The sequence below is a fragment of the Diuraphis noxia genome, unplaced genomic scaffold, assembly GCF_037042655.1.
Source record: "Diuraphis noxia isolate RWA-SAM2 unplaced genomic scaffold, SU_Dnox_SAM2 contig0003, whole genome shotgun sequence".
Classification (NCBI taxonomy): Eukaryota; Metazoa; Arthropoda; class Insecta; order Hemiptera; family Aphididae; genus Diuraphis; species Diuraphis noxia.
This window is the reverse complement of record NW_028301713.1, coordinates 7,480,757-7,624,935: the sequence shown is the minus strand read 5'-3', so window position 1 is coordinate 7,624,935 and position 144,179 is coordinate 7,480,757. Positions and strand designations below refer to the sequence as shown.

Genomic DNA, 144,179 nt, shown 5'->3' with positions numbered 1-144,179 from the left:
AAAGTTATTTCATTTGTCAGAATGTAGATCTCCGTGGAATACGCTGTATAATATGTGTACATGCATTTCATTGGTTTGACACCATTTATGTTTATCATAATAACGCGTATATTATATGGTACTGTTGCAGTGCTCCTCGTCTTCGCCGTCGCGCGCCTGAAATAGCGATGAAGGATTTTCCTCAGACATCTTAAACGCGATTGACACAAAATACTGTAATATTATTGCTGCTGCTCCGGGAAAAATGCAGCAGCAGGTCTGCAAATTATATCTTTGCGAGGTGATACGCCATTACATTATATATACTAGCATTAGGCATTCACTCGGAGCGCCGTATAATTGGACGGTTAAGTGTCTCACATCGGAGTGGTAGACAAGGTATTTCGCCATTTCAATCATTTCATTACCGCGGAAAAGGGCAAATATCAAAAGAAACGAAGGTAAACAGGATAATATATACGGTCACAAATCCTGCAGCGCATGCGTTATTAGAATATTATGTGTGTGTGTCGTTGAGTGGACAAAGGATAACATTTATAGCTGTATACAATATGTCGTATAAGTCGGAATTGGATGCGTTGAAGAGTATGCAAACGACCACGGAAGTGCAAGCTACACTGTACGACTGCGAACAGCGTCGTCGACGACGCGCGACGCTATGAACCGAACGTAATATTTCCCGGCAAGATTATAATGCGAAGGTCAATCGTTCAACATTTTAATGACGCGCTGCAGACCGCCGTGCGATTTGCTTTGTTGTCATGAATACAAGAATATATTATATCATAATCATTCATATTTTTTACGGGTACGTATTGTTTACGATTTTCAAAACTAAGTGTCGAGAGTTGGAAAATATCAATAATTGGGGCGTCCAACTTTACTGTCTATGTCGCATCAAACGATTAATGGGCAAAATTAGACATGTTTTTCATTATCCTGGAAGATAAAACACATCAATACAACAATATAATACGTACCAAATTATTATTATTATTATTACCTATACGGCTATGTATAATATATATATATAATACTATCTAGTGTAAAATTAAAAATATATAGATGGGTCGGGGGTGTATTCAAAAATATTTTTTAAATTATCTCATAAGTACACGTTTGTTTATTTATGTATCACTATATTACATTTGATGCATATTGCAGTGCAAAAGTAGAATGTCACATCTGATATATAGATATTCATAGTTGTATACATGGTGTTTTTGGAAAACGGGAAAATATGATAAAATACTCTCAGAGAAGCAAATAATAATGTATTATTTACAAACATTTTTTAATTGAAGTAGAAACTACATACTATTAAGAATCCAAAAGTTACAATTCTCTGAAATTAATTTCGCTTTAAGAGGACGCCACACCTGCATGTGTTGTCTCCGTCTAACAAAAAGCTCATCAGTTCACGTTTTACTCCGTTAGCTTAAAAATTAGAGTGAATATAGACCTATTATGAAACTTAATTGTAAGAACATTATCTGTGGAAGTATTTTTACGATAATCCACGTTTTAAGTGAGTTCCGAGCATTTTTATTTTACAATTTATTCCACGCGCATAACTCGCTTTAAAATGGAATTATCGTAAAAATACTTCCAACAAAACACAGATAATGTTCCTACCATCAAGTTTCATAATAGGTGCATTCGCTCTAATTCTTAAGCTAACTGAGGTAAAACGTGGACTGCTGAGCGTAAGTTTTCTATGTTACGCGTTTGTAAGACGGAGACAACACAAGCGGGTAGTGTAGCGTCCTCTTAAAATGATGTCCAATTATACGTATCGTGTTATTTGGTGGTTAGGTGACATGCATTGTTTTAACCTGAAAGATCGCCTAGGTAACTTGAAAACTGTGCAATCATCGTTATTTTGGTACCATCTCAAAAACCAAGTGTCAACTACCTGTTCAACAGCGATTGACGAGTTGAAAATTCATGTCCGATGAGAAGTTATTGTTGCGATTTCTAAAAGGACGATGCGCGGAAAGAACAGTGCACAACGTCAGCACCATTCGATTTCAGGAACGCATACGTGCGGATTGTCACAAGGGAACCCGACCAGCTGCATCTTATGGGCATTAATTTTATTTGGTTCGACTTAATCGCATATTATAATGTATACCTTATGATTTCAACACCAAAAATTTTAAAGATACTTTTTTTTACTCCTTCTTCTTTCATAAATACTCGTTTTGTTGGAATACTAGAACGCCCTGTAGTATGTCTTAAACTATAATAACATATAAGTATTTATAACATATGATTATATTATATTATATTATATATCATTAGTTATATATATATATATATATATGCCGTAAGAGGAATCTTGCTCCACGGGCTGCAGGAGATGAAAAAATAAGAGTACAAATAATTCGTAGAACGCATTAATATAAATGAAAGCAAAAATCGTAGAACAATAACGGAGTGGGTATAAAAAAAAATGCGAAAAAAATGCGTAAAATATCATATCATATTCATGAACGTGCGCCCGCCATTCCTACAGCTGTGGACCGTATATTATATATACATATACTTATATATATAATGAAGGGTCGTTGAGACAATATGCATTTATAAAACCTGAGACCGTATTATAAAATAAACATTATATATTTATATATTTCGTTTATAGTTAAAATATATGAACTAAGATAATTAAGTTCATATATACATATTATATTATCTTATTGTTCGAATCCACTTATTTTGAATTTTCCATCGTTTTTTATGAACTTTTTTTTAGAAATTTAGAACTTAATTTTACTTCAAATTTCATTTATATAATAGGATTAGAGATATAAAACATTTGATTTCATCGTTTAAGATCATCATAAAAACAAATGTTGGTTTCTTTAAGAAAAAATGAAGACCATTTATAGGTATTTTATATTTGTGTTGTGTAATTTGTGTTATTGCACGAGGATATTTTAAAATAATTAGTAAGTGTTAATTCATAAAGTTCGAACGATATATTATTGCAGTGCGTATACTATTCTTGTGTCCAGAATTATAATCAACAGGTAAAATTTACGTCCAAATAAAAGAAGTATGGAAAAGTTCACAGATAATTTGCAAACGAGATTGTCTTTTTTAAAACCTAAATAGTATCTCAAAATATCGATATAATTATCAATAACTTTGAATATAATAATTAAAAAACAGAAACATTTTAGCCAAAAATTGTATTCCTAATTAACTATCATAAAAATATATTTAGAAAAATGCATATGTAAATATTCTTAGTACACGCACGACTTGCATACGACCATACTATTATTTATACTAATTTTTTAAATATTTTTTCACAAACTAAAACTATCAACAACATATAATAATTATTTCATAAACAAATTTGAATTTATTATAACATACGCGTAGTATTCACTAATGTTCTATTTAAGTATTATAACCCATAGAATTGTAAAAAAAAAAACATATTATTTTACACATAATTTAAAATCATGGGTTGCAGTGAGAGTAAAGAGTATTGACAAGAAATAAAAAGTTGATGAAACGAAAGTTTTAAAATTAATTACACGAATACAAATTTCAACGACATAGGTCTTAATATTTTCTTGTAAAATTGTATGAGTATCATTTTTATTAAAACTGCCTAACAGCATAACTATCTATGGGCATGCTAAATAACTTACAATACTTATTACAATATATTATATTACGAGTATATAGGTATTCGATGAATATAATCATTGAGTTGAGAGAAAACTATGGTTTATTTTATTTTTAAATATAAAAAAATTTAACTCTCGACTCTGAACGAAACAAGTTCGTTTGGAGAAAACAAACGAGTTCGTTAGTTCAGTTAAATCATATAATATGTATTTTGTGTATTATGTTGTTTAAACTAACTATATACGCTACACATATTTTAAACGAACTCTCCGAGGTCTGATTTATAATCATTATAAATTATATTGCGGGTACGCAGACGCCGCTATAGCAGGAGACGCGACGACCGGAACCTTTGTGTAAGAGTATCTCGCGAATTCGTGAAATATGCATGTTCGGTGTGGGTGTGGGTGAGTATCTATGTGCTGACGGAATTAAACGAATGTTGAACTCGCGCGCGACAACGCAGCGACTTGGGAACTCGCGAGTCTAATAATAATAATAAGGCGTGTGTGTTGCGCACACCAGCCAACAGGTACGCTACCGCTGAGGCCGTTTAGTATGCAATAAAACATTTTGAAATTCGCTTAAATTTCGTAAACGTTAAGTTAAAATATGCATATAGAACCTAAACCCGCGCATCTATATATATGGCGGCTGCAGATCTCTAGACTTTGATTTTAATCGCGAACATTCTTACATCAACACTGCAGAAGCACATTGGTCTCAAAAATAATTATTCAGAGTTACATTACAATATTAACAATGACGACTACTTTGGTGCAGCAATGACATTCTTTCGATGGGCCACTGTCGCGTGCTTAAAGTGCGCTGTTATAGTGATTGTTATCATAGGTACTACGCCAAATCGATTCATATATATTAATATGATACGAGCAAAAGTAATAGAAATAAATTTGAAGAAAAAAAAAATAGTTATGTCGATTTCTTTTATTTTATATTATTATGGTTTTAAATTATCAGATACATTCGCGATGGATGTATAACATATTTTTCTGATAGGTATTGTTATCCGAGCAGCTGTTTCACTCGTTTGAAATAAGGAGGCGACGTGCTGCGGTTTTGGCGGCAAGCTCGATCGTGTTCTTTGTTCTTTTTCAAAAATTCGTTTAGTGTATTGACAAGACTAAAAATGTGCCTATATCAATGTGAATACAAATCCGCGATGTTAAATTCCCTAAGGCGGTCGCTTAAACTCGGGACGGCCACAACTTTTGTTCAAAGTACATCAGACTGCAGAAACGTTATAGTTTTCATTACATCACCTTAATTGATTTAATATATGGCCTTTGAAACACGTAACGTAATTCGCAAGAAACTTTATAGAGTTGCAGTGTCTTCTATATATTTATCCTCGACGCTTCTATACAATTATTTCGCCTAATAGATGGTAGGTTCGATAAAACCATGTCTAGGCACTAGAGAAATGTTTCGAAACACACGTTATGTTTCAAGAAAGACTGTTTACAGCCAGTTTGCGATGGGTGCACTTCAAAGTAAACGTTTAAAAAGCAAATACAATATTTTTAATTAAACGGCAGTCTCGAGCATGGTAATAATTGTGCGCGATGCCAAGAAAAGATTTTATATATTTCAATAACACTGTGTTGTAAATTCGTAATATTTCTAATTGGCGAGGTTATAATAGAGGTTATAATATAATATAGACTATAATTATAGTTATCTCGCAAGAAAATTCAGACAGATTAACTACCTACTATTAATTGCTGCAGTTAAACAGTGGCAAAATGAGTGTATGCATTTTGATTAAAAAACGTTTGATGGGAAAACATTCCATCATTTTTCAGTATTTTTTACTACTAGGTATATACAGAGTGTCCCGCGTGGATTTACCCATTGCGATATCTCACGAGTTAATGGAGATATCAAAATTCTGTGGGTTTTTTAATGAAACTCATTTTGTTTTCATCAATTTCCTGATTTTTAATATTTTTTCTAGTTTTGAAGAAATAAAATATGATTATAAATTTATAACTATTAGGAACACGAAAAGTATTCGGTCGGCCGTATGGGAATGCGCGCGGCGCGGCGGGTCACATGTTTGATAACATTACGGTGTTAAATAATTCGCAATTTTTTTCAAAACTAAAAAAAAATATAAAAAATCGGGAAATTAATGAAAACAAAATGTTGAAACGTCGATATTTTCAGAAAAATAAACCCTAAAAAATGGCTATCTTTAGTGTTTTTGGAAATAATTAAATAAAAAAATAAATTTTATTATCTTTTTTACCAAAACATTAAAATATAAAATAATTGTAGTTTTTATCCCTGTGAGTCTTATAAAAAGACCAGAATTTCAATATCACCATTATTTCTGGAGATATCGCAATGGGTAAACCCTCACGGGACACCCTGTATATTATATAAGAGTATAATGTTACGCGTTGAGTAGAATACATTATAGTATTTTACTTTTATTGGTTTTTGTTGTTTCCACAAGTTTTTGTTTTTAGTATATCCCGTGACGGTAAGCACTTTTCTAGTTATAGGATCACTGCAAAAGCTCCAAAAACAAAAAAAAAAACACTACTATAAAAATAACACGAATAACACCATCATATTTAAGAGGAACCGCTTAAATAACTTTGTTTAAAGATGTGGGCTAAAGAATTTCTCAGTAGCAGACTTTTTCTTTCGGAAAAAAATTGCAAAAAAACGCATCATTTACGGCACGGCATTTTTACAAACTACGCGTTTTTATTTTATTATTTCTTTGCGCACTATTCGGAAAATCAAATAATTCTGTTGTCCATTAATATTTTTTTTAATTTCCAAGACACATTCGTATATTTAAATAGTGTTATTTTGGCTTTATTTATAAATATTTAGCAACAAAGGTTATTTAACATTTTCTTTTTTTGTAAAAAAATATTTGAACTATCAAGTCTACCAATCAAAATTCGAGTTTTGTAAATCCATAATTATTGAAATCATTGCATTAAAATTTTATAAAAATAAAACAAACGATATGTAAATATTATATTTTATTCTATATGAGATATGGCCTAAGTAAAATATTATCAAAATATATTTTTTTTGGCTATCATCGTAATATTTTAGAAAAATTTAAAAGAGCTAATTATATTTTAGAGCCGGTTAAAGTTTTTTTTTTTTAAACTAACACGTTTTACGCCTCCGCCGTCCGCACCTATAACAAACTACAATAATTCATGGAACAGATTAAGTAAACCTATGCCGCGCACATTCCAGTGATGTGATGAACTCGAGCAAAACAAAGCAAAAAGCGTCGTAAAAAAAATGACTTTTTTAAATACTGCACATCAGTTACCGGTGAAAATTCAAAACACCCAAGTCACACTAAACTACCCTGCATTGTTCTGTTTAGATTGTACTGTATTATAAAGGTAGGTAATAATATTATAATAATATATAATATATATATAGTGTACTCTTGCAGAAATGATAAACGTCCGTACTTATACATATATAGTAGTCCGTTTAACCGCCATATATACAGGGTGTAACAGAAAAGACCCGGCAAAAAAAAAAATTATGCTAATCAAACGTATGACAAAAATTGTTGACATTATATATTATGATAAGTAAAATATAATTTAAGAAATATACTCATGTCAGTAAATTCTCAAAATCATATTTTTTTTTAAGTTATCATGATGTGTTCCAAATAAATTTGATCAACATTTAAAAAAATTCTAAAAAATAAACTACTTGACATTGATAAATCTTTTAACCATCAAAATCGTTCTTATAATCGGATTCACGCATATGCCATTTTGAAGTTGTTGAGAACCACTGAATACTGTTTTAAAATTGTTTTGTAAATGTTGTAGTATCAATGTGTCTAGCTGTAAAATAATTAAACATATTTTTAAAATCTGATACGTGTCACGTGTGTAATAACAGACGAGTAGGACTACCCTCCATACGACCGAATAAACCTTTTTCGAACGGACGACGTCTTTGAGCGACGCATAACCATTACAGGCCATTTCAGAGCATTTCTTTTATCAAAACATCATTTACGATTAAATTAAATATAATTTTGAGTCAAAGTAATTTCGTCTCGTTATTTTTATTGGTTGCGGAATCACTAAGTGCGTGTACGCATTTAACAATTTGTCCAGAACATTTTTTATTAAATTATAATTGTTTTATTTTCAGTACTAAAAAACAAACATATACAAATAATTTGCCACACATGTAGCGCGATGGGCACTTAATGAATAAAAAAAAAAATCAATAAACAAATAATTAAAAGATATTAATTCGAACAAAAGTTATTCCAAAAAGTCAGTTCTATCTGTTACACCTTGTATAATATTATATTATATGCGTCTCACCGCGCGTAGTTGTCGGTTTTCAAATAGAGGTCAATCTTTTATCGATTTAACTGCACGTAAGGCGAATGAAAAAAATGGCCGTAATAGACTTCAGCAGATATATATCATATATTGTCTGGCGCATAGGTATACGTTTCGTTATAAACATTTGTCTATGTAACGACGGCGACCACTGTACACAGTAAATTCTGCAGCCTAGTAAATAGTGATATACGCGTCGTACGATATAAATTATATAAATTTTGGTCAAAAGTGTATTTTGATCATATGGGTCCTCTAAATTTTAACTATACTCTTTTCCGATAAATGTGAAAAAAGATTTATTTTTTAATGATAACAAAGTACCTATCAATGATATTCAACCAGGCTGGTTTCATAATTTAAATTTAAAACGATAATGTTTTTCTAATTTAGTAGATATTTTACGTGTTTATTGTAATTGTCGAAAGTAATGGTTCTCACCTAGTTTCTTAAATAAAATAAAAAAAGTATCAATGATGTTCTACTTAGTGAACTAAGACGGTGTTTGTTTCAAGTAAAATATAGCCTTTTTTAAAATTTTTGTTTTTTTACTCTCTTTTTATTTTACAACGTTTTTGTCTATATTGTAATATGTTGTTATATTTATATGCAATCGAAAAATTAACTGTATGAACTGTTACTCTCTACACCACTACAAGCTAAGTTTAAAGGTGTAGGTAATTTTTATTATTTTATTCAATACTTTGTTATTATTTCTGTGTTAATCAAACAATTAATATTTCAATTCAATTCAAATTTAATAATTATAAGTGATGAGAATAATCGAATGATTCGATTATTTTAAAATCATTCGAATCAATGTGATTAATAAATACTGTGTATCAAAATTTAAAAGGACGTTTAACGTTACAATCAATACATAATTATTATTATATACAAATTAAATGAAAGTTCGGTAAACAATATTACTTTTTGTACTAGGTATAATTTTATAAATATTTATGTGTTTTTCCACAATTATCTGTAATATATGGATTCGTAATTCCGATTATCTGATCAAAATCGTATTCTAATTCGATAATGATATATTTTATTTCATCGAAAACTAATCGAGTTTGTCTGATACACACGCGTCCCGAGGTCATCATTCGAATACCTAATTCGATTATTTTTTTTCCGATTGTTAAAATCATTCGATTATTTCCATCACTAATATTAAATGGCGGTATTATAGTATCAGCATTAGACATCAATACAATATTTTCATTTTCGTCGCAGGGTATAATAATATAGACCTACCCACATAGAATGTTGTTCAAGGCATAATATGCGATTGGGTGATTGGTGGTGGTTGTGGTGGTGGGGGGTGGGGTGGAGTGGTTGAGTATTTCGAAGATAGTAGAGGTACTTGCAACAGATTTCGCTGGGGTTTTGAAACGCAAACATTATTCGAGGAACGCGCGCAACGATGATAATATTATAATAGTTTATTGTTACTCACCCACCACCCACGTCGAAATGCATTCACTTTTCGCGCGGTGCACGATAGTCACGTATTAAAATTTAAGCCCACTGCACCGGCAGACTTCCACTCAATACATTTCAAAGTCTATAAACGTAGTGCCACTTTAAATGGAACATTAATCGAGGCTTTTGTATATATAATACTACCTATCTATCTATATATATCGTGCAACAGACGGTCCTTCCGTCTTTTGTTTCATCATTGTTTCCACGTGTGCACTATTATACGCGTTTAAATATAATAAATATACGGCGAAACGTTCCTCAACGGACACCTCTAAATAGCGGACACGTTTATGGCGATTTCGTTTTGTTTTTGACAATATTTTTATCGTAAATTCGTAAATATAGAATAATCGTGGAACGCCTTGACGTCTAACTATAATATTGTTCTATATTGTAGTTTTCAGTTTATCTAAGATTTCATAATAAACTTCAACAACACGCAAATCCACTAATCTCTAAATTATCTACGAATACACTCCATCATGGTTACTCGCACCGACCACTTAAGAGGCAATGGTGTAGAGATCTTATTCTTCAGTATAAGCGAGCCGAATAAGTGCTGGGTGTCGCTACCAGGTAACACCTTCCAACATTTATAATTTTTCGTTGGGGTCCGGAATTGTACGCGTTCGCAAATTTTTATTTATTAAATTAAAAAATATCTAGGTAAGATACACAGTTGAATCTTATAACCTAATGTGTTGGTATGCAAAATTAAATGTTGCATATTTTTGCATCTTATTTAGAACATTTTTAATTTTTATGCATATTTTAGCATTTTTCTAAAATAAAATGCATATTTATAAAAATATAGTACCTATTATGTTATTAATACTAATACTTAATGCTATAATGTCATTTGTAAAACTCGTGGATGTGGAAAGAAAAAATTTGACTGAAAATCGAAGTGCATTGTTATTTGAAAATGTACCCAGGTCTTTAGTAGTTAACACTTAACTCCCTGTGTAATTTTGAAATATTATAAAAAAATATAGGTAGTAAATTTGTTTTATTTGATTTTTGTTCATGAATTTTTATTTAGATGAGTGAATGCTTAAAATGCAACATATTATTGAATAAATTATACAAAATACAATTAAATTATATGAAATTGGAATTTAATACATTTTTTTGTTATTAATTATTTAATGAATTATATATATTTTCAAACTAAATAAATTTAATTAAAATGCATTTTCGTTCACATATTTTTGCATATTTCAAGTGGATATTTGAATGAAAATCAGTGCATAATATAGGTATGCATGCATATTTCATAAATTTTTAGTGCATATAATTTCGGGCCCTGTAATATTATCATTGTTACTTACTGTCAGTAGGTATATATAGGGTTTTACTACTGGATATCCTCCCTAATCTTTCGATTCATGTTATTTAACTTATTTTTTTTCCGTCTCTTATCAAACCTACTCATTGTACAAAGAATGTGTATAGATTGTAGATTACGTCAATAAAAAAAAATGAAAACATTTTTCTAGTTTATGTTCTGTAATTCATTAATATTATGAAAAGAAATATCTTTTTTTAATAATTATGATTATACCTGCAAATACCTATTTAAAATTTCTCGTTAAATGTTTTTAAAAAAGTTTATACTTTTTGAATAAAAATTTTTTTCACATTTAATACGGACTTTACTTTTCAAAAATAATGAAATTAAAAAAAAAAATGTAAAACATAAACTATACAATATGACTTACATAAATGTAATCGAAATTTTTCTAAACACCGTATATATATAAATTGGCAATTAGGTAATTTTGAAATTTAAAAGAAAATGTTAAGACGAATTTAAATATTTTTTTATTCGCAATATTAAAAATAAAAATAAAATTATACTACTTCATTCATAGCGCAAACGTCTGTAAACGGTACATGGTTTAAATAATTACTAAAAAACATTGATTAGAACAAAACGGTGGTATATATATTTCATTTGTCAGGTTTTCCTGTTACTGCAGCAACACTCTGCAGCATTACACAATATACATAATATATTTATATACCTACCCACATAATATTGTATCCGTATACGTCACATTGTTTATTATTATATCGCGGCGAGATCGATTCCGTTGTCTGACAGTTCTGCAGATTATATACGAAAGTATCGGCACGGGACGGATACCATACCATCATCATTACCATCTCGCGGTATGGTGGCTGCGGTTTTTTAAAATCTCATAAATTTGATGGAAACGATATTAATGATAATGGAATTCGAAGTGGGTGTGTGTGTGTTTTTTTTTTACTTACAGTACTGCAGTTGTCTCGCAGTATTATTATATATATAATAAATATAATATATGGTACGCACACGATGATGGAGTGCATTGTCACGTGCACTAATTTTTTGTTTTTTTTTCGCTATTATTATTTTGCTCGTCGCGCGTCTTCACTATTCCGGAGTAGTTTCGCACGCATCAGACGTGGCTGGATATCGGAAAAAAAACAGAACGGACGTGCGGCGACAAAAGGTTACGCGCCGGGGAACTATTACAAAGACGAACGACATTTTATTGACCCGCTGCACTGCGTAGAACTATGCTGTGCGGAAAAGCTTTGGCGATTATGATGATATTAAAAGCTCTCCGTCGGAAATCGAATAATATTATCATAACAACATTGCCTCGCATAACAGCAGCTGCAGCATATACAGCGTGCTACAAAACGACGTAGGTACACTGCACGGCACGTCGACGCGAAAATCGTATCGAAACGAGGGGAAAACAAATAGTTTAAAAATAAATAAAATGCGAATCCAATCGTCGTGTGGACCTCATCGATTATATACCACGGTAACTATATACATTTAATATTTATACATATATAGATTAATGGGCGAGAACGAGTGGCTTGCAGACAACGCTATAAATCGCAGTGTATTTGCAGTGCACCCCGAGTGGGTTCGCATTATACCTAACCTACAACTAACTACCTACCCACCTACCGTGGTAGTGATTTGTTTACGGTTTAATCGTCGCCGAACTGGTGCAACGGGTGACGCTAAATGCTATCGTATTATACGCGCGTAAATATATATATAACACGCCGATATAGGTTGTATAATAGCAGTATACTCGCTAGTGTACCGTTTCTGTGGTACGTGCGTACCACTGGTGGTACGCTGAACGATCTCGGGTGGTATCCCGAGAAAAAATAAATTCAACGCGACATAATCAATAGTTTTTGACATCATAAAATATTTTATATATCATTTGGTTCATTTGCGATGGTGTTTATAATAATAGTATACCTATAATTTTAATTGTCTACATCTTTTTTGTTATGCATTAAATACACAAAAATTCAAATCAATATTATAATTATTTTGTGGTGCCTGATAAATTACAATTCTGCACGTCATGTAAAATAATGTATACTTTTTTTTTTGTATAAGCAAAAACGTTATTTGCAGGTCACGAATATTTTCAAATTTTGTAGGCCTGGAATGTGAATAAGGTTGATAACGACTGCATTAACGGATACGTATACAATAGTTTTAAAATATAATATAGCTGTTGTAATCGGGCGCGTATTTTTACGGGTGTCGGGTGTCTTATCATACATATTATAAAAATAAATATTTCTTATCATGCAATATTATATCATCCACCACACGCAATGATAGCGTAATATAGTGTCTTTCATAATTTTTATACGTAAAGATCGATTTTAAACATAATATTTATGACAGTGGCGTGAACAGGGATACGGGGTGGATGTGGATGATTTTTCATCACTCACCAAAGGCCCAAAATCTTATTTTTCTGCGTATTTTTATAAACTTATTTTTATTTTTATGAAATTACTTGCGAAATAGTATATCAGAAGTATGAACTCTGGTTTTGATTTTTAACTCATTTTTAATTGTTTACCAGTTAACAAGAAAGTAACGACATTTTTCTCCAGACAAGACTAAATAGATTAGCTGATATATGCCCATATAGATATAGGCGCATTGACTTACGGGTACTGTTGAAATAATTGGTGAGCTATAGCAAAAAAAAAAAAAAAAGGCGGGTAAATCATGGATGTCGCTCTGCTGTACAGTAGGTTACAAGTGGGTTACTGTAATGGATGGAATTAAATTTGAATCCAATGATATTATATCATTGTAAACGAAAAATGATTCTGAGCGAAGACGATTTATCTGTCTAGGATATATTATGGATTATTAAAAATTTTCAAATCTTAGATTTAAAAAGAAAATTTTTTATGAATTTCTAGCTAAAAATAATTTGTGAATTTTCGTGATTTTTACGTATTTTGTCAAAATTCAAACTTTGAATGCTTATAAAAAAAAATTGTGACTATAAATTTCTTTTTTTTTTAACTGTTATTGTAACAATATGTTAAGAGCCTTGTATTAAATTTTCAAGCTTTTCTGCCTAACAAATAAATTTTTATCGATATTAATTTAAAAAAAACTAATAATGATCGAACATTTGAAATGCCTATGAATAGTTCAACTTAAGTCAAAATTTTTTGAAAATTGCATGGTGGATAGAATATACTTATATAAACATTAGGTGAAAATTTCATGTATCTATGGTATTTGTTTTAAAGTTACATCAAAAACCAAAATCGATTTTGTCAAAAAATGAGTGTGCGTAAAATTTGCCGTTTTTTCCCTTAATTTTTAGTTTGTTTTTCTCAATTATTTAGAAAAGTATTAGGAATTTTTCACTTTTTACCCCCCAAAGTACCAACTAGATTCACTTTCTGATCGAACGAGGTACTGAAGTCAAAAATCGAAGCACTTTTACTGTCCCAAAACGTGATGACAGACACAAAAAAAAAAGCGGGTAAGTCGTGGATGTCGCTCTGCTGTATAGTAGCTATAGGTTACAAGTGGGTTACTGTAATGGATGGAATTAAATTTGAATCCAATGATATTATTATATCATTGTATACGAAAAACGATTCTGAACGAAGACAGTTTATCTGTCTAGGATATATTATAGATTATTAAAAATTTTCAAATCTTAGATTTAAAAAGAAAAATTTTTATGAATTTCTAGTTTAAAATAATTTGTGAATTTTCGTGATTTTTACTTATGTTGTCAAAATTCAAACTTTGAACGCTTGTAAAAAAAAATTGTGCCAATATATTTCTTTTATTTTTCACCTGCTATTGTAAAAATATGTTAGGAGCCTTATATTAAATTTTCAAATCTTAGATATAAAAGGAAATTTTTTTATGAATTTCTAGCATAAAATAATTTACGAATTTTCATGATTTTTACGTATGTTGTCAAAATTCAAAATTTGAAAGCTCGTAAATAAAAATTGTGACTATATTTTTATTTTATTTTTCACCTGCTATTGTAAAAATGTGTCAGAAGCCTTAAAATGAGTTTTATATAAAAAAATTTTTTTGTAAATACATATTATTATTTTGATACGTACTATGTATAATTTAGATTTGACTGATTTGGAACTATGTGTGTAGTACGAAAATTTGAATACTTTAGGGACTGGTGGCATATACGCATATATAGTCATATAAGTTAATACTTATTTTTATTTATTACTGCTATAACCAAAAGAACCGGTTAGAAATCATGTAAAGAAAATGCCAATCTTAATAACTGGTAAAATTTTCAAGTATCTAGGACTCATACTTTTTGAATAATAACAAATATTTAAAATCGTTTCAGGATAAATCGTTATCGTTACGCTATTTCGTAAAAATTTAAAATTCAAACGCAATTAAAATTTTTCCTATAATGACGCTTCGAGTTTTCTCTATAGCTACTTTAAGTAAAACTTATGGAAAACTTAGTAATGTATTCTTAATCTTTAGTTATAAACACAAAAAATTTTATGATTTTTCAGCTTCAAAATTACTTGCAAATTTTCACATTTTCGACAGATTTCGTAAAAATTTGAAATATAAACGCTTATAAAAAAAAATTGTGCCTATGTATTCTTATAATTTTTTAATCACTTTAAGAATAACTTATGAGGAACTTTGTATTAAATTTTCAAGTATTTTGATAGGGCCAAAAAAATTTTATCGACACTTCAAAAAAAAATTTTCAGACAAATTGAAAATTTCAGTCGTCTATTAATATCTCAAAAAAAGTCAAAATATTTTGAAAATTTAATCATGTAAAGAAAATACCAATCCTAATAACTGGTAAAATTTTCAAGTATCTAGGACTTATACTTTTTGAATAATAACAAATATTTAAAATCGTTTCAGGATAAATCGTTATCGTTACGCTATTTCGTAAAAATTTAAAATTCAAACGCACTTAAAATTTTTTCTGTAATGATACTTCGAGTTTTCTCTATAGCTACTTGAAGGAAAACTTATGGAGAACTTAGTGTTGTATTTTTAATCCTTAGTTATAAACGCAAAAATTTTTATGATTTTTCAACTTCAAAATTACTTGCAAATTTTCGCGTTTTCGACAGATTTCGTAAAATTTTGAACTATAAAAGCTTATTAAAAAAAATTGTGACTTACGATTTTTAATTTTTTTTAGCTACAATAAGAAAAACTCATAAGGAACCTTGTATTAAATTTTCAAGTTTTTTTGGTCGTCCAACATTTTTTTACCGACACTTCAAAAAAAAATTCTCAAAAAAAGTGTAAATTTCAGTGGTCTATAAATAACTCAAAAAAAGTATTTAAAGTGATTATTTTTTGAATTACAACCATATAAAAAAATCGATTTGGTCGAAAACTGATTTTGCGTAAAAATTCCCGTTTTTCTGTCATTTTTTTTTTGTTTTTCTCGATTTTTTTGAAAACTGTTGGAAAATGTTTACTTTTGACCTCTATAATGCACCAAGGATCTTCAATTTTACATCGGAAACCACCCCCAAAGTTTGAAATCGAAGCATTATTTCGACTAGTTATGCTGTACACACACAAAAAAAAAAAAAAAAAAAAAAAAACACACATCATGTAAAATCAATACATTCATCGCTCCGCTCAGAATCTAAAACAACCCAGAAAACTAGATATTTTATTATCATCATTCAATTCGTTTTTTAAGTGACGCTAATAAAACTTGTTATCAATGATAAACACTTATATCACCCCCTTATATAAGGTCCTATAGTTACGCCACCGAATCATAATATGAGTAGTAACGATTGTTTTTTACAGATGAGCATATATACTATAATATGTGCATGTTTAAGCGTTTTTCGCAGCACACTATATAATGTGATCACATGCGCTTATGTGTATATTCTTATGAGAATTTCAGTGCATTTATAGCAGAAAGTCATGCCGATAAATTGACATTATATTTTGTTTATTATTATATAATAACGATAAAAAAAAATATCACTTTTTTTTACTCCGGAACCCTCCCCCGGAATTTTTTTCCGTACACGTGCCCTATAGCTAGATTGCGCGGGTAGGTATAAACTCTGCTCAGCAGGAACTGATGATGATGATGATGAGTGACGTCCGTCGGACGTGGAAAACCTTATTACGAACGAAACACTATACGGCCACGTATGCTATACATAGGTACCCATAACATAGAGTGTGCTTGCAATGGGTAGGTATATATTATATCGTTATTATTATGATAGTGTATATGATATTATGTTATATAGGCCGGTCAGATATCACGACGAACGGTATTAATTAGTCTCGGCGCGTATAATATTATATCGACGCAAAAGTATAACCAAACCGGGCTTCCTTATGTAACCCAATTACGGCGACGACCATCACGGGTTACTGAATACGACGACTGTTCGCTAAATCGTGCAGATAAGTACAAAATACTATAATAGTGCGTCGCAGATTGTTGAATATTGTGTACTACGCGGCATGGGTAATTATACAAGTGTAAATGGTGGGTGGAGGGGGGGGGGGGCTTAGAGGTATTTGACCCCCCCCCCCCCCAAATAGTGTTCGTGTTTATATGTATCAAAAAATTCTCTTCTTACAACAAAAAAAAGTGAGAAAATGAGTAGGTAAAGTACACTTAGCTTTTTTTCTTTATTGAAATTGCACCGGCACCGGTCCAATGTGTGACCTACATACATTTTCGGTCCAGTGTGCGACCTACATATAGCCCTATTGACCTATACTGCATTTTTAATAGTTATTATATGATAAGTCATTTCAATTTTTAATTTATCATTCTTGTCTGATGAGAATTCCTCATAATAATTTATGTCACAAAAACATCTTTCGTGATTGATCAAAATTCGTCAAAGATAATTTGCTTGTTTGGATGAAGGGATCTCCACCACTCATCTTTAAGTTGTCTAGGTATAATAATGGAGATGTGCCGTTTACCCTTATTTCATACCACTTTTTCAGTATCTTCCACAAACATTCTATGGTTTGGGTATTGGGTATTTGTATCAAGACCATGCAACCTGCCGTTGGTCACACATTGGCCAATCAATGATGAGGATATGTCAATTATTATATCTAGGTCACACATTGGACCGGTGCCATTGCACCTGAGGGTAATACTTATAATAGGGTAATCATTATAGAACATATGCAGGTACACGAGAATCGAGAAAGATATAAACGTCACAAAAATAAACGTTAGGACTCGCGCTGATCGCAAATAAATTGAGATTATTTATTTAGTCGGACCCCCCCCCCCCCATCCATGCAAATGAAAAATTTCTGTTTGCTCCACTGACTTGTAAAATATATTGAAGTTTATGTGAATTTCATTTGTTTTCATAATATTCCATCATAAGTATAGGTTGTCATTCGTAGGTTAGGGTTAGAATCATTCAAATTGATGTAGCTATATTATATAGGCGTAATGTGTATAATTATAACGATAAAAACGACTTGGCACACTACCAAAATATTTTCAAAAACGTAGATAATTTTCTAACCTCCGGAGTGACGGTGCGCGGCGACGAGTCGTGGAAAAAATTTTAAATATAATAAGCGATAAATATGGCACGAGTGAAAATATGAACTTAAACATCAACTCCCCCTCCCCCTACACACACCACCGAAATCGACCAGTGAGACAAATAATTTTTTTTTTTTGTCCTCCGCGTTCTGCAAATACAGAGACCACGACACGGGTTGTTCGATTCCTCTATGACGAGTCAATCATTATAACCGCGCGCGAGTAGTTTAATAATAATAATAATAATAATAATATATTTTTTGATTGGGGCCAAAAGTTCCGTGTAGAGGTCACGCGAGTTCTCACACTCGTTAACGATCACTAACATGACATAATATAGTATGAAATAATAATAATATATAATATTGTGTACCGCTGCAGTGGCACAGCGCCGGCCGATGACGTGAAACGCTACAGGAGGTCGGTCGGACGGGAAAAAAAAATCGCGTAATATTCTACCCGGACAGAACGAAAAAAAAAAAAGAAAAAAGAATAACGGAGAAAATCAAAAAGGGTGCTGTGCGACCACGTGTATTTACTAGTCGCCGCCGACTACCGACTGTGCGGCGTATTACATATAATTATATTATATGTTATATACACATATCGGACACACAGCAGCAGAAGAATATTCGCCGAGCGGCGTCAGTGGGGTGCAGGGTTGGTGGGTGGGTGTGGTTGTGGTGGCGGTGGAGGGAAGGAGACGGCACGCGCTCCACGTATATATATATATTATGCTTATATATATATGTCGTATATATTATGCTTATATATATATGTCGTATATACATCACGGTTCCCACAATAATTATTATGATACGTAATTAGGCGCGTGACGGCGACGGCGGCGGCGGGGGTGGGGTAGGGTGGCGAGTTACATTTTGGTTTTGGGGCTCACTCGGTCGTTCGCGTGTGAGTGAGTGTAAAACGCGTCGTATATATTATGATATATATTATAATAATTTATAGTTGTTAGTAGTCGTTCGTCGTTCGTCGTCGTCGTCGCCATATCGTCATCGCGGTCGATGTCGACGACTAGGCCGCACGCGTCCGATTTGACTTGCTAACGAGCCACCAGGGACAGATTATGTTTGGCAGCGAGGATGATGATGCGACTGACAGAGGGTGGAGGGGGGAGTTGAAAAGCGGAAAGGGAGAATCGTGCACAGATGATTAGCTGTACGACGACGACGACGACGACGACGACGGACCAGCCGCCCGCCCGCACCCCACAAAAATGTTCATATATATATATATATATGGGTGGGTAGTTATAGTAGGTACCTATATCGCGGTATACCAATACTGTAATCAGATAATTCGCAAAAACTGCACCACACCTACAGCAGCTTATAACCTCGATTAACCGCATGCATTCTCGCGCGCGGGGGATTAGAGCCTTGACGGATAAATCGAAAATACGGTGGTTTAGCGACGGTAAATTGAACATTACGTGAAGGGTATTACGGCGAAAAAACCTGAAAAGTCAGTTTTTTTTCATTTCGAGGAAAACATGGTTTTATTTTCAAATTTTTTTTTCTTCGACATAACAAGTTCGGGTCAAATGAAATCATGAACATCGAAATGTAGTAAACAGCATCGATATAACGTTCGGAATACTTAAATAATAAATAATCGAATTAAATTCGATCATCCTTAAAAAATCTTCCTTATATTCGGATATCGTTCGGAAAAGAACCAAGTCATGTGAAATAGGGAAAAAACAAGACACGTCGGAGTTTCCAAATTATATTGATTTCCCGAAATCATGTCGTATATAACTTACTGTACAGTGTGTTATTGGTATCACAACTTTTTATAAAATTCCGCAGCTTCAGGACGACGAAATTTTATTAGGTTCATGATTTCCTTGTATGGTTGGCGTGCGGGATACGATGAAGAGCATCTGTTATTAAGTCAAAAATACGAAAATATGTATTAATGCACATATAGGTACTACAATCAGTGGCGTATTTAGGGTGGTGGTGGTGGTGGTGGGGGTGTTTTGGGGGTTAAAGCTCTAACCCAATTTTTTCTAGTTCTATTCGTTACTGAAGTATCGCAAAATATCGTTGACGAATGAGGGAATATTTTAAAATTGTTTTGAATAATGGAATTTATTCATATTATTTTTATACCAGATAATAGGAATTGTTAGCGTTGATTTTATAAATTAGCAAAATGTTGTTTTTAAACTTCCAGTACCTAAACGGTGAACACTACTATAGAGTATAGGAACGTAATTCTTAGAATGTTGTGTTTTTGTTTTGTGGTGTCGGGCCAGCTGTATTATGTTGGCCATCGCTTTATTATTTTTATTCGAATACGAAATTATTGGTGTACATCTGATTGTTAAATTTATTGTTTTTAATACAATATTCAGTTAAATCGTTTATACTTTATTTTTGTCATTATTTTACTATGATCAAATATTTAGGCAGCGGCGCTAAGATTTTTTTAGAAAATAAATTACCACTTATAAGGTATTATTAAGGTATACTGCGAGTGGATTCGAATTTATAATGAACTCATATTTGTGGAGAAAAATTATTACCAGGAGTGAGGACTCCCCCCCCCCCCCAAAAAAAAAAAAACAGCCCAAAATACGCCACTGAGTCTACTAATACTGTACGATCAAATTGAATATTATTTGCATTGAAAAATACCCGAGGGACATCGAGTAGGAAGCTCAAATTCTCCTTCGATGTTGACGCTTTTGTCAGGCCATTGACAGGAATTTTTATTACGTCTGAGAACATTATATACATGTATGTGTCCCGCCATTACAGTGGCGATGATGATGATTTCAGTTGATGATGAGGGCCCACGTGAAAATTTCCAGACTGGGGCCCTTACCTGCAGCTGTTAAAATGAAAATCTGTCAATATATTAAGCTTTATAAAAATATGGTTTTCTCAATATGGTTTTAATAAAATCAAACTCTTTACGGCAGCAAATGAGTACCTAAATCATTTCCATTGTGTCCAATTATTAATTGTTACTGAATACCTATCACATATTATAAGAAATCTTGGGAGTCGGAGCCCTCCCTCGACCCCCCCCCGGGAGGGGGGTGCTTTCGAATTGCACACCGGACACCCGGCCAACACTTCCGATAGTTGCACTATACTGCAGCGGCTCTTGTGCAGCCTATTTAATGGCATTGCCCGGATTTTCGTGCAGTATAATTCATATTATCGCTACCGTACAGCGTCGTTTTGGACTTAAAAAGTTCTGCTGCAGTTGTTATAGTAATAAAATGTATCGTTTGCATTACAACAAGTGAAGGAAATAATACCGCCACGCCGGTTGTGCACCACCAGCTGCAGTAATTTAAATCATAATATTTCGAGAGTTTACCGATTGCGCTTCAAGTAACCTCTTCACGAATTTCGATCAAAACGTTTTGGGGTTGATAGACCAGTGTTGCGGACCGACGTTTTCTGAATTCCTAGCACAATAAATTTCAGCGCTAAATAGCAGCCGTCGACCGTCGTCGTCGGTGTGATTTAAATTTAAATAATATCGTGTAAAATTAATATCTATTGTCGTGCCATATAATATTCGGTACGACCGTTTTTAGTACTATGATATTATGACAATAATATAATATTATACAATACATTGTATACTCAACACTACAACTCTGTAGCAAACTTAAATTTAATACATGTACGTATTTGCAGAAGATGCAAAGATCAGAAAAAATTTTGCACCAAAAAAGATCACGTGTATATAAACATTGTGTATTTTCATACCCACCTTTAAATACATACATATGATAATTAATGATAACAATCACAATCAAAAACAACATCTTCGAAAAATGCAAAATACACGAAAAACCAAGAAAAGAACTAAACTGTATAGGCCATGACATCGGAACAAGTCTTGGTCCAAATCCAGACAACGAAGTAATAAGCACCATACATTTTTTCAAAGCCACACGAATTCTCCAATTATTTATGAGACTTAAAAACTAACGACCGTAATTATTCATTTTTATGTACTTTTTTTGTTTCATGTATATTACATAATAACTAATTATTTTTTTTTAGTATGATATTAAAATATGTAATGCTAATGGCCTCATATGTCAAAGCGGAAATAGTTAATAATTTCAAGATCATTAAGAAAAAAAAAACGAAAAAAAAATGACAAATTAATAAGTACCGAATTCAATATATATATATATATATATATATATATAATGTAGATAGATAACCAATTTTTTATACCGTCTCCCTATTGTAGTGGACATTTTAGATTCTGAGCGGAGCGATGAATGTATTGATTTTACCATGATGTGTTTTTTTTTTTTTTTTGTCTGTCATCACGTTTTGGGGCAGTAAAAATGCTTCGATTTTTGACTTCAGTACCTCGTTCGATCAGAAAGTGAATCTAGTTGGTACTTTGGGGGATAAAAAGTGAAAAATTCCTAATACTTTTCTAAATAATTGAGAAAAACAAACTAAAAATTAAGGGAAAAAACGGGAAATTTTACGCACACTCATTTTTTGACAAAATCGATTTTGGTTTTTGATGTAACTTTAAAACAAATACCATAGATACATGAAATTTTCACCTAATGTTTATATAAGTATATTCTATCCACCATGCAATTTTCAAAAAATTTCGACTTAAGTTGAACTATTCATAGGCATTTCAAATTTTCGATCATTATTAGTTTTTTTTTCTATAAATATCGATAAAAATGTATTTGTTCGGTAGAAAAGCTTGAAAATTTAATACAAGGCTTCTAACACATTGTAACAATAGAAGTTAAAAAATATTAAAAATTCGTAGGCACGATTTTTTTTTATAAGCATTTAAAGTTCAAATTTTGACTAAATACGTAAAAATTACGGCAATGTTCAAATTATCTTAGATAGAAATTCATAAAAGTTTTTCTTTTTAATTCTAAGATTTGAAAATTTAATACAAGGCTCCTAACATATTTTTACAATAGAAGTTGAAAAATAAAAGAAATACATACTCACAATTTTTTTTTATAAGCATTCAAAGTTTGAATTTTTACAACATATTATGTAAAAATCACGAAAATTCGTAAATTATTTTATGCTAGAAATTGATAAAAAATTCTCCTTTTATATCTAAGATTTGAAAATTTAATACAAGGCTCATTATATATTTTTACAATAGCAATTGAAAAATAAAAGAAATATATAGTCACAATTTTTTTTTATAAGCATTTAAAGTTCAAATTTTGACTAAATACGTAAAAATTACGGCAATGTTCAAATTATCTTAGATAGAAATTCATAAAAGTTTTCCTTTTTAATTCTAAGATTTGAAAATTTAATACAAGGCTCCTAACATATTTTTACAATAGCAGTTGCAAAATAAAAGGAATACATAGTCACAATTTTTTTTTTAAGCATTCAAAGTTTAAGTTTTGACAACATATTATGTATAAATCACGAAAATTCGCAAATTATTTTATGCTAGAAATTCATGAAAAATTTTCTTTTTTAAACTAAGATTTGAAAATTTTTAATAATCTATAATATATCCTAGACAGATAAACCGTCTTCGCTCAGAATCGTTTTTTGCATACAATGATATAATATCATTGGATTCAAATTTAATTCCATCCATTACAGTAACCCACTTGTAACCTACTGTACAGCAGAGCGACTTACACGACTTACCCGCTTTTTTTTAATTGTCCGTGGCTTTCCAATATACAAGGTTTAACAGATAGCACTGACTTTTTGAATAACTTTTATTCAAATTAATATTTTTATTTATTTTTTAGTACTAAAAATAAAAAAATTTTAATTTAATAAAAAAAATGTTGGATAGATTCAAAATAGCTTATTTGTGAATCTGATTATAAGAACAATTTTGATGGAAAAATATTTTTTAGATTTTTTAAATGCAATATTTTTTTGGTTTGATTGATTCGGAACGTGATGGTAGCTTTTAAAAAATATATAATTTTGAGAACATTCCAACATGAGTATATTTCTTAAATTATTTACCCATCATCATATTATAATATTAACAATTTTAGTCATCCGTTGTATTAGCATAATTTTTTTTTCTTTTGGTCAGGTCTATCTGTTACACGACCCTGTATAGTGTTTTCTAGACTACGCTACTATATGCCACATATTATTTTTCGACGTCGAAACATAAATATAACATTTACTTCTCGAGAAATGAGCGAACGGGGTGAAATATCAAGTAAACTCCATAAGCTTGTGGGGATTTCGAATCCGCAACAGCTGATGTGCACTGCAGCGCCGCCGCCACCGTTATGGTAGCGCGAAATCCGGATGTTGGCACTATAAAAATATAGACATTGCCTAAATTTAGTTTTGCGCATTTTATTAAAATTGTCGTGCAGTTAATATTATTATAAATAGGTACGACCACTGTAATATCCGGCTGTAGAGGAGTAACCATCACTCCATCAGCGACGCCGACGACAACGACGACGGTCCGACGGTGGCAAAAAAAAAAAAATTCAACAGAAAATGACGATAAAACATAATAGAAAGAGCTGGAAACTTAATTATATATATGGTAGTTCGGACATATATTACAGATTATCAGAAGTAGAATATTGCGGTGGCTGGTCGTGCTTGGAGGAGCCAAAATCCACTATAACGCATGCAGTGATTGAACAAATAGGTCAAAGGCCTCTGATAAGACATTATTGTATAAAAAAACGTGTCGAACGGATGGGAGGCGATTCCAATCGGAGAAATTTAGCACTGAATAGCGGATGGACAGAAAGATGAAAACTTGCAATGGTTGTGAGACGGGATGGTCTTAGAGGCCCAATAAACTGTAAAAAAAATTACTAATAATAATAATGATATATGAAACACGTGCCCGCATAGCGCAAACCCGACACCGGATAATCCGATGTAGGTCCGACGACGTGTACGAGAAAAATATAAACGCGAACCGGACGTGAACGCGATTTCCCGTGTGGACTTACCCCTTTTGGCGGATCGTATTGTTTATACGCTCGTGGAGGGAGCGGTGCGGTGGGTAGCACTGCTGTAGGTGGGCAGGGGTGGGCAACACTCGTAGCAGCGATTCGGATATATGTATACATATTATAAAGACAAAGAGGTCGGACGTGCCGATCGACGGGTTAGGCTCCGTCACAGGACGACTACGACGGTGCGAGTACATATATTATATAGTGCCTGCCGAGTCTCCGGTCCCCTACCCTATCCCGCACCCCCACCCCCCCCCACACACACACACTGATGGTAGGTGCACTCCGGTCGTCACGTTTTATGACACGCACGGCTTCCTTCCGCTGTCTAATTAGCGACCGACCACCCCAACCCCCTCCTACAATGGCCGTGGAAAATCCCATCGTGATCTACCCTCGACCCCTCGCCACGCCGGATTCCAAGAACGGGGGTGGGTAGCTATGTACGAGTGGGTTGCGTATGATTTTCGAAAAGCCAAGTGCACGTCGCACACTGCATTATTATTATTATTATTAAGTGTAGACGCGAAGCAGCGGTGACTGCAGCGTCGGCATAAGCATCAGCAACGAAGACGACGGTTTTAATTTTAATTTTTTTCGCTCGACGCGTTTTCGTGATAATTATAATAATAATGATTATTATTATTATTATATAAATTAATTGGACGATTTTTATTTTTTTTTTGGCGATAGAAGTCATATTTGCATATACGCGATTTTCGGGGAGACGAACAATATTGTACTCGAAACAAACGCACGCATCTTGCTGACAATTATTTTTATTTGAACTCATATAATAACGTGCACTTTTTCACACATATCGGATTACTGCTGCAATTATATTAATACAAATTTTAGTTGACAGGTGATTATAGCTATTATGACCAATATATTGAGAAAACTATTTTTTTGAATATATTCTCTTCGACTATAATAGTATCTGCGGCTATTACGTCACACATAAATTTTAATCTTACCTTATCATGAAAAAGGACATTATAAAAATTGTATCTGGTGTTTTCCCCGTTACTCTAAACTTATGATATGTTTTCGACGGTCGCTGTTCTAATTGTACAAATATAATAAAATAATAATAATTATTATTATTATACTAATTCTAATTTGTCAAACTAATTTGTTTTTATAACTTTCAACTATATATTTTGTCAATACAATTGTAGTTTTTGTATGGTTTCCATGCAATTGCGTGGTGTGAAAAATTATGTATATCCAGCCCAAAAATATATGTTGAAAATTCTTTCCACGAGATAAGATTATATTTTATTTTATCGATTAAAATCGTTGAAAAATAAAAATAAAAAAAGTTAACTACATATGGTATTATAATTACAGTAAAAACATAATATATTCATCATAAAACTTACAAAATATATAACTTAATACTTAAGTATTACAAAAATAAAGGCTTAAAGTGCTTATTGAGGAGATCCTTCATTTAGGAAATGAAATAAACGAATGGATATTGGTCAAACCGTCTTATATTATTAATCAACAGTCGTTTTAAGGCCTATATCGATACTAACTATATAGGGTGATTCTTTTAAGTGGGTACACTAATTATCTCGAATAGTATTTACTTTTTTCAAAATATTTTTTTACATGGTTTCAAGTTGTTAAAAAACCAACGTTTTTATTAAAAAATTATATTTTTTATCCTTATAATTTTTTAAGTTTTTACTTTTTTGAATAACAACATAGAGTTTTAATTTCATATTCCAAAGCAGAATATTTTTCTAAGTATTTTGATGCATAAAAATTGAATTTAGGACGAGTAGTTTATGAGTTATATGTATTTAAAGTTTAGACAAGCGGAGTAGTGCACAAACATTTTGCGGGGTAACCCCGTACCACTCCACTCTGCCAATCTAAACTTTAAATACTTATAACTCAAAAACTACTAGCCCTAAATTCGATTTTTATGAATCAAAATACTTAGAAAAATATTCTGCTTTGGAATATGAAATTAAAACTCTATGTTGTCATTCAAAAAAGTAAAAAACTTAAAAAATGATAAGGATAAAAAAAATTTAAAAATATAATTTTTTAATAAAAACGTTGGTTTTTTAACAAATTGAAACCATGTGAAAAAATATTTTGAAAAAAAGTAAATACTATTCGAGATAATTAGTGTACCCACTTAAACGAATCACCCTGTATATAGAAGAAAGAACTCTGACCTATCTGAACAGACATCTAGTGACCTTAATCTCTATAGCTTATTTCTTTAACTATTATAGTAATGCGTCGCTCTTACCATTTCTGTTTTTGCAAATCGGTTGAATCGAACAATGTTGATTGTGTTCAATAACAGTGACACAAAACGACTGATGATATTCCAAACAATCGCAAATCCGTTTTGTCATTGTATTATTACTTGTGTCCAAACGCACGTGTCGACAGCGTAACGACACAAAAATAATAGATGGCCAGCTGTGATTTCGCGACGTGGCTCGAAAAATCCTACGAAATCGATTTTCGTACACAAAATATCAAAAAAAAAAATGACTTTCACCCTGTTAGTTTTCTCACCTGCAAAACCGTCTGCACTATTATTATTATTATTATTATTATTATCATTATCATTGCAGGTACGCCGTCGTATATAACAATAAACGACCTCTGCTGCTGCTGTTGCAGATGTAATACAACACGTCAATATATAATACTGTAGCGGTGGTAGGTACTTAAAACGCTCTGCTGATGGTTTCCGCGAGAAATAATAATATTATTACCCTTTCCAATTACTGTTTGTGTTCTGACCAGGGCGAACAGGGTTGATTTGTACGCAGACCGCCAGACGCCAATTCGACGCACATCTATCTATTATCATCACATTATCGGACACGAACGAGTCTATATCCATGACAAAATATAGAGGTATGTCAGCAACAATACGTGTTTGAATCTTGCGTGCGCATTCCCACTTTTTCCTATGTGTTAGGTTCTCCGATCTTAATGCTTTCGTATATGCGACCAATGAGAGGCGGAGAACGTAACACACAGTACAAAGTGAGAAATATGCGCATGAGAATGTTGCTGACATACCTATTTACTTTGTCATGTCTATATCCATGTCTCACACACACACACACACACACACACACACTATCTTTAAAACAGGGATTCTCAAACTTTTACGAACACTTCAGTTCCCCTGTTTACCAATAACTTTTTTTGGGTACCTTTTCTTGGTCTTCTTAGTTGCCAAACTAAATCACAAATATGCAACACATTTTGCTGGCCAGATTTGTACCACTAACGTTCCTCAATTTGATAATCATTACTTTAAAGCACGTGAGAGAGCCAGCGCTGCAGTCTTTGTTGCCTTATAATTGAGAAATATTAGTAAACATTATAATATGTAGGTACGTAATAAGTAGGGCCCGGAACTTGATGATCTAAAAATGTATAAAAATGCATAAAATGACGAAAAAATTATATTAAAAATGTATATTTTTTCGTAAAAGTTTATAAATATTGTTTTGATACAAAAATTATTAAAATTATTATATTATATTGTTAAAATTATTTTTATTTAACTAAATAAAACTATATGTATATTAAAAACTACTACTTTTAGTAAAATCTATTTTTTTGTCAATCAAAGGCGGTCTTCGTTTTTGCAAGTATACCTTTACACGTGAAAAAATATTCATATTAATATTCGTACTGATTTTCGTAGACTGTATGGTAAAATTACCTTATACGTATGTGTGTGTGTTAAAAGGTAACACAATTTGTGATTGTATTAAACATTTTTGATTTTAGTCGTCAAAGTTTTATTTTTAGACTTTTGAGAGCCAAACGATTGACAAAATTTAAACAACAGATTTTCGTATACGTCTGATATTATTATATGAATACATATATCGTTTGTGTAATTACTAATTTTTGTATAGATGAAATAATTTTAATGATAATATAAATAACTTTTACGTCTGTAAATAATATAAAAAATACATTTACAGTTTAAGTATAAATTTTAAACGTGATAAATAATAACAGCGATGAAAAAAAAATATTTTAACATTTTTTTTTTTAGCTTGTGGTGTTCGATGTTAATTGAAAAACAATTGAAAAAAAAAACTCCTTCATTCTACGAAATTACCCATTTTTTGTACCATGGTATAATATTCCAATATTTCAAAGCAAATATAACCAAGGAAGGGATGCGTTTTGAGAGAGTAGTTTTTCTCGATGCACTTTCGGGTTCAAGTGCTTCTTCCAGGGCACTTAACAAGCGCTCGCCCCCCTTTTTTTTGCTGCTTTCTGTCGCTTTTGCACGTTTCAGGTGGCAAACGCTTAGATTTTGCTGACATTCAGAATAATCGTCTAGAGGGACGAGGAAAAAATGAGTGAAGTTACGGTTTTTGGAAATAAATTCCAATTCTTTTTTTCCTTTTACTCTTCTTCTTTTAGTTAGATTATGGCATAAAAATGGTTTTTTAATTATCATTAACGTTTTATATAAAATATAATATCGAAAAAGCTTATGAAAAAAATTGCAATGCAAAAAATTAATATTAACAAATTGTTTCAATGATTTGATATTTTCGAATATTATATGTACCAAAAGATATACCTACTGTACTTTTTGTTTTATTAAAAAATAAAAGAAACCCAGACTTATAAATAAGATAAATTACTCTGCTCAAAATCTAAAATTATTATATAAAACGAATAATAATGCCGCAGAGTGTACGCCAATCGAAAGTTTCACATAATTTATATATTTCGAGTGGCGGTTTCTATACATCAACTTGTATAATATAATATAGTGTTCTTGAATAATTCACAGAATTAAGAAATAATTATTTCTCCAAGATTATTTATAACTATATCAGTTGAACTTTGGAAAGATGGTTTTTATTTTCTTACATCATCATCGTAATACATTATTAAATAATATTGATTTTGACTAAAAACTGCAATATTAAAACGTTTAATATAATATTATTATTATTGCACACGACGTAGATAGATTTGGTCTAACTAAATATTATTAAGGATAGGAGCAATATATTCCATCTATATTATCCATCTTATCATTATTATCTATCTATTTTAAAAATTTTATAATTGAGAGTTATACGCTTAGGCAATAACAACCGGTGATAATATTGAGGTTTTGATAACATCAGTATAGGACTTGATGCATATCGCATATGCATCTTTTTTTTTAAATGCTCACAATCAATGTCGTCTATACAGAAATTTCATTCGTGTAGTATGAAATTTAATGGTACAATTTTTACTTTGCATTTTTTGGGAATTTTATGCTTTACGGTCAATTTTTAGTATTTTTGCACTTTTTTACTTATATTTGAATTTTTCTTGTTGAAAGTTGCTCATATTTTGCTATTTTCCGTAATAACAGTTTCCCATTATTTGTATATATAATTTCTATACTCTTTATTCATGATTATCAATGCTCATCTGTAACTGAACTAAAATAGTATAATTTTATTATTTTCGTGTGCGCAAAATATTTTTCTTCGTTTTCTAAATGAAAGTTATTCAACTATGCAAATCATAACTAACAACTTTTGAGATATTATTTCAATTATAATTTTGTCCGAGTTCACGAAAGTGGTGGCATAACGAAATCATATTTATTAGATAGTAGCTTTACTTTTATAAATAAAGCGCTTTTTGTATTATGTCGTACAATAATAACTTAAATTAAATTAAATTATTTGACGTATTCAAATTATATATACGTACGTTAACTATGTACGTACATAATGTTATATTTTTTAACGACGAACGATTACTATAATATATATATTAATGTTTGCTCGCAAGCGCTATTCAAAAACGTATGAATGCATATTACACGTCATATTATTACGATGATACATCAATGCAAACACTTATTATAATTATTACAAACCACTCTTGGTCGAAGAAAAAACGAAAAAACGATAATAACCAACGAGGCAAACTGCCGCAGAACATAGGTAACAGGTGGAAATATTTTTTACATACATATACCAAGACCAAGGTAGGTACTTGTGTATAACTCCTACCGCTGCAGCGGACCGCGTGTTTGGAACTTTGCCGGATTTGGTCGATGGACGCGTTTCTCGTCCGATTTATCGGAAAGTTGCTGCCAAAAAAAAAAAAATCAATATCAGAATTTATTCGTACAATATGACGTGTCACTGTGTGAGTTGGACTTTATCTCCCACCCACCCATCGATGATGAATGAAAATTTCAATAAATTATCGTTATGATTTCAATTGTCAGTGATTAGATTGTTATCATCTCGTTTTTTCGACATTTTAAAATGGTTAAATTGTCCATTTGTTTTAAAAACTTGGAATGTTTTCGAGCGGGTAGGCACCTACGCGGCTACGCAATATATAATATACTCGGGTAATGATTGGGCCTGCAGTCGTTTACGGTACAGGTAGGCACATAAAACAAATAAAAACCCCTTCGCTTTTATTACCCATATAATAACATCGACCATTAACAAAATAACATAATATAGTTATCATTAAATAGCGAAACGTCCAACACCGTATAATAATAATAATACGACAACTACTACTATACAGTGTAGAAAACAGTAATTAGTATTTGCACAGTAAAAGTTATTTTCAATTCAGCGCAATCATCGTAAAATGTAATTATGTCGGCCAAGGAATACATATATGCGCTCACACATGCATACACACACGCACACTATATATATATATAATTATACGTGGTAGCGCATTATAGTATGATAGGTAGTATATACAATTATGCTTTGTCTCTCTAATCAACAAAACACACGCGTGTTTCGACTTGCAGGACAACTATACCGCACATGCTGATGATGATGGGCACTGCAGCATCAGAAGCTTTGTTAATAAAACGTATTTTCGCGTAAATAGTGTGTGTGTGTGTGTGTGTGTCGCGGATTTGTTTTCGTCTTATCTGATATTAAATTTCGCCGGCGACGACGTGAGAACAAATTTACATAATACGACCACCTAACCTAACCTACACACACGCACACATACATGACCCGTTATTTTCTAAACGTCGTCGTCGTCGGTTCTTATTTAATATAAGTCTCGTTCCGTCATTGAGTCGTATGTGTGTGTGTGTTTGTGTGTGTGTGTGTGTGTGTGTGTGTGCGCGCGTGTGCGTATACCTATATAGGTGGGATTGTCACTGTAATAGCAGTACCTATATAGTTTTCTTTGTGTTATTTATTTTTTTTTTCGTCATATTATTCGTCTATATATTATATTTACGTGAGAACTTTATGTAGTAGGAAAAAAAAATTATGTAACGCAAAACATTCCACAAAAGGACGAGACTACGTTGTGCAAACACTTAAACACGTCCGTATGTTTTTGTGTACACAAACAGCCCTACATAGCTATATAAATGTGTGTGTGCGTGCATGTGCCTATATAATATATAATATTATGTTTATGAACAAAAGATGCGCCGCGTGATTAGTTGTCACACGGTAAAACAATATGAGCGGCGGCACTTACATTATGCACTGCACCGCGTGACACATGGCTAATAAGCTCAACTCTTCAACGTGCGTGCAAATATCCTGAAAATACGGTGATGATGGGTATGGGTGGGTACCCACACGCGTATATGGAGACGGCTCGTCGAAGAGTCCTCCGAGGTGTAGCGTAGCTATACATATACGCCACAATTTATTTTCGGGCTTACGTCGTTATACTCGAAATTTCAATTTGTGTTTTTAACTGCAATAATGATAATAATATGCCATCTATATCAGTGGTTCTCAAACTGTGGTATGCGGAAGGCATGAGTCGAAAAACGTATATTATAATAAATAAATGACAATTTCATCGTAGTATTTTACTGACTTTTTCATTTAAAATAAACGTATTTGAGAACCGCGCTGACGTACATGATTATTTGTTGCAGAACTATACCGCGCGTGCATAATAGGAACTTACGCCATTTATAATAATATACCTACTCCGCAAATACCTGCCCAAATGTAATAAATTATTTAATATGAATAAATTAACAATAATTATTGTGTGTAAGTCTATTGTAAGCGCTGTAGTCCCTTCATTATTGTTGATCATTTTTTTCCCCCAATTCTACAGCGCGCGGTTTTTTGATCGAATAGCTATTCAGTTATAATTTTTAATGGATTCGTGTTTTCAACCGATTTATAACAAAAAAAAAAAAAAAATGTTATAAGCAGTCTTTGTTAATAGCGAAATTATTCACACATTCGAGCTAGATATATTTTTTCAAGTACTCCGAAACAATATTGTGCATTAAAATATTTACTTGACAATGGCGTTTCCTATATATGATGAGTTTGCTCTTTTAATTTATTATAGTTTTTTGATAGAATTACAACAAGAGAAGTGCATTTTAATAAACAATCATCACTACAAATATATAACTACATATTATGGCGTGTTTTCTATACGTAGGTAGGTAATGATTATTTTGAATCATAACATAAACTTGTAAAAATTATATTTTCTCATTAACCTAACATTATACTGCACACTGCATGTAAACTATTATATTAAACACAATAACATGTATAATACCTACGTATTAATGATTTCTACATTTATTTGGCTAACTGGTACATAGTAAACGATAGGTATCATTAATTATAAATCTAAACTTAATATGATGAATTAAATTTACCTACTAATCGAAAATTAACTACATAATAACATTATCAGGTCAAATCTAATATTATTTTTCAAACATATTAATATTATGACCCTGCTATTCATCATGTTTAGTGTGTTATAGGTACCTACACTATATTTTAAATTGTTATATCTAGGGCCGGGATTTCAATGTAAAGTGCGTATTTTTTTGATCAGACAATGCTTTCCAAGTACCTACGCAATTCGTTTCACGTAACGAGTGTTTAAAAACAAACATTTTAAGCATTTCTATCATTATTGAGTTTTAATGCATATTTGGTCAATAGACTATACAAATTTAGCCTATTTTGATTTTACATAAATTTAAATGCATATTTTAGTATGTTTAGTATGAATAATATTTCCACAAAACATATGCGATTCGACATCATAGCAGGTTATCAATTATATTTTTCCAATTTTCAGTTTTTTTTTTTTTTTTTTAATAAAATAATAAATAATAATTATATATTATTTATAAATTCCAATTTAAAATACCAAATCGTTAAAAAAAGTATATATATGTATAGAATTTGTTAGGTCATTTTTAGCTATTATTTAGAGCATATATGATATATTTGTTTGGTTTTAAATGCATTTAAATCTGAGCTTTAATAATATAACTACAATAATCGATCAAAATAAGATTTCAAGTTTAAAAAACTTCATACATAATACTATACACAGTTATTACAGTTGAATATATTATTTTACCTCTACTATGCGACTTTTCTAATTTTCTCTCCTCCCCCCCCCCCCACCAATCGTCTTGAAAATAATGACAAATATAAAGGTCAACCGTCGTTACGTACAAACATTTCGTTTATAGTTTATATGTATATATAGTTTTATCGTATCAAACTTCGCTCGCTTATATTATAAGTGTCGTAAAAATAATTTAGCACTGCACAGTTTTTTGTGTATACGATGCGTTTAAAGTAATATGCAGTGTTTAAATCTTAAGCGCCAGGAAACGAGAAAAATGATTTAGTAATATTATCGTTATTATTATTATTTCGGTTTAATAAAAATAACATAACGACGGCGGTGGCGGTTTTATGGAAGATTCGCACGACGAGTATATACCTACACGACTGAGCGGTATTATTATCATATTGTTAAATGCTACCTACAAACTATAACATTTTATTTTATATCATGTGCGCAGAGCTCGTACACTCTCGACGTTTTGGCGTATAGCTTATAATGTGTACGACGTAGATTATAATTTCTTTTCTTTTTTTTTTAGCGTTTGTAATTAACAACATTTTGTATACGACGGATGGCGGGGTATATTCTAATTTGTGATATGGTTATTTCGTCCGAAAACTCCGGATTCGCTTAAGTTGGTTTCGACACGCACCTTCGCTGGTGATGATAATTTGTGGGGTGCAAAATAACGGCGTGGTATCTAACACGCGAATCGCACGTCTAGCTGTTTAGGTGTATAATATGTATATATTTGGATTTAGATTCCTGTTGAAAGTGGATTTTAAGTGTTCTACAAATTAAAACCGATACTCTAATTCGCATTACATAATATTACATATTATAATATTATACGATAAAGGTGCCTATATAGTGTACCTACTAAACTTACTACCCGTCATCGTGTGCGGTGTACATTATTGTAATAATACATTGGGTATGACTTGTATATAGGTACAAATTTTTACATTATATATTATCGAATGCGATTACTGTGAAACCTCTATCAATGGACACTTGTCAATAGTAGACACTTTTATAAATTCCCCGCCGGCAAAATGTGTGCCGAAGCATATTAGGAGTTATAACCTCTTAATAGTGGACTCTCCTAAAAGTGGAGAGGTGGACACCAAAAACTGATACCAAAATTAAGAAATAGGTACCTCTCATAAATGGACATCACAATACACAGTATGTACGTATATAACTGCAGCAAAGAACAGTAAACTGCGTTTACACAAAAAAAGATTACCAACAGTTATATTTTTTAATATTGTACACAAACATATTATACATTTTTATACCCACTTTTAAATACATAGGTACATGTCGTGTATATAATAAATAATAAATAAATATGTACCAAATTCAATGTTTGTATAATATGTATAACCAATTCTTTATAGCGTATCCCTATATTTAGTTATTTCTCACTAATGTCCATTATTATGTAGAAGTTTTGTCAATAGTGGGAAACTCCCTACAGCGGACATTTTTTAATTCCCCATGGCTGTCCACTACTTAGAGGTTTCACTGTATTCAAAATTATTTGAAATCCGTTGGATTTAGGTATATGTAGCCCGTGTAAAGGCTAAATGACATTCAAAAATGTTTGAAAAACGACAATTTCGTCATCATTAAATAATATGATATAATAATAAACGAGTGTGTAACTTAAAAATAAACGAACCTTATAAAAAAAAAAAAAGGTACACACTGTCATTATAATATTAACCATCGATAAATGAATTAAAAAGAAAAAAGAAAAATAATGATTCTTTGAAAATCAAGCTCGTTTTGCATAAAACGACATCAAACGAATATTATACGAAATTTAATAAGTACTTTATTTTTTTTTTCAACTGAATCGTACTGGGGTCTGTAATCAACGAAACCATCATATTATTATTGTTATTTTCGATTTTCGATTTTCGTTTAACATAAACGATGACTTGCGTGTACGTATTACATTATATATATATTTATCTGGTACATATTAGAGAAGTTCGAGGAATAAAAACGGTTTCGAGCAACAAAAAAACCGACCAACTGTGGAGTAATATATATATATATATATATAGAAATACGTCGTTACTCGTTACGCGGAGCAGAGCCATCGTGTACCTAACCATCGACCACCACATCAACTGAGTAAAATAATAATAAAAAAAAAAAAAATAGTACACATTCGAAAACGTATATAATATAATATAGGTATGGCGCGCTATTATTATTATTATTGTTATTATATATGTGTGCGTACATACCGCGTTTCCCATACACAGCGCAGTACCATATTGTTATGGGTTCTCGACATCATCCACCGACTGCACTATATATATATACGTCCCATACCGAATTATTGTTTTACTGCTTTATTCGCAACAACAACGGACTAGCGAGACTCGCCTAACTCCTTAAGAGTTTTATTGGTCCGCAGTCGAAATAGAAGTTTTTTGAGTAATCTTCTGAATATGTTATCTGCGGGTAATAAAAACACGCCATTAAAGTTTCATTGTTCTAGTTTATGTTTTATATTTGCGAGTATATATTTTATATATATATATATAATACTGTGGACAGAAAATCCCCATTTAGTGCCGACGGGGGACCGAGAGCAACACACAACAAATTTCGTATTCCATAACGTTATCTGCTGGATTGAACTAAATTAAAGATTATAATATACTGTAATATTATAATATATTAATATATGTGTAATATATATATATATATATGTAATATATTATAATATATTATTTTCAACATCGAAACGTAGCATAATAATAATAATAATAATAATAATGTATTATAGTGTTTTTTATTTTATTCTGTACTATATTATTGTAATCAACTGCAGCTGCAGTGTAAGCGATCAAATTATTTTTAAATTAAATATTCACTCTGAAAATATAATATTTCCACGTTTACCTACTATTGAGTATTGACGAATGTGCAATATATGTCGACCTCGTTTAAGAATATGTCTGCGCACGATATTTGTTTTCTCTCTATGGCCCAAGTGCAACATATAGACAAAACGCAGAATCATTTTTTTTTTTATTTGATTTTAAGTTATCTTAGAGTAAAATAATGTGTCTTTATCTGTTATCTGCGTTTTTTTTCTTGTATAATTGTATAAAAGCCGTTTGGCGTTGATTATGATAAATAAATAAATAAATATATCCATTTCAAAAAATATTTTATATGAACATTTATAGGTTCATGTTAAAATCTAATTAATTTTTTATTGTATCTACTATTTTGTTATAATAATATTATTTGGTCAATAAACTCATTTTTTGAAATCAAAATGTTTTTAACATAAACTAAATCGTAATTTATTTAACGAAAATATTGATATTTGAAAAATTGTAAAAATTCAGCCATTTGACTTAAATAAGTATCTCAACCTCCCGCACAACATGAAAGAAATCCTCAACGAAGAACAAATACCTCAAAAGTCATCAAATTCATCACCAAATGCAATTTCATCACAAAATTCTAACTTATCTAATCTGATTTGTAAATAAATTGTACTATTAAAATTGTAAATATTAAAAAAAAATAATAAAAAATGTCGGTTAATAACCTTAGCAGTTGAAGCCTGTAAATCGCTTTAAATAAAAAACAACTTACTAAAGAAAATATTAATATCATATTTATGTGTCCATTTTCGACGCAACAATTATGATTGACCGATATTATTGAAACATTATCGTTATAATATTATTAGAATAAATTTCATTGAGAAAATTATTACCAAATAACATCGAATTATAGGCATATGGAAAACACATAGAGCTTATGATGTTAGAGCTCAAAAATTAAAATTTTGTTTTTACAAAATTTAAAAAAAAACGATCATCGAAAAATCAAAATTGTATTGGAATATAGCTAGATAGGTACTAATGAAACATCGTGCGAACCATTACTAATCAGTAATCTTGTTTTCTGATATTGTGAGATCTTAAAGTATCATTATAAAAACCCATAAAAAAATCTTTATCCATAATTGCACAATTCCCTATCCAAATTCTACTTAATAGTATGAATAGAAATATAATATTTCACGTGTCAATATATTTCAAGAACGAAATGTATACCGTAAATTTTACGGCGTAAAATATTAATGTCCAACTCGATAAAAAAAAACATCGAAATATTTAAAAGCATCGAATTTAACAGTTAATATCATAACACTATTAAAATTTTTTTCTTCTTATAACTATTTAACGTAGGTACATAATTGTGAATTTAAAAAATAGTGAAGTCACCCAAACAAGTATGGGTACAAATCGCCAAACCGACCGATCAACCATTTGCGGTTATTAATATTATATCATAATAATAGGTAGTAATAATAATAATATCAAAAAAATAGTATTGCCCGCGTGTGTAGAGAGGGGTGCCTTCAGTTCTCTCCGTACACAGTGCACGATCACACGCATGATGATAATAACAAAAATATAATACATCTATTACCTGGTTACTGGTGTTTGAAGTCTGGGCGGCTAATTACTGATCGGATATACTGACATAATAATATTATAACAAATAGGTACCTCGCTATATAGGTATGGGAAAATTGTCACTGTGTGTGTGTGTGTGTGTGTGTGTGTGAGCCGGTACGGTACAAGTTTCTAACACGCTCTCCGATCATAAAAAATTCAACCGAACAAAATATATTATATGTACAAAATACAAACTTTTGTTTACACCTGTTATGCGATATGGGAGCCCCCCTGTCGGTTGATTACGTGTCGATTCCCATGGTCCCGTCCGCTCGCGCGCACTGCATGGTTTGTGTGTGTGTGGTGCATTTGTCAGGACAGCCATCCGCACTGCGTAGGAAATATATTATATAGTTTACCGTTGATTGATTGCCGCAGCCACCCACTCTTGGGCACTCCACCCCGCGGCACCCACATCACAAGCGCCGAGTACACACACGCACAAAACTACCCCATCGCACGATATAATATCCGTGTAGAATAATATACGCACGTATTACGATATAATTTCAATGTAATTTTCCCACGGGCTCGCCGAAAACCGTGTCCGTGTGTAATAATAATTATCGTCGACGTCGTCGTCGTCGAGCTGCACAGTGCAATGACGACAATGATAATAATAATAACACCGCACACAGGTTGTCACACAGCAGTGAAAACAATATATGTTATTATTATTATTAATATCACACGCGGAATGGTATTACCCCGCGCGCGTGATGATATTGGTAAACCGGAACACGTCCAATGTGTGTGTGTGTGTGTGTGGATATTATATGTAGTCCGATGTACACCCAGATAACCCTTTTTTTTCCCCGTCGCTTCCTGCGAGGAGGCAGATGACGCCGATTATATTTCCGGCGCGCACCGAGTATCCGATGTCCAAACCCACGCCGCCGCAAGAAAGGGCGCGAGGAAACAATACCGGACGTTTGGTCGGAATCCGCGACCGTCGTCGCCGACCCCCCGCCGCCTTCACCACCACCATCACAACAACCGATTCCACCACCACGGTGTATAATACGTGTATTATGTACTGTGCTGCTGCATTATAGTGTATACACGTATATAGTACCTATACGCCGCCGCGTTTGATACTATATATTGGAAACCGTCTATGTACGTATATAAAAAAAAGTCGGCCCGCGTAAAAAGTAAAGGTCGGAACATAAAACGCGCGTTGATGGTTGAAATGAAAAGGGAAACGCGATGCAATAAAAATAAATTGTATCGAACTATTGTGCGGCAATTTCCGATAAAAAAAATTATCGTATATGAGTTTTTTTTTTTTTTTTGGAAATTAGTTCGCAGTAAACATTTAAACAGAATTATATTGCCCGACTAAATTGCTTATTATATTATATACAACGGTAATAAAAGATCAGCATTTTATTTCGCGGGTTTCCTTTGCATAAAAAACAATAATAATGTACATGACGCAAAACCATCATAATATAATATGATGATAATCGAAGGTTTTTTTTTTTAAAACCGAAGAGAATAACTCCAAGATGTTACAATTTTTGAAATCAATAACGGGTCTATACAATCTAATCTAATAATAATATGTAAATAAATAGGATATACAATGTAACCGCACATATCTCTAAATTTTTTATATTACCAAAAAAAAAACTCTTCTAAAAACTGTAAATACCTTTATTCCAAATTAAATTGTAACTAATGGCCACAGCTGCCGGGTTTATATAATGATCAATAAAAAAAATCGACGTTTTTCGCTTAAACTATAATATTCTTGAATTATATGTTTTGATCGATAACGATATTGAATATTGATATTATACATACCTATCACGATGTTTCAATACAGATAACTGTTCACAAATTATCACAAAATAATATATACCTAAAGCCAAAGTCGAAACCTACCTCGTCGCTATACACCTAGTCGAAAGTTGTTTGAAACATGGCCTATGCTGCAGTCATACGTATAATTTATCAATGTCAATCGTAATTTATGATCAGTTCTTACTGCGATGAGACATTTTTCATGTATGATGCGACCTCTTACACATTTTTTTTTTTTGTTTTGTTCAAATGATATACATTTTCATTATAATACATAAACTTACGTCGCATGGTGTATATAAGAATTTATAGAATTAATTTAATTACAAACTAATTTTAAAGGAAATAATCATCATCATGACAAGATTTAAGGACTTGATACGTCATTGAGTTGTAATTTATAAGGGCTTTATCGAAATGGTAACTAAGGATTTTTATTTTTTTATTTTATTTCAGTGAACCAATTTATTTTATTTTCGGTGGGATTTCATGGAGATAAGAAACTGTAATGATATGCAGAAAAGTTGACTTTGAGAGGGTGGTCGGAAATAATATGGAAATCGCTCTGTGAAGTGTACTTAAATGTCGACGTCTGACAAGGGAAAGGTACCTATATAAGTAAATAGTATATAGCCAGTATATATCGCCTTAACGTGTTTTAAAAGCTAACAAAATCTAAGGAACATTTTTAACTCAGTTCATTATACACTATCTTGGTAAATATATATTGTACTCTATTTTATCCATTATATAGTATATTAGAACCCACACGAAATTATTTCCAAAGTACTACTTTCCCGCATTTATAATATAGTAAGAAAATCATAGCTACTCGTGCAAAATATATATTATTGTCAATGTAGTCTGCCTGCACATAATCACGTAATGCCGCCAATTTACGGATGATAACTAAGAAATTCATACGTACCCATCGGCCATCACGACGTTGGATGCAGCTCTCGGACCAGACGCTACCATCATCACCACCACGGATACTCAAATTCCTAAAAAAAACCAATCTGTATAGAAAAATTCGAAAAAAAAAATTGTGTATAGGTACTTATTGTGACTAGTAGCCTTTGCTGCTGATGTCAGTTATGTTCAATAAAAAAAATAAAATAAAAATATTGTTAACGGATATCTTAGTTGTGATTAGTGAATATATAATTATAGGTTAGTAGTTTTTACGGAATTATATGTTTACATATTTTATAAGTTAGTCGTATAGTTTAATCTTAATATTAAATTGTAATATAATATTCCATAAAATAAATGTTACAGACAGATTACTACAGGTGACAAATTACTAGTGCACGGTCGCTATAAAAAAAACGTAAATAAAATTTACGTACATTTTTTTGTTGGTAATTTATCAATTAATTTTTGTTTAACCATTGAATACAATTAGGAACTCCTCACTTTCTCTTTCTCATTACTGTAACGCTTATTTTTTATTATTTAATATTTATTTATTTATTGCCAACAATACGGGCTGAGCCCAATTATATATAATATGATAATTCTAATTAAATTATAAGAATGTTTATGGTATTATATTTTATCATGTACCTAATATTAGGATGTTATTGCATTATATATATATATATATATATATGTATTTAAAATTATTTTGTACAAATATGAATATTAAAAATGTACCCATAAAATAAATTTTAAATTAATCAATCCGATTAATTATAGGTACATCCATAATATTTATTTACAACAGTGCTATTAATAGCGATAATAATAATTGATGGTATGATATCGTGTTATATGTTATAAACTAGGTAGGTATCTGTAGTTATGTTACGGTCACGTCGAACGTTTGACGTTTTAAGTTTAATCATAATATAATATCAACTATTCTATTACATTGATATGTTACGAATATTCACCTCATCATCGTCGAGACGCGTTTAATTTGAAGTGTCACATTTTTGTTCCGTTCAACGGACGTATAAGTACTAACTATCACTATAAAATATTATTACATCATAACGTTACAGACGAGTTATGTGACACGCCGCAGTGCGTGTGTGGTTTGAATTCGACGTGTTATTTTCATCACACATTTTCACTGCATCATAAACAAAGCCGAACGACGAACTTGCGTATTGTGTATATGTCATATTTTCATTTGCAAGTTGTTGCCATCATCCTCGTAATTCCGTTGCAGAGCAATTCGTGACAGGTTCGTTTAACAGGTGCACAGGATATGTATTTTACACCCTCATCGGCGGCGTGCACGACGACCAGAATCCCACGAGCCGATGTTTCTAACCCCCAAATTACGACCACTACCTAGGTGTATATGTATGTATAGAGTAGTAGTAGTTGTTATCGATGATGATTGATTCGCTTTTAAAGTTCACATAGGATAATATAACGACCCTAAAAGGCTATATGGGATATGATGTGGTGCATAAAAAGTATAATATATTATACATGTTGCGGGTAATATTCTAAATTTATGACGAACTCTTAATGATGAAAAGGACTGTCAAAATATCGCATGACGAATTAATGACAAAGAAAAAGCCTAACCAAAGGTTGTTTATTTGGAACCTATATACATAATATTAAGTATGAATATATATTATATGTACAATCATACTGCAAACGAACAGCGTATTTTGAATGAATGTATTATTTCTCAGAAGATCGATTTATGTCGAAAATAAAAAACGATCCTTCTGATGTATATAACAAAACAGTAATAATACCTACCTATACATTCGAATCTCGATGATGATAGTTTCATAAAATAAAAATAGAGGTTAAATATTAACTAACTATATACATCTAAATTGAACTGAATATACTTGAAATACAGAGAATATTTATAATGTTTGCATGTCTAAAGTCAGGGATTTTATTTATTTTTCTAGACAGTTATACAGATTAAGTTTTGTTTTCACAATGAAGCACAATTATTATTATTTGCTGTAGTAAGTATATATTTAAAAACTGATTATTAATCCAGTGAATTTTCAGTTATTTTTATTTTTTATCCCCTATTCAATATTTTTGTGTTTTTTTTTTAAATTTCGTCATATTAAATAGTTTTTTAAAACGAATATCATTTCCAGTATTTGATGTATACTTTTTCTTAAATTAAAAATGAAATCTGAATTATGCCCTCTTCGAAAATTCTTGAGCACAAAATGATGGCAAAATGTTAATATAATAAGATAAAATGTATATAATACTTTGAATAAAACAAAATGTTTCTTATGAGAAGTTAATTAGGTTTGTTTTTATTAAAAACAAAAAATAATGATGAGTTCTCAAAACGATATTTTTTGTAATCAAACCAACGAAAATAAAATATAATATAGGTACAACAGATCTGTCAGTTGTCATTATTACTACGTTAATTTTAACGCATCATAAAAACTATATACAGCGTGTAAATCAATATATATGTGTGTGTGTGTGTGTGTGTGTGTGTGTGTGTGTGTGTGTGTGTGTGTGTGTGTGTGTGTGTGTGTGTGTGTGTGTGTGTGTGTGTGTGTGTGTGTGTGTGTGTGTGTGTGTGTGTGTGTGTGTGTGTGTGTGTGTGTGTGTGTGTGTGTGTGTGTGTGTGTGTGTGTGTGTGTGTGTGTGTGTGTGTGTGTGTGTGTGTGTGTGTGTGTGTGTGTGTGTGTGTGTGTGTGTGTGTGTGTGTGTGTGTGTGTGTGTGTGTGTGTGTGTGTGTGTGTGTGTGTGTGTGTGTGTGTGTGTGTGTGTGTGTGTGTGTGTGTGTGTGTGTGTGTGTGTGTGTGTGTGTGTGTGTGTGTGTGTGTGTGTGTGTGTGTGTGTGTGTGTGTGTGTGTGTGTGTGTGTGTGTGTGTGACTGTGTGACTGATGATTAATAAATTAAATGCATATGACCAACCAAATTTCACAAAAAGTATAAGCATATTCGGAAAGTTTTGTAGGTACACAACAATTTATTTCGTAAGTATTCACTTCAAAATGAAAAAAATATTTTGTGTGCATGTTTTAATACATTTTAAATATACCTTTAGCCTTATAGGTCAGTGCTTCTCAACCTGGGGGACGCGGCCCCCTAGGGGGCCGTGGGTATATGATTGGGGGGCCTTGAAATATTTTTTTTATTTAAAATATTTTTGGTTATTCAGTTATTATAATGGTTACATTATAACCGACCATATGATTAATCATTGTCGATAAAGTCTACGAGTAATGTTAGATTACTGTTATTAAATAATAATAAAATTGTTATTACATTTATTTGTGTGAAATTGTGAAATTAGTGCATGTAAGTATAGTATATTAGTATTACATCATTGAAAAAAATAATACTGATGACCTTTTTTTATTTATTTTTTGCTTTTACATCTATGGAAGGGAGCCTTGACAGTTTTACATTAAATTTAGGGGGCCCTATAACAAAAAAGGTTGAGAAGCACTGTTATAGGTAATAATAATTTTTATAATTCATCTTATAATTTGAACAATTTTATTGTCAGCAATAATATCAGAGTCTATTATGTTGTGATATTTAAATATTTTATTAACACACAAATCACCTAAACAAAAAACAAATAATTTAGTACAGCGTTTATAATTAAAAAGAAAACTATATTAAATATGTGATGATTGGAGAGAGTGGGTGCCTTTAACTCGTGTTATATATTAATTATTTTCAATAAAAAAATACTAAAGTTAAAGCATGAATGCATGTTTATTATATAATTACCTATATTATATATTATTGTCAATCGTCTTGTTATGAGGTACATGTATTTTAAGTAACCCATTCCTCTGTAAATAATAACAATACAATTTAAAGATTCTCATTACTTATAACGTTTTCATTTCAGAAAAAAAATTAATTAATGAAAACGAGAATAATTAATTTTAATGATGTATCAAAAAGAAATCGATAATTACCAAAAAACTCGGCAACAATAAAATATATATCTTAAAAAATAATATTGTAATATCATTAAAAACTCGGCTGCTCATAATTAACTCACTGTACATAAATGCATCGTAACATATTATAATTTATACTTTATAATAAACCTCGGAAAAATTAACCAAAAAAAAAAAATTGTATTCACATTGTACCGTATTTGTACAAGTATTCATTGACCACGGTGTTTAACCATTAAGTATATTCAACACAAAACATAAAAAATGTTATTTATTTGTAAAGTAAATCTACTTAACACGGTTAATAAAATAAATATTTTCAAACTATTTACATTGCAACGTTGTAATAAATATTTTACGAATCCCAACGAATTTAATGCAATATTTATCATAGAAATATGTATATAGTTTGAACGTTAGGAGAACGTCTGCAGGTAGGATATATATATATATATATAATATATGGCATGTATAGTATATATGATAAAAACGTAAAAACGATAAAAGAACGCGTCAGGTATAACGCACGCCGTAAGAACGACATAGAAAAGATGAGCGTCTTATGTTTATGTTAACTGCAAACACGGAAATGTGTACCAACTACCAAGTCGGACGGCAATAGTATAATATAATATAAATATTGATTTTTTTTTTCATTTATTTGATCATATTCCAGGTGTATACTGCGTGCAGTGCAATGTCTGCAGAAATTTTATAGAAATCGTGATGTTCATACGCCAGCAACATAACATATATATATATATATATATATTATAGAAATATTCTTACACTTTAGCACTTTCGACTACCGGCCTAGTAAGACGCGTAGCATTATTGTACTCGATGTTATATACTTATGTATATATTAAAAATGAAAATGTATATCCACTATAACTACTTGTCGAGTGAAATGTAGGCAATATGAGGAGGGCACTATATACTATAGTGATGGGAAATAAATCAAAAACTTATATAGAAAAATATCTAGAAAACCGCCGTCGACGTTCGAAAAGTTTTTCGTATAGTCATTTAAGTATATACTGCAAGACCGCTGTGTTGTTCCTTGTCGGCGTATAGATACTGCTTGAAAGAAATCTTGTTCACTCTTTTGCTTGTTACATATTGCACATTATAACAGTGCAGCAGGGTGATGCGTTTGGAAACATTGAAAAACATGCGCGCGTGGAAAGCCGTACGAAACGTTGTCAAAGTTACGATTATGAGACACTGCACAAAATGTGCATTACGCGCCGCATTATACGTTCTGTACAACAAATTATATAGACGGGTCGTCGATGTGGCGAGAAAACGTACTGGCGGAGAGGAAAAAAAACATGGAAATCGGACGAAAAACAAACCGTCGAAATCACTGATGATCATCGTCACCGCAGACGTGTTATCTAGAAGTTGGCAAACCTCGTGCATTATAGGTAAATATTATATATATGTTAGCGGCAATGTGTATAATATATTTAATATATAAAATGCCTAGGAATTCTATATAATACCTGGTGGTTTTTAAAAAAGTGTATAATAATTTTTTTTTTTATACACATTTCCTAAATATTCTGTATAATAACTAGGCATTTCATAAAATGACAAACACAAATTGGTAATCTGTAGAATAGTGAAATAATCCAAAAAAATAAATTTCCTTCTATAATAATTAAGACAATTATTAATTTTATTAGCTCACAAAAAAATATTTATTACAAAGTAGGTATGAATTTAATATTACAGAATATAATGCATAAAAATGAAAAAAAATAATAATTTGTAAATTGTATGGGTAGTGTACTAACATGCAGTTATTAATTATTATTACTATCATATTATTCTATAAAATACAAAAATCTATGTAGAACGTAATTAAGAATAAATAGAATATACTTTTTTAAATTTATTTTAAACTTTGTTAAGACAGAAAACAAAAGATTCTATTATTACAAAAAAAAATAAAATATATATTAATAATTTCATATGTTTAAGTTAATAAAAATTGGTTAAATTTATTTATTGCAACACTGTAAATTAGGATGACATTTTGAATTACAATGAATTTTATTTTTTAAACGCTTATACATCTGTTATTTTGACATCTTGTTGAACATGAACATTTAATAAAGCCTTGTCCAGGAATTCTACTTCATTAAATTTATTGATATTACAGATTACTAATGGATTTATTTTAGGTGAAGTTGCATTGTCAAATATCAATAGGTACTGATAATATGGATTTAATATATTACCTATACATAGTTTGGCATTTCATATAATGCTTAGGTAATTTAAAAATTTAATATATAATATTATAAATATATAATTCCTAGACATTTTATAAAATACCAATATTATACACATTGCCGCTAACATATATACATATACTCGAAGCAGTCATTATATTACGACTTTATACCGTGATGAGTGTATACCCCGTTATACATGGGTGCTATGTGCAGAAAATCAAGTCCTTTTTCACAGTGCCCTAGTACTACCTGCATGACCCACTCGCATTGCGGATCGGAACCTCTGAAAGCAAAGTGCACACAATATTTATACGCTGCTGCAGTTGTTGGGTAGGGGTCGGACTGCGACAGTGCTGCAGCAGGGGTTTACGTATACGTATTATGATATTATACGACCGGAGGAGAAGTGGTGCGACGCATTGTCAGCGGCTTGGACGAGTGGTGATGGCGTATGGGGGGAAAGTGTGTAATTTCGTCAAAACGACAGAACCCGCGGCGGCGGCAGTGGCGTGTTGCATGTTGTGTTATGGAAATAAATAGCTTTCAATCGACGAGCAGAGCACAGTCCGTGTCTACTGGTGGTAGTTGCTCGTATTATATTATTATTATTATTATTATATATACACGACGACGACGGCGACGTGTATATACGACAGGGTGGCGGCGTGTGTGCGAATAGGGGTTGTTGGCGACCGATGCGGCGGCGGCCCACCCCTCACCGTCGCAAAACTATACGACTACCCCACCACATATATTTGATGTGTATAGTATTGTGTGTAGGGGTTGCGCGCGCGCGTATTTACGTGTATACTAGCGTGCGTGCGTGCGTGCGTGGCGCGGGCTTCCGCGCTCGTGTGCGAGGGGCGCGCACGACCGTACGCCCGCCCGTCGACGCGGCCACTACCCGTCGCCGCCGCCGCCTCCTTCATCACCGCCACCGCGCAACAGCGGGGCCGCAACAGGCGCCGCCGGTGGTGGCGCGCGGTGCGCGCGCACCCAATAATAATCACCCCCTTCGATAGGGCGACACCCCCGTGGCGCGAACGGGGTGGTGGGGCGTGGAGGCGACCGCAGCGTCTGCAACGGCGGCGGTATAAGTGCCGGCCACCAAACATTTCCAAACGCACTCGCGTACCAAACACTTCGTCTAGTCGCTTCGGTGCTCCTCTTCGCGCTATCTCTTTTCTTTTTTTTTCTCTCTATTTCTATCTGTCTCTCTATCTGTATCTGTCTATACTACAATATCATATCTGTCCGTCTGTCTTCCTGTCCGCGTTTACAAGTTCTAAATCTATTTTATTCCTTAATTCTAAAATTATTTTATCATTTTTTTTTTTTTTTTTTAAATTTATCCTTCTCCTTTGATCCCGCCGGACCACCGCGATACGTCCGTATATTTACACATCGAGACACTGAAGTGCGATCAGACATTTTAATACTATATTTACCGCGATTAACGACGTATATAAAAATACATCGTAAGATTTAAAAAAGTTAAAAATCGTACGAGTTTGCAAATAAAATATTATCGTTATCGGCTGTAACTATATTAACGTATACCTACTGTAATATATCCGTTTCCGCGACCGAAAATACCGCCGGCCCGAAGGAACTCGGATGACGGTTGGCCATGCCCCGGTGCCTGATGCCCAAGAAGTGGAAGACCGCCGTGGCCAACGAGTGTTCGTGGGATTACGACAGCAGGCGGCCGTCGTCACCGCCGCAGCCGCAGCAGCAGACGAAGTCCAGTGGTCCACAATGGGAACCACCGGTGACCGTGCTCTTGCACCACCATCAGCACCACCACCATCAACAGCATCACGCGTGGGGTCCGTCTAGCCCGCCGGCCGGAGCCACTGCGCCGAGTCCGCCACCGTGTTGCACCGGCACAGCTTTTCACTATCTCACAGGTATTTTCAACTTTCATATTACTTATAATTATATATGATTAGGTAAACTAAATCCCGTTATTGTTAAGTTATATCAATAGTGTCGCGGAGTGGTCACTATATTGTGACGAAACAATATAAATAAATTCGATAAATTTGTTTTATCCTCCATTTTTTTACTTTTCGTATAGAATATTGAAAAAAAAATTGGATAAACAAAATACGCCAAATACGAGACCGCAAATAATACGCTAACGACGACATTCTAACAGTATACCTATAAATATTCGTGCGCACAGACTCAAGAGTCGAGTCACACATTCATCATATAGAGTCAAGAGAAAAATACGATTTTTAAAAAAAATTTTCGATAATAATTCATTGTGTACCTATATTACATCATTATTTCCATCGACATAGAAGAAAGAAATAAATTATGCGTATATTATGGTAAAGGAATTCAAAAAATATCGTCTTTCATCCCTTTAATAAAAAAAAAAGTTTACTTGCTTTTTTCTATTCAAACCCCTTATTATTAAATTGCTATTTTTGTAATGAATATTTCCATAATAAAGTAGGTGTATCAAGTTTTGTAAACGCATATAAATAATATACCCTGCAATAAATCAAAATAAATAATAAAAAATGAATAGTTTAAATAAAAAATATAAATGATTGGTATTTTCAATCGGATTGATATCGAGTGATTTTAAACAAACGTAAAACTTTAATTGAAACAAACGGAGTAAGCGTTAAAAAGGCCCGAAAGTAAACAAATGTTTTACCCAGTTTTCTTTTAGTTGTACAAGCCACTTTTAATTTCATAATTATATGTTTTTCTTTTCTATCTGATTTTATATAAAAGTGTATGATTAATAATAGTCTGAGTTTAAAACAATGCAATACATTAATTGTGATATCAAATTAGTATCTTCGATGAATGATGTACGGGTATAGGGATTGTAAAAGAATTTAATTTAGAAATAAAATGTATACTCGTATGGTTCATAAGAACATTTTTCTAGTATCGAAACGAAAAAAATAATTCAGAAGTCGAGCTGTGTTACATTTTTTTTTTAATTATAGTTTATTGCGTGAATTTACCAGCAATCATACACGTATAATTTATTGTTAAGGTCTATTATTGTGAATCAAACCGGTAAATAAAATTATAAAGGGAAACTACTGAACCAAATAAGCGAATAAGATTTTTATCGACCAACGTAACCTAAAAAAATTAAAATATTTTATCATGTAAATGCGAATTTAAAACCCCGTATACTTTTACCTCGTAATTGTGTATTGTTTCATTCGTAAATAAAAAAAAAATTAAAAGCTTATTATTGCAGTTAACATTAAATCGAAATATTTAAACTCGCGAGACATAATTTGTCGAAGCTTAATAGAAAAGATATATATATATGTATTACGCGTGTATGTACGACAAATTGATTTTCAATTTTTTAAAGCTCTGCCATTATCTCGTGTTTCCATATTTTTTTCTCGCCTCCGCTACGCCGGTATAGGGTACATAATCATACGTATATTTTATATATAATATTATTGACAAACCGTTTAGGTTTACAGCGGGTCCCATTTGGCAACAATATAACGCCGAAAATAAACCGAATCCCAAAACCCTGGCGATACGCACACAGATATGAACTTCCCCCCCCACCGCTACGAGCCTGTATGTCGGGGAGGATAGCATGAGATATGAGCGAGGCAATCCGTGAGCGAACGACGAAGAGGGTGATGCCGATCGTAAAACGGTTTTTGCACCTATAAATCGTGAATCCGTTTCCTGAACGTTTGAAAATAATAATAGTAATAATAATGGTGCACCGAATTTCCCACCTTTTTTTCCGGACCTGTATATATGTATAATAATATAAATGTAATAATATATTGTATCTAAATAATAATAATAATAATAATAACAAACGGCTACCTGTACAATCCACACCGATAGTTCATAATATATGTAAAATGCATCAATAATAATGTACCATGTTCTACACCGGTCCTCTTCCAATAAACTCACAAACACGAAATTACAATAATATTATCCGGTCATTGGATATTTTTTTTCCGTCCCGTTTAATGGCACTTTTTTCGTGGATTATCCCGAACAAAAAAAAAACATCGGCGCGCGGTTGTTCCAAATTATCAAGGGATCAAAATATAACCGCAAGAACTTAATTTTCCGCTTACCACGAGTGAATGTATATAATATATATATGCAGTGGACTTTTAACCCATTAAGTTTCGTCTATCGTTCACTTCCCGCCCGCCCACCCTCTTCCGCCGCACTAAATTTGTAATATTTATGACGAAAAATATCGTTTAAAAGTTACGACACTGTTTTCTAATAACAGTTATTATTATTATTATTACTTTTATGTAACCGACGGCTACATAAAGTTTATGTGACTAAATCGACAAAATCGCTATTACTGTCCGATAATATTATTACGACCGTATTATTATTCCTATGTAATCGATGTGTATATAGGATGGTTATACCTATTAACACGATTCATTCCAAACTGTTATAGTGGGTAAGTATAGAAATAACATTTATACTTTACACCACTTTAACAATTAATCTAATTATTGTGTTAATATTATTATACTTTCGTATGAGTTTTTTTTTATACACGCCGACGACACTTTTATACGAAAATACAAATCTAATATCATTTTTGCAATGGTGTACACTTTTGACAGTTTTTTTTTTTTTCATAACTTTCCGTTTGAAAATTGACAAAACAAAAAAAACACAAACTGTTACCTTTGACAGAAAATTTAATAATATTTGTAGTTAAGTCAAGAGCGAAATATTTATTTACCTTTTTATTCCCGTATAGCCATAGTATAAAAGTATATTCCAGTACATTTGTAATGAAATAATTTCATAATAATTTTCTTATCGTGTATATTGATGGCTAAATCTGGAATATTCAAAATTACATGCTATAATAAGAGATAATTATAATACAACAGTTGATATTATAGAGAGCACAGACGATCGCAAACACTTGATGCACAGTCGTGTTATTTATTAGTGTTACAAATATTAATCCCTCATCGCGTGCCATACTCTATAATCTCTCTCTCTCTCTCCCATTATCTCTCTCTCTCGTTAAAACGTAGGTACTATAATACGATAATATTATACAATGTTTCTGTTTCAATTTGGCAAATGCAGTTTGCAAAACCACACATTTTATAGTGTAAATTAAAATATTACACTCAGCTGCCGCAGGACAAATATTTCGGATGATAATATACATTTACATAATATTATTGCAAGCGAATCGATAAAGAAATACGTATATATAATTATTCTCATCCAGCATGTATTGCTATTATCAGTATTGCAACATATACCTATGAGTGCTACAACTATATTATTATTATTATTATGAGTATAATATATAATCGTATATTATATGGTGTGCGGGAAATCAGCTATAATTATAGAATAACAGAGAGATGTCAACTATAAAATATTACATTATAATTATATGACGTATTTCCGTCGTGAGAATTTAAGCACACGATGACGGCGACTGCAAGTCTACACCGCAATATTATTTATCATATTGTTTGTGGGTATATAGCTGCTGAAAACTGAAGTCTCTTAATTTTACTATCGATATATTAATTAGGTGTATTATCCTATATAGTAAATAATATATGATAAAGTTATACGCCGTATAAAGTCGTTTTCGCGGACACAAAACGTATATTATTTACAATTCGCGCTCGCGTTTTTTAACCATTTGCTTCGGCAAATTATTGTAAAAGAAGGAGAAAGAGAAATGGAAAAAACAAAAAATTAAATCGCCGGTAACCCGTTTCGGCGGTGAAGGGGTGGGTAAACAGCGAGCGCGCTCCGATCGCATTAGCTAATGGATTATTTCTTTGCGCCGCGTACACACACGGCCGCCGTGGTTGCGAACAATCGAAGCGGAAGAACCGTCGGCAGAATATTTCCCCGAGCAGAAGAGATAACATTGACGTGACTGCGCCGTAGGCACGCTGTATAATATTATTATAGTCATATAGCCACGATGGTGCAGGCATACGTGCACACACTCGCGGTCAGTATAGTTTACTCGCATCGGTGATGCATGTATAGGCACATGTGGGTGGGTAGAGTTGGTGGTGTAGGTGATGTGGGCAATACGCCATTATAGGTATTATATATTATACTATGCGAATCCCGAACGCGAATCATGACGTTACATTATATTATGGTATCCATATGAACTTACCTCTAACTTCTAAGCGTATAAAATAATACTAATTTCGTAATAATATTATATGGAATATTATATTATATAAAGACTGCAGCATGACAATGACTCTCAACTATATTAGTCAGATGATCATATTTATAATATTTTTCTCGCATAACTTCTTCGAATCACGTATTTCACTGTATTTGACAGCTTTATGATATTGTGATCTGCTCAGACGGTGCCTATATCATACAGTAGCGGTATACTACATACTACGTAAACGGTATATTTCACGATTGCTTTTTTAATTTTTTTTTTCATCGAGTAAATAATTATTATTATCATACGGTACAATCGATTTGAGAGCCCCTCGTCATCGACATCGTCTGCATGGACGTGACAATAATGCACGACTACAACTCGCATGTATAACCTAACCTATACAATAATAACGTTATATATTGGAAATAGGCCACCGGCGAGGGTTGCGCGAAAACAATATAATATAATAAATAATAATATAAATTCGTGATGGGAAGTCGGGGTTGGAGGGGGGGGAGAGTATATTGTTCGAACTGGTTTTTTTTCGTCATCGCCGCCCGCGTGTCACGGTTCGCGTTTTTACCCGCACGTTGAGGGGAACGTGGTTGCAGCGGGTCGAACCGCTTTTACGCGCTTGTTGCACTCTGCTCTCGTCGCGCGCGCGATCAACAGCTGGTCGATCTCGGCACATATAGCTGCTGCCGCTGCTGTAGATCGGTGTTATGTGTATATATATACGCACGCGTGGCATATATCTGGCTAGGTGAGTATGTATATATATATAGTATGTACAACATATATATTAGGGGCCGCGAACTTTATCGGAGGGGTCGTGAATCCGGTGTAGATTATGTGTATAGGGAGTAGAAAAAAACACACACACTAGCGCGTGTGTATAGGTAAAGGGATGTGCTAGGGTGAAGAGGTAGGAACCTATACACATATACTAAGACAATGTTATACACAAAGTGTGTGTGTGTGTGTGCATATATAGGGCTCCAGCCCGGTAGCACCTGGCACGCGACCACCGGAACAATATGCGCGCGCGCGCCCCGACGTCTATGAGTTATTATTTATAACACACACACACATTATATATATAGGTATAATTAAACAATTGCAGCTGGACAACTGGTTCGCGTATTATATAATATTATACATTATGCGTGCGGTGGTGCCGGTGTAACGGGAGCCGTTCTGCCACCGGTCGTCGGCCGAGAACATGATAGGAAGGAGGGAGAGGGATTAGTGCACTCCTAGCCGGCCGGTGCATCACCGCTATGTTATTATTATATTATTATTATTGTATATTGTATAATAGCCGTCTGCGAGAGAGCAAACGCCTAGCCGGTCGTCGTGGTAGACGTGTAGACTGCTGCTGCAGTTGTTCGCAGGGGACACAAGCGCTTGCAGCAATAATCGCCATGTGCAAAAAAAAAACACGAAGCGCGTATATAATAATAAGCCACCGCCACGCCACCTTCCCCCGCTCACTCGTCAATTGGCCATCCAGAGTCCCAAAGTCCCGGTTTGACGATGCCGCAACAATACGGCTACCCTGCACTCCGTCACAACTTGTGACTTGTGACTCACAAGTCGATCTAATCTCATTCGGTACACAGTTTAGCCAAAGGAGAACCAATTTAAGCTAAATAAAAAGTATTGATAATAACGTATTATTAATAAGCTTTAATAATTAATAATCGTATTTGTTATATTATTGTATATATTATATTGTATGTACATAATATAATGTAACTAAACGCATTTTAACAAAAATATTAATATTTAAAAAATTTAAATAGTATATCAATTATGTATGGTAGGCAACCAAATGTATTATTCGGTATCGATAATTAATAAAACTGCATGTAAATTTCTTCGTGTCATTCCAAACTTGTAATAATATATTGAATGTTCAACATTCAGAATTAAAGTTTCTTTTTCCTTCGCCCTTTTATGATAAATGTTCATTAAATATTATAAGTCCATATGTTCTATTTACCGATTTACGGCGTGTTCTACGCGAATCCGACCTACGCGACGAAAACCAAAACAGTTTGTATTTTATCGCATCGGACGAATCGTATTGCGACAGAACAGCATGGTCAGAATAGAATTCGTTAGCACGAGTCACACTCGTCGTATTCATGTAGGACACGGCCTTATACCGGTGTAGTGGGCAAGAGCCATCTTGACCGGTGGGGAGGGACTATATCTGGCAAATTAATATATTATATAGATTATTTTTTTTTTATGGTGAACTAAATGAGGTTTTTATAATATTTTCATTTGATTTTTGCCTTTTGTTATATACATGGATTTATATGTATTATATATATTTGTATGCCCCCATCGAAACTTCCTAAATTTTTAAAGAGAAAACATATCAAAAATATTAATTGGTAATCCCATAAGGTAACTACTAAAATATATACGTAATACGTGATACGTCATATTGAATTCTACTGGAAAAGTGGAAAGTAAAAAATATATAAACGATGCGTCGAACGGCAATCATAATAATAATATGCAATGTGTATAAATATATATAATGTATATATATAAAACATTTCTATCACGCGCGGCGGCGCTTATATTTTTCATCTCAGAACTCAGAGCTTTGCGAAGCGTAAACAAACACTCTACGCGACCGACGTTTATCGGTGTGTTTATTCGTAGTTTTTTCTGTGCAAATATATAATAATAATACGTATATGAAACGAATACTGAAGAAATGATGACTAAACGTTCACCGGGTTTCATCCGTATCGATAAAATTCGAATATTATTCAAAATTCAAACACATAATTATAATAAATATTATTTTTGCAAAGACAATGGATATACGCAGTCATTCTGTGGAGGTTAAACGTTCACTACACCCGTTTAACGATTCACCTTTAACCGCTACCAACTATACCCTACTATATAACCTATACAACTATATAACCGCTAATATTTTATTATATGTTTTATATATTTTGTTTAAAATATCTTACGATTTAAATTAATTTTACTGACAAGCATACTTTTACAGTTGTATCAAAATATACGTGTTCAACAAAGAGTGTATTCTCTATACTGCACACTGTAATAAAACGTTGTAGATACAAGACGTCAAGACTCAAGACTTACCAAAAAATAAATAAATAATAATAACATTTTTATCATATCGAACCACTACGTTCTACTTCTATATTCGTATAATATACAGTGACTCTATTTTCACATCTGCAGCAGTGGCGTCTTATTCAACCGTAATTTTACAACTTGCCTTTTTTCATCGCAATTCACAGTTCGTTTAACCTTTTATAAATCGACTGATTGACACCGCGTAACACCACCATCAACTTCACCGCCATCACCACCACCAACAACAACACTGTTACACCATTGCCAACTCTTTAGGGATTTTTCATAGCGGTCGTTTATTCAATTGTGAAAGTAAATAAATATTTTTATGTTATTATGTTATTATGTTTTAGTGTTTACTTTGTATACATATAAAAAATATAACTTTTTTTATTTATTTATGCATTTACTATAGCCGAGAGAATTTAAACGAACGATTATAGGATCACGGTAAGGTATATTTATCGACCGCAGATTTTGTTTATTTTTGTCGAGTGATGTGTACCCCGGGAGGTTATTACTGCAGCAGTGTGTATTCTACAAAAAACGCTGCGAACGACAATAATATCTGATTTATATTATGTCATCTATAGTTTATATGTTTTCCCCTGCACGCATTCAGCGTATACCCATACCTATACTTACGCGTACCTACGTATATGCTGGTAATACGACGTGTAAACAAGGTTGCTCCTCCAGGAAAAGAGTCACGGGCCATTTGTACGGGATTATTTGGCTATGACATTTTTACGTTTGCCAAAGGTCACGGGGGCCTTACGCTTTATGGTACCATTTGGAAAGGAACGGTTGCATCGTCATGTATTATAAAACGTTTTTCTTGGTCGGGCGAAGCGGGCGTGAGCGCAAGAGGGAGAAGAGGCTAAAATAAAAGTAAGAAATGGGAAAAATTGTTGTCTGCGTTTAGAGCAATTTAAAAACGAGACATGGACACGCGGAACACAAAAGGGGGTGGCTTTTCTCTCGGGCAATCTAGAAAAACAAGATTTGCTCCCGCCGCCGTCACTCTACTCTATCCTTCGGGAATTTATATATAAAGTTTTTTTTTTCACTCGTCCTATCCCATATTTTTTTTTTTTTTTGCTCCCCTCGCCTAACCCATTTTATACCTTAAATAGGTCCCGCGATTCTCCAAGCAAAAACAACGATTTTTCTTTTCCCATTCTCTATCTCTAAACTCCCTGAACGGCCATAATTGAAAGTCTTAGAGGTGATACTGTATATATTATATTGTGAAAGTTTTAAATTTCTTTTATCTCTACCTTTGCATGCCACCGCCTGCATATTACAGTCGTTCGGGCAACATTTGAAACCGATTTCAGTTCCCCTCTAGTCAAATATCAAACATAATATATTATGTATAATAATATTAATAATATTATATTATAGTCATGAAAAAAAATTCGCCACTATTTCCCGCTTACATGAATAATAATATTATAAAAAGCGTTTAACACACATACACACGCAATCGCTTGCCCTTATCAACAGCGTATTTAATTAAAATTAAATTTGTGGACATACTTGACATTTCGCGAGTCTGCAGGACCATCGGCGCAACGAGTAAATAGTTAGTGAGGGAGTAGGCGGGTGAGAGTAACTGGGTTCAAATTTTTTTTTTATGATGATGATATAAGAGTAACTGGTTATTGTAAAAAAATATATTTAATATATTTTAATCTGCTACTCACGTTCATGTCATTCTTATTATTGCGTTTCAAAACGACATTTCGTACCCGATAGATCAACACATCTTATAAGTTATAAGTATTGATATTAAATATTTCGGCATTCCTGTTTAATCATTGTATAAAAGAGAAAGAAAAAAATTCAGCAAATTTCAGAAACTTCTGGATAATAATGAAACTAATATTTAAACAGCATAGAAAATAGATGTAACAGATTGTTACAGATTTGTATACAATACCATCAATCATCATAAGCATCCAAAAGCCGAATATTATTATCTACAGCAGCTAGGTCTATAGTCTATGGTTTCTGTTACAATCTGACCGTTAGAAAAACGTCAACAACAACAAACAACAATATTATAACATTTATAACTATTTATTTTCGTGTGTATGCGCGTCGCGCGTGTACTATAATAATAATAATACTACTACTACTATTACTACTAATAATAATATAGTACAAGCAAAGTCGCGGAGGATTAAAAATAAATCGTACCGATAAGAGACACACTGGGCCGCGGTCGTCGTCTATCACGAATTCACGAGTCACGACCCTCGCCCATATTTTCGCGTGTGCGTACGTGCCAAGAGAGGGGACTGGAGAACGCCCGTGCGTGCAATCGAGCAGAAAGCCGACAGACCTATGTATAAAGCCGAAAACCACAGAAACGTAGTTTACAGGCAGACGGACTTGCGCATTAACAATATCCCGCAGACCATTACAGATGAGGACTTGTTACCCGTGGATTGACGTCTTGGTTTTTTTTTAAGGTTAAGAGGTAGGTTGGTGAGTGCTCAATATCATGGTGAAAAACAAATAATAATAACCAAAATATTATTACTTGTAAATTATTATTACTAAAAATTGTTTACCTGGGTCGATGGGTAGACTTTTGGTTACTTATATGCGAGTTAATTAAGATTCATTTCTTCATCGCTGTAGATAGGTGTCAAACAATATCTATTGTACCTACTAGGCGTACAGCTGGGTTGTTCGGCTCGTTTATGGGTTGGGCGAACATGTTGGACAACGTTTCGAATACGATCAATTATGCCGAGTACTTATGTGCAGTTTTTCACGCCGTCCACACGACCAGTACCACGTTACGTCTATCTCACAAGAAAATTGTTTTTCTGTTAGGTTTATTTTTGTTTCAAACGTTCTTAAATAATAGTTTTTAATGTCCGCGTGGATCTCAGTCCGCTCATCTACGGCGACGATAATATTATTATATTTTAACGATGTACGCACCACGCACACACACACAGGTAATATTCGCATGTACGCGTTAGAATTCAAATGAAACGACGTGACAGGTATCACACGTGTTGATCTTCCACCTGTTGGCCATATGTTTTTATCCTGTAGACATCGATCCCCGCACGCGCCACACCGGCAACCAGCAGTCGTCGTGGTGGCGGTGGCGGCGTCGGCGGCGGCGTCGGTATATCCATCGATGACTGCTGCCGCTGTTTTATATACAGAGTCCCCGAGATTTTTTTATTATAGATAACGAAACAATTATTATTCTCCGATCCCTTTTCATCGCGATCGAATTATCCTAAATTCGCAGACGTCATTTTTCTCGTCCGACCAGAGACCAGTGTAGAATCATTTTCGTCTGTACGAAGTCCAACTCAGTATTCGTCAAGTCTTAACACAACCACCAGTTCTGTCATATCATGTTTCTCGTCAAAATACTTGAAGAAGGTATCCGTATGAGACAATATCATTATTTATGTGTATTATTAGATTATTGTTATTTTGTTCAATATTCAATATTGCTTTCGCGTCGTCGCTCGTCAAAGATTTCGATACAGAAACGGTGTATGGCCGTCTTTATCGAAAAACAAATATTCTACATTTTATATCATCATATAATTTACATTAGTAATTATAATAAATCATTCGGCGAGCGTCTTCGTTTGAGCGAAATAATATATTATATAAATTGGAATGCTAAAAACGATTACAAACAATAATAATAATAATAATAATAATAATAGAAGTAACATTTAAATTATCTGTACACGAATAGTATTATAATTTATTTAATTACGAAACAATGATTATTACTTGTGAACGGTTTTGCGAATTAAAAAAAAAGAAATTATAGTGTGACCGGAGGGGTACTGGAAAAACATCCAAGTATGCAAACAATCAATTAAAATTAATCAAGTAGCACTTATTCATTTTCTCGTTTCGTTAACAGCCTCCGCGCGTAGAAAATGTATCGATCTCGCGAAACGTACAAAACGTATTATATCAGGAAAAAGTCCATTATTATAGGTAACACCCAAAAGTACTAAAATATAGTAACACACACACACACACACACCGACACCGATACGTACAATAATCGTGTCGGTTATTAATAAAAACCGACTGCATAAATAATTCATTAGATGTAAATTGCTTTTCCGACGGGGAATTTACACCACGTTTACCAATCGGATTAACGATACTGCGTGGCGCGGCACGGTTGATAATAATATAGCTCTCGTTTTCCAAAAGGGACAACTATGCAGTCGGAATATTGAGTTACCCGCACAGGTGAGTGGTATAATAATATGTATAGTGTATAAATGAAAGGATTTTCCGTGTAACTATATTATATGTATTATTTACATTTTGTATAAGGTACGAAAATTAACATTGGCCGACCGACTGTAGATAATAGATATCCACGCAACAGAATATCCGCCATAAAATGTACACTAAAAATATGTGGTTTTCAATCCAGGTCCTTCCGAACCAAATAAACGTTTACATATATCAACGACATATCAATATTATGTCTTTTTTAAGCTCTGCATGATAAATAATAATATCTCTCATGGCTTATATATACACGTGACTCGAAATATGTATGTATATTTTGATCGAGATTTTATGATCATTCTTACAATAATAATAATAATTCATTGTATAATTTATACCGAACAAATTGTCGTTCGTTTTATTGTTTTTCGCTTAATTATTATAGCAAACAAAGTTATTGCAATATTTTTGACAAGTAGAAATCATTAATAAACGCGTTTATTTAAAAATTAAATTAAAAACTGTTTTAAATTAAATTTGAAAAAAAAGGGAATGCGACAAAGTATTCGATTTAATTTGAATTTTTCTGAATTAACAAAACACAATGAATTATAAAAATTTAAGAAAAACAGTGTAAAAGAATAATAAAAGGAAACAACCGTTTCTCTTTCGAACTAAATAATATTTTGTATTTTTTTTTATCCAATATCATAAAATATTCGGTAGAAGACATAAGCGCCAAAACGAGATGTGAAAAAATAAATAAATTCTGTCGTACGAAAGTACCGAAATCCCTGATACCTCGGTGGCTCAGTGATTCATTCCAGAACATATATTTTTATGATTAAATATTTTTAAAATTATTGTCGATTAAAAATATTTCCGAATACCTAAAATATTAATTAAGAAGCAAATAATATATATTAATAAAAACCCATTAAAAACATTATATAGTGTACATGTTTATCTTGATGGGTGCATTCATTGTTAGTTTGAATCTGTTCGATTAAATTATACAAATGCCTACTGAAATACGCACGTTGCACGTATTACATCTAGTATATAATTATTGTTGTAAGTGCTTGCAAGCTGTAGGAAGTGGGTACCGTAATAATACTGTATTTATAACAAACGCATTATAATAATGTTTAGTTCAAACAAATAATTGTAGGTACGTTTATACACAATACAAACCGAAATCATTAACGAAACGATTTTGTTTGTCGTCCTCTATTGCACTCAGTTTTATTATTATTCATATTATCTACTTGAGACTATACACTCAGCCAACGCGGCAGCGCCACAAGTAACGCGAAATACGACATTAATAACCAATATGTACCTCGGTAAAGAAATTGCGAACGACTTATTGCGACGGGTTAGGGTAAACGCGTGCATGTGCGTACCTGTACTCGTATATATACAGGGTGTCCCGCGAGGATTTACCCATTGCGATATCTTACGAAATAATGGAGATATCAAAATTCTGGTTTTATAATAAGATTCATAGGGATATTAACTACAGCAATTACTTCATTTTTAAATTTATTTTAATGTTTTTGTAAAAAATTTAAGAAATATATTTTTTTATTTAATTATTTCCAAAAAAATTAAAGATGGCCTTTTGTAGAGCTTAATTTTCTGAAAATATTGACGTTTCAAAATTTTATTTAAATTTTATTTATTTAAACATTAATTTCCTGATTTTTAATATTTTTTCTAGTTTTGAAGAAATAAAATATGATTATAAATTTATAACCATTAGGAACACGGAAGATAATATTCGGCCGGCCGTATGGGAATGCGCGCGGCGCGGCGGATCACATGTTTGATAACATTACGGTGTTAAATAATACGCAATTTTTCGCGAAACTAAAAAAAATATTCAAAATCAGGAAATAAATGAAATTAAAATTTTGTAACGTCAATATTATCAAAAAAATAAAATCAACAAAATGGCTATCTTTATTTTTTTTTTAAATAATTAAATAAAAAAATATATTTTTTAACTTTTTTACCAAAACTATAAAATAAATTAAAATATGAAATAATTGTAGTTCTTATCCCTGTGAGTCTTATCACAAACCAGAATTTCGATATCACCATTATTTCGGGAGATATGCAATGGGTAAATCCTCACGGGACACCCTGTATATATAGGGATTCGTGGAAAGTTTTTATTGTTTGCCGAACAATCGATATGACTTGTGTATTGGTCTTCTTTTTCTTTTTCTTTCTCCCACCCACGCCTCCACCACAATCCCAAACTGACTATTTTGCTATACGTGTGGGTACATTTTTTTCAACAGAATTTCAAAAGCGTGCGCTGTATAATACACGTCAATTCGAAATACTCTAGTAAAAAAAAAACTCAAGACGACATCCATTAAGCTAATCTGTTGTGACCGCGGCCCCTCCGACATCTATATATTATATAATATGTAATATTATTATATACTGATACCTAAATACAGTGTATAACAGTAAGATATGACGGAATATCATAATATATATTTTATATGCTTTTACATGTTTCATTTATCATATATTTCTGTTACACCTTGTGAATATTATATTATATTTTTAAATATGGTCTACCCGTCTCCCCTCTAGGAAAACTATCACGCCATGTAGGAACATATTATACTCGCTGAACCCACGGCGATACCATATATTTATATCAACTGCAGCATCCATATCATAATATTAATATGTAGCGCTCGAATGACCACAATCGAACCTACACGTGTGATAAGCGGGAAACCGCGCTAATAATTGCACGTGAGACGCGTAGGCGGAAAAGTCGTTACCTATTATTATATGAGAGTTATATTTTAATAAGTATGATTAATAACTATGTTCACTTACCATTGGTAGTTGACCTAAATATAATCGGATCAGTGTTGACACCAACTTTAAAGCTGTGATAGTTGTGATATATAACTGAAACAAGAAAAATAATATTTATAAATATAGTTAAAAATGCTTATTGTTAAGTATACATTTATTTTGAAAAATTATGCGTTCCTAATGTATTTTTAGCTTTTTTTTTAAATAATTATTGTATACAGAGTGTCCCGTGAGGATTTACCCATTGCAATATCTCCCGAAATAATGGTGATATCGAAATTCTGGTTTTGTAATAAGACTCACAGGGATAAGAACTACAATTATTTCATATTTTAATTTATATTAATGTTTTGGTAAAAAAGTTAAAAAATAAATTTTTTTATATAATTATTTCAAAAAAAAATTAAAGATAGCCATTTTGTTGAGTTTATTTTTCTGAAAATATTGACGTTTCAAAATTTTAATTTCATTTATTTCCTGATTTTGAATATTTTTTTTAGTTTCGCGAAAAATTTCGTATTATTTAACACCGTAATGTTATCAAACATGTGACCCGCCGCGGCGCGCGCTTTCCCAAACGGCCGGCCGAATATTATCTTCCGTGTTCCTCTTTATTACTTCAAAACTAGATATCGCAATGGGTAAATCCTCGCGGGACACCCTGTATTTATAAATTTATATATTTATTATTTACTTTATAAATTGTATATGTCTTAAATTAAATACAATATTTATACGGTATTTAATGTTGATATAAAATCCACTTTGTACGACAAAACGGATTAAAATATATTGTACAACGAAATGTTTAAAGTGGGTTATTTTTTTTCAAACTATATTTAGTCGTTACGCGTTTAAAAACTATTTCTGAAGGGGTTGTTTAATATTCAGCGCTCGATACACAAATGACAAATATTTCAGCACGAAAGTAATTAATCAGACATCAATTAATAAATAAAAATAATTTTTAACATTTTAAAGATGCAACATTTTATTATAATAATAATATATTATAACATAGCTGGTACACGTAATTGTCGTGAACAAAAACGTGTTTTTTAATCCCGAGACTATTTCACCAAAAGAAAATATCTCTCGAAGACGTTCATTATTCACGACTTAAAACAACTATTATACTAAACATTTTTATGCTCCGCTCTTTTGTCTCCCCGTTTTTTTAGCGCACGCTTATTATTATTTGTTCCGCGTCGCGTTCTTTATTATTCGTTTGTATATTCTCGCGATGGAGTTCACAATGAGTTTACTCTCAGCGTAATGAACACGGATGGTGGAAAATTCCTTTTAAGTCTAATTATACGAATTTACGTCGAACGTTTATATAGATTTGTTCGCATATCTGATATAGTTTTATTTTCGAACGTCTGTATAAAATTTGTTTTTTATTTCTATACGTAGACCGGACGATAAAACACGGTGCGGTTGGCGTGCTCAAGTTTTTCGAGCCCCTTTGGAATTCTATTTTAGCGGCTCCCTTTCGCTTGACACCCCCAATTACGACAAATACAAAAACTATAATATAATACCATTTGGCACGTATATTATAGTTATCGTGATACTATAAACCATGAAATCTTATTATATATATAATAGGTACCTTGCAATGTTGCAAGACAATTTGTTAGCCTTCGGTAGAGGTTTCAAACTCTCCTAAATAATCGAGTAAAAATACATGAGAAAATAAATCATCGATAATTACGCACCGTCATCGTATATTTTGCGGTGTAATCCGGCTGGTAAACCTGTTACCACGCGTGGTTAGGTTAGGTATATATTTTAAAATATTTAACTACTCCACCGCGTATGGCTAGAGGTGGTTAATATAATGATGTGATAGCGAATTGACTACTATAAATTATACCTAGTGAAATCGTCTTCACCTAAATAATATTATTTAATTTATTGTGAATAACAAAAAAGTTCTGAGCAATCATGATCCACAGTGATGACAAAAACCTAGTAGACTCTAATCTTCTTCTGTAATATACCACTTATTTCCATCACTATTAACAATTAAATACCTACCAATACCTACCCGCGATTATGAAGGTTAATACCTACAACAAATTTAGTCACTCTCCTTCGACCGAATAGTAATAATAATAATAATATTATGAAACGTTTGTCTCTTTCTGCTTACAGAGTATGCGGGAACCGTTAAAAGCGAGTACCCGACGGCTACCGACGCGCAGGCACCGCAGTCGGTGGTCGCCGCCATGCCGTCCGCGCGCGAACACCATCATCAGCAACAACCACCGCCGCCACCGACGCCGGCCACTGCCACGCCGGTGCTCACAGTACTTCAGTACCAGCGGCCGCGTACGTACACTAGTACCGGAGTGGCCCTGTCGTTGCCGCCAAAGAAGAAGGACATATACCGGCCCTATTCGCTGGACGACCACAAGCCGATCAAATGGCCGCGACCCGAGGAGGATATTAATGCCGCGCAGGCCATACTCGACCTCAGCGCATCGACACCAGTGGTCGTTTGCCGGCCGCCGCCTCAACAACTGCAACCACCACCGCCGCCGCCACCACCACCGCCGGCCACTCAACAACATCTACAACCACCGCCACCACCAACTGCACCTCTTCAACAACTGACACCGCCACAACAAGAACAACAACAACAGCAAATAGTGCACGTCATACCGGTGGCCGCCAAACAGCAACCGGCCGAACAACTACAGCAACTGCGCCCGCCCCCGCCCGCCATTCCGTTGCCGGTGACCACCACCGCGGCCACCAGCAAAACGGTTGCGTACACGTACGAGGCGTTTTTCGTCAGCGACGGCCGGTCGAAACGCAAATCATCGGCGGCCGCCGCAGCCGCCGCGTCATCTTCGTCGGCCTCATCCGCGTCAGGCGACGAGTGCGTCGTCGGCGACAAGTCGTCCGGCGGCGCGGCAACCGCCATCGGCGCCGACATTAGCGCCGCGTCGCCCGGCCGACCGTCCAAGTACACGTGCTCCGAGTGCGGAAAACGGTATGCCACGTCGTCGAACCTGTCCCGGCACAAGCAGACGCACCGGAGCCTGGACTCGCAGTCGGCCAAGCGGTGCAACGTGTGCGGAAAGCCGTACGTCAGCATGCCCGCGCTCGCCATGCACCAGCTAACGCACAAGCTGACGCACGCGTGCGATGTGTGCGGAAAGATGTTCAGCCGGCCGTGGTTGCTGCAGGGCCACCTCCGGTCGCACACGGGCGAGAAGCCGTACGGATGCGCGCATTGCGGCAAAGCTTTTGCCGACCGCTCGAACCTGCGCGCGCACATGCAGACCCACTCCGGCGACAAAAACTTTGCTTGCCCGCGATGTTTCAAGTCGTTTGCTCTGAAGTCATACCTGAACAAGCATCTGGAGTCGGCCTGCTTGCCCGTCGCCACCGCCGCGGCCGCGCCTTCGTCTCCCTCATCACTTACGTCGTCGTCTTCGTCATCGTCTTCGTCTTCGTCATCTTCGTCGTCGTCGTCGTCGTCGTCGTCGTCGTCGTCGGCCGCCGCCGCCGCCGCAGTCACCGCCGCTGCACAGTCACCATCGCACCAACAACAACATCACCCGCCCGCACATTTGCATCATCTTCAACAGCAGCATCACCATCATACGACTGCCGCCGAAATCACCAATCTCAACTTGTTGCGTCCAACGGTACTGCACACTGCCTGAACCGACGCGCACGATGCGTGTCGAAAATCCTGGTCATTATTGTAAATTTTTTTTACTATATAATAATTATTATTTTCATAACATTATAATATTATCATATTCTGGTCGTACGTTATAGTCAATTTTTTCGGAAATCTTTAAAATCTAGTTCATTTTTTTATTATTATTAAACGGTTAGGGGTGGGGTTTATATATTATAATTATTATAGTATTATATTATTTTCACATACAGACACTAGTCACGAGTTTCTAGTCAATTTCTAATCCGTGGATAATATTTATATGCTTATATACAAAATATTATATTATTTACATTTATATATTTTTTTTATTATTATTATTTATCGTGACAAAATTTCAGAACATATATTATATTATTTTATAAATTTAAGTTTTTCTTTTCTTTTCTTTTTTCATTCGCTAAAGGGGCGTGCAATAGCGTGATTTGTTTTGTTTCGGTGTTAAAAAGTCAATTTTTATTTGAATATATTATTACTATTATTATTATATTACTATTTTATTTTTAATCATATCATGTTTTTTTTTTTTTTATCAAGCGGACATTGCATGAAATCTCACATTATTATTATAGCCTCTAAATAGTCTTGAAGTTTAATACAAATGTGCGGTTGGTTCCTACCTTGCCCAACCCTGTGTATAGATATAGTAAAATATTTGCCAGTGGTTGATTATTACGTATATACATATTATTATTTGTAAGCATTGTGTATTATTTAAACACGTTGAAGCGTGCGGTTTCATTCTTTTTATACATTTATGTCATATTGTACTATAATTTTAATTCTTTTTAATTTTAATTGGATGTATACACGCGTATATGTTAGAGTGTGTGGTCTAGTCATTTAGATTAAGTTAGAGCTACCACGGGAGTGGTTGAACTATAGTAAAATATATAGAGAATGCGATCTCAAAAAAAAAAATAAAATAAAATAAAAAGATTGAATATTAAAAAAAAATTGACATAATTAATTATGTTATACTAATACTATATTTACTATAAATAATGTATCTTGTAAATAAAACTTAATAGGCAATAAGTGATTTTTCATATAGTTTAATAAATTATTAATACAAGACTAAAATAATATGTGGTAATCATGTGGTCATAATAATGATATGACATAGTCGATGTTGGGAAAACTCCTAGTAAATATTGCATTTACCCATGTTTTTGTTTGAAGCCCAATATTTGAGATTAGATGGAAGAGATTAGAGTACAAAAACTGAAACACCAAAAATTGTTTTTCTAGACTAAAAATTAATTATGTTACATAATATAGAATTAAGAAAATGTTAATATAGTGAAAAAGCAATAACGTAACCAACTCGTCTGCTCAATAATGTAATAAAACTAGAAAGAAAAAGAAAAATGTAAGAACAAAAAAAATCTTATATTAAAAATTACTATTAAAATATTATATTTCTTTTGGAATTTCAAATATTATATATTACAAATATTTATATTAGACGTACGTTTTCTCTACACGTTAATAAACACTATGATATAATTTATTTCGTTTTTGTTTTCTTCTCTTTCTATGTCTCGATATATACCTATAAATATATATAAACCTTTGTAAACTTTATATTTTTCGTCCAAAACCCTTGGATTCTCGTGTAATGTTAAGATGTTTAATGATGATATACTTTTGAGGAAACTCATATATTTAAGTACGTATTCGAAAAGCAATAAAATTGTAGAGGGAGAAACGGGAGCGTGAACGATAACGCCTTCCGGAAGCCTCTTGTAGAGCGTAGAGCAATAATTTTGTGAAACCTATAGCAATATATTATAACGTAATATATTATTGTGTATTGTGCATTTGTATTCATTAATTAATTTATATTATTATTTTCATTTTCATTTCGATTTTTATTTAGAGTTGGGCGCGGTGGTAATAGAACACTATTATTATATAAATATTATATAATAGTTTTATTGCTCGGAAGTGTATATTTTTAGAACGACCGGGAGCCGCCACGTCCTCCGTTTTGTTTATATTTGAATTTTTTTAATTTATCGAAATAATTTCTTTGTTCATTTTATTTTTTTTATTATTATTATAACGATATGTTTCCATATTATATTATAATATATTATTGTACACCTATATAATATTATATTTATATTATATACGCGCGGCGGTGGTAGTGATCATAATATTATCATCACTTGCAGTGCATCATAGTATATTATAGGTATACATATATATATATATATATATATATATAGCCGCAGCGCGTAAAAATAATAATAATGATATTTTTGGACGCCGTTTTTTTCAATGATCAAAAATAAATATTGTTTAAAAACACATAGTGGCCTTGACGAATTTGTTTGAACGACGATAACGTAACCGAAAATTTATAATATATATCATAGAGAGAGACAGACAGACCGACAGACAGGGAGGATAGTATCATAATATAATATTTTGGACGATTAATGTTAGACCGGAACAGACGTATATCCCAACACCCGCTGAGGGTAAATTTTGATAAGCACGTGTTTTATTTAAATCAATGGAATCATCGCGGTCCACACATAAATATTACGGTCGTCGATATTCAGACACATTATAACAATAATTTAATAATAATATGTAAAGTGTTACTACGATATTGCAGCGCTGCCTCCTTTTGTCTATATAGACAAACGTTTTCCCGATGACAACTTATTATTATAAATTACAATAATATACTAACAAAATATGTATATTGTTACTATGTTATTGTACTCGGCGAATTTTTTTAACCTTTTTTTCTCGATTTGACCGCGATTTTTGTGTTAACGATATATCTAATAATATGATGTGATTGGAAATCATATATTGTAATATCACGAAGTCCAACCGTGTACGATTGTATGGTAAATCAGCAGAGCAAAAGTATTCATATGATATTATATTTTAGGCGCATTAATACGTAAGTCGATTGTTTGTTTGTTTTTTGTTTATTTCAATTGAGTAGTCCAACTTAGAATGTACAAGAATTAAAAATTATATATAAATTAAAAGATGTTTGCAAATTGTTCTTAACTCACGATTGAATAAATTAAGCTTAAAAAAAAAAATTATAAAAGCCATTAGCCGAATATAATTGTATATATTATATTACATTCAAGATCGAAACTCAGTAGTTTTGCTCAATAATTATTATTATTATTACGTACGTGTAGAGTTCGTATAACGAAAATATTTTAAATATAAATGTTATATTATGATTGTCCGTGTCATATTTGTTTGGGGAAAATTATAAATTATTATTGTCATAGATTTAACGATGAAATTACAATTTATTTAATTATTTATTTGTTTGTTTAGTGATTATATTATTATTATATATTATATTAAAACTAGTGGCAGCGAACATTTTTCGCATACCTATATTTTATTTCGTAGTGTTACGTTCTCAACAATATATAATATTATTATTATTATTGTATATTTTCATAAATAAAATTATTAAATAGTTGAAAAAAATAAAGTTGGCGTTTAATTATTTTATAATATTATATAGATATTACTTACCTATATAATATCATTATCCGCCGTGACTATTTTTGCAGCTCCTTAATTTGAGTTATTAAAAAACTAACGCGTGCGACCATTTTCTCGCCTATTATGAATTCGTGAAGTGATGTGGCAGTTTTAAAGACTGCACGTACCACAAAATATCTGTTTAGCACAATATTATGTACTGCGGTCCGCGATTGTTCGTCATCATCGACCACGGTCTTATCGCCATGACCGCGGTAACGAGCGCGAACGGATCGCGGAACTCGCTTTTGAAAGCCATCAACTCCTCATCCGAACTCCGACGTCATGTCGTCATTGTCTACAATGACCGCCATCGGCATAACCTGATACGGTCGCGGCGTGATAACAATAATATTGCGATATTATATTTTTCTGGGTTTCGATAAGTTTTTCTATACGTCTCGGCTGCACCGAACGGATATTTATACATAAAACTGTTTCAAGGTGAGCGTACGAATATAATATTTGTATATATTATATTATGGCTAATGGCTATATATATATATATATATATTATATACCTATGTAGAACAATATATTAAACATTAAACGCTACACGTGCGTTATAAAGATCGTATAAAACTATAAGATATAATACACAGATCGCCCGTTATTGCGTGTTATAAATCACACCGAAAAGCGTATACGAAATGACGTACCTACGTAAGTGAAAAAAGGCAAGCAAGTCATACGGTCGTCGTATAACCACAACAGCAGTGGTATTATAGGTAGGTATTGAATTATTATTATTATTATTATTATATTTATAATAGTATGTGCATCGTTTATGCGCTAAAACAACAACGATAGTTATAATAATAATAATAATAATAATAGAATTTGATCGCACCAACGTGACGTGTTATATATAAGACTTACACATATTATTATTGCTATACCCACCGTATCCCGTCCTATTATATAGGTATATATATTTATAGGTACATATATTATATGGATTATGGATATATATGCGCATACAGTGTACAGCGTATATTATAACGTTCGCGTGCATTTTCCGGGGCGGAAACCTGCAACTGCCGCAATGGGGAAGAAAAAAAATAAAACTTGTGGAGTCAGCTTTATATGTATTATATACGGAACGAAATATACGACGTCTGCGGTGATATTGGTGGGGGGGCGATGCGAGGTGAGCCGCGCGGGGCTGACGGTTATTTGCGTTGATGGCGGACCAAGGAGAAAGGGTAGTTTTCACCCCCCCCCCCTCACAGAGTAATATATATATGTTCGTATATAATATACGTGCCTTGGCGCATATACACTGCAAAAATATATGTATAGCTGCTTTAGCCTTTAGACGGTATATCCGATATAAACCTCTCGAAACTGTATGTATATATATGCACGCGACTCGTCTGTCCCGCCCCCGCATGCACCGCACTGCACTTCAAGTGGTTTTTCAGCGCAGACCTCTTCTGCTTTTTAATTGTGCCGCCGCCGCCGCAGTGGTACCGCAACGTGCGCGTCGCCGTGACCGGACGAGAATATTGTTACATTATTATTATTATCTACCTAGCTGGTACATTGTATAATACATATACATATATAGTGACCTAGTGTGCCTTTCGAGAACTTTTTTTTTCTATTCAACACACTACGTACGTTACGTATCATGACATATCATTGTATATTATTATGTATTATATATATACGAAATGCTTCGTTGCTACAATAATCGACCTGAATATTTCACTCCATCTAAACAATTTTCGATCTAGAAATCCAGAAAATAGTGATTTTTATAAAACTGAACAATACCTTCCTACTATTGTACTATATTATATACCTATACACAGTAATAGTATAGATTCTTATCGAGACAAACGTCGATATCCTGATTATTTTCGTTGCATCGAACTAAATTAAATTCCTCTTGAAATTACCATTACAATATGAAATATAATGTCTAGGTCTTACATATATCTTGAACTTTTTCCTATTTCTCCTTGCAAAGATTACATACTGATCAAACTATTTATTTATACATTCACAATTCGTCATGCTAGTATTTTCAATTAGTTATATTATTCTTATTTGCACTACAAACGTGTGCCTATTGCAATTAGGTTACGTAATATTATATTTTTTATTTTATAGTTTTATAATTTAGGTGAATATATAGATGGTTTATTTTTAACGATGAAACTTGTGTTGATTTTTACCAAGTTCAAATGTTTGTACAAATTTAAATGTTACAAGTGAGATTTGTGGTAGCAAAATGCAAGAACCTTTTAAAATATTCAAAATAAAATCTGAACTGGTCAATTTATTAAAACTAAATAGTTTAGATGTCAAAAGATAGGCAATCTTTTATCTTAATTTGTTTTATTCGTTGATCCGGGCCATCGATGATATTACATAATCAGCTGGCTCTGGGGATCGACTGCTAAGTTCTGATTGAAAGATCCACCTAAAATAATAAACGAATTTCAGTTTAGGTCCATATTATAAAGAACCGTATATCTACGAGCAATTTAAACGTAAAATCCTTCAGATGGCAGATACATCTTTTTTGTTTAATATTATCATAGGTACTGCAATGTATAGGTTATTATAAAAAAAGCTGTTTGTTGCTACTACATCGTGTAAAGTGTATTAAAAATCGTATTTCAAAAACTACGTCATGTTATTTTATACCCAGCTGAGCGTGTATATTGCATAATCATAATATATACCGCCATACCGGTGCATAATGTTATACATTTAGTTATAAGCATACATACCTTTGGATGATACAATCAAGTATGTATAGTAGTTCAGTATATAAAGTATAGTCAGTAACCGTTTTTAAGGTTTTACGTATATTACCTTATTACATAGGACGTGAGTAGGTATATGTTATATACAATATACTTATAATGTGTATTATATATATATATATATATATATATATATATATAAATAGGTAAATAGGTACGTTACGCAGATATAATATTTGTTGTTATTGGGTTAGTAAATGGATTGAGTGAGGGAAGGGGGTAATATTATGGGAGAATATAATATTATACACTCAAAATAGTCCGCTCGTATCTGTACAACAATGAAAGTTTAACGATGTGTTTGTGTACCTACATTATATTTCCCGCTGATAGCGGTGGTGGCCAGCGCGCGTACTGCCAAAGATTATATACTTAAAATACCAGTTGAGAGTTGAGGAGAAAACGACGGCAGCTTTAGCGATAAAGTCTCAAAGTAAATTATAGTGTTTTCCGATGCCTGTTTATATACACAAACTGGAACACATTATACAGAATGCGCGTGGTGTATATATATATTTGTATAGGTATACTTTCACGAAATCCGTAAGAAAATAGCTCCGTTATCGGACCCGACCTTTTTGGACTAAACTGCAAGGAAATTATAATATCCATTTACCATGACGTATATGTGAAAGCTAAGTGTGTGTACATTTGTTTTATTTATAAGTAGTTCAAAAGTTTTTGATTAGCAATATTGTAAAAACTAAAAGTTCATTTGAAAAGCTTTGACCATAGTCTTAGAGTAAATTATATCTTACAGTTTTGGTATGTTATTAGATAAAGTGTTCGGTATATAACTTATTAACATTATAGTTTTTATACATAGCCATATTCCTATCACAGAATAAAGTAGGTAATAGCATAGTGTTATATTTTACTTAATGGAGATGAAGTTTCACGAATTTCCAGATGGTATGACCGAATTTCTTTAAAACGACAAAAAATCATAGCTAGTACAATATTTTCAATACACACATATATGTTCGTTGTTTCAAAAGAGTACACTCTACCATAATCTCACCCACATAAAATATAAATAAAAAATTATAATACAATTTTATATGTGAAATTTATTTATTAAATAAATTATAATTTTTAGTAAAAAATCAATTTCTTTAGCTCTTAGCAGTTATAGCTGTAATAACTTTGTACTTATTGTACATTAAAATATTGTCGACAAATTAATAAAAATAAATAAATATCATTATAAAACCAATACATTCCTCGCTTCGCTCAGAATCTAAAAAATAAAAATGATTATTATTTGAATTAAGTACATTTAAACTTAATGTTAATACAAACAGTATTTAAACCTTACAGGTTACCTACCACAGATTAGTTTTCTAAGATTTTAATCATGTCATTAATTCCCACTTTCTAAATATTATATTGTTCATATAAATTATTATTTCAAATATTGAGAGCTATATATATATATATATATATATATATATATAATTAAATAATACCAAAAATCAAACTCTGATACACAATAGTTCTACCCATGTATGCTATTATTATGGTAGATGAGGATCTATATTGCCTAAATAAATATACCTAAATGGCCGAATCGTCGAATAAATACTATATAATATAGGTAATACAATTACATAATAAACCTAACTAACTGTATTATTATTGCTGGTATATAGTAGTATATATCATTCAGCCATTCACAAACTACAAAAATTCGTGTTCTGACCGTCTCCACCAGACCCCACGTCTATTATACACCAAATGATATTATATCATAAAAACGGCAAATCGCGTGCGCGAAAAAAAAGTTTTCGATCGCACAAATCGTCGAGACGTCAATCATCGACACGAGTATTACTATTGTTATTACTTATTATTAGTAGTATTATTATAGTAATGTGCGTAATGCGATATTATTAATATCGTGTCTCCTGCTCATAACGATCGACGATCGCGTATTTATATATTATATTCTCATAAAACAAGTATCTTATATACATCGCGCGTAATATAGGTAATAATATATTTTTTACGCCGGTACCGTAAAAACTTATATATAGGTCGTTTTGCCATAATCATTTTAAACATAATAATATTAACCCTAAATCCTTTGTTTTTTTAAATTCATACGAGCACGCAAATTTCACACGCCGTACGGTTATCAACACAGAAAAACATTATTGTGTTCGGTTAGAATATACCGGGGTTTGAGCATGTGGTTTATAGTTAATAGGTAGTAAATCATTATAAATTCCAATAACATGATATGTCTTAATAATGGAAAATTTCGACGAATAACGGCATGTCGATGAATACCGGGAAAGTTTTTTAGTAAACCATGCATCTACCATAAATCATAATATAAAATTATACCGGTCAGATGACCGCGGTACATAAAATTTATGACCGCGACCGTGGTATAAGCCTTGTGGATGACAGTCCTTTTGTAACAAAAGGGGTTCACAACTCATCGTGTTATGTTCTGTATATTTTATATTAATAAAATGCTGGTCACACGTTACCTAGGTAAGGTTGCATGCAGAACACGACACGAAACGGCGAGTTGTGAACTCCGCCTTAATATTAATATATTATTATGTTGATATTGTGTATAAGCGACTTGTACGTAATTATAAATAAGAGAACCGCGATTTCTTGGAAAAAATAACTTTTTTGTTGTACTTTCGGCAATATTTAATATTGTTACGGAGTGTTTGTAACGGTGTAACAAAATGGTAATTGATAACTGGTTTAACAAAACATATACCACGCTTAGTATTGGATTCTACTCTCTGGTATAAGGAAAATTGTATGCGGTAACAATGTAATATACCGCATACTAACCTGCACTAGATTCAGCCAATCACAGTGCCGTATATAATAACGACGCAGAGATTTATTTCTCGCGAGCTGCAGGAGATCACGTCGATTTTTCGGTTAGTCTTCAGAAAACGAGTCGAGCGTTGCCGCGGCCATTTCTTCGCGAACTTTCTTCGAGCGGTCTGATTATCTACGGTTCTTGATCTAACCGTTTTCGCGTCGTGAAAATGTCTGCCAAGTACTCAAATTAGCGATGGTGTGCACTGTAGTGCAGTCAGTGAGACGACATTTTGAAGAACTAGTCCGAAATTCCATTCAACTCAAGTTCTTCGAGACCTGTCTCCTATTTCCCAAGAATTACTGCGTGACGGGTGGTGGCATGAAAGGTAAGTTGCACACAACATCACAATTATCATATTTAATCATTAGAAAATAATAAGAGTCATCTATATGTAGGTACATAATACCATTTACTGCAAATTTTTATTTTAAGGTTGATCATTATTTGACAATTATTTCATATTATTATGCCTCTATAGTTATACTCTATCAACTATAGTATCTTATACGGTAGTTATTTAGAATCTAATTATTGATTATATTTACATATTTTTTACATACCTAAACAGATATTATCATGAATTACTATAAGTGTCCGTTGTATATGAAATATAATATAAGCATTTACATCTAAATCCGTTCGCAAGTAATAAACATTCGAAAAGTTTACCTGTAGAGCGCGTTGGTTATGGTAACGTGATGTGTGTAAAGTCGTCAACGGACGGCAAGTCGGCAAACGAACAAACGAAATTTCTTTTTTTCGCGTTTTTTCCTTCTATGTTTTTTTGCTTGATTTTTTTCGTCCGTAAACTGTCGGGCGGCGACGGCGTTGTGAGAAAAAATACGATGCCGTCATAATGTTGCGATCGAAAAAAAAAATGTATGGCGGGTGCGGTGCGGTATAGCAGGAACGATGAACTTTCGACAAAAAAGGTAATTTTGAACCCGAAGGCGTTATCGCCAAAGATAAAATCGAAGGTCGCCGGTGGTGGTAGGAGGGGAGGTTGTAGAACGATTTAGTTTTTCTTCTACTATACGTTCTCCTATATATATTTCCACGTTAGGGGATGATGCGATGGCGCACAACAGGCACACTGCACAAGCCGCGATTTTCCTGCAGGCTATATATTCCTCACGCGCCCCCTCTCAAAATTACAAACACACCACACGCCTTTCCTTAAATGTATATATATATTGTATAAGTACCTAAGCTACCTCCATAACCTATACCAAACATGCTATTATGTTATATACTATATAATATAATGCGTGCGTAAGGGTAGTGTGTGTGTACAGCGCGCCACACCAATTTGTCGCGGTGAAGACGTCGGGGGAGACGAACGAGCGTTCGTGACTGTCCGCCCGTTGCCGTATAATATTTTCCGATTTTTTCCCGCAGGCCACCTGCACTACTATGCAGTGGCGGGTTACCCTACAGGCTAAGTAATCAGGTGATTGGAACGGCAAATTTGTCGGGGCTGCAAATTTGCCGCACTTAAAAAAAAAAATGTATTTATAAAATTATATTATAATTTATGAATATTAGTCGCGATATGACGTTGTTTTTGTCAATAATAATTTATTTTCGCAATGTATTTACTATTATGTTCTTTAAAAAAAAAAAATTGAAAATGAAGCGGCGGCAAATGTCCTGCATGTAGGCGGCAAATTGCTTAATCCGCCACTGCTACTATGTACAGCAGCGTTTCTTAAACTGTATTCCGTGGAACCTTGGGGTTCCGCGTAGAACACTTCAGGGTTCCGCGAAGCATAAGTAATTTTTTTTTAAATGTTCAAGAAAATTACTTTAAAATATCCATTATGGAAAATAATACTTGTATATTAAATAATGATGTATAAGCCATATGGAATAATCTATCAGCTAACTCTATATATTCAATAATCTATACTTTTACTTAATATTATAATTTATTTGCAAATAATTCTAAAAAAAACTAAAAAGCTAAAAAGAAGTAGGGGTTCCACGATAAAAGTGGACATTAAAAAGGGTTCCACGGATAAAAAAGTTTAAGAAACGCTGATGTACAGTAATAGGTAAAATAACGATCACCAAAATTTCATATTACTATATGCCACGACCGGAACTCGATAGGATTTATCCCGTCTTTGCAGACAGATTAATTATTATAAAACACAAACAACTCAATCGTTTAAATAAGGTGGGTTACTCTGGCACCCCAATGTTCGAATTTTTTATTTTTTTTAACCATTAATTTTACTACCAACAATTACAAAATTTGGTACAGTATACTATTTGGAATAGTATTCTACAATGTTCCACACGATTTGAATGTTAAAAAGAAATACTGATATGATATTATGATATACCTATAACTTATAAAAATATACGAAATTCTTTGGTGGACACCCCCGCCCCATCGCGTGCCGATAGACTGTACGGTAAACGCGATACCGCATAACACTATTATTTATCTACAGATATTATCGACGCAGTATATGATGACGAAAATCGCAATCGTTAGAATTTGATGTATATTTTTATATATATTATACTTTATACATATTATATTCGACACCACGATAACTTTTGATTTGATGTCACGACCCGTCGAGAACGTGAATGATATAATGTACATATACGATATATATAGCTAACCGCGATATAATATAATATGGAATTTGTTACGCGTCATTAAATAGAAATTCAAAAGTATGATACTCGGACAACGTATTCATGTGTCTTACAACGCGACCTTCAGGGTCATTTAAAGAGGAAAATAATCTTTTGGAAAACTCAAATCATTTACTTTTAATTAAAAGTCGAACAAGAAACATATAATGTATAAATATAATTTGTGCCTACAAGTATATAACATTAGGTAACTGTATGTCCACCATATAAGTTTAGTAGTATTGCTATTGCAGCCCGAATGCGTTAAATAATTATCGTTAATATTGAAATTGAGTGAAATATTTTATAAATTTGTATTTTTCAATACTAAACATTTTTATGACTGCATTATTGATAAAATTAAATACTGAATTCAAAAACCATAAGTAACACTCGTGAGTGCATAAACAAACAACGTAAAATTGAATTTTATTTTCGTGGACTATTGTAAAATTAGAAAAATGTACTTGTTCTTTTAACAGAATGTCTCCGATATAATATGCACCACCTCTATCAAAAACTTTCTCACCGAACAAGAAAAAAACGTTAAGCGTATGATTAATTTGTTCTGCGACAGCGGTCCCTCACACCGATTTTTAAGTCTGGGTGGAAAGAAAGAAAATGAAAAGGAAACCATAAGAAAGAAAAAAAGACATTATATATATATATATCGCGTTGTACCCACACACATATAATGTGCATGTATATAGATATAGACCATCCCACTGATGGATAATCATCCGGTGGAAACCAATTTCTCTTTGGGTTCCGGCGGCGGCGGTCACCATGTGCGACCGACCGAGAACCGCGTGCGCCAGGGAGACGGTGACGGTGAGAGGACATTAGGACAGTAAGATGTTGTGGCGAAGAAGAGTGGGGAAGGGCTGAAGAAGAAAAAATTACATCCCGGAAAACCGATCGAGCCTCAGGTGCACTCATATTATATACATGCATATAATATTATATGTGCGAGAGAGTAGTGATGAGGGGAGAGAATGAAACTTTTCCACCGAAATGTATGCAAATGACGTGATAAAACCGCTATACACAAATATATATATAATATTACGCCTCCACAACGTGCAGTTCATATTAACCAGGTGCATAACGCCCGAGCGTTGTAAAATTTACGTTTCCTCGACGGCGAAAACATTTATGACGTATTGACCTGGAACAGCAGATGAATTCATACTCACACATACACATATACATTATACATAATACATACATACATAAAAATATATACGATGGTGTGCGTGTGTGTCGTAGGCAGCATATAGTTGAAATATTTAAATCGCGTGCGTGACGTCAAACGGCAGCTTTGTACTACCTATACATAATATTATGTACGTGTTGGTGTGTATATATTTAAGTATGCGCTTTAGTTGACGAGTGTGTGCGCGAGTTTTCTCTCGTGCTTGCTCGATCGCGCGTGCGTGTGTGTGTAAATCACAGTAAAATAACGACAGAACATACACATGATATTATAATAATTAACAAAGTTTTTCTATACCACATTGGAGAAGACGTAATTAATTGAAGAGCTGGTAAAATAAGTACACGCGTTCATATAGAATAGCAGCGGCGTAGCCAGGATTTTTTTTCGGGGGAGGGGGGGATGATCAATTTTTTACACAGCGGTGCATTAAATACCTATTAGCACGGCCGAAGCTATAGAAAACTAACAAAATAAAGATGACAATTTAAAATTAGTAAAATACAATAAATACAATATTTGTAGACCATTGAAATAATTTTTAAATTTTATTAACATTTCGGGGGGGGGGGGGGGGGGCTGCAGCCCCCTCAGCCCTCCCCCTGGCTACGCCACTGTAGAATAGTTTTTACTTATTATTATTCTTATTTTTTTTTTATATTTTAATATAATATTATGACGTTTACCTACATGTAGGAATATAGTGGGAATTCACCAAGACTTATGTGGCCTTTTATAGTATTATAGTAGAAATAGTAAAATGTATTATTATCGTACATTTGTGATTTGTACCTAACTATAATGTCGATAAAAATTATATTTTATAAACATGTGATGACCATTTTTCATACATAATAATATAATATTGATATATGTACGAGAATGTATATTGTATAAGTACATCAAATATATCAAAAACACTACGGGCAACTGAGCTTATTAGCTCGGATTAAATTTTAACGAATAAAAAAATAAACCTATCATAAACCTGAAACCTTTTTTCCGATCGTCTTTTTCCAGAATCGAAATTTCCAAACGATCTTTGAAATGATTATTGTTTTAAAAATATAAATTTAAATTTGACTTTTAAAAACATTTCGAGAGGGTCAATGAATATAGTATCCTGATAGTTGTGTTTAAAATAGTATAAAAATATCTATTACTTACATTTTACACAAAAATATTGACTCATAATTTCCCTTAGAAATTCTAATTCTTTGAATATCAAAATCATTATCAAAGGGAAAAATTTACTTGTAAAAATCCTGCTATTTTCTTTTTGGATGGGCTCATACTTTTCATTCTCAGTTAATCTGCAGTTATCATCTTTGCATCAACTTGTTCTTTTTGAAATTCATTGATAACAAAGATCGGGATTATGCTTTCCATTAATATAGGCTGAAAGCCATTATGCCGTGACTTTTCTATTTTACCGGACACCGTTTTTTGTTTTTTTTTTAACGTTTGTAGATATAAGCATAATGTTGAAACGATGGTGAAGTTATAAGTTTGCAGTCAAACATAGTTTTAAAGTTATAGATAATTGAAATTCGTATAGTATTTTCATATTATGAATATTATTATAACGTATTTAGAGACGTATTTAGGGGGGCAGAGGGCGCTTGGGCCCCGGGTGGTTAAATTTTAGGGGTGGTAAATTTTGGATAGCATTTTGATATATTTAGGTAAGCTTTTTGGCTGATAAAAAAATAAATATTTTTTAGTTTTGTATATATAGTTAATAATAAAATACATATACCTTCTATAATTATGTAATATGTACTTCAATTAATGTATTTTTTATGTATACCTAATATACTCTTAACTAGTTTCAGAAGATGAGTGTAACGAAGAATGCATTGGTTTCACTATATGTTTTTTTTTTAAATACCTACACCTATTGCTGAAGAAATGTAGGTTGGGAAGGGGGCGTTTTTTTTTTTACCTGGCGCGCAAAATTCCTAAATACATCTCTGCCCGGCACGGGCACTAGCTCGGATAATTAAAATCGAAAACATTCCTTGACTTTATTGTTATGTAAAACCATTGTAGGTGGGTCTCAGAAGTAAAATTATTAAAAGCACATATTATTATACTCGTTGTACTCGCTCGGACAGTTAAAATCGAAAACAATATAAATTAATGTAAAACCGTCTTGGGTGGGTCTCGGACTTTTCATATAGCTTCAAAACTAAGTCCGATCTCCAAATTCTGACTTCACTATCGTTTTCAGTATCCTTAACTACATACATTAAAATAAAAAAAGAGGATGTCTGGTAAAACAGAAATTTACTTAAAACGCACTAATTTTACAGATATTTTAAAATTACATTGTAACAATGGTCGAGTATGCAAATAAAAAAAAATTACGATTATGTGATTTCTATAATGTGCTAATGACTATCCGCACGTTAAACCGATGATGATAATAATAATATCATAAGTGCGTGGTGATAATATCTGCAGTGTGTCAAATCGACAAATTATTAACGGAGTAATAATAAATAATAACTCCTTGTAATATCTATGATGAAAAAATTTCCATATTTTTATTTTTTATTTTAGGAACAATAAACATCGGGAAAAATGTTTCGGGTTTATGGTCTTTTAGAAAAGATACCATTCAGGAAAAAGGTCATTCGGGTAAAATATCGGGTATCTATAATATTATATTAAGAGGACGTTACAATACCTACGCGTTTTTTCAGTTTGTTGTCTTCGTCATATTAAATTTTCGTTTCCTAGTTTCAATATAGTGTGCTATTATTTTTTGTATTATAGTGAACAAACTGATAGATACGAATATTATTTGTGCTTAAGTGTCAATGATTCTATTGATATCATAATTTTCAAGAAAGAAATGGGTATATGAAATATCTTAAATTAAAATGCTCATGTCTTACTTAAAAGTTAAAATATCGAAAATGCGGCTCTTAAGTACAGATAGTGTTCTTATGTAAAATTTTGAAAATCTAATTTACTTATAATATCAAAACCTATACTCCGCTATTGAAACTAATGAACGAAAAATTGCTATATCACACGTGTGTAAGACGGAGATGCATTAGTATGATGAGCTGTTAAAATCTCAAAGAATATTGTTTTGACAGACTAAGTGGATAACGCAACCACGCTATACGGAAATGTAAATAATATAATAAAAGTACAACTTATAGCTCTTAGTCATAATGCTCTCGTATTCTTATTTCTTGTATACTCGTATATTAGAATGTAGGTGTGAATTTAAAATTGACTTCAAATAATTATACAAATAATTTATAGCATAATATATCAATATGATATCACAGAATAGATAAATATATATATGTTCGTCAATTCGTCATCATCCAGGGTCGGGTAATTTATATATTGCGTTCTCTAGATCGGTTGATGATCCTAAATTGGTAGTTTAGTACCACTCGCTGTATATTCGTGAAACATACCACGACTAAAATATTTTATTGATACGATGTATTTAATTTTATAATTATATATCGGAGTATATATGTTTTACAATCGCTAAAATATTATATTTCTATCGATGTCGTGTAGTTAGCGTACTACAACATGAATATAATATTATATGCCATTATATGAAACGAATTTAATCGAGTAGGTAGTACTGTTTATTGATAAAAATAAATATTTCTTAATAATAGTATTATAAGCGATATTGTTCTCTTTTCCGCACGATTGCGTTTTAACAAACATTTTTGCGAGTTGATCGATAACCTAACGTTAAAAAATGTATATTCGTGTTTGAAACCTATATATTATAATATAACATAATATGTATATATTTATATATAGTGCAGGAGTATTCGTTTACGCTGTAGAGAATTTGGTAAGAATTAAATACACTTTTAAAGCAATAAATTATAAACACATTTACATTATTATGGAATTGGATTTTGAACTTTCTACAAGTTTGCCGAGCAAGATAATACGACAAATTCCATCTGATTCCCGACCCAGTTTTTCGTCGAGTGTATGTAACTCCGTGAACAATAATAAAGTATATAGTAATATCACTGCAGATTATATAATCTGTGGAAATATAGTATACAAATAAATTATTAAAAATCTTTTGATATTTTGCGCGCAAAAAAATTGAAAACGGAAATAATAAATTATTCATTGAATTTTTTCCTATTCCTTGACAATTACTATTTTAGCAATAACAATAAAAAAATTTATTTGGACAGTTTTTATCGCCACATATTGTAATTATGCAAACACACTAAAAATATAAATATATTATAACATTTTCACTGTGTCGAGAGTCGAACGAAGTCGATATAATCTATTTTTTCGTATGGCCGTATATCCGGTGTTACAATTTCCGTCTACTCCTATTATGAGCACGTACACAATATATAATAATATAATATTAGTATTTCACACTTCCGGTATTCATATACATAATATTATTATAATTTAATCTTCCATACGTAAAGTGATATAGGATGAACAGGTATTATTTATTCCTAGGTAAGGTATCTCTTACATAGAAAAATGTATTATGTTCAAATTCTAGAATTTTTCAATATAGAACTATAATGTTTGTGTCAATCATAGATAACACTTGATTAGCACTTTCAAATACTCGTGTACTCATTTTTTTAATTTTTTTTTATCCATATCATAAATAATATTGTAAAATCCATCAAATTTGTTCAGTATATTATATCAGTATAAACATACCTACAACTTATCTAAGCATTAGGTAACGTTTTACTAATGCTTCATTTCATTCATTTACATAATATAATACAAATTGAAATTTACCAAATTTGGTACAAAATACATTGGGATATTGTGATAAGACATGGAAGTTTAGTTTGACTGTTTGGCATCAGTAACCATCAACACGAGAGAACTTAACGATACACTTATTAACAGCCATCTTCCTAGTTCCTATAATATATAGTACTACTTTAAATATAATAATTATTTTAGATTTATAAACCAAACGGTAAACATTATTGATAAAAATTTCATGCACAATGATATAGCTTCCAGCAGCTACAAAAATCCTTCAGTGGATAATTAATACCGTAAAAAGGTTTACCCGACCTCGTCACACCAGTTTTTTTTCTGTAGGGTGTTAATATTGTGTAATGTGTGACGTAATTTGTTTCTTATTTATAAATTTAATTTATTATTATCGAGTTATTATTCAATATTTTACATAAATTTACCATTGACAACAAAAAGTTTAATTTGTATAAGATTTATTATTTGAATTACTTGCGAAAACTAACCCCGTAATGATGTGTTAACCAACCCAGAAAGTGGGATATAGGCTGTTTTTTTTAATTTAAAAAATGTATTCTGACTTAATTGTAAGATTAAGAAATCAACGCATATTTGTATTTTGTGAAACATAAGGTGTTTGACATTCTTATATGCTGTAAGAGATGGTCGCATAAGGTCACAATACCACACAATTTTTTTTTGCACTTTGCTATGAATCGAACCGATGACTGTGTAAGTCGTATACTCGTATAGTCAACTGACTGCGCCATTCTGGCCCCTAAAATTTAATTATAATATTATAAACCTATATAATTAGAAGTATTAAAGTACAAGATATATTAAGTATTTTGCTGTTAAATAAAATGTTTCTATTTAACATTGAATACAGCTTAAATATTTCTAAGGGGTATCGTGATTCGTGATGCTATTTTTTTGGCTAATATAAGCTTTCTTAAATAATTGGCTCAGACCTACAAGATTCAATATGGTTATATGGCAATGCGTGTATAAATTTGATATAAAAAGTAGTATCGCAAAAAAAAAATACCACCAAAAAATAATTCGAAGACATAGCGTGTGCGATTCTAGTCGATTGGTTTAACTTTTCACAAACCGATTGTCTGCAGCAACAGTGCGTGACCACCGGCTGTGCGCGCGTATATTATTTATATACGGTATACTGTATGTATAAGAATGGAGCTCGTATACATAACATATATAATGATATATACTATACATAAATAGATACCTAGGTATACGTGGTAGTGTGTGATGTATATACATTTTAGGTACATATATATTATGCATTGATGTAGTTTGTCGACAATAATAATAATATCTATCGAGTCGTTTCGACTTTCGAAGACGATATATTATAAACAGGCGGTGGTAGAGGTGTCATCGATATATGTATATACGACCGTTCTATATATGTTATTCGTTGAACTTTTCGCTTTTGTGTCGTCGTCGTCGGTCTTCGTATACACAGCAGCGCGGCGTGCACAGCAGTTTTTTCCCTGTGTGCTTGTGTAAAACTTCTTCGCTTTTATCGTATAGATGCGTCGCTGTATATATATATATATATATAATGTAGGCTCACCCTTTCTCGATTTCTCTGTCTCACTCTTTCCTCTCGCCTTCTCCCCACACTCATAGCTTTTCACTACCGTAATACGTATACAATATAATATAGTCACGACTCGCGAGAATTATAATTTAATTTTGTTTTTGCTCATTTTTTAGTTAGTCACTCCTTCTCCTTTACCACTACTACTGACGATGAGTCGTTGTCAAATGCTATCGGAGAACAAAAACGATAGAGTGGGAGAGAAAAGGGTGGCTGCTATTATTACTACTACAACAGCAAAGAGAGAACAAAAAAAAAAATGGAAAAAATTGTGGATAAGATTGAGAGTGAGATGTCAGCTCGGCAGCGGTGGTGGTAGAAAGGCGTTTGAAAAATGGACAAAGTGGCAATCTCGCAAAAGGGTCGAATTAATGGCTGTTTGGGGTTGCTCGACCCCATGCCATAAACAGCGTACACCTACCCTATAGACACTGCCGCCACCGACGCAACCGAAAGGGGTCGCGATTCGTGCAGAGTAGCCACCATCGAGATTTCTGCCTTTTCGTCGTCGTCATCATCGTCTGCAATTGTCTTGGAAGGCGATTGTTGCCAAAACCGCAAGCGCGTAAAATATTATCGTCATTCGGCCGTTACGCCGCAAAAACGACTTGTTGACTACCGCCAATTAGCGTCATCGCAGACTATAATATACGAACATACCTTGTTATATTATATATTATACAATATACATGGATGAATAGTTTTCATTGCTTGGTCGGTCAGGCTGTGAATGATAGTCGGGGTCCGCGACTTCTCGAATTTTCGTGTTTGATGTATGATAATGCTGCACATTGTAGTATCTCTTTATACGCGCTGCCATGCATAATAAGATATCATGTTACATATATAAATATATTATGCATGCCACACTGCACATTGGATATTTTTTCGAAAATTGCCGTAGGACTATATTATATACGCGTGTGGCGTGTGTTCCCTGCCTTTTGCCATAGACCATAAGGATCTTTGTATGTACAAAAAAAAGTAACAAAAACTACCCTCGTTTCGTAATAATTTTGTTCAATCAGTATCTATCTTTATTTTTTATGTAATATATATCTAGGTTAGTACAGACATCAAATTGTATGCGCAAAACTAAATTTTGTAAAAAAAAAAATAACAATTTCAATGTCTGCTGGCAGCCATGTGCTACTTTCTTCCTAATGTAAATATTGTTATACGTTTTGTCAATTTATTGTTATGCTCCCGCGTTGTATACGTTATATTACAATTTAATATAATATATATACCTAGTATATACTCATTAATTTCTAATCCTCTATACTTTTTTATTCAGCTTATACAGTTTTATAATATCTAGCACATACAGTTATTTCTTCGGAATCGTTGACAGTTAGTAATCAATAATAAATTATTTTTTACAATAATTAATAAAATGTTCGACTGATAAACGTTTATCGACTTTAATTATTATGTACCTATTATAATAGTCAAATTTACCCGTTTTTTTGTTACTATAAACACGCAAGTCGTACGTCTGTATTATAATATCGCGTTCGCCGGCATGTAACAATTTCAAATTTGGTATGCGTATAAATGTATAACGTATATTGTATAATATATGGTACATATTAATATTAAATACTAGAATATGTATTTTCGTTTTAAAATCGATGATTCGGATACCTTTGTTTAAATATTTATTTAATACAGTCTGGATTGTTGCTCATAGGATATTATATATACTCGTACGTATAGCCGTATAAGTGTTATAAATAACTAATAAGTTTTGGAGATGTACACAATTGCCTTGGACAGTTAGATATTTCGAATTGTATTACAAATCAAATAATGAAACAATGTGTATGGATAAAGTATTATAATATAATAGGTATTCTATTTCAATTATACAAACAAGGTAATATAATTTATAAATCTTATATTAATATATATATATTATACTATCTTTATATCTTAATAATATTTAGATTTAATGATAATATGATAATTACATTTTATGGGTTATATTATATGAATCAAAATATACGTAAAAACTCCAAAAACTAAATAGTTACAACGTAAATAATATAAGATGAGTGATAATAGGTATAAATTTTTTTGTCAGTGCATTTCCTGAAATTTGTTTTTGTATATATATTATTATACGCGTTACCTTTCAATTACAATATGCAACGCCGTGGTTTAGTTTTGTTAATGTTGAAGTGCGTAGTTGTATAACCGAAAAGGATTATCGCACTTCACAGGATTCTTTGTTTGTAGTTATTCTGTATGAGATTATGACGCACTTTGTAACATGCCAATCCATTTTGCCTCGCTGCAACCCGAGTATGTTTAATTGTAGGTACATAATATTATTATGTTGACTTTAAAATAATATATATATTTTTATTATTTAAGTATTAAATAAGCAAAATGCCAAAATATTTACCATCGGTAATATAGATTTCATAACTTTTCAACATATTTTCATCAGCGAAGAGTCTTTAATGGGTGGCTACTTTATTTATATCTTTAATGTTATACTACATTACTCTTCTCATATAAACTAATTATTTTGCTAATTTGTATAGATTGTTTAGGTAAAATAAAAGTATGTATTTAAAAAAAAAAAAAATGGTTATTAGTAAGTGTAATGTTTTAAATAATAAATAATTTTTATTAAAACAAATATCTTTAATGATTTTAAATAGGTTCCTACGAGAAATGAGGAAGTGAAAGATGAGGATAAATGTAAATATTATATGGGTGCGTCATGCATGCGCCATCCACTATAGGTATACTTTTAGGTGTGAGTAAAGACAATATTATATAATTAACTGACGATGTGAGACGTGTCAAAGGATAATCAATATAATATAATTGCATTAAGTATATCAAGTATATGTACATACACGAGACTACAAGAGACAGTGACAGAGACCGAGTATAGGTAGGTATACATATTGTTGGGTATATAGTAGCAATAATGTAGACTGTAGTAAACGAAATAATAACCTATATTATGTGTAGGTATCTATATAATATATTTTAGTCGGAGTGTTCACAGGCCGTGTAATATAAAATTATAGTGAATACTGAAAACACGCGTGACTGTAAACTACAAATGTATATATAATAATAATAATAATAATAATAACAATGTACAACGAAAGGATCTGTTTGATGTTTGCATATAATAAAATATCGTATACGGCGTATTGTGTAAATACATGCGTGCGCATCAGTGCAGATTCGGGACGATGGCCAATATTTTTCGATTTATGAATATAAATGATTGTACGGTGTGTACCTGATGCGGTGGATCATATATATTCTGTTCTGGAAGTATAGGAGTTTATACTTTTCGATATTTTTGGCATAATATAATACGTGTATAGCGCGTACATCCAAGAAAAAAAATAGATCAATATTATATATTATTATAGTAAATATAATGCATAGGTATATATAATATTATACGCGTAGGTATATATACTGTATATTTTATTATGCATGCGATATATGTAGAATATGCCAGCCTCCACCATCATAAAAATAATTAACTTTATGAATTTATTGAATTTTTATTCGTGAACCTCATTGGTATAATATAATAATCTCGTATAGTATTATTATTTATACACGCGCATTATGAAGCAAATTTTATATCTTATATTTTTAAATCACATCAATTTCAATTGTATTAGTACAGAGACACTGTCCTGTGATTTATCTTATAGAAATAATGAACATAGATCTTTTCTCCTCCATTGAAAATGTATTTCTTCACCACTAATATGACGGACATTGAAAATATATTTGGAAATGAAATTAATGAAAAAGTTAAAGTTGCAACTAAAGTAATATTATAAAGTTTAACAAGTGCTATTCAAAATGGTTTACTGTATATTTCAAGCTGTTAAAATCCTTTGAACATTTTCATTTTGACCCCTAATATAAATCGGATGCTGCATTGAAATTCTAAGAATTAAATATATTCAAATTTCTAATCGATAAGCAAGTTAAATGGAACTCTTTTATGCGCTTTTAGTGAAAAAAAAGTTTTTTTCTTTAAATAAGAATCATAACACCTATTTCATATAGTATAAATTTAATCAAGAATTAAAAATGTCTTTTATCATTGACTTTGTTTTATGCTATAAATATCCAATAAATTTACAAGGATACGATATAATATACATTAATACATTATTGTCATTTTATGAAGTATTTATCATTATCTACAACCGCAACTCGACACTCATAACCACAATAAGTAGTTTATAGTTCTGATAACCTAATACCTGTAAGTACTGTTTATATGTATAATATGTAAGTATTATTTATTATATATTGAAAATTTTATACCCCGAAGTCGTTTGTGAATATATCGAATATGGATCACGACGAGTAGGTATTTGATACATATTCTTGAGAATAAGGTACTTTTAGCATTGTAATTTTACTTTCTGTGGTTTCTGGCTTTATGGTTTTTGTTCACAAATCGATTTCGCAAAGGAAAATAAATTGGAAAGATATTTTGAGAATTCAGTACCTATTTCAATGATTCCGCGCTATAGTCTTGTTTTTATATAGACAAGAAAAGATGTATAGATTCCAACGCCGCGCCGTAAAGAGTATATTTAAAGTATGTTTATGAACCAATCGATTTCACCACCTGCACGCTATAGATATATATACATTATACACACACAATATATTCATTCTATACCGATACTTTAAAATGATTAGCACAGTTTAACAGTATCACACGAGTATTAATATAACTTCAAAATATACGTTAAGGAATAAAAGTATCGCGAATACTGTGACATGAGCTGATGAAATAAAGTACTACATCCATATAACTATATAAGTAATATAATATTAGTCGTGAGTGAAAAACGCCATAATTTTTTTTTAAATTTTGTCAATGTTGTGGGGCCGTCACATGTAGTATATATAGGAGGATACGAGTATATGCGAGTATATGCAGAAATATTAGACATTAGATACTGTATTAGTAACTATATAATTTAATCTAAAATAATATTATAATGACTTGTACCTCACGTTACAACCGCACTGACGTATTATCTGCATAAGTAACCTTTTATGTATGATGCCTGTCTCAGTCGTAGATGTCTGACGTCTATACTCGAACATAACAATATTATAAACAAACATTTTTACATTTAATCGATTGATTTGATGAACAGCCTATTATTTTATTATTATCATTATTATTATTTTTTAATGTTCGTAATTTATAGAACGTAACGCAATAATATATAACGGCAAATGCCCCATAAATGGAAATTACCGAGTTAACGGCGATCACAATTTAATATATTATTGTATATAATACATAAAACCAAAAGGTAATGATAAAGCTGACTTGTATATACGTACGCGCGTGTGCACATAATAATAATATAATAATATATATACTTGTATGCAGTCGATAGACCGACCGCGTGTAGGTACCTACTATATACATAATTTTATATGTTTGAAGTTAAATATATATAAATATAAACATATACATTCAATAAATGTGTCGTTATAATAATATATTTCCTCCATCCACATTTAACTATAGATGGGTTTAATACTTTAGTAGGTACCTACTTGTATAATATTTCATACATATATTTATGTATGATACCTATGTTTATTATTGTGACGTGATTTATCTGTAAACACTAAACGTACACACACATTTAATACAGGGTGGTGTTTGTCCACGTACTTACTCGCACCCACCTTCTATATTCAATACCAATATACACTATAGCTGTGTCCTTTAAACCATTCATGACACGCTTCCCGTCAATAATTTATGGGTTGCCTATATAATATTATTATTGTACCTATACCAAAATGTTTTTATTCCAACGGAATTTAATAATATTTAAGTTTTGAAAATATTTATGTAAATTGATCGTATTATATTTTAAGTAAAACACGAAAACAAACTTTTTCATGGTTATTTAGAAATTAAGATACCAAGGTAAACCGAAAAATACCTACTTAAGAGGACGCTACACCCGCATATGTTGTCTCCGTCTTACAAGTGCGTAACATACCAAATTTTATGAGTATTTTAAGATATACAAACAATTTACAATTTTAAAATACACATAACTCACTTTAAAATAAAAATATAATTAAAAGCCTACGAGATGCCCTCAATAATAATGTTACCTTTAATTTTTATAAGAGGTCAATTTACTCTAAATTTTAAACTAACGGAGCTAAACGTAATCTGCTGAGCATAAAATTTGTTATGTTACGCGTTTGTAAGACGAATACAACATATGCGGGTGTAACGTCCTCTAAGAGTTATATCATTAAAGTGTGCTGCAGTTATCATTATCAACCATTTTAACCTGGAAAAAGATATGATTGTTATCCGAAAATGGATTTATTTATACACATTTCCATCCCTATTATTTGCCGAAAATTAATTTATTGCTATAGCATGGCAGCAGCGCGTTCAAGTCAACAATCTGTTACATACTCGTAATATAAAATATATATGATTGTCTATGATGAAAACGTGATACAAATATTATAGAAGTGACATTTTAAATTTTGTACTTAAAAAAAAAATATATATTTGTTCTGTTTTTGATCTTTTAGCACTAATAAGTAGGCAGATAATAATAGTTTTTATGTTAGCTTAATTAATTTGTTATGTTTTATTTTTTCTCTCCATAAGTTGCACATATAGTGGGATTTGTATACATAACCGAGAATTGTTTGACTTTGATTGGTATTTTTTTTTTTTTTTTGGTATTGTTGAATGTGAACAAAGCTTTGGCACTGCGTTTGTTTTTCATAAATGTGCGTTTCGCTGCAAATTCGGTTGGGTGGTTCCGTACTTCTGTGTATAAAATAAACATACGGTATACCTACACTAAAAATAATATTGGATTTATTAGATATTTTGGTTAATTTTATTAGTCGTACATTGTGGTACTGTTTCAATGTGATATTCTTAATTATTATTAACTAGGTACAGTGGTGGCATGTACAAGTCCGGATTATGGGGGGGCAGGGGTGCCTATTATCCCCGGGGCCCACGTGTGTAGAGAGCCAATAGTCTTCTCGGCTTAAAATTACATATTGTTCCTACAAGAATATTTTTATTTTCTTCTTGTTTGAACTAACAGGCAATGGGGCCCGTCGACCGTCACCAATGACGTGGACCTACCTATCAAATTTTGGGATGACTTCAAGTTGGTTCCCAATAGTTGAATTGGTTTCCGGGTAGTCTATAGGTAACGTACGTATAATTTAGTTTCCGCGAGCTTTCATGATAATACAACTTTGTTAAATTAACTTTTCAAATTATTATGATATATTCAACCAGCAACAATTTTTTTTCCATTTATATATAGACTTAGGATCGTATTTCATACTTCAATATAAATTATGTTATATAATAGTTCAAACACTATATAGAAATATAGAATACCTAAGTATGGTTAATATGCACTCTAGGTTAGTTGTCCCAAGACTGACTAGAATCAAACATAATCAACCTATTATTAGATATAGAATTATATTTATAAATATTCCCATACATTGTAAAACCTAATAAAATATTATTAATTTATAAGTTTATAGACTGTACTTATTATTTTCAGTGGTTAAAGTTTAGGGGGACGGACTTCCCCTTCTTATTTACGAGAAGATGATGTGCCCCATTAATTTTAGTCTCCAAAGCTTAACAAATATAATAATTAAATAATTAAAATATAAAATAATTAAAAAATCACCAATAGTTTAAACTCAAGTATTAATCATATTCATATACCAGTATTTACCATTGCACCAATATTGGTAAATGGCCATAAGTTGCAATGTTAAAACAGTAGGATATATTTATATATTAAATCTAAGGATTTTAAAAAACTTTTAATAATAATATCTATAATATATAATTGAAGTTACAAAAAAAAGTATTTTCTATGGTTTTTCCTCAAATACTACCGGACTATATTTTGTAATTTTGTTACTGTCTTTACTGATGAATAGATGATTAATATTATCAACATGATTATCAGTTTAAGTTATTTCAAAGAACATTGCCCATTCGAGATATATTGTTTATTGTCAATTCGTTTTCGGAAACAGTAGCACAATATAGATATATCTATGATCGTGGTCAATAGATAATATTATTATGGTTGTCTATATACCTAGTACCTACCCTACCTGTGATTATTATGGTGCACTATTTAGGATATTATATATACAATATAAAATAAGATATCTTAAATTGTGTTTTATGTTGTTATGTATTCCAATAATTAATCTATTTTTGGAGTTTCAGGTGTAACCTTATGGCAGTAGAAAAAAAATGAAAACGTGGTAACACTGCGCAACACTCGTGAGTCCTGATCACTGATCAGTAGTTTTCGCGGTTCAGCCGTGTAACTGATTAACCGACGAGTTATTGCTTTCTTTCGAAACTAGAATTTAAAAATAAAATAATTCAAATCATCACGGACGCAGTTCACTGTTTTGGTCTTATTCTCTTCGCCGAAGCCACCAGCCACGAATCGCAGAGTCCTGAGATGACAAAGCCTAGGCGTTCAGTCGGACCGGCAATCAAGTATCGCACATGCGACACCTGCAATTCGACGTTATACTTCACGGATTTGGAAACTCATTTCACCGACCACTGTCCGCCGAGCTCGTCGAATTGGACTCAGGCGTTCGTCAACGACCATTGTCTTTACTCGTACGCCAAGCTGTACACGAAAGGTACGAGACTTTGCGTGTTTTGTCTTATAAAACTGTTTTAGTTTTAGGTGTTGTGCTCATACCTGAGACTTGGTAATTTTTTTCCTTATATTTTGAATTTCTTCACCCACAGATGACGAATACATGGTGGGCAACGACAATGTAGTCGTGCCTATTGCTGCGATTCAGTTGTGCGGCTTTGTGCTTGGCGAACCGGTCATTGTGAGGTGCGGCAACAAAACTTTTGTCAAATACATCTGGCCTTCGGATGACTTGCCGCTGTCTAGTGTATATTTCTCCAAAGAAGGTTGAACAATTATACTGAAACCTGATGATAAAATTGTTTGTCAGTTATTTTTCCACTTAACATATATTGATTTTTATTATCATAGTATTGGCTGACGAACTAGATCAGTTGGAACACGTTTCTGTGGAGCGATTTAAGATTCCACTGAGTGAAGCTCAAAACATTGAAATACGTTTGTCTAACAATGATCAATTACCAGATGGAGAATTCATACGCCACTTGTTGACTCACATTTCTAATAAATATGAAGGGCATATTATCAAACCTTTGGATTTTTTATGTTTTGATTTTTATGGGCGTAGTCTCGTTTTTGAGGTATCCAAAATCTCTACTTTTCCAAATGTTGAACTGAATGAACAAATGCAAACTCTGAATATAAGTGATGAACATTTTTATCATATTTCATGTTCTACTACATGGAATATAAAAAATCATCTTGACAAAGTTAATATAACTTATCCAATATCAAATGTTGGTGGATTGGATGATATTTATAAAAAAGTAATGAATGTAATACAAAAATTAAAATGTCAAAGTAAGCTAATAAGTCATGATCTAGTATCTAATATTAAACTACTAAATACTTGTTGATTTTTAGGTGTTTGCGGATTTATTTTACATGGTATTTCTGGAACTGGGAAAACACTATTAGCAAATACAATAACTTATTCATCCAAAAGACACGTAGTTGAAATTAAAGGTTGGGAAATTCTGAGTAAGATTTATGGACAGTCTGAAGCAAAATTGAAATTATTTTTTGAGGAAGCAATTATTAATTCTCCTAGTGTCATATTAATTGATAGGCTAGAAACTTTAAGTAAATCAAATGATTCTTCAGACCTTGAAAGAAGAATTATGAACACACTTCAAACTATGTTTGATTTGTTAAAATCAACCAAACATAATGGAGTAGCTATCATTGGTACTACTAGCAATTTGAGTTCTGTTGATAGCAATTTACGAAGACCGGGAAGGTTAATAGATTTTATTAATTATGAACTTAGTTTTTTTTTTTTGTCATTGTTATTTAAAAATTATTTTTTGATTTAAAATTTAGATTTGATTACGAAATAGAATTACCAGTGCCAAATGAATTGCAACGTATAGACATCTTAACAAAACAGTTATCTCTTATCCAACAGGAAATAAGTGAAGAACAAATTATTTCCATTGCATATCGAGCTCAAGGATTTGTAGGAGCTGATTTGTTAGCTGTAGTTAACCGAGCACAAACTGAAGCAGCAATAAATAATGAAAATGTCACTTATAAGCATATGTGTACTGCTATAACTCAAGTGAAACCATCGGCCCTTAAAGAAGTAATGGTTCAAGTGCCTAATGTAAGTTTCTAACTTAAATATTTATCATTAATATTAATATAGGCACAATTATAGGAGCCAGGAGGCAGGCATAATATTTATGTTAATAATACGGGGATCAAAATATAATTAAATCAATATTGTGCAACAATATAAAAATGATATAATTGTAATATTGATATGTTTAATTAATATTATATTATTAATTTATTATATATTACCTATATTATGTATAATTATAATTATAGTCAATATTATCTATAATTAATATTTTAAATTTTGATTTCAAGTCCTGTAATAAATAATCAGTATTCACTAATCAGTTCTAATTTCTACGATTTTGATTTGATACATTTAAAAAATATAACTGAAAATAATATTTATCTAAATATAGACAAGTTACAGTTATTGAACTTTTTTTAACTAATATTAATAATGAAATAGTAAAAAGACCGTGTCAATTTCAGATGACTCACTACCAATTAGTTCTGCCAGGTTTTCAATGTTAAATTGTTATTGCTTATAAACCATTTTTTGTTTGAAAAAGCAATTACTGCCTTATAATAAAATTATAAATATTTAGAAAATTTAGAGTTTAAGCACCTTCAGTTTTTATAAAAATTATTATTATTGAAATTGTGGCCATGATTATTATACAAATATTTCAATTTCAATTTATATTTTATGTTATAGGTGAAATGGTCAGACATAGGTGGCCAAGATGACATAAAATTAAAACTCAAACAGGTGGTTGAATGGCCACTTCAACATCCAGAAGCTTTTAAACGCATGGGTATCACTCCCCCGCGTGGAGTCCTACTATACGGGCCTCCGGGTTGTTCTAAAACAATGATTGCTAAAGCTGTAGCTACGGAGAGTCACTTCAATTTTATATCGGTCAAAGGACCTGAACTCTTCAATAAATATGTTGGAGAATCTGAACGTGCTGTCCGGGAAACATTTATGCGAGCTAGAAGTGTAGCTCCTTGTGTTGTATTTTTTGATGAGTTGGATGGCTTAGCTGGCGAAAGAGGTATGGGCGAAAGTGGTTCTAGTGGGGTTCATTCTAGAGTCTTAGCCCAATTACTAACAGAGTTGGATGGTGTTCAACCATTAGGGAATGTCACTATTTTAGCTGCAACTAATAGGCCAGATCTTATTGATTCTGTAATTATACTTTTCAAATTAAGTTTTTAATTTTATCATTAAATTACATATTTATTTTCAGGCTCTTTTGAGACCAGGAAGATTAGATCGTAAAGTGTATGTTCCATTACCAGATAAGACTACCCGTTTGGAGATATTAAAACTGAAACTTTCAAAAATGCCAACATCAACTGATGTAGACATTCATAAATTAGTTGAACTTACTGAAAACTATTCTGGCGCTGAAGTAAGAACAAATTTTATGTTTGTATTGTAAAATACTGAATATTAAACTTATGATTAAAAGGTAATTGCAATCTGTCATGAGGCTTCATTGAAAGCTTTGGAAGACAATATAAAGGCAGAACAAGTAAAAATGAGTCACTTTGAAGTTTCACTTCAATCATTGCAACCTCAGACACCGTTATGGTTATTAAAAATATATGAAAAGTTTTCTGGACTCCAGAGGTAACAAAACAATTTTTATTTGATATAAATTATTTTATGATGTTTATATATTATAAATGTAATAAATTATGAGACATTGTGACATAAGGAAGAGGCATTTGATGCGTAGGAAATCTAGACTACACTAATGGAATGTCCTTCGATATGGCAGTCAACAACATTTTTTCAGTCAAATTTGTCTCTTAATTTTGCCTTGAATAGTACAGGCAGTAATGACAGGGCAGCAAATGTTGCCAAGAGTAGTACGGAAGACCATGACCAGGTGGATTCTGTTGTAACCTGATGTAAGGTTTGCCCAGCTTGTACGACCAATACAGAAGGTACTGCTACTCCTGGAATTAAAACAGTATAGTTGTGAACAAATAGTCCTTAGTCATTATATATTTTGTTAATAATCATGAAATTTGGTTATTAATCAATGTAGTATTTATTGTAATTTTCAAATGAGTCAGGCAATTCAATGTTTTTACGAATTCTAAAAACTACCCAAAAACAAGTGCTGGCCAATTATTTTTTTTCAGTTTTCTCACATTCCATGTATAATAACAAATATTATATATATATAGTTTGTAAATTTGTAAACTAATGGCCACAGAAACCGATGTTTTATATAAGATCAATAAAAAAAAAAATATATATGTATATAATATAATATTTATATTTATCTTATTGAAAATCATTTAACAAACATTATTTTTGTCCATATAAGTTATATAAGATGAAAGTACAGCAGTTATTTAAAATAATCAATAAATTCAGATAGCACTAAGCACCATACGTTTTTTAAGCTTTTTAGCTTTGGAATGAATCATCATTCATTAATGATTAGCTATAAGAAATGAATAAAATTTAATAAATATAGTTCAAAAGGTATTTTATCAGCTTAATAATTTAGTATTTCATAAAAAAATGTCTAGATAATCAAATTAAGGTTAAGTTACATTTAAAATTCAAAACCTAAAGAACTTCTTTAAAAAAAAAATACAAAATATTCTAGAATTTCTTGTGCGTCTCAAGTTATCCTAAATTATTACACTCATTTGTACTTATGTATTTTTACTAATTTATAAACTTTTATTTATTTTAAACATTTACCAAAAAAAGTTCCTAACCAAAATGGTATTAACGGAACATCGACTAGTGGTGCACACACATTTATGAACCAATTGGGCAAAAATGGCGTTATTCGCAAGAACATCATATAACAGAACATATTGTCGTTGTGTTTCTTAACCTGAAAAAAAAAATGTTTTACAGTTTTAACAGATAGACAATTGTATTTATGCATTTATGTATTCGAAATTCACCAACCAAATTTGCATATGATTTGATTCTATCTGGGAAGTATCTATACGCTAATCTCCTTCCTATTGTCATTGACAATAAATAACAAAAACATGCACCCATTGCCGAGCAAAAACAAATGATTGCTAATGCTAATAAAAATGGGTATAAAAATCCACATAATATTGATAATGAAATTGAACCAGGTATTGCAAATGTCTGCAAACTAATATTTAATTGATAGTTAAGGCAAATTAATGAAAGTTAAAAAATAATTTTGTTTAATTATTGAATATCAATGTGTTAAAAGGATACAATATGTAACAAAAGAAAATTGACATAAACACTTGAGTATAATATGTATCCTTGTAATCTTCCAATACTCTACCTAGGTTTTGCATGTCTGTGGTATTACGTGGAATTTTTATATATTTTCTTTCCTCCCTGTAAACAGTAATAAATACAATTATCACTACTCATTATTTAGTACTTTTAGGTATCAATTTTTTTTTACTACATACTCGGTCATCTGAGGAAAACTGTAATACAAATATCCTAAGATTACTATGAATAATGAGAATATAACTACTAATATGACCAATGCTTTTGTGGTAGACATTGGTTGTTCATTTTCTGTCTTAGGCTCCGTTATTGTTGTTGTGTCGTCCACTGTCGACACTGAAATTAAATAAAAAAAACTCATGTAATTTAATTACTGTATTGTATTGCATTTGTTTGTATTTCAGATGAATAACACTGTCACTTGGCATATTCCGAAGAAAAACAATGGAAATCTTACAGTGGTTTAAAATGATTAGTTACTGTTGTGTTTCAATATGTGTTGTTAATAATTTATTGTTATTTATTAATTTTCTAATATATACCAAAGTTTACCATATTCATGCACATTTTGATCCACATCCATGTCTTGTGTCGGTGTCTCTTTTGCCCTAGTAAACGAAATTGTATGGTATTTCTCTCGAAATGGTTAATAATCGTCGGTGACAAAAAAAAAAAAAACACGAATTATTCTAAACCGATGACTATTTGATGATGTTGGACGGCATAATCATCGTTTCATAATTTTTCGGTCGACTATCTCTACTCGTCGCGCGTACAGCATAATATTGTTATAATATTATTGTTGATAATAATAATTGAATGATATTTTGTATGTAATCAATCGAGCTTTTAACAATATTGTACATACGTCATTTCTAGATTTGTGATGAACGGAGCTCTGCGGAGGAGGTAATTGTTGAGATTATCGAGACTCGACTTTCTCGTTATCATTTATCGGACTAGTCAATTAGTGATAACTGACTACTGAATAGAGAGGAACAGAAATAAAATGGGTTAGTTCACGAAAGATTAATGGGACTGTTATCAAGAACTATGGGGCTTTGGGCCTCTTATCACCGTAAGGATGAAAAATAATTATGAATTAACAGCGCTCCACGTGGACTAGTTCATATTTATGTGAAAATGAAATTTTAAATACACAACAATAGATAATAAATAATAATTCTTAATTTACTATTTATGTTTGAGTTTAAATTTCAAATAGGTAGATAACCAAGATTCGTATTTCTTATAATAACAATATTTTGCTTAAATTGTTTAGTTATACTTATAGACTCTAATCAATTAAATTGGGATTCTCGTCCTTTACTGATCCTCCAACTTAAAGATGGCAGAGACTTGATACATTAGTTGTGTAGTCTCGATTTTTAAATATATTTATTATTCACTCCTATTAACAAGTTAACCACTATAGACGTAGATCACGGACTATTCGGACTAAAGATGCAATAGGTTGGAAACGACATGGTGTGACTGGCGGGTGAGGGCCGGCTTAAGGCGCATCTTTTATAAATTTATCATCAACAATGTTTATTAAATATTTTCAACGCTACTAGTGGTTTTATTTGGAGTCACATATTTATCTTCTTTCGTGCTCAAACAAATGTTGATACGAGTACCTAAATCTAAACATTATGATTTTGCTAGGGACGAGGGAATTTCGTTTCTAAATTTCTATCCCACATCTACACCCTACTATCTTATGTACCATAGTGATCAATTTTTGGCCAGCAGTCGTTTTTTTAGTTTATAATAATCGATGATTGTTATTTATTTGATATCTCTCAATATTATTGTCTTATTGGTTGACCATTATATAAAAAGGTTTAAGTTTCGTAAAAATTAATAACTATCATAACAATTGACTACCTAAAGATGATAAAATAAAATATATAAACATAATTATGATATTTAATAGTAAAATAAAAAAGACACAATTTATTAGGTGTAACATGTAAAAAAATAATTAAACATGTGAGTGGTTCTTTTTATTGTAGCCACTAGCCAGTAGCCACGTAGATATAAATGTATGAATGATGATTTAAAAATATTGGATATCAATTACTTACTATATAATTGCGTATAATGTAATTCAGTATTATTTTTATTGAGCCTTTTAAAAAATTTGGCTCATGTATTTAATCGATGACATTCGCTCCGAAATAAGACATACCTAACACCTACTATATATGTAGTTTCTATTAAATAAAAGATAGATTGGTAGAAACTATTTAACTATTACCTGTAATGTAATTTATAAAATATAGACGATAATATGTTGATATGAGTTTTTTTAAATTTTTTTTCTGTAACTCGTTTTTTAAATTGTTTATAATGTTATAACGTAAATCGCAAAAAAAAGGTCCCAAACTAGGAAAAAAAGTAAAATAATAAACACAATAGGTAGCACCTATTTAATTATTATAATGATGCGATTAACAATATAATATTTTATTTACACCTCTTTCTTATGTTACGACTTGGGTACTAAACATTTTTCTCTCATTAACTTAATTTCACAGGTCTTGTCAAGATTTAAGATATATTACTATTATATTTAATCGTGTTATACTTATATCTCATAAATTGTGTATTATCTCAGTAGCACGATTTAAACGATGTTATCGACCTAATCATTGTTTAGTAGATCAAAGAAAACATTTTCTGCAATCGAGACAACATAGTTTTTTATGCAGAATTTCCGATTTAACAACGCTTAACGCCCATAATAGTCTAAGCTTTGAATTTTGGTTCAAGTATCGTTGTTTATTATATTTTTATATCTGCAGACATTTGACGTTGAGTTTTAATTTGAATATGGGCAAATATACTATCAACTAAAATTTAGTTTTTTTTTTTTTTTATCAAACTTCGAGTCGTTAATCGTTATCAATCAGTGACCGTATCCCTCGGGCCTCGGCTTGTACTGCTTGTAGACTATCCTAGTCCGGTCACCGTCACCGGTTGTCGTTAAATTAAATTAAAAACTAACTAAAACCCAAAGATTCCAGTTCATCCATTGTATACGTCGATTATTTCATAAAAATGTCTGCGCTTCAAACTACGCTTCGACGAACGACGGCTGTGTTGATGCCTATCGGTTATCACCCTGCGCGTGTTTGGTGTTCGACCAGAGCTACGGGTGAGTTATTAATCATTATAATTAGGTAGTTTATTTACGTCTCCGGAGTCGGCGGTCAAGAACAATATTAAATTATGAAAAGCCAACGGACACGAGAAACCGGTTTATCCATTCATTTTGTCGCCATGGTTTTTTCCCCTCTAATTAACGTCAGTCGTACACCGATAATTTATTGCAGATAGCAAGTTTAGAGTCTTGGACTTGAAAAAAAAAGCATTTGTGCCTCAGGCTAAGAAGAAGTACAATAAGACCATCACTTTACCGCCCAGGTAACATAATAATGTTTTCGATTGATATTAGGTACAATGTTATCAATTGTATTAAAAAAAAAAAAAATGAATCTTGTTAATTAGACGATATTTTCAGAGCGTTGAGTATGCCTGTTGATCAAGATTGGACCAATGTATGGCCTGGTCCAAGAACATTTCATCCAGCTACTGTGCCTCTGGCACTACGACAAGGGTACGATCAGAAAAGAGCATCACCCGGTAAATATGGTAATGCAGAGCTCATGAAGATTCCAAATTTTTTGCATCTTACACCACCGGCAGTGAAAAAACATTGCAGTGCTTTAAAACAGTTTTGTACCGAATGGCCTAAAGGCTTAGAAACTGATGAAGATTGCGATAGACATTTTCCAATGACAACAATAACAACAGATTATTGTCATTCGTCACCAACCATTAAAGATCCTAAATCTAGAATAGTCACAATCAAAGTATGTAGCAATTATTGATGTTTTTACTTGATTCGGGGGGAAGGGGGATAATCCTACATAAACTAGTAATTTTTTTCCATTTCTACACTGTTTTTGCTATTAGAACTTCAGAATTTAAATGGGTAATGTACAATGGCACTAATAGACACTTGGAGGCTCTAAAATCAAATATAAAATGGAACTTGTCTACCTATTCCCTAAAATACAAATAATCCTAGGGACAAGTTTGTAAGTATACAACTTCCTTCTCTGTCACCAGTCAAAGGAAATCCTTGCCATAATTACTAATTTTATAAAATTAAAAACAATCCTATGAGTCATAATATATAATATTTATAAAATATTTAAAATCTTTTTTGAATGAACCTCTTGGATACTGTGTTGTTGCCCATAGTAATTATTACCTAATATAAACCATGGTAAGTGTCAAGTAAATATTATATTCTATTCATCAGTAGTAAAATAATTTAATCCTAATAACTTTATTACCTAATATCTATACTATTATAGTATAATGGTAGGTGAATTCATAAACAAATATTGAATAGGTTCATGAGTATTTGGATGTTATTAAACTATAAGAATAACTATATAGATACTAATATTCGCCTGCTCAACAAAACTATGCCTTGCCAATACTTGCATGATATGATAGCGAATTCCTACATAGAAAATGAGATATCTTAAAACATTATTCTTGGCGCCCATATTCTGCAGGATATAACTAATTATCTTATTTAAGGTTATGATATGTTGATGTTGATGTAAAATGTAATAATTGAAAAAATATAAAAATCAACTTTTTATTGTTTGCCATTGAGCAAGCAACCGTTAACTTTATTAAGGGCCCACAAAATTTAATTTTCCAAACTTGCCCACTAGTTGTGCCACTGGTAGTGTATTAGTGTAGCAGTATTCTTTTTCACAATATTTACTAACTATAAACTTAATCATCCTTCATTGTTTATGTTACTGTGATTGTAATTAATATAAGGATTTTAACAGTATGATAATAGCTAATAAACCAAAATCAGACGCACTGATTTGCCGGTCTGGGGATTTCAATTATTGTCAACAAATTTTTCTACTGATCAATTTATTCTTATTTTGAAAACGTATAATAAAATAATTATTTTATTACCAGTTTCCTCAAATTCTATCTATATAGTAAATACTATGTAATTCTAAGTACTTTTAGTTTTTATGTATCTACCTACTTATTATAAATTATATACCTAACATATGGGTATAAATTTATTTATATAAAGTTTATATTTAATCAACTAAATAATATTGAATACATTTTGGATTTTAGTACATCTCGATCATGAGTCATGACTAGTATCTAAGAACTTTTAGTTACATTAAAAGTATTAAAAGTAAAAGTGCTTAGTTGAAAAGAATTTATATCAGTGGCGAACCCAGGGGGGTGGACCCCGGGTCCGGACCCTCCCCCTTGGCTTATGTCATAGTTTTATTTTTATTTTTAAAAGTTTCCGTGAAATGTTCATCGAAACTTATCGAAACGTTATCAATATATTAACTGAAGAAAAACGGCGCTTGGATTTTACACTTTAAATACCTAATAAGACTTATGAGTTATGACTATACCATAATTTAATTGGCATAATAATAATAATTAATTGACATACATTGTAAATATAAATTTAAAAATGTAAATAATATAATTGTGTGTTTTTTTTATTGGTCTTAAACCCGGCAAATTGTGTTTATTAAGAAATGAAATGTATGTATATACTCAGGAAAAGGGCATAAAAACAGTAGTTAAATACATTTTTTTGGACCCCCTCCTTGAATAAATCCTGGTTGCGCCACTGATTTATATAACTTAGCATCAAAATAAAATAGATTGTTTACACCAACCCAACAACATATTTGATTTAATTCTCTATTTTGGATTTCAGGATTCTCGATTTGTTTATTTTTTGTAAATTTCTGAAAATATTACTCATGGCATAGATACAATAAAATTAAAAGTTATTTGTAATGTTTATTAAGTCATGGACTCATATATTATTTGTTGTATGTCTACTAGATCAAATTAAGCACTTTAAATTTGGATAAACATGCTAGAGACAAAATGATCAGATTGGTTGGGGACAGATATGATGAAGAATCTGATATGCTTACTATTGTCACTGATCGTTGTCCAACAAGGAAACAAAACTATGATTACGGAGTCTATGTTCTCACAGCTTTGTATCATGAATCTAATGTAAGTTATTCAATATGAATGTTCATAAAAAAAAATATCTTGAACTAATTTTTGTGTCACTGATATATTACAGACCTTTGAGGAATGGGAACGACAAAAACAAGAGGCAGACATGGAACATTACATTTGGGAAAACAACCCATCCAAAAAAGCGTACGTCACATTAGCTCGATGGCCAGAAAAGGTTTCAAATGATGATGTAAACTCACATTCTATTGATGACGATATGGTGGGGCAGAAATACAAAGAAGCAGTTACAGAATTATTAAACAATGGTAAAACTATCATTTATTCAAAATGTTGATCAAATTTAAATAAAACATATTTTTTCAGGCGAAGATATATATACTTTGAATAAGTATAGGGAAGCTGTGATTGCCGTATTATTACCTCAAACCGTACAGTCTTAGATAGTTTGGAAATAGATATTTGTTATTTTATACAATAAAATTAATTTTGTTCAGACTTTTCTTCTACTTCTTCTTCTTCTCCTTCTCCTTCTACTTTTTCTTCTTTAATTACTACTGGCAATCTATCACCCCATTTACTTGATCGTGCGCACCAATAAGGAATTCTGTGAAATAATAGAAAAAAATTTCAATATTAAAATATTAATATGATGACAATTATTATTAACAAATAATAATATTAGTAAAGTAAAAGTTTAATTTAGATTTATAATGATAAAACATTATTGTTTAATAATATTTATTTACTTTTAAATATGTAATGTAATGTGTTACATTAACCCAATAAATGCTGTAGACCATTTAAGATAACACTTACATTGACATAATATGTTATGTCGTTATGATGTCTTATGAATGTATAATTTGTGTTCAGCAGTTTCAACTTCTTGTGTAATAAGGTTTAATATAAGAATGACCAATTATCGAACGTAAGGAAATTGAGCTTGAATTTCAACGATATTTTAAGTGAGTTTTGAGCAATTTTTTATAAATATTTTACTTTATAAATTGTTTATTAATTAAAATATTATTATAAAAACTCATGAAATAAATCATGTTCTTAGCTTTAAATTAAATAAAAGGCCAATTCTTTTTATTATAAAGAAGTTATTAAATAAAATCATAGGTGCTGATTACTAATTTGATATGTAGATTGTATTATGAGACAGAACAAGTGATGACACATGCGAGTCATCTTAGGACGCAAAACTAAAAGGGGTTTCGAACAACGAAACATAACCTTCAAACTTATGAAGGGCACATTGTTGATGTTTGGTACAGTGGCGTAGCAAGGGTATGGCAAACTGTGCCTACGCCAGGGGCGCAAATTATGAAGGGGCGCAAATTTGTGCTTTAAAATTGGTACTTATTTTTAGTCGAACTTCAAAACGACATTTTTTTATTACCCATACGGTTATACATTTTGAAATGTGTATGATTTTGTTTATCTTGTTTATCGTTAAATTCGTGTTTCACTACAAGGAATGAAGGAACGGTGCGTTTGTGTGTGTATGAACATCGAGCTTATCGTTATCGGATCGCCCGTGTCCCGTCTATAAAATATATTATGATATTATTTGTCATCTATTTATCAATAATCTTATTTTTAAAAGTGACGATAGTGCGTATTACAATGCATAATACAATGCGCCATGCGGGTAATCGTATATTCGTATTGTCATTTCTTAGCCGTCTATGCTATTGACACGTCGCACGCTGTACGCACACACGTAAGTTAATAAAATTATACAAACATTTTGTAATTTACTCGTTAGTAGTTAAAAGGCGCATTTTCCTAGGTTGGCCAGGGGCGCTAACAAGTCTTTCTACGCCACTGGTTTGGTACGAAAATACAATATATAAATACAAATTTAAAAAAAATCATAAAGTATATTGTATGTACATAGGTATATTATTTGTATTGTCAATGGTTCTCTTGATGTGTCAAACTCGGATACCAAGCAGATAAACTCAAGTCACCCATCTCTTAGGCGATAGTCAATACTATACATTTTTAATTACAATACAATAGATATAATACAAAAAAAACTAGACAAGGAACATAATGCACTAAAATAATGAAATATGTGAGTACATAATACAATAATATCTCTAAAAATACAGTTATATAAAAATAATAGATACACTTCAAAATGCATTGCAATTTATGATAGTTATTACCATAATAAGCAATAATTATTAAATCTATAATATTATGATTTAAAATATGCAGGCTCTAGATGAGGCAGGTTAACATGAGCATTACACATTTACATTTTACATACTATTTTTAGACTTGAAATAAATTATTTTTTTGTTAATATCGAAAATATGTTAAATGGCGTGTTAAAAATTTGGTATGTATTATTTAATTTGTGCAGAATAAAATTTCATGATAATATTCAAGTGCGATTGCACGAAGTACCGAGCCCTGAATTTATAAAAAAATATCGTTGGTATCCAAATACTATGAATTACAACTATGATTTAAATCCAATTTTAAATTTGCGCAACGGTAATAGCGAATATTTCGTTTATTTTACTTGTATATATTTTTCTCATCAACTCGCAATTGATGGCATGGAGGTTTGAATACATGTGGCGCCGCCCAGATTTAGTTTAATAGCGGAGTAAGATATTCGAAATCGACCGAGGTGAGCAGTTACTCGATGGACTTTTGGTACCAGGAATGTATGTGAATGCGTTTTCGCTCGGTGCTCGAGTACCTCCAAACACGCATGTGACACGAAACACGATTTAAAGTATCCGGGACCCATGAACCGGTGATCAACCGCCCGGTTGCGTTCCGAGAAACACTGTTCCCCCCCATGAATTCCTGGTACTAGAAATCGTTTTTAGAGAGCAAAATCTGGATAACCCTGTAGATATGAGACTCCAATCGTTGAAAAATTGTAGCCCTAAGTGGATATTTCTCATACTAGATCCGTAATGACCCCGAGTCCCTGACCAAATCGACGAGACCGGACGTGTGGTGAATAACCGTAGGAGGTAACATACGTTTGACTGCCTATCAACGACTCCGCGTTAACGCTATTTTACGAAAAAAAACGTTAGATAATTATTATTTCGGTATTCTTTTTTTAAATAAAAAATTCACGTAAATCAATGAAACTTAATGACAACGCCTAATTTATTTTGTCTACGTGATGTAAGTGCATAACAAAAAATAATAATAGGTTTTAAAGTATAAAACCATTAATTGATACCTACACAAAGGAGTGCTGCATTTTATTAAATCATTTTTCTATTAAAATTTTGGATTTTTCGTTAAGTATTATTATGTACTTACAACGTAATGTAATAGATTCAATGTAATGAAAACTATTTTTTTTCATGTATTGAATTGAAATTTAATTCTACTGTTTTCAAAACTTAATAAAGTTGTAAAATAATATATCGTTGGGTAGAAAATCCTAATTATAAATTTTATATTTATCGAGTATAATTATATAATTATAAAATGACTAAGAACCCATTGTTTTTAACAGGAAGTGATCTTTCTTCATTTTTTCACAATTTTTGGTTTATATTGCATATTGGGACACTTTTTCACTAGTTATAGGAGATAATTTCTATGTGTGTTTTGTCAAACATATTACCTTTTTACTAAAACCATATAAATTATAAGTTATTAACTTACAAATTATACGTTTAAATTGGGTCACAAAATTCCTTAGTAGGACATATTATCCTGGTTGCAGACTTTAGGCAAGTATTACGGCTTTGATCACGCACCTTAATTATTCACCTACATTGTATGTATTTTATTTTACCAACCATAAAACTGAAATAATATTTCTATAGTCGGTAGGTAAGATAAAGAGTTAGAAATATGTATTTAAAATTTTTTATAGGTATCTTAAGTTATTTTTTAAATAAAATAAATAAACAAGCATATAACATAAATATTATTAGAAGTTAAAAACATATTAATTTTTATCAATACAAATATTATGATCTTATTAAATGTACATTTAATTCTAAAACCTGGTGTTTTACAATACGCCTTGTATTCCACTATACTAGAAGCCCAACTCAAATAATATCACACACTGCAATGCAGTAGCGTATATAGATATAATTTTCGGGGTGAGCTATAATATATAGCAATTAACAATAATGATCTAGCACCTAGAGGCTACTAAGGCCAACTCTAGACAAAATGTATACATAGGCAAAATCAAAATTTGTCGCCCTTTTGTTTTTGTAGTCTAAATATCAACATATTACTCTAAATACAGCCTTGCCTATCACTAGAGACCGGATTTTTATGTTTTTACATCTTTTTACTGAGAGTATGCAGCTCCGATTGGATAAGCTTTCTGGACGATTCATTTACCTATGATCTGATATAAAAAAGTTTTTAGAGCATAAAAAAGAATATTTCAAGGTTAGAGAATATTTTGTGCAAAAAACATGTTTTAAGAATATATTGGTATATTGGGGTTTAATTTGAATATTTTATTAAAAATCTAATAGTTTATAAAAAAAAATCCAAAACAATTTTTATTGTAGTATCATATTATTTATCTTGACGAAAGGAATATTGAAAAGAACATAAAATTGATAAGAAAATCAATTATAATAATAATTATTATTTCCTATACTATATTCTCTTATCTTCTTTTTATAGATGGACCATGGTAGTTGCATAGAATAATATAGTACAATAGAATAGTATTCTATGGTAGTAGTTCCCGCGTTCTACGTGGGTAGCACTGATCGTGTTCCGCACACTTCATTGTCCTATACCTTCTGCGCATGTGCGTAGAGTACATTATTTAAAACTTGTAATTATTATTTTTTGAGTTCAAAAGGCTGAATTATTTAAGTTAAAATTGATTTAGTAGGTACATAATATTATTCTGTTATTAAACTATTTTATGCAATATTATTTTATTTTTTAAATTCAAAAGACTGAATTATTTAAGTTCCTTTTAAATTGTTTTGATACATAATATTATTCTGTTATTGAACTATTTTATGCAATATTATTTTATTTTTTAAATTCAAAAGACTGAATTATTTAAGTTCCTTTTAAATTGTTTTGATACATAATATTATTTTGTTATTTAACTATATTATGAAATAAATTTTTATTTTTTGAATTCATAAGCCTGAATTATTTTTTTTTTTTGATTTGTTTTAATACATAACATTATTCTGTTATTCAACAATACACAATACATTTATGTTTTTATTATTTAAAACTTGTAATTATTATTGGTTGTAAACTCACACATCTAAAATACAATTAAACATATAGTTACACTAGTATATCATCATATTATAGGTTAAATTATGACTGTTTGAATATTTTTTAACAATTAGGATTAATTTATCTATCTTATACATTTTGTAAACTATTACTGTTATTTATTTTATCAGTAATCAATACATTTTTACGAAAAAGAATATTTTTGCATATTAAAGAATATTTTGATGAAATTATAGAGCATAGAAACATCTTATTTCTATGGTTTTAAGCGCATATAAATCCGGTCTCTACCTATCACAGAAGAAATGATGCCTCACGCATAGGTCTGTCGCATAGGTGCAACTAAAGGGGTGCTTGGGGGTGTTGAAGCACACCCAGGTCAAAAATACCAAAAATGGAAAAATCATGAAAAAAGTTTTCTTTGTTATACGTAAGATTGTTTTTTATTTGGCGGTTTTGGTGAAAACACAAATTATTTATGATGATTTAGTTATACAATATGGTTGTATCAAAAATTAGTTATGTAACATTGACATTTTTATCTGTTTATACTAGGTCATTATATGAATATATAGGTAATATAGGTAATGTATTTATGACGTATATTACTGCTTAGATACTTAAATATTAGTGTGCTTATGTTTTTACAGTGCATCTAAGATTGGTTATAGTAATTATAAAATTGAAGAATGTTACTTTGGGATGTGGGGGTGTAGCCCCCACCGACCTGTTTCATCTACATAATTTTAGCACCCCCAGTGTTTGGCCTCTAGTTGCGCCTATGAGCCGTCTGTGTTGCCTGTGCCTTCTGCCGGGCTTGGAGGCTACTGTATATTTATAATAGTCAAGACTGTAATTTTGGGAGGGGCTGCAGTCCACTAGGATGAATGGTGATATAAGTGACAGGGCCAATGTTTAGAATTAAAATATAATAATCTACTATGTTAAAGAATTTGAATTACATACTTTCCGTTTTTGGAAGCAGTAAATATAATTTCTTGCAGTTTGCCACTGCTTGTGCACATTCGACAAATGGAATGCTTTGAACGTACCAAAACTGGTCTCACTATGCGTGGCCACTGTTCATCCGTGTCTGGCCTCTTCCCTATAATGATTAAAAAGTGTCTGTTAAAAAAGGCGATTTCCAAACTAGGTTGAGAAATATTTACTAACCTTTTTTAATGATTATATATGAAAAAAGTTCTCGTTTAATTACAGATTGTTGAGCTATTCTTGGTGTATAGTAAGATACTTCGAAATTGCAAGGGGTGTCGTCAGTATCATAACGTGGACAGGAGTGTTCATGAGGGCACTATAGACAATAAAATAATAGGTAAAATCAATAATTATTTTTAAAAGTTTTTAATAATGAAATTAACAGTTATTTAAATGTTACCGGTGAAAATACATGACTTTTAGTATTGTTTTGAGAAGATATTTCTAGAAGAAGGTCTCTGGCTTCGTTTATCAAGTTGAACCCAGCCCTCGTTCCCATTTCAACAAGTACAATATATTTTTTTGTCTTGTTCCATAAATTTAAAAGTGTCTCAAACCGATTTTTAATGTCTGGCAGTTCAAACAAAGTGTATGCAGATACGACGAGATCAAACTTTAACTGAGAGCAACATTACACAGGTAATTATTATTTGAAAACAGTATAATACATTGTTGATTTCAAAATTATTGTATAATGTTAACCATACGTTTGGTGATGCTGGTAAAAATTGTCTGTAAAACAGACCTTTAGGCAATATATTTTCATTATTCGGATTTCCCTCTTGCAAAAGAAGTCTGGCCAGATCATTCATAGTCGATGAAGTGTCCACACAATAATATTCTTTTAATGAGTCCTTCCAGATATTTTTTGCGTTTCTAAAAATATTTAAAAAAAAAAAGACAACCAATTAACTTTAATGAATGCCAATGCCAAATCTAAGAAAATATTAGCTTAACATTAGTTATCTTTATTTTTCACATACTCATTAGTCATAAGTAAAAAACTGCTTTTTGCATTTCTGCTAAAAAGATCAACTTCATGAACTATTACAATATTTACTAAAAATGTGTTGAATAGTTCAGTTACAACCAGTTGAAGTTATTCCAATTAGTATTGAAAAACTATAAATAGGGAACTACTGCATTAACACATTCAAAGTACATTTTTTAATATATCATGATTACCTATTTTGTACTGGTTGAATATTAAATGAGTATTGTTGGAAATAGTACATGATAGATATAGACTATAAAATATGTTACGCTAACATCTTCCTCAGTGGAAAAGTAAAGGAAACGTACAAGGTAACTGTACCAATACCAGAACCAAAATCAAACAGGGATTCAGGCGCAAAATTTGGGTCTCTTTGTTGTAATTCGTTAAATATTGTATTTATAACATTGTATTCTGGAGCAATACGAGACAGCAGGTACTGATGGCATACATGTCTGTTACTGTAATCAATTGGTTTCCAATTATAGGTCCTTTGAGCAACAAGTCTTTCTACACGGTTGTTGATGAATTTTTCAAATTTAATTTGTTGCTCTTCACTCATGTTTTCACAGTAATCTGAAACCTCAAATTTGTTCTTTATAATTACATTATTATAACTTAGGCATTCAATACATATTAATAAAGTATACACATCATAAATTACATAGGCATAGTGGTCACTAACGTCACTCAATGTTGTAAACAATAATTTTTAGAGTATTTAAAACAAATAGCTATATGGGGGGTTTTTTTTTTATAATTACCTACCCTTGATTCTGATGAATAAGCAAGGATGTAAAATTCATTATGTTATATGAAGTAAGGTAGAATTGTGGAATTAAAATACTTGCCACATAAATACTGGAAATTGTTATAGAAAAAAATATATTATGCAAATTACCATAGACGGATAGGCCTACCGGGCATCCGGGCATTTCCCTGTGGGCCCCCCTTCGTATTTCGGTAATGGGGCCCTTTAATATCATATATTATTAAAAAAATTTTCATGTGGAGGCCCCTTTTTAAAATTTTCCGGTAGACCAAAAATGGCCTATCCGCCCATGCAAATTACTAATGTAATATAAGATACAATTGATAAATACTTCATTAATATAAATATTTTACAACACTGAGGTTACATATAAACAACATTCTCATTTACTCAAAAATACATACATTTTTTTTCTAATTCAACTCTGTTCTGTTGCTTTTTTTCCATTATTTCACTTTGTTCAATAGGACTGTGTCTGCTGTGCAAATAGTTTAACAATAGCTTGCTGTCACTCATCACGTTTTTCAACTGCCCACCTTCAAAAATATAGCATTGCAATAGGACTTTCAATTATATGTTTTAAAAAAAAGGAAAAAGGTAAATCAAATTATATTTATTGGTTGTTCTGACCTTTGAGAGTTTTTAGTACGGCATCAGTCAAGTTATCTGGAAAAGGTTTGGCTTTAAGATTACACCTTCCAGGGTGTTTCCTGGCTTTGATATCTTCACGCAATACCATCTGACGCACATCTTCGTTGAAAATAGCAGTCAATTTTGTTTTAGTCGCATACTGAAAACGAAATAAAAATAAAAATATACTAATGAAACAAAAAGCCAACAAGTCTAGGTCAAATTGTTATGGAAACATTGAGGGTTAAGTAAATATAATATGAATATTATTCTTAAATCGTAGGTACTTACAGATCTCTTGAAAAGAGCGACGCAGCAACTGGACATGGTGCACATCGGAGTTCGAAAATTTGAACATTCAAAATTGAGGTCCCCTGCGCCAAACGCCTTATCAACCGGCGGCAGAGGTAACCATGTTGAGTCGTATGTGGTCTTATCAGCCTCTAAGCGGCGTTCTTCTTCCACGGTTTTGGTTTTTTCCTTGATTTTGATTTCCGATCATTTATCAACATTCCCATTTGCGACAACTCGTATCGATTGGAGTTACCAAGTTGCAAACGGCGGGCAATTCAATTGGCTTTGCAATCGCTCAGGAAATACATAATTTCGTGTGTTCCGGTCCAACGCGATATTAGTCAGACCGTCGGATCACGAGAGGAAAAGCGAAAAATATGAAATTCGCCGAGCATTTGGCAGCGCACATCACTCCCGAGTGGAGAAAACAATACATCAGTTATGAAGTAGGTCAAAATATTATAATAATATTACACAAGCATTAAATATACTGTATTATGAAGCATAACGGTATTCATTTTTAAAATATTGTTTGGAATTTGGTTATGTGTGTCTAATCTGTTGCTTTTTTACAGGAAATGAAAGAAATGTTATACGCTGCCATCGAACAGGTGCCAGCGCCCGATCAAGTGGACCCCGATTCGCTTTCACGATATTATGCCAAATTTGACGAAAAGTTTTTCAGTTTTTGCGACAAAGAACTCGCTAAAATCAACACGTTCTATTCAGGTTCTGAACATCATTTATGATTTTGTTTGACACCTTCCTCTGTGTGTGTTCACCCCCATAATAAAGTTCACCCGATTTTCATCGTTTGAAAGCTGCTGCTATCTCATCAATTCATAGAATTGTATCACTTGTGCATGTTACGGTTGCATGAAAATTAGAATAGTGTGTGAAGGTGTACTGGTTTAACAGTACTTAGAACACTTCCAACTACACAATATAGTTCTCTACTCTTACAAAGCGTCACGAGTACATTTATGTTTTATATACTCTTAAAGTTTTAACCTAACATTGTTTAGTCTAGTACTGATTTACTATATGCACATTATGATTCATTGTTTTTATATTTTAAAATATCAAATTCTATATTATCCCTAGTGATCAACTGGATTGTTTTTTTTTTTTTTTATAAAATCAACAATACCTATTCATCATTAAATTATAATTTGACTATTCAATTAGATATATAGAACATAGGTATTCTTAAATCTGAATAATTTTTACCATCAACTGACATATAAGTATATCTCGGTATTTAAGTTATAATTGATTATAACAGTTGGTATAATATAAAAATATACATATTCACGATTTCTAGTTGTAACTTAAAAGTATATTATGTTTGATTTATTAAGTTCCTAAAAGTAAATATTAAAAGTTAATGGATTTGATGTTTTATTTTTAAATATTTGTATAGCAAAATTATTCATTTGTTTAACACTAGTTCATGAATTTATAAATTTCCTATCCACAAAAAGTCTGATTGCAAATATAGTATATTTAATCAGTTTTAATATAAGTACCTACGCCTTCATTGTTTTTTCTTATTTCTTATTTAATTGCTCTTTGCAAATTAATCATGCATTAAAATGTTTTTAATATCAAACTGATCGAAGCATATCCATAAAAACTTTTCATCTATCACTGTAATTTACACTTACTGCAAAGTGCTTTACATTCAAATCAATCCTATATCTTATAACCATTAAGACCCCGAATTAAAAACAAAAATCAGTATATGTATAAACCTCAGATCAAAAATTTTAATTTAATTTTTACAATGTGAACGCTATTTCATGTTCGAGGGTATTATCATAAGAGGCAATCAAAAACTTTAAAAATCATATTTAATATTTCTTATAACCTTTAATAAATACATTAATTATTTGTTCATATTATGTATTGATAGTTGTTGATACAAGAGGTAACACATGAACAAGACAGAAAAAAATTACATTTAATACTATATTCATAAAATATTGCAAAAACAGTAAACCAAACACATTGGTACAACAAATTAGTAGGTATAAAATAATATCCTTTATGATTTCAATGTTTTTAAATATTTAATTGCTGACTTCAAATTTAAGAAATAACAAAAAAGTTGTCTAGTCTCATACCAAATACTGCAAAACTGTGCTTAAAAAACCCCATTTTGTGACTGAAAAAAATGGTTAAATGTACTAAGGAGTAAGAACAGAAAACATGAAATCACATTGTTTGACAGTAAGTGTTTTTCCACATTTTATTTTTATTAGTTTTAGACTTTTAGTCAGTTAGAGTTGAAAATAAATCAATAATTTCTTAAATGATGTAAGTGTTGAATAAAGCACTAGACTATCACATCCTTAATAATTTTTGTAATAGCTTGTGTTTACTTTTTTTTGTCTTGGAGCATTGTTTTAATGGTGTCTTACTTAGTAAGAGACACAAATAATGTTATAATATTATCCTCTCAACTTGTTATAATGTTATATTTACTTACTGCTTAGTATGAGACATATGTAATCAATTGTTAAAAGTTTCTGATGTTTTAAATTATACAACGCACACAATTTTAATGTTAAGATTGAATGCTGATTATTTATAAATAAACAGTATGTATATGGTATACCTAATATCAACCTATATAAACCTACAACTTGTGCACATGTGATGCAACTATAGCTGATGCCTGAGACTTAATGTTTATAAGTTACGTTTTGTAAAATAAAATTGCATTTTTATTATCAAGGATTGCAAATGGAACATCGAAAGCTTAAATTACATTTACACTTGCAAAGTGTAATTAGACATTTTGTAAAAACAATATGGAATATTTTCCACCTTGGCTGGAATTGATTGTCCTCATACTAATTTTTATATTAAAGATTTAATAATAATTAGAAGATATACTCACCTGTTAAAAAAATTAGTTGTAGGACGTAGGTACTCATAGCTATTTAATTTGATACATTCTAATAGAATGTAGAAGGACTTATGTTGAAATATTTAAATATTTAAATAGGTGGTAGATAGGTAAGTAAGTACTAATTTCAGTATTTTAATGGCATATTATACATAATAATATACCTATATATTAATATTTAATACCATATTATAATGGCACTGATATGATAGTTACTATTAGAATGAACTAAATATGTATTAAAACATTTTTATTCTACCGAGTTTTGGGCATCTGCTTATACAACATATCTACTTATCATGTTATTATAATATGATAAATAATTACAATGATCAAAGCTTTAGATTTGGGTAGATATCAAATTTTCTTAGATTATGAGTGGAGCGATGCTGGTTTATTGGTTTTAGACGAATTTTTAGCTGTTTATTGGCATTTAATTGTAAACATGCTGGGCTACCTATACCAGTTGTGCCTTGTGCTCTATTAATTAAAATATATCGAAAATATAATATCAAAAATTTTTTTATTGTCATTTTAAATTTTAGCATTTTCAAATATTAGTTCAACCGTTATACTTATAATAGATAAATAAATTATAATTAAGCATTATGTACCTAGTAGGTAGGTATTTAAATTTAACACATAAATTACAGTGACTTACCTACTCAGTGACTAGATAAACTCAAAACCTACAGTACAGTAGAGCCATTCCTCTGATTTTTATTCATTCTTATTTTTTATTAAAAAAAATACTTTTCATTTAAAATTTTAGGTAAATTTACTAAACTGAAAGCTTAAAAATTCAATGACTAAGTTATTTACCTATATCGGATTAAACGTATAGGTACCTTGATACCTGGCACTTTATTAATTTAGAAATCACTTACCTATAATTGATTTATAAAACATAATGTGCGTACTCTGTACATTATAATTTATATTTATGGATAATCAAAAAAATATATGCCTCTGACTATGTCTGACCCTTACATAGTTCATATATTATATACATATACAATGTACCTAACTACCTAAGTTACTTATAATTTATAAAGTTAAGAGTTATTCTGAGTTTTGATAAGTGTACCTATAACCATAACCTATACATCATATAATATAAACTGTATTATAATGTAGACTTGTGGATATGAAAATACATTGTTAATGGGTACCTACATTATTTGTACAATTTAATCGCTATAAATTAAATACTAACGTACTCATCAATGTATTATTATTTATGATTAAAGTGGAATTGTTCTATAGCGGATGATGAAAATTCAGTGTATCATAAAAATTGTCTTTGTCAAACGTGAATTAAACTTAATCAGTTCTTTTTCCATCAAATTTAATTGTATGATTATTGTATATTAAAGCATATACATAATTTTTTTTAATAGTACCTATAATAACTTATAACTTTGTTACGTAATGCATTTACTAATAAATGCGCGTATTTATGATTTACATAACTAATATTTTTAAGATAGGTAGTAGGTACTTGAATATTGAGGAATAAATGACCTGAAAATTCAAAAATGGTGCAGAGTTATGGGGTAGGTTCATTTAAATTCTTGTTGATTTAAATGTGATTAAGAAAAGTCGTAATATGGAATATTTTTAAAATACTTAATGTATTAGCAAGGTTAACATCGGTTATAATTTATAGGTTATAGGACTTTAGGTACCTTTATATGTAAGTAGATAATAATATAATATGATAGTCATGTAAATATAGCGTAACTTTGTACCAAGTGAATTACCTAAAAGTATTTGAAATAATTAAAGATTTTAATATAATTTTCGAATTGGCGTACGATATTATACAATACATAGATCTCAAGATTTCGTCATATTATTTTTTAAAAAAATTACATAAATTGAACATTTATTTTTTAATATTATAAAATTATACGTATATGCCATATGGTATATAGTATAATAATATCTATTTAGTATGGAATAATTAGTTTTCTTTTATTTGAATGATATTATATAGTAAAATAAATGATCAGCTGTGCAATTATTGTTAACTGTTGTTTAGTGAGGTACATTAATTAAATGAATGGATTTCAAATTTCAATTACTATTATCTATAAATAGTATATTAGTGTGATCAAAAAAGTACTTATGGAAGACTTAATAAAATAACGCATACCTATAGTGTAGGTATGGGTCATAGCTACTTACTTATGTAATTATCTTTCAACTTTCAGTATTATTAATTGGAAATAAATAAATAAATAGGAGTGGTGTTTTATATGATTCATTATTTGAGTTAAAATTGTTTTTTTTTTTTTGTTAATTATAGTAAGTTGTTTATGCAAATGTAGAATCTATGACGTGGATATAAATACATAATATATAAGCGAATTTCCGTAGTATTATACAACATAATAATATATAGACATATAGTTAATCATAACACACTAAATATTTAAATGCTATTTCAACATCTAAAATTATCCTTTATTGTTTAATATGTATATAACTATAACTATATATATAATTATTCACAAGGAATGGTTTTAATGCCAGCTTTTGCTGTACCACTGGCATGATATAATTTAAAATTGTTTCTTTCTTGAGTCCGATTTGTTGGCAAACTAACTTATTTAATCAGTCGGCCGTGCTCAAGTATAATATAAATATACAGAGTGTACTACGAAAATCTGATATAGGCTAGTATATACCATGTAGATATATGGATCATATGTTATACCCTGTATATAAGTATTATATATGTATACTAACAAAAATATTTTAATTAAAACGATCATCTCTACCTATATCAATGAAAATACCATAATAAATATAACGACTAAAATATGTTATGTTATAATAACATATAATTCCAAAATGCAAACCTCTGCCAACAAGTATGAAAGCACTTAATACACATATATTATTATGGTTATCCACGGAACATGACTACTTTTAGCGAATTTCTTCATTAAAGAATTAAGAACGACGATCACAAAAATCTATTTTGAATCCATAATTTTGTGAGCAGTGGCATGGAGATGTAGGTATACCTACTGCATGTCTGCATCGTCCTATATCCTTTAAAAAAAAAATAACAGACTACTCGCAGAACGACAACAATAATCATATGTACGAAACAAATTATTTTTGTTTATAAGAATTGAGTTTAGAATATTATATTCTAAAGAACTACGTTATGTTGTTTGAATATCAGTTAATAATATAATTTATTAACATTTAAATACTTGATATAGGTAATAATTTGTTTTATGTTGGCAGTGCACTTAACATTTTGCACAAACATAATAGTATATGGATTCTGTTCAAAATTCAAAATTTCAAATTCGAAATTAGGCCGAACTTAGTGAATTGCTACCACTGATAACTTGCATTTATCCATTATTGATGGATACAGTAACAAATTGTCTGGAAAAAATATTTGGTAGTAGGTACTATAGTTTATACGATATCAAAATGACTGAAAAGTTATTAAATACTTTTTAGCTTATAACCATTGATTATAGAATATAATTATATTCTATAACAAATGTTATAACTAATTAATTTTGACAGATTTATGTTAATGTTTACCATTGTTTACTGATAACCGTATCTAGGTACTCAAAATTTTCGATAATGGACAAAATATAGGTCTAAACTACCTATTGTTTTGTAAATTATGATTGTATTTCTTAATATTAAATATAAATAATATATTTATATTTTTTAATGAGATTTAAACATTAAATTATAATAATAATTAATATTATTAATTATTATACAAAGACAATTGTAGTGCTTAAACTATGTATAGAACTGGAAAATTCGTTCAGCTGTATAGTGTGTGAGTGTACGAAGTACTAAGTAGGTAGGTCACAATAATTGCTAAATTTTAATTCTTTGCAATTTAAACTCTTGTAAACAATGAGGCTAAAATTATTGTTAGGGAAACCTTTGGTATAAATATTAAAAATGTAATGAATTCTTAATAACAAAATAGTTCATGCAATTTTACAAACTTCGTCAATAATCGAATAAAAACTAAAAAAAATTGAACATTTAAAGTATCTATAAATAGCTTAAAAAGTTTTAAAAATTTTTAAAATTTTTATCATTTATTGAAATACATCTTTAAATATTTGTTGAAATTTCCAATTATTATAATATGTTATATTGTTGTATATTATCGTTTTAATACATTTCTACAAAAGATATTTTCGTACATAGTTAAAGATAGGAGCACTTTTCTATATACCTACAATCTACATACTAAAAAGTGTATTTATAGGTACAAAAAAATAAAAACAAATTACTCACCAATGCATTCATCGCTCCACCGAGAATCTAAAATCATCAGTTTACACTCCCTTGGCTATAAAATTTCCAAAATTCACCTGAACTGGATTTAATTACAATCATTTTATTGAAACATCACGGTGACACGGTACTTTTTTATGTAATCATAATATAATATACTAAATTAATTAGGAGCCAGGAAAAAACGATCAATTTATAAATTATGTTTATATTTTTGATTGAACGTCTCGTATAATAACCTATATAGTAATAATATAAACACGTATTCTAACTGTAATGTGCCTTGTAAGTTGCAGGTAATGTAACAGGCTAGTATATAGAAGGGGAGGGGGTGGTGGTGAGGGGATCAAATCTTTGAAATTTTAAAGTAGCTACTATATTAGTATCAAATCCAGTTGTGTATAAAGTGTCCGGGTGGGGAGGTTGAACTCTTAACCACCCCTAAATGCACCACTGAATCCAAACTAATTTTAACTCTACCTCCTCCCGCACCCCCCCCCCCCCAAAAAAAAAAAAAATGAATTGATTCTAAATATGTGCATGTACTTAACTACGTCTACTGTCTACTATAACATAGTATTGTATTCGATATGTTGTAGAAAAATTGGCTGAAGCGACTAGAAAATTTGCCAATCTCCAGAGCGACCTTAGAGAGGCTCAAGATGACAAAATCAAACCTAAAGATGCCAGCGGTAATCTTAAGCCGGTAAAACGAAAAATTCTCCGAAAAAACACCACAACGCGTAAGACCCAAGAACTAAAGTTAGCTTTCAGCGAATTCTATTTGAGTTTGATCCTACTGCAGAACTACCAAAATTTAAACTACACCGGCTTTCGGAAGATTATGAAAAAACATGACAAGGTATCTGCAGAGCTACCTACATATTATTTTTTAATATGTACCTACAATGCACTTAAACCAATTGACAATCTACGTTTTGATTATGAATTTTGTTTTACACATATAGGTATTATTTATATATTAATTAGAGGTTTGTACCTATAGGTAGGTAAGTAGGTACATACCAACTGCGTTACCAATATATTAATCAATTTCGATCACCGCGAGCGTTTTGTACTCGTTGTGAAAAATTTGATGACTAGTTGAATCCTATTTTACGTTTTACGAACTGCGTGATGGTACGACGATAAATATCAAATAATATACCTACCATTTAATTTTTTCGTGTCTTTAAAATAAAATATATTATCGGTTTTTAAAAAATCATTACTAAACATTCTAAACATTATTTTCGCACAACACTTAAGTAGGTACGTCTTATACTCTTATATACACTTAAGAACTGTTCTTGCTTTATACACTGTTATTATTCAAGCTGTATTTTGTTTAATTATTTCTGTAAAATTAAATGATTAAATGTACCGATTAAATAACTATCTTCGGTTTAATACATAGCATTACAGTGATGACCTGCTACGATGTTCGCTATATTATTATTATACCACATACGTGGATAAATGGATAAATGGTGGATCGCGGTGTATAATATTATGAAAAAGAACCTTAAATATATAATGTTTGATGCGTTTAATATGCAAATGGTTACTTTGGCACACTACGAATCCCCGAATTTATATATTTTTATTTTTATCTTATTTGTATATGTTAATTTATAGGTAATAGTATAATACTAATATCTAATTATAATTGTATAACAAATAAAATATGAGTCGTGTTTTTACGGCGCGAACAACTTATTTTTCGAGTAAATATAATATATTTAATAATAATTATATATTATTATATTACTGTTATATGATACAAAGTCGACAAGCCTTATTATTCTTAAATAGTTATATATATATTACTATGTTAGGCAACCCATGGTTGGCCCATTAAACTCGTAGTGTGCCATTTCAGCACATATCGACGCGTACTGCTCTTTGGTATCATTACATTTTTTTAAACTTCATAGCTCGCTCTTATAATGGCTACTATAGTATACTGTATACAGTTGTAATACGCGTTACCTATGTCGAAAAAGAACATTAATAATGGGTATAATTGCTTAGTAGGGTGAAACAAATTAATTTTCTTCTAGATTTAATATTTAAAATAAAAGTGGTTGGTAAACGATAAACCCGATTAGTTCAAATATCCATTTGGATCGTTGTAATGCATAATATTAAAAAAAAATATGCATGTACATTTTAGGAATTTTTCCTAGATAATAGATATATTTGTATTTAAAGAAAAATAGTCCTAATATATTTACTTATATATCTATACAACCAATTTAAAATTTAAACGTATTTTATTTTATTACATAAACGGGATGTTTTCTGCATTCTGTTAACTTTTACCTATATTAATATATGTATGTGTGGCGTTCGTTTAAGTTACTGGGTTCGGAAGGCGGTTCCGGTGGTCGGTGGAGATCGGAAGTAGTGGAAAATGCACATTTCTACTGTAACAAAGACATCGACCGGCTGATTAGCGAGACCGAGGCCACTGTCACGCAGGGTCTCGAAGGAGGAGACCGCCAGAGGGCCATGAAGAGACTGCGTGTACCACCGCTCGGCGAACAGCAATCGCCTTGGATCACGTTCAAGGTCGGCCTGTTTTCCGGTGCTTTTGTCGTTATGTTGCTGGCGGTCATCATCACTGGTGAGCATATTTTCAAAAACTGCTGTACTTGTCTACAAATACGAGTATGAATAAATAAAACGTCGTGAAAATGAATAACATCATACGCGGGTAACTACCGTATACATATTTATACTAGCTGATCCTGCACGACGTTGCTCGTGACACATTAAATACCCACTGATTTACCCTTTCTTAAACTCCAAGATTAAATGTAAGCTACACATATTTTTAACTCTGCAATCACTTGGGTGGTTGTGATCCAATTTAAAATACAGGTCTAAGATTATATCAAGTTTTATTAAATATTTCATATTTTGTAGCTTATATAGTAACCTTATACAGAAAAAAGAACAATACCCAGTATTATATTTTATCAATCATATAATACGACTATATCATTGTTGTATGCTGTTGTTTATAACTATATATAAATTGTACAATAAAACATAACCGAAATCCGTGGGCGAGAGTAAATTCATTCCCTGTAGGACTTGTGTCCGGTCGAGTATTATATTACATGAGTACCTATATAAGTGTCTATTGCAGTATCATCTGATCGGCTGCTCAGCTGGAAAATAATTTTCAGGCTCCATATAATGATATTTTCGTGGATTCGTAGGCATTGCTCACAGCAACGAGAACACGGACTGGCGGGTCATGGTCAGACTGTACCGGGGCCCGCTGCTGTTAGTTATATTCCTATTCCTGATGGGCATCAACGTTTACTGTTGGCGTTCGTCGGGTGTCAACCACGTGCTCATCTTCGAGCTGGACCCTAGGAACCATCTCACCGAGCAGCACATCATGGAGTTGGCCACCGTCTTCGGACTGGTGTGGGCCGGCTCGGCGCTGATATTCCTGTACAGCGAGGCGTTGCATATTCCACCTTACATAAACCCACTGATCCTGGCCGTGCTTATGATTGCGTTTTTGTTCAATCCCACCAAGACGTTGCGGCACGACGCCCGGTTCTGGGTGCTGCGCGTGGCGGTAAGCTACTTTCTTATGTTGTATGTACATGTATTAGTGTGGAGGAGGGGGTGTGTTATTTTCTTTTTTCTTTTCAAGTTGCCCTCTTTCTCTTAAAAAAAAAAATAAATGGTTTGTTCACTTTAAAGCAAGAGTATAATAGAAACGAATTCAGATCAATTTATTGCCTAGGTACTGATTGCCTACCCGTGTCATAAAAAGTTCGGGAAGTTATAAGGCATGGTTTTCACGAAATCGTTACATTTTTAAAACACATTCATCAAAACTTGAGAACCCACTCACCCATTGGGCAATGATAAATTAAACCTGGAGGCTGGAATTTTAAAATGAATAATATTTGGAAATTTCATTCCATCCAATTAGAAAAATTATTGTTAATTTTAATAATTCATTTTGGTAATCATCCCATGGATAAAATATATTAATAATATATATATTATTTGGAAAATTCTAAAAGTCGATATTTTTGAAATATAATAATAATATCGTCATATACATTTATTAAAGCCATCATAATCCACTTAAACTCACTGAGCACTCGCACTTCTTACAAACAATCTCAACACGTCCCCAAATGTCACATTGTACACTTAAATAATCGCTATACATGTTATCGCTTCGCCCAAAGACGACGGGGTTTTAAAAAAAACTTCGTGCTATACACTCACGTGTTTTCTCATGTCGCAGGTACGCATACTATTCGCTCCCTTCTTCTATGTGGGTTTCGCGGACTTTTGGCTGGCCGACCAACTCACTAGTCTGGTGCCCGCGTTGCTGGACTTTCAGTACCTCGTGTGCTTCTATTTGACCAACGACAAGTGGATGTCTAATAAAAGTAACGGACTTTACCCATACATATTACACATGTTTATAATAATATTATTTACGTTCTTATTAGAAACTGAAAACATAATATATCATAATATAGTATATATAACAATATATTACAATAATAAGGTTAACTTATAATATTAATTATGTATTATGTAGAGTATTATAGACTATAGAGTGTGGTGTCAGGTAAACATGTCCAAGTGAATAAACATTAATTATTTTCATTGAAAGAGATTATAATGTATAATAGTATGTTTAGAATGATAGAAATGATGCGAAACACTGGTTACACACTTTTTCATTGTAATTTCGTACATTTTGTTGATCTTAAAAAATTATGAACAATCAAAAAATACCTATAGATATTCTACGTGCGCGTTGTAATTTATGTGGACATATTTACCCGAATCTGCAGAATAACTATATGTACATCATATATTTTATAATATATCAAACAATTTAAAACTTAATAACACACCTTTGTCTCGGTTTTTTTATTATGTATAGCAATCGATATAGACGGTAGTAAGTGCGTGGAACGCGTGTGGCTTTTGCGACCATTTGTCGCATGTTTGCCTGCGTGGTTCCGATTTATGCAGTGCCTGAGACGGTACCGAGACTCACGAGAAGCGTTCCCTCACTTGGCAAACGCCGCCAAATACGCAACTACCTTCTTCGTGATAACGTTCTCATTTCTAAATCTTCAATACGCAAGTAAGACATACTTCCATATCCACTCGCATACATCACTTACTGACTGTAATATATTTGTATTTTATGTAGGTACATTTTTTTATACGTTAAATCTTTTTCGATAAGATTGAAATTGAAAATTTTTATTTTTAACCTTAATGCTTTCAAAAGTTATAATTTTAGTAATATAATGTGTATTTTAAAATTCTCCACCAAAATGTCGAAACAGTTTCATATAATTTGAAAAAAGAATTACTATCATAGATCTTCCACATTAAGTTGTGGACATTTGTACTGAATGTTTTTGTGGGCAAAAAATAAAACTTTCAACTATAAATACAACTCACTCATTACAAGCTAATGATATGATGGGCGTCCCACACACAATATTCTTTAGATCGATAATCGATGGTTAATTGTATTGTATGGTTTAAGAAAAAACAAAATTTAAATTTGCCAATTTGTTATAATTATTATACTAAGATATACCGTCTCACTCCAAGCTGTATTATTATAACATAAATAATATACAATTAATTGGAATTTAAATGCATTATTAACCGTCGTTGGTTATTTTTTTTTTTTATTCATAAAGAGGATAACCCTGAAGAAGATCCGAGTGTGTATTTCTACCTGTGGATATCAGCATCTATATTCAGTTCGCTGTATTCTTATATATGGGATTTAAAAATGGACTGGGGACTTTTCGACCGGAACGCCGGCGAAAACAGATTCCTTCGCGAAGAAATCGTGTATTCGTCGACGGTAAGTTGTATTAAACTAGTAGTATTATTATGAATTATGATGCTCACAGACCTAACAGATTTAATTCACTATTTGTGAGAATACGAGTTTGAATAGGTCTTGATTTTTGATAATTTGATGTCGAACCTAACCGAAGAATTTGTTTATCATATTCGTTCGTAAACTATGTATTTGTTTATCGTATAGTATAGGTGGATGATAGGTAAGTGCAATAAAAAAAAAAAGCGGGTAAGTCGTGGATGTCGCTCTGTTGTACAGTAGGTTGCAAGTGGGTTACTGTTATGGATGGAATTAAATTTGAATCCAATGATTATATTTAGGGCTAGGATTTATATGCATTTGCATGTTTTTTTCCTTAAGTCCAAATCGATCGTTTGTCAAATTTGTCCACGATTTTGCTTACTCTCGTTTAAATAAAATCAATTTTTTTTTGCATATTTTTGCATATTTTGAACACAATGCATATAATTGCATATTTATAGATTTTAAGGTTTTTTATTTTTTTTTAAATTTTTTAAATGGCGTTTATTTCATAATACCGATAGTTTTTGGTTTATCCGTCGAATTGTAAATATATAGTATAAATATTACCCATCTAATCTTATCTTATCTACGACCGATAGGATTACCTACACATTATTTAATGCACCTATTATGGCCATCAGGAGTGAAGTACGAAGAAGTTTTACTTTTTGTTTCTGACGCCGCGCCATATATGGTTAAATCAGCGAATTCCTTGACTATGTTATACCCTAATTTAATTCATTTAACATGTTTGGCACATGGGATTCATAGAATTAGCGAATGTTTACGAAATGAATATTCTACTGTTGATAAATTAATAGCGACAATTAAAAAAGTATTTTTGAAAGCTCCCAGCCGAATTATCAAACTACGTGAACTATTCCCAAATTTACCTTTACCACCTCAACCAATTATCACTAGATGGGGTACATGGTTAAATGCAGTAGAATACTATTCAAATAATTTTGATTCAATAAAATCTGTAATATCAAATTTAGACGACGAAGCAGAATCAATTAAAAAATCAAAAGAATTGTTTGAAGACAAACATTTACAAAATGATTTGGCATATTTAAAAAGTAATTTTTGTTTTCTCAGCCAAGCTATTACTAACCTAGAAAAAAGTACACTATCCCTTGACGAAGGTTTAAACACTATTTTAAATGTGAAAGATAAACTGAATAAATGTAACGGGAGAGTAGCAGAATTGGTAAAAATTAAAATGGATTTTATACTAAAAAAAAATAAGGGATTTAAAACACTATTAAAAATTCATAGAATTATAAACGGTGAATATGAAAATGAAGAAGAAGATATTGATATTAATCTAACTCCAGGGAAAATCGCGTCATTCAAATATGCACCAATAACCTCGTGTGATGTGGAAAGGAGTTTTAGTCAGTATAAATCTATTCTACGTTCAAATCGCCGGTCGTTCATATTTGAAAATTTGAAACAACATATCATAGTAGCGTGTAATAATATAAACTAATATTTAATGTAATTATATAAACTTATATTTAATGTAATAATAATAAATTATGAATTATGATAAAAATACATATCTAGAAATAATAAAAATTTGTTTTTGCATATTTTTGCATATTTTGGTAAATCAAATGCATATTTTACAATTTGTTATTGCATATAAATCCTAGCCCTAATTATATTATATCATTGTACACGAAAAACGATTCTGAGCGGAGACGGTTTATCTGTCTAGGATATATTATAGATTATTTAAAATTTGCAAATCTTACGATTTAAAAAGAAAATTTTTTATGAATTTCTATCTAAGATGATTTGAAGATTGCCGTAATTTTTACGTATTTAGTCAAAATTTAAACTTTAAATGCTTATAAAAAAAATCATACATATGTATTTTTAATATTTATCCACTGTTATTCTTACAATGTGTTAGAAGCCTTGAATTAATTTTTTTCAAGCTTTTCTACCCCACAAATAAAATTTTATTGACATTAATAGAAAAAAAAAACTAAAAAAGTTGAAAAATTAAAATGTCAGAGTAAACAGCTCAAAACAAATCAAAATATTTTGAAAATTTTAACAAATATATAAAATGCCTATATAACATTCAGTGAAAATTTCAAGTATCTGCGGTCATTTTTTTTAGAGTTACACCAAAATAAGAAAATCGCTAAATGAGAATTCTAGTGAAAATCAAATGTTGTAAAAATTTAAATTTCAAACGCTCATAAAACTTAATTTGACTTTATGGTGGACATTTTTTTTGTGATAAAGATTGAAAAACTTGTAAGGAATCTTGTATTACATTTTCAAATGTTAGATTTAAAAAGAAAATTTTTTTTGAATTTCTAGCTTAAAATATTTTGCGAATTTTTGTGATTTTTACGTATTTTATCAAAATTCAAACTTTGAATGCTTAATAAAAAATTAGTTGTGACTATGAATTTATTTTATTTTTCAACTCCTATTGTAAAAATATGTTAGGAGCCTTGTATTAAATTTTCAAGATTTTCTTCCCAACATATACATTTTTACTAATAATTATCGAAAATTGAATATGCCTATTAATAGTTCAACTTAAGTCGAAATTTTTTGAAAATTGCATGGCAAATAGAATATACTTATATAAACATTCAGTGAAAATTTCATGTATCTATGGTCATTTGTTTTTAAAGTTACATCAAAAAACAAAATACATTTTGTCGAAAACTGATTGTGCGTAAAATTTCCCATTCTTCCCATAATCTTTAGTTTGTTTATCCCGATTATTTAGAAAAATATTAAAAATTTTTTACTTTTGACCCCTTGAAGTATCAATTAGATTCATTTTCTGATCAGACAAGGTACTGGAGTCGAAAATCTAAGCACTTTTACTGCCCCAAAACGTGATGACAGACACACAAAAAAAAAATAAATAAATAGAAAAACACACATCATGGTAAAATCAATACATTCCTCGCTCCGCTCTGCAGAATCTAAAATGTTAGCCATGTTGTGGTAATTTTTTTTAAATGTAAAAACATCTTAACGCTTTTCTGGTGAAACGGGTTATATAATATTGTATAAAAATATGCCATATTTCTATCATACAGTCAAGTCGTGATAACTCGATTGTTTAAGTGTTTTGTTTATAAATTGTATTTGAAGTATAATATAACTCGAAACATTTTTATGTCGAATTAACGCTTAATCTCCTCAATATTTGAGTTATCGAGACTTGACTATAGTGATATAATCTGCAACCAATGACAGCCATATTTTTAAACAAACAAAAAAATATTCGATTTTCGTGAGCCAAAACGAAATTCAGGCGTAACCCACCGGTATATAGGAGCTTAAAAAATTAGTTAAAATCACCATTTGAGTCTCAAAAAGCTATACTGATATAAATTATAATGAAATCGGTCAAGTAGTTTCCGAGATTAGCTGTTAGAAAATTTCGTTCGTTGTGGTAATGAGGTTTTGTTTGTTTGCACAAAATTCCTACAGTCATACATTTTCTGGGAGAAGAATTGTATATAGATGTTTACACAATAACGGAAATATATATCGTTGTAATTCAATTGAGTATTGGCCAATATTTCATGTTTAACTGTTCAAGTGTATAAATAGTTTAACAAAACCTTAGCCTTATATTATGATATATAGAATCTGGAATAAATACCATAGGCATTGACATTTTACATGTTTGCAAATAGAAATATATATTTTTCTTCGTAATATCTGTCGTGTTTAATTGCACCTAAGGCGTTCCGCAAATCACGTCATATATGTGTGCGTTAAGAACGTATGTATGTAATGCGTGTTACTCAGTGTTTGTACACATTAAGTGTAATGTATAGAGGTACCTGCAATGTTCGTATTAATGAGTACCTCTGCCTTTTAGTTGTACAATATAGAACGTTATTAACCGATAATGATCATAATTCAAAACAAATTATGGTTTTACGAAATTGTTGAAAAATTCCGTTTTAACTTAATAAATACAACGCGCTAAACGATTTCAATTTCCAATACAACTATAAGTTTTGAACAAAACGTATACCTAAATAACGTCTATTACATGCGCAGACCAGTGCCTTATTGACGTTCCGTGGAATTCTCGAGGGTAAGAGGGATAATAAAATAATAAATTGTATTATAATTGTATTCTAGTGGCTTAAAGTTTCATAATAATAGGTACTATGTGATTTAGTTGATTTATCCTTCAAATATTCTTTGCCGTTTTATTGTCTCAGTGCCCTCTTCATTGATATTTATAGTATATTATATGCATTCATGTTTTTGATTATTGATAGAATAATTCTTAGTTAAAAATTGGATTGAAAATTTAATTATTATCATGTCAAAATTCTGGTCACGCATGATGTTACGTTATCATACATTAGTCTTAACGCTTAAGAAATATTTAAATTTTACAATGTAATATTATAATATTGCTAATAATATTATGAATTATATAAAATATGTTATACTTTTAGGCATTTTACTACATCGCAATCGTCGAAGATTTTGTCTTACGTTTTGGTTGGGCGCTGTCAATGTCTCTAACCGAAATGGGCTATGTTCATGGTGACTTAATGGTATCCATTTTGTCGCCTCTCGAAGTAATGAGGTTAGTTTACCATGTTGTGTCATATATAAATAATAGCATATTCAATGTTGGTTAAAATTGAATATTATTTGAATAATAATTAGCTAATGTATTCTGAAACAATTTAAAGACCATTATACGTAATTCAACGGTAAACCCGATTTTGATTATGCATTCGCATATCTCAAGTTCCGAATAGTAATCTATTAGGTAACTTAAAACGTGATTAATCATTGAAGTACCCATCGCATAATTTATTTAATTACATGTAACTCATCTACTTACAACGTATAGAATATAGAGTATCAGGATGAGTATTTAATGGCAATTGAATGAATTTTGAAATTATTAAAATCAAATTGATTTGCTTATACATAACGCAGAAGTTCAATGTGTCGCACTAAGTTTTAATACTGTTGTGATATCATGCATATTATTTTAAATCAATAATAAAATCAATCAATGGATATACTAAAATGTATTTATTAAATTCCCAAGGTAAAATGTATTGTGTTCGTACACTTTTTCATTAATTTCTATTTAAAACACTTAATATTAATAATTAATAAAATTATACAATATATCATACAAGTGTTTCGGCCTTGAACATTCGCATTGTGTATTTTTACTCATAATGAATAATTGCCTTTTAAAGTCCAAAATCAAAAGATAAGTATTCAGTTTCACTTTATGTTCCGAAATAATTGATATTTTTTTATTATATTATCTTTATAACTATATTTACTATCTTGCATTGAAAAAAAATATATAAGAGTAAGCACTTACTACTGAGATTACAAGGTAAAAAAAAAAATAGTTAATTAATAAATAAAGATAATTGAATGCAAGAAAAAAATAGGGATATTCATTTTTAGGATCTTAAATCATAGACAGATATATAATAATGTTATAAACCTTTTTGTATTTAGTTATTGTAGTATTGTTATTTGTAATATTATATTATTAGTTAAATATTTGAATGCATACTCTTCATTTGTAGTACAGACGAAAAAAAGAAAACCATTAACACGGACAATTATTTTCGATAGTAAAACATTTAATCGGTCAATAAATTATAATTAAATCTAATCCGTGAAATTAATTGAGTGCATTCAAATTTCCCATATTGTTTCGATATTCTCTAGTAGATTTTAATATCGTTATTGTACTTTTTTGAACTGTATATTATTTAATAAACACGATCATAAGACAAACAGTTTACTTGTTTCATTTCCTAAACGTATTTTAACAAAATAATTATAATTAAAGTAGTTTATTAATTTTTTTTATTATCTAACACGTAATTATTAATATATCAGTGTGTATTTATTTAGAGTGTCCAGATAGACATTTAAAAAGGTTTAAAATGTAATCATATTATATTTATAGAACATTTAATTGATTAAATTAAACGAATTTTAATTTATTTAGTTCTAAAATCTTCTTTTTTCGATACGTTAAACCATTTTGAGTATAGCTATAGGTAATAATATGCAATATTTATGTTTAATTTGTTTTCATATACCTATACTAGGTAAGAACACTGTTAGCCAATATATTATACCTTACTCGTTAAGGAATTGAATTAGCCACTTATTTCGAATAAAATGTTTTTTACATTTTTAAGTGTCTGCAGAGCAATGAAAAATAAAAATTATGACGAATTTGTAAAAATTAAATTACTGTTAATAATAGATTTCCTACTCATTATTTTTAAGAATTTGTATGGTCATCGTAGTTATAGTAATAATTACATTTTCAACTGTTTTCATCAAAACTACGATTTATTATATTTTAGGAAACTATTGGAGTTATTTTATATTTATCAATATGTCTATATATTTATTAATTTATTAATTTATATTTTATCATTTCATTACAAACGTTGCGGTTTGCAGGGGGGCATTGTGATCATGTTATTCGTAATTGTGTGGGTTTAGTACATATAATGGGAATAATTTTCCTAAACAAAATATCAAAGAATTGATGCATAAAAAGACATTGATTGCGCCTAATCGCGCCTGTGTGGCTGCACAAATTACCAATGTCGATAAAAAAAAATTTCAAAACCACAATAATATATAATTGGCATTTACTATACACGCATGCAATATTATAGTGGACACCTACCGAACGGATGGTTTGTAAAAAAAACATGAATAATAAAAAAGGTTTAATATATTAAAATATCGTAGCTTTTTTATACCAATAACTATCATAATGATTAATCATGTTCGTATATTATGGATCAATTCTTAACTTATTTACTTTACATTATTTTGTATAATATTTTTATACTTCTATTATGTGTTATATGCACCCGCAGAAGATTCGTTTGGAATTTCTTCCGGCTGGAGAACGAACATCTGAACAACTGCGGCCGGTTCCGGGCTGTCAGGGATATTTCTGTGGCACCCATCGACAGCTCGGATCAGACTCACATCCTGCGACTGATGGACGAACCGCTGACACCACACGATCTGAACAGGAACCGGAGGAACAAGATGACCGGCGGTGGTGGCATCGGCAAGAAAATACCGAACCTCACGTTCCAGCCCAGCCGGTCGGTAGACGAACAGGCGTCGCTCATCTTGGCCAGCTTGGGCACACGCTGATCTACTGCACGAACCGCTGACGCGGTTTAGGGCCACCCTCTTGAAAAAAATTTAGAAACAAATTATAATTCGTGTACCATGTACCTATACTATCAACTTTGATGTTATATTGCCTCCGACCCCGATGATCTGCGAGAGGACAGACTTCTCGAGGCTCCGGTACCCTCTTATATAGGTATAATAAGTCGTTTATTAAAAAGGTGCATCTGGTCTCCTCTCCTCTCCCACTGGGTGACAAACTAAGTGTAAATTTTATCGATTTTTTTCTCACGCACCCTTTATGAACTTCATTTTGATGTATTCCTAGCACTATTCATAATATTATTGTACTTTAAGTCACAGATTTACTGAGAAAATAAGATCCATCTCAGCTAGTATATAACTCTCCCTTTTTATGTGATAAGTTATTTTTCATTTTTTTGCCCACCTATTTTATTATTATATATTTCGTTACAATGTTGAAGATTTTTTTATTATCAGATATTATTCCCTTTTAAAGCGCTAATAATTTGAAATATATAAAAAAAAAATCTAATCGTCGTCATACTATTATGCAATATGGATTGTTATCTTGTAATTTGTTTTAAAATTATGATAACTATATTTTAAAATCACGTCCATACCTTGCACTGTTACATTACAAAGGATTATATTATTGAAAAGCTAAAACATTGATTTAATTTTTTTTATTAAATAGAAATAACTAAGGAACATATTAAATAACTTAAAATGAGATTAGAAATTATAAATCCATATAATCAAAAAACAAGCATTTTTATTTTTAACATAAATGTTTCATAGTATTTGCCCTATTTAAAATCCATAGATACGTTTGTTATTTCTATATACATTTTTTATTCTTAATTATAAAAATTAAAAAAAATTTCTTTTTAATTTCGTTATTGCATAAAAAACCAAATTGAGTCTAGAAATTTGTTTTAAACCGAAATATTTTCAATAAAATGTATTATATTTATATTTGTTGAAAACATAGTGAGAGGTTATAAAAAACCAATGAGGAGTACACATTTGCATTATTAATGGCTTAGTAGGTATAGATATTTATATTGTGATGATAAAAACAATACAATTTTATTAAAAAATTGAAAATGTATTAGATAAATATAAATAAAAAATAACAATAATTAAAAATCAAAACTAATGAAACATGTCCTTCCAATAGGTTTAATGTATGTAGATATTAAATATGTATATAGGTATTAAATAATAAAAAGTTGGTGTTAAATAACAGTATAATTCAAATTTTTTATAATAGGTACTGTTATTGTATGATTTAATCGTGCATATAAAATTGTAAGAAATAATTTTAAACTATATATTTAGCAGTATAAAATATATACATTAATAAAAGAGTTTTGACTATAATTTAGTACTATATGCATATTATATGTGTAGCTATTGTAATACGCACTAAAAATTAGTTTTGGTCATTAATTTTGCATTGTACTCATAAAACCATATTGGAACATCGCAATAAATAATTTCTCAGTTTTACCAATAATTTAGTTAAGACAAATATTTCTTTAAACTTTTTAGTATAGTGTTGTTCGTTTTTAAAAACATACGATTGGATTAAAATATTTTTCGTACTTCAAGACTCTCAATAGTTAATGATTATAAACATGACACTTATGATCATATTATAACTATTTTTTATGTTATTAAGTAACAATATAAGAATGTCAATTTTCTATTTTATCTTATTAACCTAGGAATGACTTATTAAAATCTTAATTTAAAAAAAAAACTTATAATGTACTGAACGATTCGCCAAGCATGATTTTTCACTTTTTTCTTCAATAATTCACCTATTAAAAATCTAATTTTTAGTAATTTCATATATACTTAAAGAACATATTTTTCCTAAAATGGGCAGACGAGAAATGAAAAAAAAATTTGGGATTCTAATCTAACTGTCTGGTGGTATTTCTACTATCGACTGCTTTAGAGGTTTCAGCTTACGGAGAGCTTATTTTGTAAGGTTTTTACTAAATTTTCTTACTTCTTTTTTTAAACTCTATTCACACATATATCTTTGTCTCGACGACGCCAATACTGACATGCATGTGATTAAGCTATTTCCGTGGGTAATGGTAATTAAATAAACGACACACTAAAATATATCTATTATCCCGGAGTATGTAACATGGTAATGAAATAATATGTTAAATACATAATATAATTATCTAGTAGTATAGGTATCGGTACGTCTGAAAAGTAAAAACATTTCTCCCATTTAAGAAAACATTTAGACGATTAATATGTCTTATAGGTGTAGAGTGGAGGAGAACTCTTAATTTCATACTTTGCATGAGACCATTATATATGGGTAAAACTATTATTCAAATTTCAAGTTTTTGGCTGCATCATGGCAAGAACATGATAAAATTTGCTGTATTTTTTTTTACCGCCCACACAAGATATAATAATATTAAAACATTAGTTTGGTTCGACACAGGACACTTCTTGAAAATAATACAAATAATCTCCAAAAATTGAAATCATCGTTGTTAAGTATATGATTTAAAAATTTTAAAAAAGAAGAATTTAAATAAATTCATTATTAAATGAAAAAAAATGAAATTGAGCATACTTGGTGAATCACTCTGTATATATGTATATTTCGGCCAATTATAATGTCTACCTTGAAATAATCCTTATAAAATGTAAAAGTTTAATAGTTAGGCATCATTGAAATACGATTTATTATTTAGTTATTACTATTTACTATTATAGTATAATTTATCTATTATTACTATATATTATAACTATTACAAGGTATTGTTAAGTAATAAAATATTTTAAAATTCTGTAAGCCAAATTTTACGGTTTTTATTTTTGTCATTGGATATAGTAATTTTATGTTATTTTGTTTATTCTTTTTATTATTATATTTATAGGCATGTGGACATGCGTTAAGTATTATTTTAAACAATATAATGTATTATAACTTATTAATTATTATATTCTATACTTATATTATTAATCGTTTTTAGTTTAATTTTATTTCAGTTGAATATAGTTATCATCCAATACACCTATGCGTTTAGTGTTTACTCAGATCAAAAAGAATGAAAGAAACGTAATGAACATAAATAATATATATGTTTAGCATTACAAGAGTAAATAAAAATATTTAATATCGTATTATTTAATTTTCAACGTAATATCATACCATCAATGTGATCACGTAATTAATGATCATCTACATAATTATTAGTTAATTTATTTGCACGATATTAGTATTATCTATGTTATTACTTATATAATTATTATAATATGTGTTTCGTGTTGTCAAAAAACCATAATTTTATTTTTAACATGTTTGGAAACTAGGATAGGTGTAAATTGTGTTGTAATCTGAAATGAAGAGTTGAATATCAAGTGAATTTAACGATTTCGATTTGTTTGCAAAAATGTAATAAATTAATAATATAAATCTTATAAGTGGAATAAAAAAAGAAGAAGGAATTTCTACAAAAATATTGTTTATATTATCTTCATCATTATTGTCTGTTTACATAACCATTGTCAGTCACTAAATAATAAATCTACACACCACACGCGCACAAAGTTTTGATATAAAATCAAAAATCTGTATATCTATTACGATTAACAGTGTTGTAAAAGTCATCAGACTGTTTTAAAATGTTTAAATCTTTGGTAAAGAATTTTTTTCAATTGTATATAGAAACATCGAGTTTGAAGTAAATTTCATTTTCTCATATCACATACTGATATATATACTTTATTCTCTTATAAGGATGTAATGTCAGTTACAATAAGGATATGAGCGTACGACATAAATAAAAATAATACTATGCATGATCCGGAAATTTGAGGAGAGTAGCTACTCAGCAGTAACACTCGATAAATTTGTAAGGCAATTTTATAATACATACAAACATTGTGAGTTAATTTTTAATTTTTTTATCAGTTATTTAGTCGAGCCAAAACGTGACACTAGCAGTTCTCAAGTCTTCCCAGCGGGTTTCCAGGAATGTTTACTGAGTGCAATGGTAAGTGCATTCTCTAGGTAGATACCTGTCATATCAGAGGAATATCGTCGTCGGTGTACCTCACCGCTTTGTGAACTAATTCGACCGAAATGGGCAATCCGCCTGCGGTGGATTGGACACCAAAATATTGGTATATTTTTAAATGTGGTTATATAACACTTTAATCGTTTTCATCATCTCGAAGAATAATTTCTGAAATGCTTATAAAAATCGATCAAGTAGGTAAAAATACTTTAAACAAAACTTAAGTACCTATGCATTAAGAATTGATGCCATTATTGTTCTGTGTATAAATTGTACAAAAGCCACTTTTAGTTCTGTAATAAATGACAATCCTATAAAATAATAACCAAACAAATAAATTATTAGACTTTTGTGAGCTAAATCTAAAATGTATAAATAGCTAAACACCCTGTACGAGTAGGTAAGTAGTATAACCCTGTGGGTTAAAAAAAATAGAAAAAACGGAAAACTGTATAAACACACTCCTATATTAGTCTCTAGGAATATGTGTAGACTTTAATTTTATGTCAATTGATTCAGTAGATTCTGATATTACCAGCTACAAACAAATATTTTTACACACTAAAGAAGAAAGATCTATGTATATACATATATAAATCTAATTTTTCTTCGGAAGTGGTTCCCAAACTGTCCAAACTTTTTTCGCTTTATCCTTTTTTGGACCAAATATAGAGCCACGGTGCACCGCTGTGAATATCATAAAATACAGGACAAAAAAATACTCATTAATAACGAATTTTCGAAAAAAAATCATATTTTATTATCAGCCGTAGAACGCGGCGCACAATTTGGGAACTGCTGTTCTACGAAATTGACACTCGATAGTGAAAACTGCAGTTTACTTTTAACACATTATTTTCACTGCAGACTTCACTATTCTGTGTATATAATTAGTAATGATAATATTATTTTGAATTAGGTACATATACATTTTTGAATATTATATATTTGAATATTTCTGTTACGTTTGCACATAGTCTAGAAAAGTGTAAGAGTCGTAAATACGCTCGCAGTTGAGTGATTCCAATAAAAAAATAATGCAGTCTCACGTTTTTTTTCCTGTCATAATTATTATGATTGTAGTTTTTTTTTTAAGTAACATTCGCTTATAATAAATGTCTTGTTTTCAAAAAAATTCACACTCATCACTGCAATGATTATTATTCCCTCATCCGCCTCGCCCGATTCCGTCGAAAATCGTTAGGTATGCGCTTAATGTCCGGCGCATGAAATATTTTGTTGACGTCCTTACAATATCACGAGACTTGTCATACGCAACGGGTGTAGGTAGGTACGAGTTATAATATAGTACGACTGCTGATAAAAAATATTTAAGAAAATAATACTCAATTACACCCGCCATACATAATATTATGTCATATTATATGGGTATATGCATATAAATACTAAAATAGTCGTGATTTACTCGCATCGATTAAAAAAGTGGCGTTTTAATTTCGTACCCATTACGAATGGCCCTACATAATCCAATCAGATAATAACCGATATTTCACAAGTCATTAAATCGTTGATAACGTTAACGCACGGGCATGTAAAAGGAAATTTAATCATTTTTTATTGAGCAGTGAAAGGTAGCACGCGCGTTCACGTTTGTTTGTTTGTTCGTTCGTTTGTATAACACTCTTAATAGTTACCTATATTATAATATTATACTGTCCTATGTATTTTAGTTGACCGCCCCGGAACTACACTCAACTGCAGAATATTGTTAGCAGATATTTTCTTTAAAAAAATGAATGTTATAATATATTTGTACTAATATTGGCATGAGAGCTTGCGTTGTACAGTTCGAATGTCAATGAATAGTTTCGTATGTTAGGTATAGTGGTATAGTCGTACCTATAGTGTTAGTGTTTGTAGATTTTCAATTAAATATCTATCAAAGATGATGAATGATGACAGTATTAATATAATACTCCTAAAAGTCCAAATACCAATAGCTATTATATCATACTATAATTGTTTAAAGCATAGGCACTGGATTAGTGATTTTTGAGTAGGTATACCTAACTAAAGTGTTCTTTTGACTCGATGGAAACTGAATGATATAATAACTAATTCAAACGAGCTCCCAAGTTTTAGATAAATTATAATATTGACTTAAACTTTAAAATATAGAAATAACGAACGTTTGACTGTTAAGTAGTTTCACAAGTACATTTTCTCCATGTTGATTTTACGAATGAATTACAAATATATAATAATATAGAACTGATAAAGTTTTAGATTAAGTACTTTTATATTAATTGTCAAGTGTTATATTAAAAATATTGTCACATATTTACTTACGTTTTTAATAGAGATTTCGAGAAATTTATTTAAATACGACTCAACTCGTCAATGTCATCGAAACTGGGCGAGTTGATTGGTTACATCATTTATCATCTGCAGTACATAGAATTTTAATCAATTCAACATGGAATTTAAAAATATTGTTTTGTATAATTTATTCCAAGTAGGTTAGTTAGTAAGTGATTTGTGAAAATATATTTCTTACATAATTGAATCGTGGCCACAAACTGATAAATGATAATATTATATACAGAGACATCTAAAAAAGGATGGGGAGGGTAGTGCAATGATATTTTTATACACAGTGATTGAAGAATGTTGTATCTTAAGTATTTATTACTCTGACCATACATTTTATTTAATCTTAAATTATAACACATGCTACGATTTGTGTTCAATAATATTCATCAGGATTTTTATTATTATTATTATTATAGATTAGTGATCAACCATTTTTTTTTATCAAGGGATAAAATAGACCTAGAAATATTTTATTGGGACACAGGGACGTTATGTTTAAAACCGAGTATAATACCTGCCCAACTTGGCCTTATGGCAACCCTGGGTTGTGCTCCACTTTCTAGAATGTTATAAAATTAAAAAAAAACAAAAATAGATATTTTTATTTTATATGAATTGTACCTACATGTATCATAATTTGGACAGATATTTAAATAGTTTTGTATCTTTTTTATTATTTGGTGCAAAGAAAGTAGGCATAGAGTTTATATCTAAATGTGTACACAAATTAATTTTGTATTTTTTATATTTTTCTTACTTAACATTAAGTTGTATTAAATAATTTTTAAATTAAATTGACAAATTGTGAAATATAAAATAAGCATATAAATGAAATTTGATGTATGAGAGCAGACGAGCTGATAACTTTTGAATTCATGGGTAACAAATAATATTTAAATAAAATGCGATTTGAATTTGTTTCATACACAAAAAAAAAATTTGATTGGAAAATAATCAAGTTCTATTGAATTATTTTAAAACAAGGCTATTGAGCTAACGAATATTGATGGCGTTGAAGTAATCACAATTTTGTAAATATGATTTTTAAAAAGGT

At 31.2% G+C, this 144,179-nt stretch overlaps 6 protein-coding genes and 2 long non-coding RNA genes across 14 annotated transcripts; 4 read left to right on the top strand and 4 right to left on the bottom strand.

Moving 5' to 3' along the window:
• Positions 1–20,185: 20,185 nt before the first annotated feature.
• LOC149056648 (uncharacterized) lies at positions 20,186–27,808 on the bottom strand. The gene is made up of 3 exons (XR_016190708.1): positions 27,670–27,808; positions 21,082–21,277; positions 20,186–20,321 (listed from the first exon to the last, which is right to left on the bottom strand). It is a non-coding gene; the product is annotated as an uncharacterized LOC149056648 (long non-coding RNA).
• A 21,548-nt stretch (positions 27,809–49,356) lies between these two features.
• On the top strand, positions 49,357–71,504 carry LOC107163087 (uncharacterized). The gene is made up of 2 exons (XM_089222954.1): positions 49,357–50,162; positions 66,830–71,504. The coding sequence occupies exons 1-2, from the start codon at positions 49,883–49,885 to the stop codon at positions 68,350–68,352; spliced, it is 1,803 nt and encodes a 600-aa protein (XP_089079080.1). The 5' UTR covers positions 49,357–49,882; the 3' UTR covers positions 68,353–71,504.
• Positions 71,505–96,181: 24,677 nt separating this feature from the next.
• On the top strand, positions 96,182–101,942 carry LOC107163105 (ATPase family gene 2 protein homolog A). Of its 5 annotated transcripts, none has more exons than XR_016190996.1 (10): positions 96,182–96,541; positions 96,654–96,827; positions 96,913–97,362; positions 97,426–97,801; positions 97,885–98,167; positions 98,840–99,313; positions 99,375–99,539; positions 99,600–99,760; positions 99,870–100,080; positions 101,791–101,942. XR_016190996.1 is itself a non-coding variant. In XM_015510349.2 (9 exons), exons 1-9 carry the CDS (start codon positions 96,352–96,354, stop codon positions 101,792–101,794), a joined length of 2,277 nt encoding a protein of 758 aa, XP_015365835.2. In that variant the 5' UTR covers positions 96,182–96,351; the 3' UTR covers positions 101,795–101,942. The 5 variants fall into 5 exon arrangements, 3 of the variants coding, with proteins under 3 accessions (XP_015365835.2, XP_089079945.1, XP_015365837.2); XR_016190995.1 differs by having other exon boundaries at positions 99,849–100,080; XM_015510349.2 differs by lacking the exon at positions 99,870–100,080.
• Positions 99,754–102,353, bottom strand: LOC107163106 (transmembrane protein 41B-like). 2 transcript variants are annotated; one of them, XM_015510353.2, is made up of 6 exons: positions 101,939–102,353; positions 101,566–101,722; positions 101,360–101,488; positions 101,072–101,270; positions 100,856–100,994; positions 99,754–100,092 (listed from the first exon to the last, which is right to left on the bottom strand). In XM_015510353.2, exons 1-6 carry the CDS (start codon positions 101,967–101,969, stop codon positions 99,926–99,928), a joined length of 822 nt encoding a protein of 273 aa, XP_015365839.1. In that variant the 5' UTR covers positions 101,970–102,353; the 3' UTR covers positions 99,754–99,925. The 2 variants fall into 2 exon arrangements, with proteins under 2 accessions (XP_015365839.1, XP_015365838.1); XM_015510352.2 differs by having other exon boundaries at positions 101,929–102,349.
• Positions 102,354–104,290: 1,937 nt separating this feature from the next.
• mRpS35 (mitochondrial ribosomal protein S35) lies at positions 104,291–107,968 on the top strand. Its single transcript, XM_015510339.2, has 6 exons — positions 104,291–104,549; positions 104,728–104,818; positions 104,916–105,267; positions 107,324–107,503; positions 107,577–107,778; positions 107,837–107,968. Exons 1-6 carry the CDS (start codon positions 104,453–104,455, stop codon positions 107,911–107,913), a joined length of 999 nt encoding a protein of 332 aa, XP_015365825.1. The 5' UTR covers positions 104,291–104,452; the 3' UTR covers positions 107,914–107,968.
• LOC107163098 (ribosome assembly protein METTL17, mitochondrial) lies at positions 107,766–116,504 on the bottom strand. Its single transcript, XM_015510338.2, has 9 exons — positions 116,395–116,504; positions 116,104–116,263; positions 115,878–116,009; positions 115,010–115,277; positions 114,415–114,583; positions 114,108–114,326; positions 113,885–114,023; positions 113,678–113,816; positions 107,766–108,077 (listed from the first exon to the last, which is right to left on the bottom strand). The coding sequence occupies exons 1-9, from the start codon at positions 116,437–116,439 to the stop codon at positions 107,954–107,956; spliced, it is 1,395 nt and encodes a 464-aa protein (XP_015365824.1). The 5' UTR covers positions 116,440–116,504; the 3' UTR covers positions 107,766–107,953.
• Positions 109,343–113,669, bottom strand: LOC149056647 (uncharacterized). The gene is made up of 2 exons (XR_016190997.1): positions 113,003–113,669; positions 109,343–111,740 (listed from the first exon to the last, which is right to left on the bottom strand). It is a non-coding gene; the product is annotated as an uncharacterized LOC149056647 (long non-coding RNA).
• Positions 116,505–116,627: 123 nt separating the features above from the next.
• Positions 116,628–140,231, top strand: LOC107163097 (solute carrier family 53 member 1-like). Of its 2 annotated transcripts, XM_015510337.2 has the most exons (10): positions 116,628–116,843; positions 116,973–117,126; positions 124,213–124,475; positions 125,975–126,242; positions 126,844–127,214; positions 127,902–128,049; positions 128,556–128,762; positions 129,337–129,506; positions 134,000–134,133; positions 136,439–140,231. In XM_015510337.2, exons 1-10 carry the CDS (start codon positions 116,775–116,777, stop codon positions 136,725–136,727), a joined length of 2,073 nt encoding a protein of 690 aa, XP_015365823.1. In that variant the 5' UTR covers positions 116,628–116,774; the 3' UTR covers positions 136,728–140,231. The 2 variants fall into 2 exon arrangements, with proteins under 2 accessions (XP_015365823.1, XP_089079946.1); XM_089223820.1 differs by lacking the exon at positions 128,556–128,762.
• The last annotated feature ends 3,948 nt before the right edge of the window (positions 140,232–144,179 follow it).

Bases quoted from the DNA above. Each gene is read 5' to 3' on its own strand.
- LOC107163087 (XM_089222954.1), top strand. From the start codon at position 49,883: ATGCCCCGGTGCCTGATGCCCAAGAAGTGGAAGACCGCCGTGGCCAAC. The intron at 50,163-66,829 runs GTATTTTCAACT...TTCTGCTTACAG, and splicing joins AGCTTTTCACTATCTCACAG to AGTATGCGGGAACCGTTAAA.
- LOC107163105 (XM_089223819.1), top strand. From the start codon at position 96,352: ATGACAAAGCCTAGGCGTTCAGTCGGACCGGCAATCAAGTATCGCACA. The intron at 97,363-97,425 runs GTAAGCTAATAA...GTTGATTTTTAG, and splicing joins ACAAAAATTAAAATGTCAAA to GTGTTTGCGGATTTATTTTA. The intron at 99,314-99,374 runs GTAATTATACTT...ATTTATTTTCAG, and splicing joins GGCCAGATCTTATTGATTCT to GCTCTTTTGAGACCAGGAAG.
- LOC107163106 (XM_015510352.2), bottom strand. From the start codon at position 101,965: ATGTGGATCAAAATGTGCATGAATATGGTAAACTTTG. The intron at 101,723-101,928 runs GTATATATTAGA...ATTTAATTTCAG, and splicing joins CATGAATATGGTAAACTTTG to TGTCGACAGTGGACGACACA. The intron at 101,271-101,359 runs GTATCCTTTTAA...ATTAAATATTAG, and splicing joins ATTTTCTTTTGTTACATATT to TTTGCAGACATTTGCAATAC.
- mRpS35 (XM_015510339.2), top strand. From the start codon at position 104,453: ATGTCTGCGCTTCAAACTACGCTTCGACGAACGACGGCTGTGTTGATG. The intron at 104,819-104,915 runs GTAACATAATAA...CGATATTTTCAG, and splicing joins ACCATCACTTTACCGCCCAG to AGCGTTGAGTATGCCTGTTG. The intron at 107,779-107,836 runs GTAAAACTATCA...ATATTTTTTCAG, and splicing joins TACAGAATTATTAAACAATG to GCGAAGATATATATACTTTG.
- LOC107163098 (XM_015510338.2), bottom strand. From the start codon at position 116,439: ATGTGCACCATGTCCAGTTGCTGCGTCGCTCTTTTCAAGAGATCT. The intron at 114,024-114,107 runs GTAACATTTAAA...TATTGTCTATAG, and splicing joins AAAGTCATGTATTTTCACCG to TGCCCTCATGAACACTCCTG. The intron at 108,078-113,677 runs GTATGTAATTCA...ATTATTTCACAG, and splicing joins ACTGCTTCCAAAAACGGAAA to AATTCCTTATTGGTGCGCAC.
- LOC107163097 (XM_015510337.2), top strand. From the start codon at position 116,775: ATGAAATTCGCCGAGCATTTGGCAGCGCACATCACTCCCGAGTGGAGA. The intron at 116,844-116,972 runs GTAGGTCAAAAT...GCTTTTTTACAG, and splicing joins AACAATACATCAGTTATGAA to GAAATGAAAGAAATGTTATA. The intron at 129,507-133,999 runs GTAAGTTGTATT...TTATACTTTTAG, and splicing joins AAATCGTGTATTCGTCGACG to GCATTTTACTACATCGCAAT.